Raw genomic sequence first — 143,710 nt, forward strand, 5'->3', positions numbered from 1 at the left:
AGTATACTAACATCCCACATGTGGCCAAGATCTGAGGCATTGATGCTGCCACGGTGAGTCAACACTTTTTGGTATCTCAGTGGAGAATGCATGCAGCAAACATATGGCAAATATTCATAGAATAAAGTACAAATAAATGCTGTTAATACTCTTCTCCATGGAAACTGAAGCTGGGCTTGCTGCCTAAATGCACACCTGCAGTGTACTTACTGAAGCCAACAAGCTTTACTGAAGTCACCAAAGAAAGGGAAGATGTTTGGAAACTTAGCATTCTATTACATTATGTTGCAATCCCTAATGATCTCTGATGACTTTATTTTTTTATTTGTCACTGCTCAGGAAGAAATGTAACAACCTGTGAAATGGGAGCCAGGCCCAAATTTACTTAAGAAACTGCTGCTGATGGCAGCAAGGAATGAGAAAAAGCCTGTAAAGTAGAGCATAGCAGCCCAAGACTGAGATGCTTGATAGGGGGCAGCCTTGGCACCCCCATGCTGTGCACAACCTTGAGGAGTAACCTGCCTCACTGTTTGGATGGCGGAGGCCAGTGGGCTCCGGGTCCAGGACTAGATGTTGTCCAAGCCCAGGAACAGCATGAGCAAGTTGGGAATTAGATCTCAGACCTGGGCTTCTGTCTGAAGCTGAGAGTGCCATGGGCACCAGTTTTTTCAAACCTGCTGTTTATTTCTTCTACCTCATCAAGCTAGAGACATACACAACAGGCATGCCTAGTGCATGTAGAAAAAGGAAAGCTAAGATAGATGCCCAGATGTGGATGGCACTGGCTGCCAAAGCTCTCTGCCCCACCACCCTGAGGAGGGAAGAGCAGAGGTATGTCCCCAACTTTGGCTTCCTCGGTCTGGGCTGCTGTCGGAGTTGGCAGCAGGATCACTGCTGGGACCACAAGCTGAACCAGAACACTGCCGAGGTCTTCTTGAACTACATCCCAATATGACTGAAGATTCATCTTCCTCATTCAGAAGTCAAGACAAAATCAAGCATGAATGGCCTGTAAATGTGACCCACATCACAAAAATACATACATCATGGTTTAACCCCAGCTGGCAACTGAGCCCTACACAGCCTCTCGATCGCTTGCCTGCAGTGGGATGGGGGAAGAATCTAAAGAGTAATAGTGAGAAAACTCACGGGCTGAGGTAAAGGCAGTTTTATAGGTAAAGTAAATGCTACACACCCAGAGGAAAAGCAAAACAAGGAATTCATTCACCATTTCCCATGGGCAGGCAGATGTTCAGCCATCTCCAGGAAAGCAGGGCTCCATCATGCATAATGGTTAATTGGGAAGACAAATGCTGTAACTCCAAATGTTCCCCTATTTCTTCTTCTACCCCGAGCTTTATATGCTGAGCATGACGTCTTCTGGCATGGAATATCCCTTCGGTCAGCTGGGATCAGCTGTTCCAGCCTGCATTCCCTCTCAACTGCTTGTGGACTCCCAGCACACTCACTGCTGGGGCAGCGTGAGAAGCAGAAAAGGCTTTGAGGCTGTGTAAGTGCTGCTCATCAACAATCTCATCATCAATATCTCTGTATTATCAACACCATTTACAGCAAAAATCTAAACCATAGCCCTGCACTAGCTACTATGAAGAAAATTTACTCTATCCCGGCCAAAACCAGCACAACATAGCAGGACATGTGCTCACATATTAGCTAGGACAGATCCATGCTCCTACCAAGATGTGTTGACTAAATAAATGAAAACATCCTCTGTGTTCACATTTTCTTATAGTCTCACTTTTTTTCTGTAGGTGCAATGAGCAAACCATATAATGTGGGCAGGGTGTGTTTGACCCAAGTACCATCACAGGGCTTTGGGGACATCCAGCCAGGCCCCTTCCGAAGGCATCAATATTCCCCACTGCACCTAAGCCGCTGAGAGGGCAGGTCAGTTGTCTTCTTTTGCATCATTTAGTCAGAGCAAGTCTTCTGCAAAATTGCATTATCGAGAGGGAAGATTTCAGCTACGACTACCATGTCCAGGCTGGATAAGTACCTGTGCCTGAGAGTACAAAAAGGCACACCGCTCATCCAAATAGATGCCTAAAAAGCTGATGGCTGCAAAGGGCCAGAGCTCCATGGCTAAATTTCTGCAGAAAGAAGAGATCAGCATACATTGCCTGAATAACTGTCCCACTAAGTTGCTACAAAAGCCATCCAGATTTTACTCCTTTATAACAGGGCGGCAGATGCTCTGCCTGCTGCCTGGGGATACCGCAGCTGCTGACACTGAAATGCGGTGTAACTGAGCAGCTTCTCCTTTACGACAAAAACACAGCTCTCCTGACACTCACATCCTGCCTCCTTGCCCCCTTTCTCTTCGAATTTCATCCCTGAACATTAAAACCAAGGGACCAAAAAAAAAGTGGGACAGCTTCTGATCTGCCAGTGCAGCTGACCTAACCTTGCTCGAGTGCAATGGAGATGAGCAGAGCCTTCTCCCAGGCTTGGGAGGGGAGAAGCTTTCTTGTGTCTCACGTTTCTGTGAGTTACTGCGTGGAGTGTTTTAGATTTAATTTGCAGATCAGAACAAGGAAAGCTGCCAGTGGCAGATAGGCACATAGCTAGCTGTGGTTGTACATTGTATGTGATTTTTGTTTGCCTTTTGTTTGTGAAACACTTTTTCTAGTATAATTGTGCAATTGTCTGAAACATCAGAGTATCTCCATTTAACAAGTCAGGAAGTGCAAGGAACAAGGGTCAGTAATATTTAAAAATACTTATTTATAATTATATATATTTAAAATATTTTTATTTATTATTATAAATTACATCTCTAAATCTTGCCTGCATAAAAGGCTGTTTTTCTTGATTTCATCGATATGTGTCAAAATCCACAGAACTGGATGAGAATCTTTGGGTCTATTCTTCTCAGCTAGTTAAAATTTTAGCTTTTGCCACTGATATTCAAGATGCCTTTTGCTGTTTTAACTTATTCTTATCTTCCACTTCCATGAAAAGGAGAAGAAAAATATGCCTCAAAGAGTTAATTATATTAATTACAGCCCAGAAGAATGGAGATGTTGGGAAAGATCAAATTATTTAAAATATGTTAATTTTTTTTAGGTAATTCGTAATAGTTGGTAATGAGGAAAAATGGGGTTGTCTTTGGTTTTTATAATAAAAATGAAAGAAAAGGAAAAAGTCCCACAAAGGATGGATTTGAGTGTAAGATTCAAGGCAGAGCGTCAGAATGTTTGAGTACAATTGTAGTACCCCAAATACCTTGTATGAAATAGGCCAAGCTGTTTTATTCCTCATTTCCAGAAGTTCTTTGCTTTCACCTGGGGTGAGAGGACCACCTGCATGCTCAGACATCTCCTCCCCTCCTGGCCATGAGGTGTCCAATGGCTTTTTCTCTCAGCCAGGTTCCAGTTGGTTTGTTTATTAAGTTTTACCCACATTTCTTAAGGGTGCCAAACCTCTGAGACTCTGACAAAGGTAGCTGACAAAAAAACCCAGGAAGCATTATTACAGCAGAGTGAAATACTATGTCAGTAGTATAATGCAATTATTGCTTGACCTAAAAAAACTGTACTGTCTTACATAGGTCATTATTGCAACATATTAAATTCCCAGAAGCAATACTGGGTTTGTACATTTTTCACAAATACTTCTTTCTTTTTTCTTTTCCTTTTTTTTAACCCTATAATTAGGAAAATCACAGAATTGAGCCTACCCATTGGGAAAATGACAGAGGAACAGTCTGGTTGCTTAATCCCCCCAGAATCCAGGGTCCTCAGTGAGAGCAGAAAACCCCATGGATATGTTGATTTTCCTCTTTTAAATAGTTGATGCATTTTTTTTCAGCGGATACACTTAGGAGCACTAAATGAACATTTAAAGAAAATACAGACAAAAAGGACAATTTCTCATGGCAAAAGCAACTAGAGCCTAGATTAACTTTCTAATTCATGACCTAGATTCTGGTAAAGAAAAAAAATATAGTTTAAATTTACATTTTCAATTTACATTGAAGCCTAAGAAGAGTTATCCTGCTGTTAAAAGGAACTTTCAAATTAGACCACACTTCATGGTCTGCTGTTGAAAAAGGATTTCAAAATCAAATTTTCTGAAATGTCAGAAGTGAAATATTCCCTTTGTGTTTTTCACAATTCCCTGTAACTTGGCAAAGAGGATATCACCACAGGGCTTATTTGTAAAATGTGCTTTGTGAAGCTGTCCTTTGTACCCGTCTGCCAGGCAGAGGTGAAAGAGTGCAGGAGGAAAGTGAAAGAAGAGTTTCTTGTTGGTATTTAGGCAGATTAAGGGGGAAAAGCCTTTATGGGAATACTTCAAGCCAAAGAACAAAAACTACTGCTGGTGCTCAAAACACTGTGAAAGCCTACAAAGTTCAAATGAAACTACTGAAAGGAGAGATAGTATATATTCAAAAAAAGCCCTGAGTTCAGGGTCTTACTAGTTCCTTCTTACACATACATCAATCCCAGATGGTGCTTTCCACACGCAGTACTGGACTGTGGGTCAACTGAAGGATCAATAGGTGAAAAGTGCTTGATGAGTAAATAGGAAAGAACTTTGCCTTTAGAAAAAGGACAGGCACATAAGTTGTTTTAGAGTGAGTTTTCTGTGTTCTCTCTTTCATGGACGTGCTGGAGACCTTCAACTGAGAGAATTTCCTTTCCTTCCTTCCTTTCCTTTCCTTTCCTTTCCTTTCCTTTCCTTTCCTTTTCCTTTCCTTTCCTTTCCTTTCCTTTCCTTTCCTTTCCTTTCCTTTTCCTTTCCTTTCCTTTCCTTTCCTTTCCTTTCCTTTTCCTTTCCTTTCCTTTCCTTCTCCTTTCCCTTTCCTTTCCTTTCCTTTCCTTTCCTTTCCTTTCCTTTCCTTTCCTTTCCTTTCCTTTCCTTTCCTTTCCTTTCCTTTCCTTTCCTTTCCTTTCCTTTTCTTGTCTTGTCTTGTCTTTTTCTTGTCTTTTCTCTTCTTGTCTTTTCTCTTCTTGTCTTTTCTCTTCTTGTCTTTTCTCTTCTTTTCTATTTTCATAATGTTATATTTTAATATGGCTTTGGATTGGAACATTTTGCATTATACTAGACATTGCAATCCCAGCCAATCTGAAGAATCTGTGACACTAGAGAACCGGTGCAATGACCGTTTTTTACAAACCCAGAGACAGACAAATAAAGCATAAGGAATTTTAAGTCTAGTTACTTAAATAGTTATGTATACACTTGCTCTTTTGTGTTTTTGAGAGACAGTGCGAAGAATCCCTATTTAATAACAGTTACTGGTTTATATTTTGAAGAAAAAATGCTTTTATTAGGAGTCAGAACACCTCCTTAAATTCAAATATAAAACAGTTACGTAACTTACTACTATGGATAGCGGCCATATACACACTTCATACTTCACAAGGAAGCAAAAGTGTGTAAATCCAATTAAAAACAAGTGAAAGCAAAAAATGGCTTTTGCAAGGTCCCCTTTAAAAAATGATATGTGAAAATGTCTTGCTGTGAGCTCATACACAGCTATTTGTATAGCTGTACAAACAGACCTTGGTCCCCTGACAAACAACCCAGCCCAGACGATGGAGAGCCCCTCTCCTCCCCTCTGATAAGGACTGGCACAACAGCAAGATTTTGATGTGACCCCACAGGGCAAAGTTACCTTTCCTGTCACTTCAGGAATAGGAAATCCATGCCAGTTGTGTCACAGTCTTCAGCAAACTGTTAATTTTCCAGCTGGAGAAGTCCACACATCTTCTCAAGAAAAGGGCATGGACCTTGATGATATTGATTATTTTAAAAAATTATTTTTTATTTGTCTGGAGCAACAATAAAGGACCCATTCATACTCATTTCTTGTTCTCTTTTAGTGACAATTGCTCAGCCATTGCATCAGCCCCAACCTTGGATGGCAGCCGTGTAAGACCTAGTGGTAGAACTGTCTCTGGAAATGGCAAGAGCCTTAGTGTACTCCACAGCTACTTCTGCTCTTAATTAACTTCCCCCATTATCTTCTCTTTGTTCATACAAGAGTGAGAAGTTCTTATTCTACCAGCCACAAGTTTAACCAGCTTCTTCTGCTCCTGTTCCCAAGAGAACTTCTTCTACAAAACCTTTGTCTTTGTTCTGGGCACAGACCAACTTTGTAGTGGAGGTCTCCTCCTTACCACCTAGCTTGGGTTTGGGATGCCAGAGGCCCTGAGGGAAATGGTGTGATTTTGCAATGGAAATAAATCAGTTTTGTCAGTGCATAACTGCAGAGAGAATAAGAGGGGGAGGGGGAGGGAGGGCAGACTGAAAATAACTTTGGTCTTAATAGTTGCCATTTCTCATCTCCTGTAAACATCTCCCAAAGAACATGGATTTGGGACCCTGAGGATCCACAGGTACCTTTCCTCACCTTCCCCCTCCTGACTGACAGCTGGAGTGAGAGTGGAAGTCAGAAGAGGAAGGGTGAAGGCAATTGACTGTCTCTTGGAAAAAACCTATACCTAGAGCAGGCAAAACTTAGCTTTTGCTGATGTGCAGAAACATTCTTGTTGGCCACTGCTGCTGGTACTTTCTGTGACCACAAATGGAGAGAAAGTACTTCTGAAAAAACATCTGGTTTTCTCTCAGAGGGAGCTACCACACTTGTGACACACTCACATGAAATAGTGAACTGGTTAGTTGACAACTCACACCTCCATCTCTTCCCCTGTCTCCTTGTCTTGAAGGAGCTCTTGCTGGAGCTGCTGATGTCTGAAGACCAAGGCAGGGGATGTCTCAGGCAAGGGGTGGGGTGAGGTGGATGTCCCTTTGTCCTCACAGTACAACATGACTGTGCGCAGTGAGTCCTTGCTGTGAGCATGAATTCACCTTACAAATAATGGAGTGCTGATTTAAGGCATCCACTGTTAATAATTAAAGACACAGACTTAAATGTGGTGTATTAAAGGGCAGTTTATCCTCAGAACTTGTGGACAGCCATGTGATCATTTCTGGCATTTGACCTGCCTGGAAATCAGATGACCATTTTCCCATTCTCATGAGTCAACAAAATTATGTTTGGGAGACAATGATCCAGTAAAGGCTGGGAAGAATGGGACCTGATAAGACTTTCAGTTTGTTCTTTCATTTTCATTTGATCAAAACTGGTTCCTGCACAAACAGCCATTCCTCAGATATATTATTTTTTCCCTGGTTTTGAGTATCCTGCCTGTTAAGACATTATGTGTCTTTCTTGCAGTCTGGAATGTCTTCAGCTGATGAGTCATCTTATGTGCTTATGCTTAAAAGAGACTAATTACCCTCTGTCTTGACCATAAAGGAAAATTGGGCTGAGTAACTCAGGGAGAGACATCCATTTTATTTCCATTTAAGTTAAAGCAGAAGGATGCCTTCAAGCACTATGGATTGGGTCTGAGTTGTACAGCTAGAATTCCAGTGCAGTTCCTTTGGTGCTATCTAAATCAAAAGGAGCTTTCCCTCAGATTTGCCGGGCCGCAGAGATGCCTGGAGTTAAGTAACAGCATAGAGAAGGGACCTGTTACTTCTGATTGTCCCATTTAGAAGCATTTTGGAGACACTTTTTTAGCTATGGTGTCTTGTTTGATTTTGGGATTGCCTTCGCAGTATTGGCAAAAATTTCTCTCTGCACGTGACTTTCAGTTGCTATCATGTGAAAATATTGAAGCTGGGAAGAGAATGAATGATCAAACATCGAATTGTGGCTTAGTCCAGAATGCCTCTCCCCAGGCTATTAATTTGTGCATCCCTCGCAAGTCCATCATTATTGGTTGCACAGTTTTGCAAGTTATTAATAAATAACTAGGAGAGGTAATGTTCTTTGCTGCGGTGTGCCATCAGCCCATTTCTTACAGCCTGCACCTCGAGAGTAGATTGACGGTGGCTGGTATTTCTGTTTTGCAGATGTTGTAGAGTTTTGCAATGGAAAGGCTGGTATTTTTGATGAGCTTTTTTTCGCTGTTGCCAAATACACAGCAAGCACCATCGTAAGTATATTTTGTTATTAATTCTTCACTTCTAACAAATCCTTTGAAAGAGAAAGTAGGAAATGGTAACAGACTTTATAGAAGTTCAACAAAGCCTTTTTCTTGGACCTTTGAAAATCTGAGTAACCTTAAATAGGCTAAAATTAAAAAGCTAAGACCTGCCCTTTTAAAGCACTTTTAAGGAGAGAGATCGCCATTCAGTAGCAAATAATAAAAATGTCCTACTAAAGCAAGATGTTCACACTGTTATTGCTGCTTGTTCATCTTTAGCTTATGACATTTATTGGCTTGAAAAATCTTGGTAAAGAATAGCTCTCTTTTCTGTAATTGAGATATACATTGCAGAAAACAAAGGTTTCACGTTTGGAACAGCTTCATGATTTTTCTATACATATCCTGTATTTTAGTGGAGATTCACGTATGTTGATACTGGTTCTTCAGTTGGAAATAGATGCAAGTCTTTGAGAAAACCTATGGAGCATATCTAAGGTCCTTCAAATTGACATTTATCTGTAGGACAGAGGTACAGGAGAAGAGATTCTTGCTTTATTCCAACCAGGATCAAGTGTATTCAGGTACTTGCTATAGCCAGAGGAGAGCATTGATGAAATATTTAGGCAGTCAGGTCAAACCCTCCTCCCGCTCCATGTCAGCCCATCTTTGAGCCTCAAATACTTATTTCTATATTTATGAGGTTTTAACCAGGTGCAGACTCCTGCCTGACATCTGGTGTTGACCTCCAGTGTCCACATCAGCCCCACAGAAGCCAGATACTGGGTACCTATGGTACACCTTGAGTACCATACACACTTCATCTTCAGTGAAACACAGGCTTTGTCATTTGTGATAAAATCTTAGTAGAAATGAGGACTGAGGGTTTTTTTCTTTAAGGTAAATGGATGTGGGAATCATAAAGTGCTGAATGTATTAAGTATATGAAACTGGACATTACGTCAGGAAAACATCATGACACTTCAAGACCAGATCTGGCTTGTGTCTGGCTGGTTGAGATCATGGGCAGTGTGCGCTAGTGACCACGTCCGTGGGAGCTATTGCATAGGTAAACTTTTAAACAACTAACTATACTACTGTTAAAAAAGACCCTAAATTTCTGTAGGCTATGGCAGAGAGCAAGCATTACACTCTCTTTTCCGTATGTCGAGATAGGTCTTGTGTCAACTTTTGCTAGCGCCAACAGACTCTGAGTGGGTCATGCAGTGACACTTTTAGAGTAAAATCCCTTCAGTGCCACTGAGAAAATACAATGAACACAGCTGAAAATGATCTTTCTTCTCAACATTCAACCACTTGAATGTATATAGAGGCCAAACCTGACTAATGAGTTAGAGAAGACAATTAGACAAATGAAAACAATAAAGATCAGGATCATGCATTGCATGAGAGTAGATGTAACTGAAAGACAAGTTTCATCTTTCATTGTAAAGTGGAAACATTAGAAAATATTTTCACAAATGGATGGATAAAAAATTTTTTACGTTTATTGAAGGCTATTCTGGTTTTCTTTCCCGAGATCATTATGTTTGTGTGAAGGCTCAGACTACCTGTGATGCATTTCATGAATCATATAGGAGATGATTCTTACTTATTTTCACAGAGCAACATGATTACTATAAAAAAAGGAAGTGAATTTATATTTCCTTTTAAAAAATAAATCAGCTTTTTTCCCTATTTCTACACCCCACTTTTCATTTTATAAATTTAAGAAAGAAGAAACCTAAGAAAAAGTTCAGACAACCCATTCTGATAATGGTGAAATCATTTGCCTTTTGTTTTAGAACCTTCTGCAGAATAATCATTTTCCAAAAGCAGCTTTCTTGAGCTCAGAACTGTGCTTCGTGTATGTACCATCATATCATTAAGACACAGCTCTTCACATAGTTCTCTGATTTTTTTGTGTAAAAGATACTTGAACAAAAGAGGGCAAGAATGATGATCTACATTTTGAAGGGCACAAAATTAATTACCAAGAAGCACCAGAGCAGAGTTAAGAATAAAGGAAAGTAATAAAGAGAAAAAACTAAATCCCAGTCAGTTTAGCCTCTAACTCACTCCTTCCCAGGGCTGTGATCTCACTTTCCATGATCTCTCATTACCAGGATCTCACAAACAGTGACATCTCAATGAAGATCAACCACTTGCAAACCCCATACATGGAAACTGATACCTCCTGACATATTAAAGCCTAAGATGGCATAATGTGGGTGCTAGTACATGAGCATACATGACTTCATAGTACCAAATATGTATTTATGAATATCTATTAAGTGTCTCAGTGCATAGCCTAGTTTTGTTTCCGGAAAGTTGAGTTTATAGAACTTTCTCTGAGTTAAACCAGGCTACAAACAGCATTGGCAGTCCCTGGGAAATAGTGCAGGTTTTTTTCTCTACTCTGCATAGGGACTGATCTTTTGTAGGACCTAAATGTGATGGTTCTGTATTTGAAGATCAGTCGGAGAGAAACTGTCTTCTTTTAATCTCTACTTTGACTAACAAGGGGGGTGGACCAGGTGATCTCTACAAGTCCCAAGTTCAACTATTGTGAGAGTTGCTTTTTTCTTTAAAATTTATATGTTGGACATTCTGCTGTTATGAGAAAATCAACCTACATGCTGGATAACCTGTTTCTATGTTATTTTAGATTTCTTATAACTGCCCCAAATGTGGTGCATTTGGGCGTACATGAGACAGTAACAGTTCAAGTCCACGGAGCACAGGGCCCAGTGCAAGTTACTGCATACTTCAAAGATGATAGAAAAAATCAGCTCCTATCAGAGAAGTTCGTCTTTAACCTTAACCAAAATAACAACTACCAAGAGATGAAAAAAGTAATGGTGAGTCTACCATCATAGCGATGTAAATGTTTTAATCTGGTGATAAAAAACACAAAATCTGTACTAGGAACACAACACAACACGGAACCCTAGAGACAGGTGACAAAACACCAACAATTCCAGTGACAGCAGCACACTAATAAATCAATGCCTAATATGATTTCAGTGGTGATTGGGAGTGCTTGGTTTTGCCCAACAAGCAAGCTCAAGATTTTTTCACATGGTCAGGAAAGATCTTTTCATTGCTGTAGATCAGTGATGATATTAACTTTAAAAACATTTATTATTGTATCACTGTTTGTTGTTCTGTATTGCTTAAAGACTATATTCAAGCCTTTGGGGTACAGGTCATTTTTACAAAATAGAAGAAATCTTTAAAAATATGCAATCTCTCAGACAAAAGCCTGTGACATTTCTGCAAACCTACAAGTTGATTAATTCCTCTTTACATCCTGATTTGCATCTTTTGCCTTTGACATGGATTTTGAAGTTTGCCAGCATTTAGTTCGGGCCTGCTAGTTTGGGCTATTTGGTTGGGAAAATAGCTCTGATTAAAGCCAAAAGCTGAGCTTTCAAATCAGGTTCCTCTTGAGCATGATGTTTAGAAACATTATATTAACCTGCATGAGGTAAATCTCTAATTTCACAGCCAAGATTTTAGCAAATGAAGGATTACAGGATGCTGCTCAAGCTATCAAATGACATGGTAACTGGAATTTAACATGCATGTAGACTGAAGAAAAGCACTGAGCTGGAATTACTGCCATCGGGCAGAAGAACATGTCTTTCCATGGTGGAAAATGGGGGATTAGATAGTATTTCTACTTAAAAAGAAATACTCACCTAGGAAGAAAGATGTAATTGAGTATCTTCTGTTGAATGGTGATAATAAAAATATTTAAGCACTTTAGCTGTCTTTGGGCCTCAACTGTGTGGTTCCAAAGTTAGCAAGGTTCATATCTGACTCTGTGGGGTTTTTCCTTTTGTCCTTTTCAGATCAAGCCGGGGACTCAGCAACAGGATTTGTTCAAGAAGAGTAATCAGTCATATGTTCTGTTAGTCACCGAAAGCAGGGAGCTTCATAAGGACATCACTCAAACAACTCGCATCCTCCTGTCTTCCAAGAAAGGCTACATTTTTATTCAGACAGATAAGCCTATATACACACCAAATTCCAAAGGTTAAAATACAAATGTTGCACTTAGATGTTAAATATAGATGTCACAAGGGCTTGATTAGAAAAAGTGATATTGACTTGATCCTCCCTAGTGTAAATCCTTCTCATTTAACTCCAGCTGTCTCTGTGCTTACTAGCCAGTTCAGCTTTTAAACTTGCATTCTTCAGCCAGGGCTTCTTCAGGGTCTACACTGCACATTGCAGCGGCCCGTGTGGAAATGCCACTGGAGTCAGAAAGTCATTCTCTCTTCTAACAGGAGCCAGACAATATCTACTCATTTTTGTTCAAAAAGCTTTATAGCAACTTTCCTTTGGAAAACAAAATTGTGAGAAACCTGCAAAAAAACCCCAATTACTTCTACTTGCAACACCTGCAATAAGTATCCTTTGCACTTCAAGACCACAGCTGTTTTGTTACTTAACACTCTAATTAAATAATAAGAGGGAAGTAAAAAAAGTTCTTGCATTTGGTTGCATGCCTTGACTGCAGAAAGAATACAAAAGTCAGTGAAGCTCCCTGAGCATTTTTTAGAATTTGCTTCAAAAAGGTATCTGTTTGGTCATGTAATATACAAAGCCTGTGGAAGAATACAAATTTATTTTTTTCATTTTTATTTATTTTTTTTAGAGTTGTTTTCATTAAAAGAAATTGGTTTTTTTCTAAATTCAGTAACTCAGTTTAGAGCTTGTAATAATTACTGTCTGGACAGGTCAGAAATATATATATATGTGAGTACATTTTTTCTTCTGTTAAACAGTAAAATACAGGATCTTCGTTCTGGACAATACTATGAGGCCAATAGATGATACAGTTACAGTTGCTGTGCTAGTAAGTATACAAAAAACACTGTCAATGAGTGCTTGCACAAACTATGATAAACTTCCACAAAAGATCCAAGAGTAAAACTATAGCTATGACTCCTCTCCAGAAACAGTATTTACATGTTGTGAGATACAACTAGTCATTTTTGGCCAACATCAGGAGCACAGAGGGACACGTAACATTTGACTATTAAAGTAGGAAAGTAAGCAGAGCATTTTCTCTTCCTTAGGACTAGTATAGGAACTTGAGCTTTTGGATGTAAATGTTTGACACCTGGAATATAATGTTATGCTTGTTTTCTCTCTCTCAACAGAACTCAAAAGGAATGGTCGTGAAAAAGTCAGACCGGAAAATCAAAACAGTGTTGAGTGAAAGCTTTGAAATACCTGACATTGCCGAGTATGTTACCCCTGTGCCTTGTGCATTAAAGCAGTTCACATCTCAAAATGTTGCTATCTTCAAGCTAAAAGCAAGAGTCCTTCCCTTCTCTCTGTTCCGCTCCCTTGTTTTTCTCTCTTCTCTTTCTTTCTTGTGTATTGTCTGCTTTACCACTTTTTTAGAAGAGGAGGTGCACTGAGGTAGACAGTTTTGCTCTGTTCACACCTGGGAAGCACCACGGCACACTGTCAGTGCATGACAGCAGGGAACCCAGCATAGTCCTGCTCTGGAGCCTCCTGCCGTGCAGGGTCTACACCTGAGCTGGTCACCCCACACTCCCTTCTCTGACACTGGGAAGCAGTCACACATTTGGGCTGTGATTCATCTGGCCCGTTTTAGATGCCTGTGTCAGGATGAGAGGTACCATGTCCCAGCACTGCCTGTTTCTCTCCATGGCTGTTAGAGGAGCCTGAGGGCACCCAGGCAGGTGAAAGACCTCGTGGGCTAATGTCTAAAGTGAGGAGGATTAACTCCACCTCCTATTAGCAGGATCAAACCATTCAGATTCATCCCCCTTACCTGCTGAAGTACTTAAGATTTTTAACTGCAGAACTGCTTGAATTATCTTTCAAAACTGTCTTTCACCATGGAGCAGAGACTGAGCCTATGGTTAATAACTTTTTACCTTTAAGCACCTCACCTTGGAGAGGTGAGTCCAGAATTTAAAGTTAATATGCTGCAGTTAGCAACGTTTATCCTGGTAAGGAACAGTTTAGCAAACTCCTTCAGTATCTGTTCAACTGTATGACCACATTTAGGAGAGTAAATCTGTAAGGGCTAAGTTTGCAGAGTGTAATTAATTACCTCTGATTTCAAACAGTCAGACTTTTACTTAATATACAATGTGTTCTTGCATGCTAGATTGATTTTGACGTCACAGCGAAGATAAGCTATAGGAAATACAAGATGAGTTCTCTGTTTCTGAGGGCCTTCAGAGGCAGTGCATGTTACACGTGGTTTGCAACTATGTTATCCTACAGTTGCTCATAAAATCTTCTTGGGTGTTTCCTAAGACGTTTGAAAATATGTTGCTGGGTCCCCCCAGCAAAGAGAAATCCATTAATGAATTAGTTCAGAATGAGATCAAAGCAAGGAAAATATCAGCATTTAGTGATAATTTAAATATATTAGCATCATAAATTATCTGAGGAGTCCCAATTAACTATTCTCTGCTGAATCTGAACTTTAGGCCTGGAAATTGGAAAATCAAAGCTTGGTTTCATCAACATGAAATGTCTAACGTTTCTGCTGAATTTGAAGTTAAAAAATACGGTAAGAGAATATTTAATTTGCATTATAAATATGGGAAGTCATCACTGTGATAGAAGCTATACTGCAGTGGTTATACCTGGCTGTAGTTAAGTACTAAGGACAAGATTTACAGGGTTACAGTGCCTCATTACTCTCTGATGCACAGAAGAACTCTGGGTTTGGGTGCCTGTGCCTTCCACTTACATTTGAAAAAATCATTGCAATTCTGACTAAAGTTTTCAGCGAAGACTAAAATGAATGAAAAAAAAAAGCTACCTATTTTATCTCAGTAGACTTCAGTTTGGAAGTTGGTTAGAGTTGTTCCTATACTTTTCTTTAAAAAAGCTTCTCTAAGTGTACTGTGGAAAAAGTAAAAACGTAGAAATTTAACAATCTGAGGTAAGAAATGTCTCGATTTATTTCCACTGAAATTATGCATTCTTATAATATTTAGTGTGGGTGCTGTGTTGGTTGTTTTTTCTTCTTAAAAGCAAGAGAAAGCCTGAGGATTATATAATAATCTCAGTTTAACACACCTGGTTTTGCCCTAGCTAGTGGATGTAACAGAATAGCAGAGACTACTGCATCCTCTGCAAACACCTGCATCCAGGAACCAATTGCTCTGGCTACATCTGCAGTGGCAAATAGTTTGGCTTTATAGGAGTAAATTGCAGAGTGTCACAGCTCATGTTTGCCCTCAAGCCATTTCAGGGTGGGTTTACTTCACACTGCTTGTAGTCCAGCACACTTAATGCCCATGAGCAGTTAGAATTTATCTTCTGGCTTATTTATGTTGTAAATAATTGATTTTTGTGTGCTTGAAGACTGTTCCACTATGTGAAGCAAAGTAGAAAAAGGGAAAATGAGCAGGGGATTTGCTTCAGAAGTGCACTGCTGGTTCAAACCAAAACCTTCTCTCAGTGCAGCTGCATCCTCTCAGTGGGTGTTGCCACATGCCAGGTGTTTAAGGTATGTTTGAGACTTGTATGTCATGACCTTTTGTCTTCTTTTTTTTCATGCAGAACTTCCATCTTTTGAAGTCAAACTCATCCCAGTTCAGTCATACTACCACATCTGGAATGAAAACTTTGTGTTTGATATCGAGGCAAAGTAGGTGTGCTTGCAGCAAGACTGTTTTAGGAGGTGGATAAGTAGATAATGAACTTTGCCATTTATTCTTTTTTCTTCTCACTAACAGCCAGCTTCTGGCTTTTCTTGAATCTGATGTTAATTTTATATACTCTCTGTTTCCACTACTAACTTGAGACACTGGTGTAAAATCCTACCTGGGTCCAAGTAGTGGTGATCAAAATGGAACAAGGTTTTCCAAATATTTCAGTTTGCTAGCAAAACTAAATTTTATTTAAATAAGAGTGTTGCCTTTTACAAACATACACATAACTAATAGTGTAAGAGTATCTTACTGATAAGTCACCATTGGATCGTTTGTGTCTGTCCCAGTAGCTGATGGGGATGGCGGAGAGGAAACAGTCAATACAGAAGGGAGGAAAGATCTAGGTATAGAAATTGCTTATATAAACAAACAAGAATAAAATAGCCTGGTCTGTACAACCAAAGCTTGTGCCTTTATTAAGCACTGACAGTAAATAGCCTGGTAATTAATTTGGCTTACAGTAACCTTTAGTTAAATAGGCATTAAATGTTAGCATTTAGCTGTATGAGTGCATGTGACTAAAGCATCATCTAGTGATGTTTAGTAAACACCATAATCATTTGTGTTTCATTTTATGTTTGATTCTGAAAAATCTTCCAAACTGAGAGCAGCAAACAAATTATTATTACACTCAAGCACTATTTAGTATCTTTTGAGATATTATTTTTCAGATTCTTTCCTTATATGAGGAATTATTCTCATACAGTAGGAGCTTTGTCTACATTTGAACGTGATACCAGAAAAGATATTTAAGCCATCTGGGTAGTAAATTAAACAGTTCCAGGAAAGGTTCCTGAGCCCCAGAACTTGGCTGCCGGTGGCTCAGCTGGTGCATGGCACAGGCTTGGCCTCAGCCGTGCAGCAATCCCTGGACAGTTCCAGAAAACTCCCTGGGAGGATGCATGGACCAAGGTCCACCCAGGTCTGCATGTGGCCACCCTGCTGTGGAAGACAGGGGGATTAATAGAGCGGTGCCAGCCAGCCACAGCCTCCAAGACAGCACTGTACTCATTTAATTAACCTGGCCTAAGCAGGGGGCAGTTCCTAGATTTGCTACATAGCCTGTGGCACTGTATCCAGCTGGAAGCCTGATCCTCCACAGCCTCAGTTCTAGTAGGTTTTGTTTCTGGTCTGATTTCAACGCTGGCCAGCTTATACCATGTCAGCCTTCTGTCCGCTGTTCTTTTGCTCCTCACCTTGACCATGCTGGTCCTTCCCGCCCCCAGCACACCCTGAGAGAGCAGGCAGAGCCCAGTACCCACCGCCTTCTGCTGGGCTGAACAAACACAGCTCTTCTAATCTTCTCTTGATCACCTTCCTTTGTTTGTTTCTATTGAATAATTACTAGATTTAATCATGATTAGTTGATATTGTGATATGAAGTGATATCAGATTTAATATTTTTATCAGGCTTTAATATTTTAATTCTTTCTAAAGCTTTCTCTGCATGTTATTGCAGCACTCAGTTTTTACTTTATGGACTGTGCAACTCCTTTGTATATACCTCACTACTCATTAACACCATAATTATTTAAGAGGAAAAAATGGGGTTGAATGACTGGATACTCTTCTTTTGTCTATTGGAAAAGGTCCTAGAGCTGCTGCACAGGCCTGCCTGACTTTCATCAAAATCAACATAGGAAATTCCCGATAACTGAACTTCCATCTCTGAGCTAGCCATGCATGTAATGAACAGTTATTTGGTATATTGACTGTTGTTTCCTGCAGTTACTAGTTCTGGCATTTTAATCAGTTTTCATAAGAACTGCCTCTGAGTCAGTTTCATTGGTATAGATCAGTGCTGATCAGGTCAGTTTGAAAGCAGCTTTGCTTAAACAAAAGTATTACAGATCTGAGATACAGCAGGATTTTCACAAGCAAAAGATAACAGCATGGCTGTGACAGGTCTCATGTAGCACGTTACATGCCATGCTGCAGGAGGGTGCCATCTGCCAGGGTTTCCTTGAATAAGGAACCTGCCAGGTGCAACAACATGCTCTCTCCTGTCTCCCCATGACCTGCGTGGAGAGTTCAAGGGTGCTCTGGCCAGATACCTACCTGGCAAATATTTAACTTACAAGAGGTCCCTGTGCTATACTGCCTAAATCCGTAGGAGAGATGCAGGGGGAGGGCAGTCTGCCTAATGCAGGGACGATGTGTCTCTGGAGGTCTTCAGAGGTACCAAATACTTTATATTAGTCCCTGAGATGGTTCTCTGGCCCCCTATTTTAAATGTTGTGCTCATGAGGTGTCTCATACAAAAGAGTTAGCTGCTCATCCAAGCTAAAGAGACTGGATACCGCTCTTGTTCCCTATGAAAGGGCTGAGCTGTGTGAGACTTCACTGTGCAACTAAAGTTCTCATTAATTTGTAAAAATAAAAAAAATGTGATGTTACTGTGGTGTAAATTTTGTCAGCTGATGTCTCCACATGTGATTCTGCCGATGTAATTTACACCCTATATTTCTCTGCACTTGAAATCATCACTTTATACAGTCCAGTAAAAGTCTTCATGTTTGAGTTATCAGTGAGCGGGACAAATTTTTGTTTCCAAGCTACTAGTTACAGATGGGGTGCCTAAAGACATCCCAATTTTATTTCAGCATAAAATTATTTGTCTGATTTATGATTGCCTTTTATTAATGTAATGATCCATCTGCTCACTTTTCTTCTTTTCAAAGACACTCTTATGGGAAAGGGATTCAAGGTGTTGCATATGTGCGATTTGGCATAATTGATGAAAATGAGAAAAAAATCTTTATTCCAGGCCTGGAACAACAGCTATCTGTAAGTAGTGGAGTTCGGTGGAGCTATTCTGATTTATCCCACGTGAGCTGAATATTGTCAGAAATATCAGAATACAGATCCCTGTAATACCATAGTCATGCTATAAGCAGCAATTTTTTTTATTCTAATGGCAACAAACCAGTAAAGGGTTGTCTATTTTTTTTTTTTTTACTTTCGATTTAGATTCAAAATGGAAAAGGAAGAGTTACTTTAAATACAACACATTTGGAAGAGAAATTAAGAAAGAGTATTTCAACTCTGGAAGGTTTTCATTTATATGTTGCTGTTACCACTGTAGAAACAGCAAGTGAGTACATTATGCCTTAACTGATACAGTCTGTAGTATTTACATTGATCGTTCTCTAGGTATTTGCTCACAGCAGGGCTAAGCATGTTGAGTATGCTCCCAGGCACCTTAGAGCTACCCACAGATGAGCACTGCATGCAATTAGACGCAGTAGTCAGTGGGTGATTTTGGTTGTAGTAAGTATTTAGTGCTAGTCTTGCACCTCTCACCTTACCTCATAACTTCAGTGCTGACCTCTGAAGTTGAATCTGTGATGAAGATGGCCTTTCCAAAATCGGTAAGACTTTTCTTGTTGTTCGTAGGGACACTGATCCCTTTTATTTTAGATATCTGAAAGTAAGGTATCTATTCAGAGCCCAGGCACTTTATATAGTCACTGTAAAGAATGGATAGGTTAGACTGCACTCCAGAGGTGTCTGTTCCCATTGACTATAGAAGGAGTCTAGTCACTTAGCCTAGAATTACTAGAATTCTAAAAATTACTAAAAATCCAAAGTATTAAGTAGGATTCCTTGGAATCCTAAAATTAAGTCAAATGTATTGCAGCTGTGTGGTTCTGTAGTATAATCTACTATAGGTACTTATGCTGCAAAATTTATCACAAGAGCAAAGGAGACTCTAAGACCTCCTGTTACCACACCAGCATAATGGACATAAGATCTTATGGTGTGGCGTGGTCTCTACCACCCTGTGCATGCTTCCTCTTTCTGCCACGGGTAGGCTGCCTCCACACTTGTGTACTTGCTGGGTTTGGTATTAATTATATGCATAACAGGACAAGGCTGGTGGGCTTTACTGACACTTCTCAAGATGGGAGTATTAAAGTGGAAAATAAGGACATTGAAAGTATATCTCTAAATGCACTCAGTTTAAAGCAAGCCATGTAACTTTTTTTTTAGAGGTGATTACGGGTAGTGGTTTAACTAGAAGTTAACTAGAAGAATGAGCAGTTTAACTAGAAGAATCTTAGATGGGAAGCAGATGCTCAAGCTGTCTTGTAGGTGCAAAGTTGCAGAAGATGGTATCAGCTAATATTAGCTCTCATCAGCACTCAGAAAGGAAAAGAAAAAAAAAAAAAGCTCTTTCAGGAAATTAAAATTTTTACATCCAACCCTTCCTACTGATTCTGAGTGACTTTTACATTGTGCTTTGATGTAGCCTTTCCCAAAGAATGAAGCCCCGATGGCTTGGAAAGGGAGGTGCACCACCACAGTGGTTCCTGTGGTACCAGTGTGCTCTGTGTCTGCAGACACCTTGTTCCAATCAGTGTGTTAGAGGGAGATTTTCATGTTGTGAGTTTTGCAGGTCTCGATGCCTGAGCTGTCAAGAGCACACACCTGCCACTGCCAGCTTGCTGGAGCACCGCACAGGTTGCCCTGTCCTTGCACTGGCCTGTCTCTGTGTTCCCCATCTGCCTGCACCCATCTCTTCCTCTTCTCAGGACTCTTTGGGGAGGGATCATATTTTGGTTTTCTTTATATGTGCTGGTAAAAATGCAATTAATCTTGAAAACAGAAATGATGGATGCTAAAGTAATGAGCAAGTACATAGTTATTGCTCCCATAGCAACACATACTGTTTGATATTAACAGGTGGTGAGATAAGGGAAGAAGAACTCAACAATGTGAAGTTTGTGAAGTCTCCTTACACTGTTGATCTGTCTAACACCAAAAAGTATTTTGTGCCTGGAGCCCCCTTCTCTGTTGTGGTATGTAGTACTTAGCCGTGTCCATCTGCCTCCATAACAAAGGATTTATATCTGCCCTGTTTATAAATTTCTTATCTAATCCAGTGGGAGCTCTGTAGGACACAGACCTTCAGGAAGAAGCCCAACAGGAATAGGTCCAACACAGAGCTACTGTTTGAGTGTCTGGCTTGTCTCATTTCTGTACACACAGAGCCTGAGCAGGGAAACTAAAGCCAGAAAATACAGGTTTTCTGGTCTGGAAGTCATTTGTGTGCTACAAAGTTTAATAAAACATGTAGCAGTCTCTTCCTCACCTCAAAATCAAAAGATTAAAATAATAATGTATCAAGTTAATCCCATATCAAGTTAAAATTCTGAAAACTAAAACAGAGTATTATCTTTTTTAAAAAAAATGTATTGAAGTTTTTGAGGTTTTAAACTGCACACCAAGAGTTAAAGTTAGAAATTTACCTTGTAGTACTTAAGGACAAGTATCTCTGGGATCCTCTGAGATCCAAAAGAGGCTAAGTGAAAATCCGGGGCAGCTGTTAACCTGTGTTCACAGATTTTTACTTTAGCTGGAGTCTAGCTGAATCAATTGCTATTCTTTTCTCTCAAAGCTCAAATTTTCAAACGCTAATGTTTGTATTTCTTCTCACTTTATAAAAATAATTGCTTCTTGTTTGTGGGCACTTTTTAAACCCAGGCATTTCCTTGAAGTAACAACAGAAAACCACTTTTTTTCCAATAGGCATCTGTCACTTTGGTTGATGGCTCTCCTGCTGCCTCTGTACCTGTCACTGCTACTGTTACCGTGCCTGGAAAATCCCCAATGAAGATGACTGCACTTTCTAATAAAGAGGGTCTAGTCCCCTTGGCCTTCAACATCCCTGGAGATGCTCAGATGCTTCAAATAATGGTAAAGAAAACCCAAACATCCATGTTTAAAAATACACCACTGAGAAAAGCTTGTAAGTCAATTACAAATGACTGTGAAAATTATCAGTATTCATTAAATTAGCACAGAGGGTGGAATGTGATTTCTTACACCACCTGCACAGCTTTGTCCAGATTGTGTAAGGTATGTCAGAGAGACCAGGGGCCTGAGGGATGTCTCACTGAAATGAAGGACACTTGTACATTGGAGCATTGGGAGTACATACATGGGTGATGGTGGTGCTTTTTTTGTGGTTCAGATGTGCATTTTCCTGGCGTGAAGGATGGAAATAGGAGTGTAAGGAATATCACCATGAAAAGTGACAGAAAATGATGAGAAGCAGGTGAAGGAAAAGATCCTTGAGCATTGCAGACAGTAGGCTACATCTGGACACTCAGAGGGTTCAATTACATGCATATATAAAAAGGAGGAAAAGCTGCCTAAGTACAAAATCACCATGATTTTGAGCTATTGATTCTCATTCAGAAAGAGCCAAGGCTCAAAAATATCAGGTGCAAATATATCAAGCGACAAAATAGGGTGAGAGAATAAAGTAATAAAATCCTGGTGTTTAATGCCAGGTTCTGCTGATGACGTCTCAGCAGTGATTCATCTCATTTCCCAGCATCTTCTGGATAACTTGGCAAGATATAAAGTAAAGGTGACACTTGATACTGTCTCCTGAGGGACACTTTACCCACGCTGTCCTTTTTTTTTTTTTTTTCCCTGATAGGTAAAGGCTGAAGAGGGAAAAGAAAAATTAGAATCACCTGAAACCAGCATCAGAGCTGAAAGATACCAGTCTGCTTCTCAGAACTATCTCAGCATCAGCATCCCACATACTGTTGTGGCACCTGGAGATAACTTGCACATCACCTTGAATGATGTTCATCAGTCTGGCAGTGGAAAGATTGACTATTTCTATTATATGGTAAACAAAATACCAGACTATCAGTAATTTCTTCTAGAAATCATACAATCCAGAACATCTGTCTAGTTACTAATGCGTGGGAAACCAGAGGGCATCCAAAAGAGGCCAACAGAGATGATGAGTGTCCTAACACACCTGACCTACCAAGACAGGCTGAGGGAGCTGGGCTTGTTCAGTTTGGTGAAGAAGCTAAGAGTGACTTTAATAGCAACCTAAAATTACTTGAAGAGGAATTACAGACATAATGGAGAAAAAATTTCCTAGGTGGTGCCAAGTGATGTAGTTAGGGTATGTTGAAGGGTACATGAATAAGGGTATGAACCTGAAAGGTTCGTTTTGGAAAAACATTTTCACTAGTCATGAAGGCAATACTGGAAGAGGCTTCCCAGAGAGCTTAGGGAATTGTCATCCTCAGAAACATTCAACACTCAACTAGAGAAAACAACATCCGACCGGATCTCACACTGGTGATGGCTCATCTTACAGCAGGTAGCTGGACTAGAGATCTCCATAGGTCCCTTCCAGAAACTGTATAATTCTGCTATTTTTATATGTCTGGGGGCTCGTAATATACAAATCTTTGTAAATTTTTCTTCTGAAGAAAGACACATAAGTAGAAATTTTAGTCTGTACTTTCTAATACAGTCTAGAGCAAAGAGGTCCAGAAGGGGTAATGTTTATCTGCATAATTACGTGGATATTTTTGAAAGATATTAAACTGACAGCCTTTAAAGCTGAAATTCTAGACAGATAACTTTTATGATGCCTGTGACAGTTTGATTTTTCTTAATCCAGATCTCGTTCTTTCCTACTCCTTCCAATCTGTATTCTTTCCTTGTAATAAGCCAATATTAAATATTACTTTTATTGTTCTGAGTCCCATAAATAGCTTTTTTCAGCTATTACAGAACTCTCCACCTTGTTTTGGGCAGATCATACATATGCATAAGATTCTGTTCCAGCAACCAGAAAAACTAGTCGTATTCTAGGGGACCTTAAATATCTCAGAAAATGCCTTTTATAGTTAACTATTGTTTATTTCATGAATAACACATGATTCTTATATTACCATGGTTCCATATGACCTGCACCCAATGTTAGTTAACAGGTAGGTCAGTGTTATTTCCAACAGATGTTATGAAGGATCACTGAAGGCATTGGCTATTATGGCCCTAAATAGCATCCTGAAATTGGGTCTGAAAAGCAGTTCTATAGATGGGAAAGCGAGGAAACAATCCTGCTCAGCCTGGGACAGGAATGCAAAGCATTTATTTTGCTGAAGGAGACAAATGTGTTCATGGATACATTCCAGGAGTGAATCTGTTGAATGTCAAATGGGTTTAATCCCTTTCTCCCTCTCTTCATCTTAATTTCCCTTGACAGCTTAAATTTCCCAGGTTGATAAGCACTACAGGCACCAGTTCCCACTTATTTTTAACAGAACTCTGATATATTGGAATAATTCTATTCCTAGGAGTTAAATTTATGTTTTGGGGGGTTATTTTCATTGGATGGCTTAGCACAGGGTTGGAACTGCTGCTGCCAGGCCCTGGGAAGGTGCAGTGCTGGGCAGGCAGGTGCGTGGGTGGGGTGGGGGAGACACGGCTGGAGCTCAGCGGTGAGGCTCTCTCCCAAATTTCAGTCACCTAAACAGAGGCAGTGAGGATTTCAGACCAGGCTGCAGCATGTCGTTGTTTCCTCCTGAAGCCCTTTCATTGCATGTTTAGGAAAGCTGCATGTATTTTCTTCTGGGAAGAGCACTATCGGTCCTCCCACTGTGTCTGTTTTCTACTCCCCTGATGGCCCATGAGTAGAATTAACATAACACAAGAAGAAAGGAATTAAATAGTAAAAGATGGGCTGAAATCAGTTAAGGGCCAATCTGTGATACTTTATCCTGAATAATACTTTTTGTGTGAAACCACCAGCTCCAATCTTTCCACGCTGTCTAAAAGATTCAGTACTGCTTTCAGATTAAATAAAGCTGAGATCCTCCCGGGGCTTATGACTTGTGATTTTAGAAGACAGAAATGAGACTCCCATCTGGGACCCCCCTTTTCAGGCTGTAAGACTGAGTGGAGGGTGGTAGATTTGCATTCAACCCCCCACCACAGGACCAGTGCAGCAGAGGTTTACCCCCACACTCTCCTGTGCTAGAGGCACTGCCTGCTGGTCTCCTCCAGGCTACTGGCATGCAGGTTGGGAATTAAAACTATTAAGTGCCATTAGAAGAGAATAAATTTTAAACAGAAAATTCTCATAAAATTCTATATATGTACATAAAATCACGGAACATAGTGCTCAGTTTGGTGTGTATTCACAGTATTTTATTTCTGTTTGTTTCTGCCTTGCAGGTTGTAGCAAAGGGACAAGCTGAGCTTCTGGGAAGGGTGCCATCGTCAAACAAAATAATAAACATTGAAATCACCCAGAAAATGGTGCCTGCCTTTCGCTTTTTAGCTTACTACTTCATTGCAAACAAGGGACATCAAGAGATTGTCGCTGATTCTGTATGGGTGGATGTCGCGGATGTCTGTGAAGGAAAGGTACTTTCAAAGCAAGTAGCTTCTGTTGTTGTGTTCAAAAAATGAAAACAAAACCATGGGGTATCAGCAGAGCAAGTGCAGGTCTGGGGTTAAGAGGCGAAAGGCATTTCATTTTCATTGAAAAAGGCAGCCATCAGGATTCTTGCTAAAGAGTATAGCTGGGAAAGGCTCCCAAAAATGGTGGTGGAGACAGCTGCCTTCCCTGGGAGAGGCTGTGCATCGCGGAGATGAAAAATATAATTTCATAGAGATACATCCTCATCTGCAAGTGTCTATATGTTAGAAATCTGCAGGGAAACGTCAACAGAATCATTGAGATGGAGAATTCCTTTATATTTTTGTCTTTTTGTAGTCAGAATGAAAGTGAAGCAATTTATTAGGGGAAAAAATAATTTAAAGTAATTTTTCAAGCTTTTTCATTCCTGCTAAAAGTAATTTTCTGAGATTGTGTAGCACTTCAAAAGCTGTTTAAAAAAAATAAGTTTACATTAAAAAAATCAAGTGTGGGCAGAATAGGAGTCTTTCTAAGCCTTTCCTCCACCTTCTTCCTCCTCCTTTTTGGCACCGTAATTTAAAGTGGGGGGAAAAAAAGACATGGGATTTTTTCCCGATAGCATGAAACACAACTGAGGAAAAGTATTAGCTGTCTAAAATTACTTTTTCCAAAAAAAAATGTTTATTTTTGGAAAAAGAATGTGATAGTCCATTGGGAAAAAAAGTTTTCAAGAAAAGTTACCCTTCTTTAACAGAAGCCAGTTATTCATTCATAAAATGTCAAAACCCAGTCATGTTCAAGTTAGCATTTCTATTAATAATCCCCTATTAATTTCATAATCACCATGGCTATTTCCTCCTAAATTACAGAAGTGTCTGCATCAGACATGAGCCAGATCTGAACCCAGTCATATTGAAAAATTCAAGTGTGAGATAGAAAGGAGGTACTACTATCACAGACTTAGGCAATTTAATTTTGTACAAAGGTTAATAAGTCCTTTGCCCTATTGCATGGCCGTTTTGTTTCCACTAGAAAATAAAAAAAATTACACTGAAGGACCTAGTTCAGCAAACCCCTTATACATACTTTCAATTCCCATTGGTGTCTAAGTGTCATTGAAAGGCAGTGTCCGATACCCTGCACAGACACATCTTTTAACCCTCCCCCCTTGTCATCCTCCAGTGGGAGATACCTGCATCTACATCTTCCAAAACACAGGATCCCAGGCAGAAACACCACAAAACAGGAACACCCCCCAGCTTCTGACTACTGACAGTCACAGCTGTCACATTTGACAGTGCCCTGGCCCAAAGAGTCTTCACTTTTTATTTTTATTTTTATTTTTATTTTTATTTTTATTTTATTATTATCATTATTATTATCATTATTATTATCATTATTATTATCATTATTATTATCATTATTATTATTATTATATCATTATTTTATCTTTTTGTTCCAATCTTTTCTGTTTAGATTAAAGTGAGAACAAGACAAGAGACATATGAACCAACAGATGTTGTCAACTTAGTGATTGAAACGGACCACGCGGGAACAGTTGCCTTAGCTGTGGTTGATAAAGCAGTTTTTATTTTGAACAAGAAAAATAAGCTTACAGCCAAAAAGGTAAGATATCTGTAAGAGGAAAATAGCATATCTACTAGTCAAGCAAAATTTTCAGTTACTAATGGGGTGATCAAAATGTAGTTAATGCCTATTAATTGCTTAATCACAACTTTACTAAACTCAGAAATGTTTTTGCTTTTGCCATTTAGGATCTATTTAAGATGAACAATATATTTAAGATGGGATATCCATGCTACAGCAGACTTTAGTAAGCAGAAATTAGTAAATTAAAAAAGCTTTACTTGAAAGCACTCCCCAACTAAAATATGTCTCAGTTTTAATCCCAGTTTCTAAATGCAGCTTGTACCACCAGACCACCAGTTTGTTTTGCTTCTGCAGGTCAAAGGCTACAATAATTTTTTAAATATATATTAAAAAACCCCCAACATTTTGGAAGTGTATACAGTCCACCTATGCTATTTTATTTGGCAGGTATTTAATGCTATGAATTCGTATGATCTTGGATGTTCTCCAGGTGGTGGTGCAGATAGTGTTCAAGTTTTTACTGACGTTGGTCTGGCCTTTTTATCAGATACAATTAAATCCAATGTTCGGGAAGGTAAGTGCAATCTGCCCTTTACTTTAGATGTTTGTACAAGACCACTATAGGTCTGGGGAGGCTGACTGCTTAAAAGTCAGAAACATTTTATCATGATGTTGTAAAATCTCCCTTACCTGTGTGGTTTTTCTTCTTCTGCTCTTCCACTGAATGCCTGCAGCTCAGGTAGCCCAGATTCTGATTGCTGGTCCTTGGGTGTCCAGCTCAGCTGGGGCAGGCAGCAGCTGGTTAGGGCTGTAAGGTAACTCATCGAACCATGGGTCTTCTGTGAACGAGATGGGTCCTCAGGTCAATCTTCCACAAGTGACCCAAGTCACCAGGCTGTTACTGTCATAGTATCATGACCAAGCTCTTCTTTTCTGCTTTCCCAGGCTATAAATGCCCTCAGGTTACCAGAAGGCAGAAGAGATCTTTTGATTTTCACAAGAGAATGTCAGGAATTGGTATGTCTGCTCATGTGGGTGGCCTGAAAGGCTTAGCAAGGGGAGGTAAAGGGATCTGGCTGGGATCTAGGAGTCACGAAGTGATGGGATAGTAAAGGATACCAAGATATTTACAGGCCCAGTTCTTGCATGAAGTGCCATAACCCAGCACAAGTGTGTATGCTATGCCATGTGACCTGATACATCATTTATCAAAACAACTCCAAAACAATTTATCAAAACAAAACCGTGTGTGGCCCAGCTGCAAATGGAAAATAATTCACTGGTTTATAATCCAAATTGTGAGATACTTCTACTAGGTAACATATCATGGAATCAGTCATGGCTTTAAAGTTTTTCTTTTCTTTTTCTAATTATTTGTATGGCCAGAAAATATTTTATAGATCGTATTTATTTTTTCCTTGACATTCTGCTCTGAAGTTGCGCTGGCTTTGGTACCATGTGCTTCCATTAAGAAAAAAGCTAGTAAAATATTTGGTCTAAACTTTAAAAAAAAAAAAATAAAAATTACAGAAATTTATATTTCCTTGCCAGAAGACAAAAGCTTGAAGCTGGCATTGTCCTTACTTTTGAAATCGGTCTCTTTATTCAAGAATGAGAACACTGACATGGCTACTTCTATCAAGATATCTAATTCCAGTCTGCCAAGGAGGTGGTTTTAATTCACAGTTTAAATTTGAAGAGAAAGCTTAGAATAGAATATCTAGGATGCTATAGGGCCATACTTTCCTCCTGTGTTTGCGGACTGTTTCTAGGACAGAAAACAAGTCCCCAGCTGGAGGCAGACTGTTGCAATAGCAACTGATGTTAACTGCAAAGAATGACAGGAACGAGCACAACGAACGCCTTTACACTTATTGCTAACTCCACAGAACTAATTCTGGGCTTTAATTTTATTGCAGCCAGCAAATATCAAAACACTGATATACAAATATGCTGTGAAGATGGAATGAAATTAAATCCCATGAAGTTTTCTTGTGCAAAGAGGCTAACAAAGGTGGCTGGCTCCCCTGAATGCAGACGTGCCTTCCAGGACTGCTGTGAAAAAGCCACAGCCCTCAGAAAGCAGGCGAAGCAGGCGAAGCAGATGATCCGAGTGGGCTTGGCACGACGTAAAGAACAGTGGCATGCAACTGTCCACAGAAAAATACCCTTCATATAGTGGCAAGGGAGGGCCAAGGGGCATTTAATGCTGTGGGTCTGGGGAGGAAGTTTTCACATCAACATTTCAGTGAGCCCCGGTGTAGTGCAGCACCCACGTGCCATTGCATCTTCAGAACTGTACACTGTGAAGGTGGGAGTGGGATGAGGTGACTTCTTGGGGTGAGAAAAGGCAGGAATTGCTTTAGCCACTGTTGAGCCCAGAACAGCCTTATGGAGGAGCTGTTGGTCCCTGCCCACAACCCAGGAGGCTGCAGACAGTGGGGCAGAGAAGTGGGTGGTTGCCTGCATTCAGGGCTCTGAGTGATTCCCAGATTCATGACTATTTTAGTAGTGGTACTACTGTTGTTACGCCCAAGTACCTCCAAAACACAACCTCGTGAGAAGAGGCCACTTCAGCCAGGGGCAATTTTGTCTTTCTTCCTTTCTTCTCCCCAAAGTTTATCTGATCACACAAGAGCTCGTGTTACAAAAAAAAATAATATATAAATGACCCTGTTCTGCATGTAATTTCTGCTACCGTTTTTCTTAGAGTTCCCCTTTCATGCTCTTGTCTGTCACAGATATAAGACAGTGGTAACATCTTTGCTATGCATTACTAAAGGGGAATGTTTTCTTGTTTGGTAGTGTATAGTTATTTAACTTGGAAAGAATTATCCTGTTGTTCAATGACAATCTTTAGTCATCGCTCCTCTTTTTTCAGCATTTTTGATTTTTAATACACAAGATGAAACCCAAATGAAGTCTTTTCATTCAGAGTAGTTTTCATTCTGCTTTCACTTTGACAAACTGATTCCCTGCAAGTAGCCAAAAGTCAGTAGCCAAAAACTTCAGAATAGAAACCCCACTCTTTTTTTACAGACTATGATGACCATGAAGAAATGTTTGATGAAAGCTCTGTCAACTTGCGCAGTTATTTTCCCGAGAGCTGGTGGTGGAATTTTGAAGAAGTGAAAAAGCCCGGAAAACATAGGTAGTGCATTACTTCATTAGTTGAATATGTCTGAATTTGTAGAGTAAAATCTATGTAAGTACCAGCTTTATGTGTTATCTGATACAGAGGACTTCAGAATATTTGCAAGTACTTTGTCTCCACAAATGGGAATACTTTTTCCCTTACAATACTCAAACTTCAGCAAATTATAATGTTTATGTTTTATACATCCTTCCTAATACATTCTATTTTCTGTTTCTTAGTGTGGAAAACTTTGTTCCTGACTCTATAACTACCTGGGAAGTTCAAGCCATAAGCATATCTCCCCATAAAGGTACAAGTATTGGATATTTTATTGGGTTTCGTTGTACAGATAAATAAAAAATACGTATTTCTTTAAAACACAGATACAATATTATGCTGACATAGTGAGACAATTGTACTGAGGAACACAAAGTGTTCTGATCGTTACATTTACTCTTCTCTTTTATGTCTTACTAAAGCCCAGCTAGAATTTAAGGGATAGATACATATTTACAAAAACGACATGAAGTGGGCTCTGGAGGATGGATTTATACAATCAAACCTGTCTCTTATTCTTTCCAATCTATAAAACATCTCATTTTAGCTTCCACATGGCCAGGAAGCCACAAGAAAGGTAGCTTTTATTTTGATATTTTTGGGAGCAAGTTCTGGCCATCTCAGAGAACCACAAAGGTCTGTGGTCTCTAGAAAGTCAGAGGAGAGAAGAACAGAGGATTAGCAAGGGCTGGACACCAGAGACCCCAGGTTCCCAGGTGCTGCTCTCTGGGATCTCCTGGGGGTTGACCAGGACCATGCAGGAGGGATGAAGGGTCCGCCTGGTACAACTCACGCCCTTCAGAAAGGGAGGCTTATCCAGGAGTGCAGTGATGGCCATGGAGTTCAGTTAAAGAAACCAAGGAAAGGTCATTGTGTTTAAAAAATGGCCTTCGCAAGAAAGCTTGGTCACATTTCCCTCACAAAAGCTACACACACTCCTGCCAAATTTTACCTATCAAAAACCATGGCAGTGACTCCAGAGGGCAAGGCATCTGCCCCTGAGACAGATCTCTAGTACAGGTGAGTTGAAATGTTTTCTGCATGTGCCTGTGTCCCTCTCCCACTCTTGACCTTGGAGGAGCCCAAGCAATGAGTTTGATTAGACATTTAACTTTTTATCAGCTGATGTTAAGTGTGTAATTCTCAACTCTGTTTGTGTTTTTTGTTTTGCTTTTTTTTCTCATCCCAGGGTTTTGCATAGCTGAACCCCACACCTTTGCAGTTTTCAAAGACTTTTTTGTGTCCCTGAGATTACCATACTCAGTCAGACGACAAGAACAACTGGAAATAAAAGCAGTGATTTACAACTATCAGTCCACTGATTTTCAGGTAGTATTACCACCAACTGCTGTGCTATACACATCTATCTAGCTAGATGTATAGCTATGGAATAACTTAATGTAAGCAACCCAGCCACCTTGCAGTGCCCTCCTATAGCCCAGACATTGTGCTCCCATTTGGAAAGCGTCCCCAAGAACAGGATCAAGTTCTACCTGCTAATCAAACTTACTGCATAAAATAGATTTTATTTGCCATATTACACAGTCAAATTCCTTGTCTTTGGGTATGTCTTCTCCCCCTTCGTTGAAGCAACCAGCTACTTTTTTGCTGCCTGCCAATCTGGGCGACCGCAGATGGTACACAAGATCCAGAGGCAAATTACGAGCACATAATCCAATGTTAGCCACAAAATTCATTGTGCACATAAAGCAAAGGCACTTTTTGCCTGCAGGTGATACCTATCCAGCCCTGCATATGGCCACAGTTGTCACTGGACTTGGGGCCTCCATTATCCTCAGACTGACGTTGCTCTTTTTTTATCCCTTCCCATCTCTCAGCCAGATGAACCACATCTCCCTGTGGTTCAGGCATAGGCCAAAACTATACTGCAGATTCAGTGTAAAGAAGGGATACTAGCTGATTTACTTTCACAGCCTTAGTCAGCATAGGTGAATGTTAACAGACTGTAGGGTCATAGAACAATTTAGGCTGGAAGGGACCTCCAGAGGTCTCTAGTCCAACCTGCTGCTCAGTTAGAGCAGGTTGTTCAGGGCCTTGTGCAGTGAGATATTAAATATCTTTAAGGAAGGAGATTCCACAAACTCATTGGACAATCTGTGCCAGTATTTCATCACTTCTTAGTGAAAAAGTTCTCCCATTTTATAAATGGAAAATAGAATTCAGGGGAGTGAAGTGAAAACCACTTTCTGTCTTTGCAAACTGCCTGCACTGCTCTTTCCTTTTTAAGCAAAAGCTAATCTCCTGTTATACTTGTTTCTCATTTCCCATTCTTATCCAGACATGGTGGACCTGGAATGTATTTCCTGTGCAGTGATGCACTAAGCCTGATCACAGGCATTGCTTTGTCCCTGCAGGTTACAGTGACAATGGACGCAGTAAGTGAGCTGTGCACTGCAGAGGCGACAGAGAAGGCTGTGCAGCAGAAGCTGGTGGCTAAAGGAAACTCTGCAACACCAGCCTACTTCTCGGTTGTCCCTCTGACTGTGGGAGAAATTCCAATTACTATTACTGTTTTTGACAGAGTTTCTGGGCACGGTGACAGCATTAGGAAGATCCTCAATGTTGTGGTAGGTATAACTAGTTGCGGGCAGACACTTCACGAATATGTGTTTCTCCTCAAACATACCTTCACTGTGTGTGGAGCTCTTGTGGAAGGAGTAAAATAATTGAAACAAAGCTGAAAGCAATCTCCGGAAACCTGTTTCTCAGCAAGGACTGAGCTATAGCATGGGGAAGAAATTTAACCCTGTAGTGGCTTGTGTGTAGTGTATATGGAAAGGATTGCTCCCTATGGCAAAAAAGTATCCTTCTAACCATGACATAGCAACCACTTCCTTCATGCAGTTAGTGCCCATCTTACAACCTTTAACTTCTAAGTTAACTGCTTCATCAATATTTATAAAAATTATTTTTTCCTTATGAAGCCAAAATGGAAGATGTCCATCTAGCAATATTTGAGAAGGCAATACTCTCTGCTGGTCATAAAGCTAAACCCCATTTTATTCTTTTTAGTTAATGGATCTTCAGTCTTAACAATTGCATAGGTAAAACACATGCAGGCGAAGATGTTGTATTGATTATTTAATACCTTAGTTCTCTTTCAAAATTAGGAAAAGGAGGAGCCTTTTAGAAAAGATTACTTTTCAAGAGTCAACATTGATTGGCACAGACCCATTACAGCACCCGAGTAACCCACTGAGGACTACTTTCAATCCAATGAAAAAGTGCAAAATATAAATGAATCTTTGCACCATTGATGTCAGGGAATAGCCATGTAGGTAAAGACAAAACATGGGATGCTGGGAATCTGCTGTTGTTACAGGCCATAACTTTTCTGGAGATAGACACAGTCTCGTCTCAGAGCTCAATGCTACACCAAAACACTAAAAGGGTCTGTAAGAATAGTCTTATTAAAATAGAAACTGTAGGAAGAGGGATGTGTGGAAATCAGAAAAAAAAATAATTTTAAGCTTTATCAACAAGATGAACTCAGAAATTGGTGGATTTCATAGTTGAGAGGTTTATAAAAGAGAGTCCCACTGTAAAATTGACTTGGACATCTTATAAAGCTGAGAACAAACTTTATTTAATTCCTCTATTTAAAGTTTAATTTTTCTGGGGTAGTCTTGGCTAAAAGAATTTCACCCAGGGAAATATGTCAATAATAACGAAAAAAAGTCAGTAGAGTTCATTGGCATTTCAGCTGGGAGACTGAAAATCGATTCGAAGCTTCAGTTTTACCTGGAGAGAAATCTCACTCCAAAATAACTTATTTCTGCCACCTGCTGGTCTAGTGCAAGGGCGGAGATCGCAGCTTCCATGCAGCTTAATTTCAGGTGAGAGCGCTTGCAAAACTTTTGACTTTTTTTTCCTCAATTGTACAGGCTGAAGGTGTTCTACAAAGAGAAGAAGAGACCATTTTTATTAACAGTGCCTGTAAGTTACACGACAGAACTAGATACAGATGAGGTTTGGGGTAGGGAGGGTGTGTGTGTAAAGCCTGATGTAAATATCTGATGGGTGATGTGAAATACTTCTTAATATATGAATGTTGCCTTGGTTGACCAGAACATGTCACAGATCTCTTCATCCAATACATAGCAATAGACTCTGGAAAGAAAAATAATTTAATTTTGAATGTTTAGAATGGCTTTGTATTACTTCTGAGTTTCAAGATAGCATTCTTTAAATATTAGGTAGGCATGTATTTCATTTGCTAAAGGGTCTTAAAGCCTCATTTCAAGTCAAAAAATATCGCTTATGATTGAAAATTAAATCAATTTAAGAAAAGTAAGCATATTTCTTTTCATAAATTTCCATTTAACCTTTCTGATTACATTTCTGCCATAATTGCCATCAAATGTGAGATGTTTAATGAAAAGCATGTTCTAAAATCACACTGGATTTTTTTTATGTTTAAAGGGTCTGGATGTAGATCTCTATTTACTATTTATTTGCAGTGAAGTCCCATACACTGGACCTGAACAGACCAGCTGATATGATACCAGGTTCTGATAGTCACGTGTTTGTTAGCCTGAAAGGTAAGTGTAATTTTCCGTCAATAACTTCTGAATAGGTGACAAGACATACACCCCTGTGTGCTGCTCACTCCTGGATGTCAAGTCTCCACTCACTCTATTTTTTTCTGCTATGACTCATATGCTCTGTGCTACATGCCCAGGTTATAAAACAAAACAGCCCCAAGGCTGATTCAATATCTTTCCTCTTTCTAATTACTACTTCGCACTTCTATTAGATATAATAGCTTTATAGGGTCAACCCTGCCTCACTGTGCCCAGGCTAACTTTATGGGAAGGCCAGAGAAGGAAGAGTTCACCTTCTCTAATAACTCCACATTGCATGTAAGTCTGTAGAAATCTGCTTTAGCCTTCATAAATAAGAATGTCAGACTCTGATATGTAAGTTCTGTTTTTCTAAAGAGAAGATATATACAATCTTATATTCATTTAATCAAATAGTTGTATACATATATATACTCAAGTATATGTATTTTTAAAAAATCTAGCAAGTACTGTTATTAATGATAAAAACATTTTTTTCACAGACAATGTAAACTAATGCATACTTAAAACAAAGCATTCCATTTGAAATCCCTCTTCTAAAGTATGGGGTTGCTTGAATTCATCAAATGAGAAAATTGTAGAGAGGAAAAAAAAACAAACCCCCCTGCACAAAATGTTTGGCACGATTAAGGCATGATCTTTTTGCCCTCTGTGGGAGGATTAGGTCTGGTTTGACAAGACTTTACCAGCCCAAACCTGAAGCACCGGTCTTTCCCCCTGTCCTTGCTTCCCTGCCTCCAGAGCCTCAGGACTCTTTCTTCTTCACTGCCCTAGCCTCCTTTCTGAAGCTTTCTCAGGGCTTGGCACCTCATCCTTGTTCTTCTCCAGCTTTACAAAGTCTTAAGAAGCTGAAAACAGTGTTTAATAATCAGAAGTATGAGGCCATGCTGGAATGTCAACCTATAGTTACTATCACCTTTCTTCACGTTATACTAACCAGCTTTAAATACGGTACATACTGTGGCTTGTGTTTTTACAACAGGGAATATTATGGACGAGTCTGTTGAAAATTGTCTTAGCCTCACTGGAGTTGAGAAACTTATTCAAGTGCCCACAGGCTGTGCAGAGCAAACAATGGTGAAAATGGCCCCTGCGGTCTACGCTATTGAGTACTTGGATGCCAGTGAGCAGTGGGTGAACTTTAATCCTGAACGGAAGCAGGAAGCCATTAACATGATTGAAAAAGGTATGCAGGAAAAAGAAAGAAAAAAAAGAAGAAAAAACCCAAAAAACAAAACCAAACCAAAACCAAAGACCAATCCACATGGTCTTTGTTATCCTTTTGCACTGCACACTAATCGTTGCTATTTGCCAAAGGAGCGAGTATTGTCTTGACACAGCCGTGCAGAAATGCCTCTGACAATCTGCAGACAGACAGAGAACTGGTGAGGAGGATTTAGGAGACTAATTGCTTACATCTGACATTGTACGGGACTGACATTCCCAGTTCACCCTCTCTCTTGCCTGATTTAGAAGCAGAAAGTAAAATCTGAGCTGATCAATGTTGCTCTTCAGAGTAAATGGGCAGCAAAGGCCAGTTGTTCATTTCCTCCTAACGCAGATATGCAAAGTAGAGTAATAATGTCCTAAAAATGCTTATTTCTCCTCATAGTTCCTAGACAGTGCTTAGGATGGCCAGCTGGGATGTAGACATCTCTGCTGGAGATGTCTGTAGTTGGCAAGAGGTGTATCACTAAGGAAACTCCCAATGGTAATCATGATATTGACACTCTCTCCTCCACATTCCTATATTCATTACATGAGCTAGAATGACTCCAACAGCCTTGGACCAACCCAGGGAGTGAGTTCCCTTAGGGAGAGGAGAGCTGCGAGGCTGCTTCTTAAAAAGCCCACTCCAAGATGTGGCCCAAACCTGGCGTTAGATGTCCAGCAAAGCCAGTGCTGCAGCACAGAAGTGGAGGTGGTCCAGCTCACAGGCACTAACACAGAGCCCAAGAGTTACCAGTGCTGTAGCAGGCGCAGCTGACCTTTCTGACTGTAGTGGTGTGTGCATGGCGTAAAGCAATGTAATGCACCTGTCTTCACGATTGTCAGACAACGTGACACACATTTCCTCAGTGAACAGTAAGGGTATAAATATTTAAAACATGCTACCAGTTGCTGAATTGGAAGTCTTTGCCTATTTGTCTAAAATTGCCTCAAGTGACATGAGATCCTGCTGACAAGTATTTGGTGTTATCAGCAGCATTTAGTGCCTGTATTATGCTTTTATCAATTCTTATCGAAGTTCACCAGGATAGAAAATGAGTTGTGTGGCTATGGTATAGACTTTGTCAAGATAATAGCAGTCAAGTACAGAGGCCACAACTCATGATTTCTAAGCCTATGTCTGACCGAAGAGATACGGTCTTGTATATTTTTTGATTCCATGCACCATAAAGTCAATGGTTTGAAAAGTTGTCAGCAATGGGAAATACCTTTCCCAAGATTCATTATACAGAAAATGCTTTGTAACTAGATACCCGCAGTTTTCAGGTTATTGTCATGGCTCAATTAAGTCAAACAAGACAGATTGCCTTCTAAGCCTAGTGCTTTTTCTGTGCCAAAAGCCTGCTGACCCAGTCACTTCCTCCTGAATGTACCCATCAACGCCTCCATCTACTCTTCCACTAGTCAATACCAAACATGTACACGTTAATACAAGTGATGTATGAAAATGCCCAAGAAATATGTGTATTCTCTGAACAGTTATGTGCTGTCCCATTCACACAGGTTATACTAGACTGCTTGAGTTTCAGAAGGTGGATGGTTCCTATGGAGCATTTAAAAAAACCCCTAGTAGCGTATGGTAAGTGTATATTTCACACTTCTGATTTTTGTTTAGGTTTTTTGTTTGTTTGTTTATTTGTTTCTCAGATACCTCTAGTTCATTTGATGCATCAGGAGTTTTTTTTGGGGAGATGGATTTTCAAAATCTGGTGGGTATGGTGTTGCCTATGTGATTTTGTCATGGATGTCAGCCATGTAAGTCTCTGAGCACGTTTAGTCCTTGATGAAGGAGATTTATAGCGGGCCACTGATTGTTTTGCATTTGCCACAGAGTAGAAATGTTAATGCTGATGTTGAATGATGTCTCACTAATTCCAGTGCACTGTATTGAATATGAATCCATGTACAAAATTAGTATGTTTCTTTTCCTGTCAATATACTCTTCTATAAATATATGCCAGCACAAGTTTGGATTTTTTTTTTTTTTTTTTTGTGCAGGTTAACTGCATTTGTTGTTAAGGTACTCACAAGGAGCAGAGAATACATTAGTATCCAAGACAGTCACATACGCAATTCAATTTCCTACTTGATTAATCAACAGCAGGCAGATGATTCGTTCCATGACTATCACCCAGTATTTGACAGGAAAATGCAGGTAGGTCATCTGTATTTAGAAGAATCTTTTGCACATTTAGGGCTCCTAGGGATTGGAAGGAATATCGTGAGTTGTTGAGTACCAAGAAATGTATGTAAAGAAAAGAAATCTGTGTTGTAAAATGAATTTGTTAAAAGGTCTGTTAAGGTCAGAGATGCATAGTTAGCACTTGACCACCTTCATCTTTTCACCCAGTCTTAGATAATTTTGCAGCTGACCTATGCCTCTAGAGCACTTGGAGAATTAATTCTGAGTGATCTTATACAAAAAAAAAAGTATTAATTTTATTAATGATCTTTATCAAATCACTAGTGAGGCTTTTACCCTAAGAAGCAGCTCAAGAACCGGCCAAAAAAGTTTTCTGACCTGTGTTCATTCTGAGATACTTCTATTTCACATTTGCTTCAGGAGCTGTGCGTGATAACTTTGTACAGAGACTTCAGTCTTCACAAGCAAACAACCTAGCTTCTCCTAATGATAAACATTTGGGGCTGAGTGAAGGAGAAAGTTGTTATCAGAGGTTGTTGATGATCCTAAGGTTATTGTTAAAGTAGAGCATGAGCCAAAAAAAAAAAAAAATCACAAAGAAGAATAGGAATGAAAATGCAGACCTTCAGGGAAAAAAGCTGAGTACACTTTGTAGTTTAGTTTATCAAGATGAGGAATAAGAACTTATCTAGTAATGGTTTATAAATACCTTTACAGGAGAAAAGTTCTATGTGCTAGAGGGCTCTTTAGACTATAGGGAGTAGCAGAGAAACAAAAGAACCAATCTACTAGCACTTGGAAATTGAAGCTATGAATATTCTAATGAGAAACCGTAGGTTTTTAACTATAAGTTAATAGAACTAAATATTTGATTACCAGCTGAAGGATGTAGTGGTTTCCTAATCTCTTAACATAGTATGATGCAAACTGCCATTGTAGAAGATATACTTTAGGTGGACGCAAGTTAGTGAGCAAAATTAAGGGTAAAACTACATAGTCTGTGGTCAGATGAAGGTCCTTGACTTCATGAAAAGTAATTTTCTAAACTTATTCATAGGAATATACATGTACATTTAACTTTTCCTTTTCATGTTTAATCTTTCAGGGTGGCATTGGGTTAGCAGAAGAGGATTTGGCTTTGACAGCTTTTGTAACGATAGCACTGCAACAGACTTTACAGGTCTACAAGTCACCTGATGTGGTAGGAAGCCTGTCTATCTTTAAGTCTAAAGGCTATTACATGATGGCATGTCCACCCTATTATCTGCAAGTACTGCAAAGGAGGAGGTAAAAGTCTGTTTATATTTGTGGTGGATAGGAAAAGATGCCACGGCCTAATGTATGACAAGGTGTTTCAGGCTATGCAGTCTATCATCAATGGCTTTAATCACTAAGCAAAAATTATTTAAAAATGTCTCTCTACTCACTACAGTGAAGTATTCTAATTTCCTAGTACTACAGTGGTAACAGTTAATAGGACTGACTGACCTTTTCACATGGATCCATTCTGTTTTCACAGGTACAAGCGATTAGAGGAGCAGTGGCTTACATGAAAAAACAACTCTCAAGAAATACCAACTGTTATTCTATAGCCATCACTGCTTATAGTCTGACGCTTGTGCAATCTGATAGTGAAGAAGCCCGGTTTGCAAAAGAAAAATTAAGAGGCTGTTCTATTTTTGATGCAGGTACTGGTAACCATTTTTCCAAATTCAGTTAGAAGGCACTTTGCCTAATTGAAGCACTTTGAGCACTCTTATATGAACAAAACAAATTCAAGTAAATTATGACAATTTAATTTTATAGAAGCATATCTGTATATGTGCAATGTACTTAATTATTTAAATTAAGTAAATATTTTAATGCTGAAAATTTAATATATAATTTGGTTAATTAATATCTAATTAATTATTATCACTATAAAGTAACAGCTTTGTGGAGTTTGGATCGTGATCTTATCAGCTGTTAGAATTGGAACAAAACTATGGTAAATAGCCATTTAACTTCTTTGCTTCCCTTGCTGCCTACCAAAGTTTCCACATCCCTAAAGTGCATTAAAAATAAAAAGTCCAAGCTAGCTGAGAAAGAAACTTTTGATGGGTAAATAGGAACGAACAACTACATATGGGAGTAGTCCAGGCTGGTTTTGTGATCAAGAGGGAAGGTGCCTTTTCCAGCCCACCTGCTTTCAAAGCCCCCTGCCAGTTCCAAGTGCTTTGTTCCAGCTCCACATCAATCACATCTTTCCCCCAACCCAGTGTGTGGCCATGGTCAATGCTAAGTCAGCTGGTTGTGTGGCTGCACTGCCACATTATTAATTTCTCCCGATTTGTTTGATAAATAAGTTATAGGTTAATAGCCATAGTTTAAGCATAGAGAATATGCTTCTCCTTAATCATGGCTGAACTTATAGGCATAATTAATACTTTTCTCTCTTGGGGACCACCAGGCACAATGATACCACTCCATCAGATGGACATGGCTGTGCAATGGGATCATTAGACTACGATGGTTGTATAAGTCAAAATTGAAAATTGTGGTTTTCATTTTCCATTATCTCTGCTTCCCAACTGATTTGTTGCTCTCATGACAACATCTGTGTCTTGTGGTTCCTCAGCACTATGACATGAAATATCTACTGTGTAGAACAATAGTCTTTTTTGGAAAATGTCTTTACCAAGGGGATTCAAGACTGAGTTATTCTTGCAGCAAAGCAGCAGCGCTCCTGGGGAAATGGCAACAATGCAGTCTCAGTGGAAACCACTGCTTATGCATTGCTTCAAACTTTGCTCCTGGAAGACATAGAGTACGCAAGGCCAATTGCTACATGGCTGACAGAAAAAAGGAACTACGGTGGAGGATACTGCTCTACACAGGTGCCTGACCAACAGTCTGGGTAGAGCTTCAGGGGGAGGGAAGAAAATGGAAACCCCATAAAAGCTTACTACTTCAGATTTGAAAGCATCAGAACAGTTAATGTTGAACTTCTGCGATGTAAGAAGCACTAAAGATTTTGGCTCATTAATGAAAAATGTGCCCAAATAAAATGGTTATAAGCCAGCAAGGATTGTTTGTGTTTATGAAAACTTATTATAATCGAAGGTCAGAGCTGCAGTGGTTTTAGGATTTTAATGCTAAAAGAAGCTGGGAAATTAATGGAATAGTCCATACAGTTAGGAATAGGCAGATACAGGAGAACTACAAAGCAGCAAAAAAAGATAAAACTGAAGAATAGCTCCAGGTGACCGATCATGTCATCTTACATATTGTTGAAATATCCTGTCATAATTGTTAGGTTTTTTGTATTTCTTTCTCACCTAGGACACAGTGGTGGCCTTGGAAGCTCTGTCAGCCTATAGCATACAGACATTGAACACTGCTTCCACAAACCTGACTGTACAACTGGGAACACCTGGAAGACAAAAAGACTTCAGTATTACTCTGACTGGTACTGATGACGCGGTTCAGAAGCAGCTAGAGGTACACAACCATCCATTGTTTCAGGCTTTGTTTCTTCAAACAGGACAAACATTGCATCATCCGGCCAAGGTTTTCTCATGTTAACCAAACATGACGTAGCTGGTTTATAGTATTTTTCTAATAATTTAATCTCTAAAACAAAATAATCTTTTTAAAGAAAAAAAAAAAAAACCACAACAGATGCTTAGCAGTACACTTTAGAGGTGCTTTTGTGCCTCTTCAGGGACTTTGGTGACAGGAGTCTCCCCCAGTAGTGAATAACAGCCAGGACCCCGAATCTTGCTAAGGAATTAGAAAGAAGGGAAATATTTCCCAGTGTGTTTGGGACCTGTGAAAATGTCAAGTCCAAACTGCAGAGGAGAGAGTGAAGTTGGGAAAATATGTATCCTGGGCCCCAGAATGGCAGAGTAAGATGCACCAGCCCAGCACATTAAAAGTCTTCTGAGACCTGAGGTTTTGTAACTCCTCCCGTAGCTAAAGGTTTTCCCTACCCCAGTTCGGAGAGGTAAAGGCACAGAATACTGTCAAGATCACAGGAAAACAATAAATCAAATGCTGAGCAAAGACTAAATCTCTTTTTCTTTCCCTCCCCCTCCTTGGTTTCCAGTTTGAACTTGGAAGAAAACTTGAAGTGTCTGTACACGGCAGAGGAAATGGGACAATGAGTGTAAGCTATAAATCAGAAAATCAGAGTCCAACTGGACTTTTTTTAATCCTTTTTTGAAAACAGTGAGAAATCATTTACCATGCCTTCATCCTTTGTGTTCCTACCCCCAGATTTCTGAAATTTGAGGCCTACAGACTGCCCTGGTGGGTAGTCAATTTTTCCTGGGTTTAACTTTAAGTCCATGAAATGTCAGTGCTGATAGAAGCAGCTGGAGTTTGTAAGACTGCTTTGTGGTTGGGAATGGAGAGTTACCTCTAAGGTCCCTCACCATTTATGATTTGCACATGGGACTTCTCCTGCTTGTACCCATGACCCCTATGCAACTGGAGTTTGTGCCTCTGGGAGACCGGTGTTGCTCTCCACACACTCATGTGCCATCAGCATTTGCTGAATTCCTGTATGTATAAATCCCTTGTCATTTAAATGATGGTTTCAGTAGTTTGCCGTTTGTGTGCTCATCTTAGATATTGAAAGTGTACCAGTCTTCTGAGCTGAAGAACAACATGTGCAATGATTTGACTTTGACGGTGGAAATGGAAGGGAGCATTAAGTATGCCGGTGAGTGAGAAGGGAAGTGGCTGGGTCTCAAAGGTGGCAGGTTTGGCCAGCTGCTAATGATACTTAATGGCTTTCCAGCCTTGGAAAGCGGGAATAGATGAATGAAACAAGGCAAGAGAGAGGCCTTTGAACTCTGCCCAGCTATTGTTTCATTCAGCTCATTAATATTTTTGAATAGTTTAATGACTATTCAAGTGACTGTAGGTACAGCGGGTACCTAACAGATACACAGGTACCATTAGTAACTCTGTTACTGGAGAGCAAGGTAAACTCCCTTCACGGTGTTCCTGGCTGCCATAAGGGGAAAGCCCAGCTCAATTACCTGGCTAATAAGGGACCTACTATGTGTCCTTAAAAATTCTTTGGGACAGATCTGCCACAGGTTTTTCATGCGAGCGAGACTGTGTTTTCCATCCCCCAAAGTGTGCATTCATCACCCTCTCTGCTGATGTCTGTTTGAATACCCAACTTTTGGAAGCAGGGATTGTCCTTTACATATTTATGCACAGCCTAAACCCCATTCTTAGCTAGATCTGTTGGTTGTTCTTACTATAATTAACTCTAAAATGTTAACTCTGAATGAATTAGAAATACTGCAGTGGTGTACCACAAACTTTCATAAAATCCATAGATGGCATGACTACCCACTGGTACTTACCAACATACAAAAAAAAGATAAATTCCCAAATTTACAAATGAGGGTAAAATGCCAAATTACCAAGTCCTCAGTCAAATCTGTGCATGGCTGATCATGTCTGTCATCTCCAGAAGCTGCATACTCTGACGAAATCGATGATTATGAGGAGATAATTGCTGCAGAAAAAAGCACATTTGAGCCACTGTCTGAAATAGAGTGGTTTGATATCCACAGCAGAAGGAAAAGGGATGTGGTCTCTCCCAATAAAGCAGAATTGCTGCAGTACAAAGTCTGTGTCAGGTAAGTCTGCAAGATCAGCTCTTCACTAGAAAATGCATTCTTTTTTGTTTGTAATTCTTCTCGGCCACCTTCCTTATATCCACAAGGTTGGCACACAGCCTGGTGATCTTCTCTGAGTATGCATACACTGTAAGCCTGCGAGCTCTGTACCATGGCAAGAGAAAAGGTTTCCACAGAATGTATTAGGTTTAGGTGGTTCGCACAGACCTCATACAGCTATTGCACATTCTGCCCCATCAAACTCTGGGCAGACTCTGAAGCACCTGGATGGCTAATGCTTTGAAAGGAGTCTTTCATTAAAGAAAGTAAATACAATTGGAACACAGTAACAACACATTTAGAGTTTCATTGCTTACTGGAGATACGCTATTACTTTCTTCATAGTCATGTTCTGGCCTCATAAAAAAGAAAAAAGTCTACTACTCTTGTGGGGAAGAGAGGAGGCAGAAGGGACATCTTGTTGTGATGATCAAGAAGCAGGCAAGGGTAGAGCTAGTGAGAAAGAAATCCTCCCATGCAGAATAATGCTGAAACTGCTTGTGCTCTCTTTCACAATCTGGCAAGGGTTGCAGATGCACAAAGTGGTGGCTGCCCAGAGTTCTCCTTCTAGAAAGGTGCTGGGTGGCAGAGGCAGGTCATGCTCCCCAACAGAATTTAGCCTTCCCACTGACTTCTGACAAAGCCTCCGAGGCAGTGGTCTTTATCCCCACTCCCAGGCAGCAGCATGAACAATAGCAGGGGAGGGCTGGAGCTACCCTAACTCCCAGATTTCACTCCCCCTAGTCAAACATGTATTCTGTGAATTGTGTGCTGGCTGAAGCACCATTTTCCCCACTAATTGCTCTGTAACATTTATCAACTATCATATCCACTGTTCTGCAGAATATTGCTGAGCGTTAGGGTGAAGTTTAAACAATAATGTGAGAAGCTCGCTTTCTTGTAGTTAAGACACAGGAGAAAAACTGAAGGTACTGCCTACATCATCATACTTCTTTCCCGCACCATGGTACCTCCCTTATGGGTAAAGGAGGGTGTCAAATTAAAAATTTCTGAAGTATCACTAAGTGTATGCAGAATATCTTATGGCAAGCCACCCTATGTGAGTGCAGAACAACTTCATTTTCCAGCAATGACACAACTACCTGATTTTTGAGAAGGTAGAAGCAGAAAAGACTGGAAGTCCAAAATATATGGCTAATAATGGATAGTTAGAGCAATGAGGACTTTTGTCTTGGACAGCAAAGGTGATGTAAACTTGACTTTCTCCATGAAGAATTTAGATGATAAACTCATTTCCTGTCTCCACTCTCCAGGTAATACAGAACAGACGCTTTGTCAGTGCTGTTTACCTTCCCTATCTTCAACAGTTTTTTTATGGTGGAATGAACTGCCCTTTGAAGGTGATTGCTTCTGCCTATAAAGCAAGCCTAGATGACAAGCTCAGGCAAGACAGCTGGGGTTTGGATCACCATTTGACTAGTTTAGATTACTAATTTTGCCTCATGATTCTTAATGAGGTTAGCAGCCAATTTTGAAATTAAAATCCACTTTGTTAAGTTAAATGGAGCGGAATGTTTTGTTTCACCATTAGCAAGCCTGAAGAGCCAAACTTTTCAAAGCAAGCTGGCAGTTCAGTGCAGATGTTCACTGCTGACGGTCTCCCCTATAAAGGTCCACAGGTTCCAATGCACCAAAGATGTCCCTGGTTGATCTCACTCTGCTGAGTGGCTTGGAGCCTGACACAAAGGAACTCGATCAGGTTAGAAACCCACTTTTCTGTGTAATCTTTTATAGCCTTTTCTATTGAAAATTTGTCTTTTGAAATCTTTCCAAAGTCTACAGAATAAAAAAGAGAAAACATATTTTGGATAAATATATTTTCATTATTCTTGTTCTGATAAAATATTTGCTGACTATATACAAGAAATGGAAAGCTTGTGGTGAACAGAGCTTAGCCTTCTTAGTCTCTTGTAATAGAAATCAGGGCAAGGCTCAGCACGGCACTTAAATCCGTGCCTGCCCTTAATACATGTTGCTATCCCCACTGGCACTGTTGTCTTGCAACATGCCGGGACAGTGTCCCCTGTGCTTGCAGGGGGGAAGGCAAGCACATCTTTCAGAGGTAGTTGCTGGCAGGGCACCATGACAAGGAGATGGGTCGCACCTCTCTGCAAAGGTGGCTACAGAGTTTTGGGTTCTGGAACCTGCTTAGCTGGGGGAGGTTTGCCCAGGTTGATGCTCTCAGGGACTGTCTGCTTTAGGCAAGAAGAAAGAGGCCAGAACAAAGCAAACAGCTGAACAAAGTAAATGAGAATATAGAGGGTGGTAACAAAGGTGTTCCTGTTCGGCTAGGGTTTTATTCTGATGTTTTTTGTTTGCTTTCCTGCAGTTGGTGATGTCTTCAGACCAGTACATTGAGCACTATGAGTACAAGAAAGGAAGGGTTTTGCTCTATTTTGGTGAGGTAAGTGAACCCAATCATTTTTCCAGTCTCTGTCATTTCAGACAGCATATATAGACTTCCTTTTAAACCTAGTCATAGTTTTTCCACACTCAGTTGCCTTCCTGTGATTTATGTCATATGTTGTTGAACACCTCAGATGAAAGAGGGCAGAGGGGAAGAAGGGAAACATGCACCTTCATCCTCGACCTTTCTGAGTTCCAGGAGATGTATTCCATGTTTGGGCTTTGGCTCCCCCCTAAAAAGAGAAATCCTCTCTAGCCAGAAGATGTTTTTCATCCAAGATTAACAAAATGTTAACTGCTGGTCCTGTAAATTCCACATGGACACCTTGTATGTGAAGTTCAGTATTTCTGAACCAAGATCCATATAGGGACAAACAAATGTAAACATTGAAACCCCTAGTTTCTTTGTGCATTTCCCCATATTTTGTATAATGACTGCACCCTACACCCACCCGAGTTGCTTCACCTCCACAGGCAAAGCAGGAGTGTCCCTGTGGAAAGCACACATAGGGCAATGACTTTTTAAAATATAAGGCTATAGGCAAATGAAAAAATGTAAACGTTATTGCCGCTATGTGTGTCCTAGATAATCTGTATATGTAACATAGGTCAAAAACTGCCCCAGACTTTAGCATTTTACTAAGGAAAGTGTATACACTGGCAGCCACTGGTACAGCGTAGGCTGTGAGCATATATTACACCCTTTAATTATACCCGTGCAGGTGGCTTTAGGCAAAAGCTGAAAAGTAAACCCCAAAGTAGTGATGACATGAGTCTGGATCAGAAAGTCTCAGGCAGAAAAGACCTGCACACATCTCACAGAACTGCCTTTACCAGGCTTAGCTCGTCCACAACATCTCCCGATAAAATCATGGAAGGAAATGCCTTCTTCAAGTTGAGGCTACAGCTATCAGGATTAACTCACCTATGCCATCAGAAACAAGGATTCAATAGCTAGTACAGGCACAAATGAATAAGGAACTGACTGGGGAGAGTTAGTTTACTCAACATAACTATTGTTCCTTTTTCCTCCAGCTCACAAGCGGACCAGACCCGGATTGTATATCATTTGGGGCAAAGCAAATCAATCCCATGGGATTGGTTCAGCCAGGAAATGCCATCCTTTATGATTTTTACAACCCTGGTAAGGGCACAGGAAAATGATATGTAGCCGATTGAAAAATAGACACTCAAGAACAGCTCTAGTCTACAGAATGATGGTTTGGATGTAGTGTGTGAAATGACATTATTTTGTTGAGTGTTAAAATAACCTGCCTCTAATACTGTCTTCTACTACCATGGCTTAAGACCATCTAAATAGAGATCCTCTCAGGAAAGGTCTGTTACTGCAAATGGACTGAAAACAAAAACTTTAACACTTGTGGATTTTTAAATCAGGTTTTCCGAGTTCCTGTTTCTCATGGCGCTTTTAAGCATGTTCCACTCACATTGTCTTTTTGGTCAGGCTGTCTTTCTAGGCATCTAAGAGAGAAGACCTTAGAGGTTTGGGTTATGTACTGTGCTTGCTGGAGGAACCAGTCTCTCCTCCATTCAAAGGAAGTTAAATGAAAATCATCCCCATTTGCCAGAGTTATATAAGCAGTATTTGAAAATTAGGTCAAGTCTCTACTTTTCCTGAAGCTGAGAGATCCAAGACAGTTTAAACTAGGTTTGTTTAAACCACTAACTATTGGTGATCCTATCTCTCTCTTCTGAAACAGCACAGTTCTCACTTGCAGCTCTATGGTCTAAAGATGCTTTTAAGATGAATGCTTTTCAGAGGAAACACCAACAAAAAACCCTCACCCAAAAAACCAAAACCAAAACAAGGGGAGAGTACAACTTTAAAAGAAAATTTCCAGACAAAAAAACCCAAAACCCAAACTGAGCAAAACAAAGAAACAGGAAGGGGGGTGGGGGGTGGTGAGAACCAAAAAACAAAACAAAAAAACAACCAAACCCCAAATAAACCAAAAGCAACAACACAGGTTGTTGCCCAGCTGAAAGGCAAGGTGATGCCCATACTCTAAGTGCCTAGGCTATAGGTCTTTGTGGACTGCTGATGCGCCCCTTAGTGCTCTGATTTCCCTGGACCAGGCAAAAGTTAAGCTGCAAATGTTGTTTCCACTGCATAGGCTTTTCCACCTGAGTTTTCTGAGACAAGCCATTTTATTTCTTCTTCACAGACAGAAAGTGCAGCGTGTCCTACAGTGCTCCCATGCATAGCGCCATGCTTTCAAAGTTGTGCCACGCCAGTGTTTGCCAGTGTGCAGAAGGTAAGAAATGATTAAATAGACTGGTCTAAAAGAAGACAGTTACTTCTACAAACAATTAACATAAGAACTGTGAAGCCCAGGAAGGACCATTACAATTATCCTAATGCATAATACAGGACACAAAGCATCCTCTAGTATGTTCAGTACTGAACTGAAAAAAAATTTAAGATATCCAGGATTTATTTTATAGTTGAGTGCAATGTATATATACATGTGCATACATACATAAAAGACCTCCACCATACCCCTAAGAAAGTTGTTCTGCTGTTTTATTCTATTCTCTGTAAATATTTCCTAATTTCCTAAATATCCATTCATTCAGAGACAGATATATCATTTATTTTCCTCACTCTAGGTCCCTGCCCAAAACAAAGATCAACTTTCAGTAAAGCCGTAACACAAACCACACGCCTCAGTTTTGTCTGCTACTACCCTGTTTCAGATTATGGTAAGGCATGAAAGACAACTGTTGATTTTGTTTAAACATAGTTCTTTTTAACAAGGATACATTTGTAGATTTATACGGCCAGACCTCTCCTGAAATGGGTAGGGTTTCTCTATCTGGCCTGGAGGCTGAGATGAAACAAAGCCGTGTGCTATCGCAGTCATCAAAGGGAAAAATAAAGGCCTCAGAAAGATGCTGGGGGATGCTGGGGGAAGGAAGCGCAGACAACATAATGTCACATGCTTTAGACCAGGGGTGTGAGTGCCACCATCCCCACCATCCCTAATGTTACAGGACGGAGATAAAGATCAGGCTCTGCATGCTACGCCATCGCTCAGCAGCTCCTTCTGCAGAGCCAGGCAACAATTTTCCCCTTTGTTAATTTGCCTTCCTGGCCTCCTCTTTGAATGGGAAGTTGGAAGAGCTACTGAAGGAAAACTGATTCAGCAGCTTTGCTAGGTGAGATGCTAACAGAAGGACAGGGAAAAAAATGAAAACCTAATCATATAGGATCTTCTTTTAAGAAAAATACAAACAGGAATAAAAATCTAGAGGTCGTTGATCAATACCTGAGTTTCTAAAAGCATATCAGGAATACAGGATTACTACCCTGTTATCTTTCATACCCTCGTAATTTATGAATAGATGGTACACCAGCATCTGCATAAACATCTGGTAAAAGCATACCTATTTTTCAGGTTTGGGATGAAATCTTTTATTTCCATCTGACTTCACACAGTTGTTGTCTGTTGCAGTGTACGAGGTGGAGGTCCTCAATAGTACACAGAAGAATGTTTTTGATTACTATGAGGCTAAAATCCACAGAATCCTTAAAGCCAGTAAGTATCCAAATGTTTGGCTCCTTTCATGGACCTGTAGGAAAACTGGGTTGATTGAACGTTAGCCGGTATGAACATGCAGATGCCTTCTCTTGCTGTAGAAAGTAGGGTCAGAGATACTTCTATACTAGGCTTGCAAGAAGCCTGATTTCTTGCAAGGCTCATTTTGTGCAGCTACCTCACTGTTCAGTTCAGCTCAGGGGTAGTTGTTGGCTTTGGTTCACATTCAGAGCACAGGAGCATCAATCCTTTCAGACTAAACTAAACCAGAAGACTTATTCCAGCTGCATTTGGTCTATGGCTCTGAACTGGAGCTAGTCTAAGGTAAACCCTCCAAAAACATGCATAGAGTGAATATTAGATTTTCTGTATCGTATAGTTCACATAAAGTCTATAAAAGACTACTGTTATTGATCCACAATTTTTTTCTACTGTACACATATGCACTGACCTCTGTTTTGATACTAGATGAAGCTCTGAAGTGCTTGTTACTCTAGTAAATTATCAAGCACTTGCAATCCTTATGGAACAGGCTAAAAGTTGTCCACGATGACTTGTCTGAAGTCAGGTGAACACAGGAAAACCTCAAGAACTTCAGTTTAGTAATGGTGATAGAAAGGCTTCTTTGTTGCTATTTCTTTAGGTGCAGTGTAAAGATTTGCACTGCTCTCAGACCTTTTTCAGGCCTGCCATCCCAGCTGTCCCCAGGTGAACTTTATCAGCAGCATCAGTGAAAACTGACACTCTTCAAAGTAATTTCTGGAGAGGATGTCAGGTGAGTTCTCAGTCTTCAGCCGCTGTGGTATCATGCGGTTGACAGTTTTGAGTTTGGCAGCCAGAGATTGCCTTTAAAAAGCAACTTCAAAGATTTTGAAATCTTCCCTGTCTGAAACAGAAGAATTAACTCCCTCAGACTTTGCCCAGGGGACTGGCAATGTCACACAGTACTTTATGGCACACAACTTGTGATCTGTGCCCAATGTTCAGTTCCTGTTGGAAAATCATGTCCACACTTCGTGAGTCCAGAGACAGCATCTGTCACACCCAGGGCTTTCTGTATGCAGGGTTAATGATACCTAGTGATTACAGTACCATGCTACCTAGTGATTACAGTACCATGATTGAAAGTTTCATTAATCCCCCCAGAAAACCTACAGGATTTAGATCTAGGCCCCTGTGCATTTGTACTCACAACTAGAAAAATTTTGTTTCTTGGCAGCTGAGAGAAACATCCTTTCAACATAAAGTTGAAAGGAAGAGATGACTTCTCCCACTGCTACCTCCTTCTTTTTGATCCCTTTAAAATCCCCTTTGGTTTGTGCTATATGATGGTAGGCTTTCAGCAGGCTTGGGAAAGGCTGGGAAGAGGCATGAAGCCATGATGATGAAGAAAAAGCAAGACAGTGCATCCATATCAGCTCATGACTGAACTAAAGTTATCTTTTGTACTTTTTGTGGGTGTTTTGAGTGAAGTTGGTCTCTGTTGCTGTCACCAAGGGTAGGTGAGAATTAGCAGGATAAATTCTCGTTCTCTGGACCCATGGCATCATTTCAGTATCAATCCTTCAGAAGACAGATGGAAACACTTATTTGTGCTTGGAAGTCAGCAAAAGAGAATATCGCAGATGTTCACTCCTCAGATTACTTTGATTATTAATAGAATTAGTGCATGTGTTTTGTATGGCTAACATATATGCTGTCTTACGATTCCTTTAGGGGAATAGTATGGCCTGTGAAAACCAGCACAGAATCCTTCCCCTCCTCCCCCCCCCCCCCAGTTTTTTTTTTTATTTCCTGTTATATATTCTAAAATCTGAAGTAATTGTTTCCCTTAAATTCTGCTTGGACGCTTTGGAACATTATTTTTTTTTTTAATTGGAGCTTTAGAATTGGAAATTACATAATAACCTCTTAAGGTAATAACTCAAATGCTCATGATCCTCACAGTCTGAACTGTATTAGGCCATTTGTGAAGCATATGAACCAAGAAACACCATGGTAATTTAAGCACAACAAACCCGAGCCATAACATCATCGTTTTGTCAAGTAGTTCTGACTCTTCTTTACATTCCTTGAACAAAATGAAAATGCAGTACACCATATAGCATAGGAACAATAGAAAAGTCTTGGGTTATATGAGAAAACCTTCAGTATTGTATTATTCTTTGGAAAAATGCACATGTAAAACAGCATACAATACTGAAGACTGACTTTTCCCTGGTCTGTAAGTACCGTATGTAAAATTAAAGCAAGTTTTAAGGAATAGCATAAGGTTCTTAGTGCTAGGTTTCACAGATTAGCACTCTACATCAAATTCTCTTGAATTTTATTACTGTTAAAATATTCTACTTCAGGTTTTTATTCTACTCCTAGGGTTTAATTTTAAAAACTAGACTTTCCACACTTGTAATATAATACTTTAGAGAGCAGAAGCTGCACAAACTTCTAACTGTGGAAGCTGTAGGAAGACTGTGGTATCTTACTTGTAATTTAGGCTGGTTTAACGTTGAATTTGTCACCACAGTTGTGCATGACAATTCACATTATAGTTAGAGAGTAAGCAATTAGAACATTGCTGTTATTTGATTATTTTTTTTTCCAAATGGACTTTGAAAACCATTGTTCTAGCCAAACAACACAGTATCCTCATGATACGTGGCTAGTCTGATGAATAAGCATCTCTCCAGCTCTCATGTCATTGCAGTACCTGAGTAGCTTTCTCTTCTGCCTTGGATATCCAGTTCTGTAATGGAAGTGCAGCTCTTGAATGGAAAATCTTCTGGGCCAGAATCCAGACCAGAATCTTGCTAAGTTATTTTAATGTGGAGATCACCAAGTGCATGTCCTACATATCAGCTTCAGAGGAATAGCATAAAGGCTGTATCGGTGAAGTTCAGGTCAGGTGTGCTAAGGAGAGTGAGTTTTTAATACTACCTGTTGCATTGTTGAGCCTCCAGATGCTTGAATTTAGTTTGCTAGCTCTTAAGACCACTATGAGCTTGAGCAATCTGAAATATATGATAGCATGTTTTCTTTTTCCTTCGGTTTTTCCTCCAATCTTTGAGATTTAAACAAACTCCATAAGGCCTGACTGAAAGTTCTCTATAGCAAAACAGCTCCTTTAATAACTACTGAGGAGGCCAAGACAACCAGCTGAGACAGAAATGGCTTACTCTTTGTCAGGTAATGTTAAGGTAAAGATATCCTACCGTAGCATGGTCATTTATTCCCATGTCAAGCCAGAACCCCCAAGTGAAGTATTACCTTGCCTTAGCAGTGGCATAAACGATCACAAAGGGCTGATGTGTCCTGTGGGCTACGGTTATATTCTTTATTAGAAAAATTTGTGGGTTTTTTTCTTCTCCTGTCACAGCTACTGATGAAAGCATCCAAATAGGTTCCCACCGACAGTTCCTAACACGCTCCACGTGCAAGTTAAACATGGTCACTGGCAAACGGTACCTCCTCATGGGGAAAGATGGGGAAACTGTTGATTCCAACAACAAGTAAGTGCAATGGTTCCTGAGCAGCAGTGGCTGCTATCATGGAGCGTGAACCTCCAGAAAGCAAAGGGAGGAACAGATTTCTTAGGGATTGATTCTGCTGGCTTTTCTAACGTGCAAAGAGTACCACTCTTTGGTGGCAAAAGAGTAGCTGTGGGGAACATCTGAGCCACCCAAATCTATTGGCTCATGCATCTGTGCAGAGCCTGGTTCCCACACTTTTCAGAATCAAAATCTGGCCCTGACTCCACTGGGTTAAAAATGCACAGCTAGAAAAAGAGAAAGGCAAATGCTACACAATTCCATCTACTGCAGATGCCTTACACAACTCCTGTGTTTGCAAAAGAAATCGGTGGGACCATGGCTAAGAGCAGCTCTCAAGTTTTCTGTTATATCATGCATGCAAATAGCATATTCTTCTCATTTCTCACTGGCACACTAATGAAAAAACGGGAATTTATCTGAAGAGGAATTTAGTCTGACACCATCAAATATTCAGTGAGGAAGGCATCTTATATGATTCATTTCCCTGCACCGAACTGGAGAAAGTTAGTGCCTCTGAGAGCTTCTAGGAGGGAGACGTTTTCAATCAAATTGTGAGCGCCACTTCCTAAAACCTTGAAAAGTTCCCTCTCCCCATCTCTACATGACACCAAAGTGAGTGCTTAAGCCAGGGACCTGCTTCAACAAAGACATGCTAAAGACTGAAGGCTCCCAGCAGAGGTGTAACCTCTGAAGTCCTCTCCAGTCCAGTCATAAAATGCCAGAAGCTACACAGCTTCTGATCACAGAAAATTAGGAAACATTCTGGAGTAGTCTGCTGAAGCTAAACTCCCCTTCGCTGTGTCCCATTGGCATGCACTGGGGCATTTTGTACCACTCCAGAAAACTCTAAACTTAGTCCATGCTTACCTGGTGTCACTCAAAATACACGTACAGCCAGATTTGTCCCAGATTAGCACTGATACTTCCCAAACTTTATCGAGTTATAAGCTCAGTTAACCTACTGATGAAACTAGGTTTCAGGCAAGCTTCTTGGCTAGTATAACTCTGCCTGATCTCAGAGGTGCCTCGGTGGAGGGATGTCACGGGGATTACCTTTCCCATTGCTCCATGTCAGCAGTAACAACTCACCTCCTTTGCCTGTCCCACTTGCACCCAGGATGCAGTACTTCCTTGATGCACAAGCCTGGGTAGAGAAAATTCCGAGTGCCAGCGAGTGCCGCACCACTCTGCGCCGGGAAGCCTGTGCTCACCTGCAGGACTTCATGAACATGCCTGATGGCCTCTGCCTCTTCTGAACGATCGCTCTGATCCCACAGCGTAGCTGTATGACTGTGACTCAGCTTCTTCCCGAATTTTTTCTTGCAAAACCTGTGCATCAGAATGGCACCTGAAACATTGCAGAGTTGCTTCTGTTGCTATCTGTTTCACTGATTGGAGTATCTTCTTGTAGATGTATGTGTGGGGGTAATACAATAAAAATGGCAGTTACTCTACTAGTTATTGCGTTTATTGTCCCTGTCACTGGTGAAGCGACAGCAGGAATTTCTGTTTCCCTGATCCATTATACAACAGTGCAATTATCCTGCAGAGGATCAAATGAAAAATCATTGGGCTTGCAGAGGTGATTAATTCTTGCAGTCATTGTCACTGGACACAAAAAGAGGCCAAGAAGTCTGCATGGGTCAGAAACAAGACTGGGCATTCATGAGATTAGCGAGTACAGCCAGTCTTACACTGCTGCTGAGTGAAAAGAGATACACTCATGCTTCAGCACATCAGTTAATTTCTTATTTTCATTGTGAGTCCTCAGGTAGGGGAACAGATGATCCCACTCGTACCACAGCAGGACTCCCATACGTGCTTCTGAAGCTGGAACAGGAACTGGCCCACAACAGGACTGGATGTGTCCTGTGCCTGATCCAGGAGCCGTGCACAGGCTAGTTAGTGCTGACAGCTCACTCAGGACATAGAAGTGCTTTTTAACTGCACCCTGTAATCACAAGTCTTTCAAGCTTTTCTTTTTTTTAGAGTTTAATTACTTTGCATTACTTAAAAACAAACCAAAACAAAAAACCGGACGCAACCTGTGGCTGCATTTTTCTAAAGCGCTGCTGCTTCTGCAGGTATGCAAACAGCTCTGTAGTGGAGATGCAGTATTTGTCAGGGAAAGGTAGGGGGGTTTGCTGTCACAGTTAGAAAGGCTTCCACAAATGGTAAACTAAGTTGATGATGAAACATGACCCTAAAACTCAAACCCTCTCTTTTCTTAGGATAGGAAAAAGTCTGTAGAAAATGTTTTGATAACACTGATAAGTAGATCACCTGCAAATACAGGTTTTACATCTTTCATTTGCCAGCGAAATGCCAGTTGGCCGTCATGTCTGAAGCAGACGAGCTACAACGAAAAGCTGAACAGGTCACTATCCTCAGATGCCCATACCATTGTCTTCCTGCCAGCAGCTACTGAGCACAAAAATTGGCCACCTCGACTGCTTATGTTACACTGCAGTAAAAATAAGAAGAGGTTGTATCAACAATATGATAATTAATAGGTCCATCCTGATCTGCTTAATTTGGAATCAAATGTGTACTGGATAGGAGGGAGAGCAGTGAGCCTTGTGGGGACAAGACACTAGACAGCAGCAGCACCTACCAGAACAGCTACACCACGAGAGCCTTCAGATTCATAGCAGGCAGCTGGAAAATAGAATCACAGAATCCTAGAATGGTCAGGGTTGGAAGGGACCTCTGGAGATCATCTAGTCCAATCCCCTGCTGAAACAGGTTCTCCTAGAGCAGGTTGCACAGGATCACATCCAGGTGGATTTTGAATGTCTCCAGAGGAAACTCCAGAGCCTCTCTGGGCAGTCTCTTCCAGTGCTCTGTCATCCTCAAGGTAAAGCAGTTCTTCCTCACATTCAGATGGCACTTCCCATGTTGCAGTTTGTGCCCATTGCCCCTTGTCCTGTTGCTGGGCACCACTGAAAAGAGCCTGGCCCCATCCTTCCTACACTCACCCTTAAGATGTTTGTGTGCATTGAGAAGGCCCCCTCTCAGTCGTCTCTCCTCTAGATCAAGCAAGCCCAGCTCTCCCCGCCTTTCCTCAGAAGAAGGGAGATGCTTATTGTATATAAGACCTGCACCGCCGCATAATGACATCTGCAAAGGAGGATAAGAAACTTCCTGATGGTGCAAGACAGATACTTTGATTAATATAGAAAAAAAATTTTCCCTTGAGGATTGCCCCAGCTTTCAGATCTAGGAAATATGACTGTAATATCTGGACATATATTCTCCTCCTTTTGTTACAGAGCTTGTAGAAATGTCAGTTATATGGCAAAATCCAGCTGAGGTCAGTAAAGCAAGCGCTGATTTCTACTCATATAAGGTAAAGAATAGGCTGTTCCACTGATATACCAATTATCCAGTAATTCTGCTAATAGTTATAAGGAATACCTCTAAGGTTAGGGGCCAAATTCTTCTTTCTGCTCCACAGGACTTAAATTAAATACCAGTACCTGACACTTTTGCTGTGTTGCATACATCAAGAGCTCAGAGGTTCTTGCTTAGCAGACAAATCACCAAATAATTGCTACACTCAAGACTGTAAAATGTGGTGAAAGCATCATTAAAATTTAATTTTAAGTCTAACATGCATTTTACATATTTTATTCCATTTTTATATATTTTCTTCCATTTAACTTGGAGATGAGTCTAAACTGAAACTGCTTAGTGCCTGAACCTTGCAAATGCAGTCTCCAAATGTGGAAACTATGTGTGATTATTAAACTATTTTTATTTTTATTTTTGGTACAGAGGACCCAAACATGCTTCTCCTTTAATTCTGGTAATCTGGAACCTCTTGCTTCCCAGGAAGCCTGGGAAATGTCTCTGCCCAAGGAGCTAGTGTAGAACAGTCTCTATCCCTCCTTACTTCTCTGCCCCGAACTCTTAAGCATATTTATAGGGAAAGGGAAGACAATGGTGGAATTATTCTTTGCTGCCAAGGTTGTTAGTGTTTGTAGGTAGCGCAGCTGAAGACCTGCTGGAGACTCAGCCAGCACCATGGAGGCCTGCCTGAGCGCTTCAGAAGCATTCCTCTCGCCCTGTGCTGCCACGACCTGCAAAGTAAGAGACATGGAAATGGCACTGTGATGGTGTCCATAGTGGGGGAAAATTCATCTTTACAATGAGGAGAAAACAAACAGGCACTTGGATGCCTGGGACAAGAATACAAGAGCTTGGGGGCTGACATTGCCATGGGTCTCACCTTAGCTCTTGTCTCTCGAGCAGCCTCTGCTTCAGCTGCCATTGCCCTCTGCATGGCCACAGGAATCCTGACATCTTTGATCTCCACACGGGCCACTTTGATTCCCCACTGCTCCGTAGCGCTGTTGAGGATAGCCTTAGGGACAAACACACAACCCACCAGGAAGAGCACAGTGCTGGCAGAGAGAAAACCCCGCGCCGCACCCTGCTGCTTGGGCAGAAGGAAGGGCAGCACGCAGACCTGCCCCAGAGAAAGACGGGGCCCTCCAGGGGCACTAACACCCAACGCGCTGCGCGTACAGCGGGTACCGCAGCCTTGTGAAACTCCTGTCGATCAACACTGGTGTTCTCCTGTGTGGCTTCTCTACTGCCTCCTAAGCAACGATCCCTGCCTTTTCTTTAGGGGGCCACTTTCCACACTTCACCCTTTTACAAAGTAAACAAAGGGAACTTCCTACAACAGCGCGACACTGTGAAAGCACGTCAGAGCACACCGTGGGTGAAAGACAGCGCACAGCGCTGCACGCTCCTCTGTGCTCAGGCTCCTGGGCACTACTGCAATTCACGTCACCACCGTGCCCCTGGCTCTGCCCGCAGCCGCTCTCCTGGCTGCAGAGGGGCACAGTCTGTCCTGGATTCCACTACGCCTCGTCTCTGACTGACAAGAGTAAATCAGTTGTTGGACTTCTTCTCTGCTCCCTCCTTGGCTGTGAAATAAAACCCCCAGACAGATGGCATTTCAAAGTGTAAAGGAACTCAGTTCTGCACTCTTAGTTGTTATGACAGGAGATACAAGCCTTGCCTCCATTAAACCTCAGTCAAGGGTCTGCTCAAGACAGAGCTTCCCATGAACAGCAGGCTTCCTCACCACTTGCAGTGGCCTCTGTGGAAAGATTAAAGTAATTTATTCAAGTAACTGGATAATTTCAGAATCTTAACTGCCTTTTGGTAGGAAATAACCTTTCTACAAGAACCTGGGGAAATACCTTTAGAATAACTCTTTCTGACTTTAAAAATTAAGACGATAAGTGAAAAGAAAACATGAAGGAAAATTTTTTTATCGTTGTTGAAGAAAAAAAAGAGATTATTCCTAATTTGCTACTCCTCAGAACATGTCTCCATGCTGCTCAGTGAATTTTGAGAGCCAGATTTACCTGAATACTGTGCGCGATCTCCTCACGACCTGCCAGGAGCTGAGCCAAGCTCTGTGTACCCAGCACACCTCTCAGGGTGCTCTGTGCCACGAGGAAGGTAGCTGAGTGGACATCAGTGACGTTGGCGACTGCGCTGACAGCACTGTGGATCCTGTAGCATACCACCCCATCGACCTGGGCAGTAACGGCATCTTTCGTGAGAATCTGCATTCCAGAAACATATAGAATTAAAGAAGGGAAATAATTTGTTTTCCCCTTAGTGAAACAAAGGCCCTGGTAAATCAAGGAAGCTAAGAATTTCTTTTGGTTTCTTTGACATTCCCCTGAGAAATTACTTCAAAGAAGCTATACAGCATCACTACAGTTTAAACTGGGGCAAAATAGCATACATGGCCTTTAAACAAACTGTTTCAATGGTAAGTGAATATCATAACTTGAATTAATTTTTTCTGTAATAATAGATTATGATTACCCTTTTCCTTTCTTGTAGAAAGGGCCATTAATAATTTTATACACTGCATGCAGTTTGGAAGATCTGCACTACTTCCCCCTAAACAATGTATTTCTAAGAAACACCAGCAAATCAAAACAAAAATGAAAAGCAAAGTGCAAGAAATTCTGAGAAGAAACTCTGAAAAAATATTTTAAGTATTCATAGAGGAGTTGTGTTATCTTTTGCCAGACAAGTCCCCATGCCTCAGCAGGCAGCTGGCCTCAGTGGAGCACTGATGATGTTCCACTGTCTCTTCCCTCCTTAGCATCTGCCGCCTGCAAACCAACGTTTCACGGGAGCCCTGCCAGCGGCTGCAGAAGCCACAGCAAAAGCTGCTAGACCTTGTACAGCACAAGTACCGCAACCGTCTTCCTTCCAGACTCCTGTTTCAGGGGAGCCATTTTTCATTCCACAACATGCACCCGTGCAACCTGCACTCTGAGGAAAGGCTCTTTGTGATTACGGAAAGGTAATGGTCCAGGGAACAGCTCTGGAGGCAATCGCAAGGGGCAACCCTGGGGGCCAAAGGGGTCCTGGGGCCATCTCTTCCCTCTCTGCTCTTCGTGTAAGGATGGGGACAGCAGTGCCAGCTCCATGAGTAGAAGCATTGTACTGCAGTGGGGCTGGGGCAACACGGAGTGAAAAGTTGATCAGGAGGATGGGAACTGCTCAGCAACTGATTCTTCAGATTAAATTCTTCAGTCAATGTCTGTCAGTATCATGCCTACAGATACGCCCCTCCATTCCTGCTCGGTTATGAGTTTAGTGGATGGTTGCCTGCTAATTCATGTTAATTTAAGGAGATTTGTTACCCCTATGTAATTTGCCTTCTCAGAAGCACAGAGTACGTGTACCTTCAAGCAGCAGCTACATCAGTGAAGGCTTTTTGGAATGGTGAGCTGCACGTCAGACCCAATTCTATTAGGACATTAATTTCTGAAATTTTTTAGCCTCTCCTCTCTTGTCCTCTCTGTTTCCCATTTGCAATTCTGCCTCCCCTCCCCCTTATCATTTATCTCACAGTTCTGAATATTAGCAAAAGGAGTTTGCTTGGCCTGCAATGATGTGTCTGCAGGTTTTCATAAGCAGAAGTTTTGTAAACAGTTTGGAAGCCAGAAGATACAGCAAGTAAGCTAAATTCTATATTGTAGCTCACAGCTGCAAGGCTATAAAACACCTGCATTGTTTTTGATCGTGCCATGAATCCACTCTACCTTTTATTTCTTAGATGGCTGCCAGAGAATAGTTACCTCTTGTGGAGGAATGTTACAGGTAACCATTCTAAGATCAACCTTGATAAACGTATCTGTACACGGAAGTATGAGGATCATACCTGAAAAATAAAAATAATTAGATGAAAAACCTCTGAAAGCTAAGTCTAGAACCAGGTATCCTGTACAAAGCAATCAGAAATACCCACAGGGTGGGGAATGAACCCACCTTATTACTACAGCTGTCCTTTCTGCTACAGGAGATGACAACAGTAAGGTTTTGCTTTTTCAAATAACAGGGAAATGCAGATACCTGCAAACAATCTGAATTTATTAGAGCTTAATGACCTCGGGCTCCGGACTGGTAATGGGCAGATTGCAGGTCTGGTCTCAAATCTACCATGAGACTTTTGGCAAAAATTCCTTCCATGCCTTTCTTTAGTTTCCCCTTATTAAATCATAAGCCATCTGTGGTACCGTATGTGGGTCCCCAGGAAAGACACCGCTGAGGTCCAGATTCCTGCACCACCTGTAGGCTCCCACATGAGGAACGTTGTCCCAGGGTCTGATACATCCTGTGAAGGAGTCCCCGACATAAGAGACGGACACTTGACGTAACTATTCCTCTAATCTCAGCACCTTGCTCAGGTGCCCAGAGCCACACAGAAGAGCTCTGCACCTGCCCTAGCCGCTTTTGGGACCACATGGCTGTTACTCAAGAGGAAGGACAGTACCTGAAAAGGACTTTTTCCTCTTATTTCGACTTCCAGTGTCCCCAGTTTCATTGCACAGAGGTGGTAACTGCACCAGTGCAAATACCTCATGCTGTTGGGTTTGGCTTGTATTTGTGATTTGCAGCCTGATCCTAGGTGACGGTAACAAACTCTGGATAGATGCTGAGTGTCCCTGCCCTGGCGCATTTACCACTTTCAGAGCAGCAGACAGCTAAAGAACTGGCAGCAACAGGTAGTGTTGGAAGTGAGGTAGAGGGAAAGTGGCCACAGTCACTCCAAAAAGTCTGTGGCAGACCTGAAGACTGAATTTAAACCTTCCTGTCCTGCACCAGTGTCTGCAGCATGAGCTTAACCTGTTGTTGTCCAATCTACTCAGCAGCAAATCCACACCTGGTATCAAGGTCCTCAACCTTCTGTGTTGTGCTGTGACAAGCGGCGGGCTTTATCTTCTCTTCAGAAAAACAAACACCCTGCAGGTAAAAGAGCTGCAGTGGAGAGGACCATCTCATCCCCCTCGTGCTACGAAGAAGGATTTATTTCATGGACCTGTGCAATTCTCTATGTGGTTAGAGTGCATCATATTTAAATAAAAGCAGTGCATCATAACAGGAGTAAAACTGCATGCATTCACCTGGTCCCTTTGCTTTCTTAGACAGTATACGTCCCAGCCGAAATACAACAGCACGTTCATATTCTCTGATAACCTAGGAAAATATTTTACATTTAGAGTGTTACCATTAATTCTATCCCTGCTCTCTGGTTTGATTTTTTAAATCTTTGGCATCTATATTAAATGTAAATAAATGTACAATAACATAGGAACCAACAAAGCTGCAAATCACGAGGCATTTCAAGTCTTCTCCTCACCTCATGCTTTTCTGCGAAAACTCAGCCCCCCTGGTCCTGCAAATGGAGTACTAAACAGATCAAATATGAAAGAATTGTCACTGATCTAACAAGGCTACCCACAACCCCCTCAACATCAATACTACACTCAGAGGAGCTATAGGCAAAGGATGTCTTGCTTGAGATAATCTAACTAACTACTGTGGTTACTGTAGCAGGACTACTCAAGGCCTGGTGTTCAGGGCAATCACCCTGGTAACTCACCCCTAAAAACTGCTTTAAATTAATCATATTCTGCCCATGTCTTGATGGGGCATTTTGTGGGTTTAGGTTATATAGCAGCTCAATGCAGGGAGCCATGTTCCCATGTGCTCATGTTAATCACTATTGCTGGCAGCATCAAATAAGAGTTCTTCAGAAAAGTTTGTAGATTTATTCTCCCAGTGTTGCAAAGCAGGGAAATTTAACTGTTGATTGAGAATGGAAGAAATTAAAAGAGTAACTTGTGGTGATACAGAAAGTCAGTGGAAGAACACGACTCTCGGTCCCAGACTGCATCTTCACTACAAGCACCTATGATTTCCAAAGAGTAAACGTGAAGTGCCTTGTCTTAACAAAATCAAGAAATCAATAAATGTAAGTAACAGTGATGATAATTTATGTGCCTCAGATCCCACTAGCTTACCTTGATACATGTCCAGATGGAAATAGGAAAGGTAACAAGCACCAGGAGGAATGAAAGCGAAACCAGGATCCAGCCACAGACGCCAATGCCTTCCCGTCTGTCAGCTATAACAAAAATAAGGAATAAGAGCAATGAATGCAAATTTTGAAAAGTTATCTGAGGCATGTAGATCTAGCCCAGTGCAATCATGAGGGACTGCAAACTCACTCCCTCTTCCTCCCTCCTATCCCTCATAGAAAGTCATAAAAACACCTAAGCAAATATCCAGCTATATTGCCCTTTTGCCCAAAACGTTAAAAGGGTCAGAAAGTACATTTTGCAAGAGGAAAGAAAGAGGAAAATTGAAAAGCATTGCCAAAGCTGAGGGCTGTGAAGGAGAAATAAAACATTGGGTGGAGTATCCATGGATATGAATCTCTGTCAGTGTGCCATGAGTGGGGCAAAAGATTTAGTTCATATGAAACAGCTAATAATGAAAATGAGTGGAACTCCTGCTGCCTTTAGATGAACATTTTGAGGAATATTTATGGACCAGTTCATCCACTGGACCATAAGCTTAAAAACCAGTGCTTGTCAAAGTGCACGCCCCTGCATTTTGAGCAATTCTCTCACTGGATGCAGCTCGTCTCATCCCAGAACGTAATGATAATGAAATTTCATTATTTCATTATCATAAAAACACATCAAAATACTTTCATCATTTTAGTGCCTGAAGGGAAGGCAATGGTGAGTTGTTGTTCAAGTACTAGAAGTTTGGGAGTCTCTTTGTAAGGAAAAGGTGACCAAGGAGCAGCTGCTCTTTGAAAAGCAGCTGGAGCCACTGAGGTCCTCAAAGAAGAGAGTGAGGAGTGGAACAGGACAGTCGTGCCACCAGGATGGAGTGCTGCAAGGTCAACTGAATTTTGCTAAATGTAGAAATGCCCTGGCTCAGGAGAGTCACAAGAAAAGCAGAAGCTGCAGGGATGTGGGCTGGGCTGGCCCCAAGGGCTGCCCGACTGTCAGGTTTGGGCCAGAAGAAAATCTTTGCAGGCATGAGTATCAGCAGACAAGAAGCTGAACACCACACCCTGTTTCCCAGCCCAAGAGGAAGAGGCAGGAGAGACGGATGAAGGCTCAGAGGTCTTCTAAAGAATGTCCCCCATCCTGATGGAAAGATGCAGCATGATTTGGATGTTACAGGGTTGCACTGGGAAATTCTGACATCAAATTCAATTCATATGCAGACAGAAACTGATAAATAGAAAAGAAAATGATTCATTTTATACATTGTGAGAAAAAACTTGTCACCACAGCGAAACAGCATGAGGCTACCTGATCTGTAACACACAAGTTAACAGACCAGCAGAGCAGGACTGACAGGTTTGTCAGAAAAAAACCCAGCAACCATGGAGGAGGAGGCACAACACATCGCTCCTGCAGCTCCTTCCTCCCTCCAGCATCCATCCGTGCAGCTCTGGCAATGCAAACTGCAAGCCTGGGTGTTCCAGCCAAGCCCTTTGCTGCTTGCAGTCTTGCCCGTCCTAATTCTGAGGTCCCCACTGCAGGTTTAATTACTTGCACATAAATATGTTTGCATCCAAGAAGGCCAAGTTTCAAGCCTTCCTGAGAGTTGAGCACAGAACTGGTGCACTGGGAGCCCAGCTTTCCTCCCGACCCTTTCCAAAAAACAGTAATTTGAAACCCCTGGCTGTTTTGTGAGGTATCATCAGCCATTCTGCAATCAGTGGTAGGAATGGTACGAGGAGCTCCCCTGAGTAAATTACCAGGAAGACCTTAAGGCCATGTGTATGGAGACAGGGCTTTTGCTTTAATGTGAAAATCTTTAACGCTTTCACTGCTGCTTGTTTGCCACACAGTGTACTTCAGGTTGAACTAGTCAGGCTACAACAGGTACATGATGTACCAGCAGTCAAGTGCCTTTTAATCAGTGGAGGGAGGTCAAGGAAACTCATGGAATGGGCAACATTCATAATTCTTCATCCAAAACTTGGGGAAATCAATCATGAAGGGATATTGTATTCAGCAGAACTCAACATTCTGCACTCCCTCTATTTCATTTAAACGATTAGCTTACAGAAAAACGTCTGCAGATCTATTTCTCCAGTGCCAAACATGGTTATGAAGAACCTCCTTAAAAGCAATTTTGGATTGTAGCATCATCTACCATCATCCACCTGAAACCACTGTGAAGATACCTGGCAGGAATGACATAATCCACAGACAGGGGGAATGGCTGGGAACAAATGCCTACAGTTTGCAGACTGATATTCAAGCAGCTGAGAAGAAGTAGGGGGTCAAGATAACACCTATCACCACTATGGGCAAAAAGCACACATCCAAAACTCGACAAAGTACAATGGAATCCTTCTCCATGAGAACTGTCCTAGAGATCCTCATGCCAACTAAAAACATAGATTTCAATAAGGAGGATATGAAAGTTTGCCTTCTTAATAGTGAATCCAGACCTAGCTCCCCCAAACACACCACAAATGTTCTCCAATTACCCTGAAGTTTCAAACCATTTTACCACGTGACAAATGGAAGACTCTAAAAAAGTAGTGAAGAATAAGGATCACTCACAACCCAAACTATCAGTGACCTGGTTTTGCCACACTCATATATGGATTACAATAGTTGTAAACACCAAAAAACCTCACTCACTTGGGTCTACAGTCCAGAGCAAACCACGAGCTGTAATACACTGCAAAATGTCAGAGCTCATCAACGAGCAGCTGTGGAAAAGCTCCAGGATAATCATAAGATTCACTTTGCATTTTTTTAATACTCTCATCATGATGGTACATCATGAACACACTTGATACACAAAATCATGATGTGCGTATCAAACTTGAAAAACAAATGAAAAGCTGCTGTCCAAGTCGCCCTGTGAACATAAAGTGCTGCAGGCAAAAATCTCCTAAGTCTCCTACAGCAACAAAGAGACCGAGTAGCCTCAGCTTCTTGTAACCACTATGTACCGCCCTGCTTTCGACAAGCACCCAGATCAGTCCTGCCTAGAATTATGCTTGTCCCACCACAGCATCCGTACTTACAGCCAGACACAACAGTGAAAACAGCACACATTGCCCGTAACAACTTGGTTTGGCATCAGTTTCCTTGCTTAAAAGAGAGCACCAGGTGTTCATCACAGAAGTCCAAACTCATCAAGTGTCCTTTTGGGGCTGAAAAATTCTTCTACCTTCCTGAACTAACTCATCTTTTTCCCTTTCCATCCCATCCCTACATACAAAAGTGTATCAATAGCTGAACTGGCCATTTTAGTCCCTGGGGTTATTTTGCTGGAAGGCAGATGCTGACACATGCTGGCAGGGCAGTATGAGGCAGTTTGCTCCATCACTCACAGTGGCACATACTGAATTTTCAGCTCCAGCCTATGTGGGAGACATGGTGAATGCCTGGGATCAAATGTACTTTTTTTTTGGTTGGTTAGTTTTGCTCCTTTATACTAATACTGAGAAAAAAACCCACACAGACACACAAAGTAAGGCTTACCAATTAGATGCTCCATGTTGTTTTTCTTGGGCGTCTCCCTCTGGGGATCCATCCCATTTGGGGGAAGCTCTGATCCCCCTCACAGATGAGACAGCAGCACACCTTGAAACTGTACAGCGCTCATGCACAGCACTGAGAGGCAGGTTGAGAAAAGGAGAAATCCCCACTTGTACGAGAGCCCTCTGGGAGCTAGTTACCCTGGTGAGGCAGGGATGTTTACAAAAACAAAGTCTTGTGGGTCAGAGTTGTCCCTGGTGTAACTCCATGGTCTTCTGTAGCCATCTTCTGGCTGGGGATGCACTTGGCCCAGCTGGTTTTAGACCCCACAAAATCCAAGCTGGAAATTAATTCCTGTGAATGAGTAGTATCTGTCACCACAGAGAAAAAACAAGAACAAGACAAAACAGAAAGAGAAGATAAGGAGAAAACAAGTCCTGTGAGGAGCAGCTGAGGGAACTGGGGCTGTTTAGCCTGGAGGAGGTTCAGGGGAGACCATGTCGCTCTCTACAACTACCTGAAAGGAGGGTGTAGCAAGGAGGGTGTCAGTCTCTTTTCCCAGGTAACAAGCAATAGGATGAGAAGCAACAGCCTCAAGTTGAGCCAGGGGAGGTTAAGGTTGGATATGAGGAAAAATTTCTTCACCAAAAGGGTGGTCAAGCATTGGAACAGGCTGCCCAGGGACACAGTTGAGTCACCATCCCTGGAAGTATCTAAAAGACACATAGGCATGGTTCTTGGGAGTGCTATGTTAGCGGCTGGACTCGATGATCTGAAGGTCTTTTCCAATCTAAACAACTGTATGATTCTATAAAGCCAGAGGGTACGGATCGAGTACTGCTCCTCTTCTGTACACCTTACTCAGCTGCTGTTCACATCTCAAACACCAGCAACACAAATAATCCTCCAGGTGAGGTCCCCATGCTGTGTAGAATAGCTCATCATACACTTCTTGATACTGTCCATCACTACAGGTTAAACCCTGTTGTGCTAGATAACCCAAATACCACAGCAGAAGCATTTCAGCTCCAAAGTCTTAAAACTTTCCCCAAAATATTTTTCACAAAACACATTGTAATATCAACAATCCCATCAAGCATAGCATTTCAGACTAAGCCACTTCTGCAGGCTGCAGCAGCAGAAAGCAGCCTTCTCGAAGGATGCAAACCTGTTCTTATTTGAGAAAAAATGAGAGGTGGCTTTTCATATGTGATTTATGAGTTTTGTCATATAGCTGCATTAATTATATGGCTGTTTTCCGTGGCATCTATCATCTACAATACCTTTGAAGATCTGGCTCCAGCTGCATCTCGCTTAAGTCTTCCTCCCTGCCAGTAATCACACTGGCCCCAGGTGGGTCATTCAACACTGATGGCTCCCCAGAGAATCCTTTCTCAGCTTCACAGAGAGGAAACTGCACCACTGAATGGGTATTTTAAATCACAGTGAAAACCATAAGCACAAACAGCTTGCAAAACTGGGCTTGACATGCTTATTGCAAAACCCTCCCAAATATGTGACAACATCTATTTCAAGTCATTTGTAACATTTTCTTCATTGTTTGGCACATCAAGCTGAGCTGTAAGATCAGCCTGTTCAGGACAGATGCCTGCTAGCAGGGTGGGAAGAGTGAACACTTAGAAGAACAACGCGCTTCAAATTATTTCAGAACATAATATGTAAAACTACCCAACATATTTTTTTTCCATTTTAGAGCAACTCGGGTTTTACTGAAAATAACTTTATTCCAAGCCATTTGAACACCACAACCTACACAGCTGCTTCTACCATCATGGAGGAGCAAAACATAATAAAATCTAACAAAAATAATTGCTCCCTACTGTTTATTGCTAAGTCCCCGAGGTGCCTGTAAACATATCCCTTGAAAGGTGACTAAAGCAGATGGTGTTTTTCTTTTATATTCAGGAACATCACCATCACTGTGTAAGTTTCTCCCTGTTATGTAACTTCAGCTGTACTTTTATTCCCCATTTCAAAAATCTGAAGTCAAAGGCAGAGCAATCTTAATCCTTTCTCCCTGGGGCTATACTGGGACACATGGATAACTCATGTCCCAGAGTGCTATAAAACACACAGAAAAAAAAAAAAAATACTTGAGCACTCAGGGGCAAAACAGTTTACAAGCTGCAAGCTCATGGGTGCTGAACAGCCTGACAGCCCTGTATCGCAGAGCAGTACCACAAAGAAACCCAGTTTGAGTCCACAGTCACTTTAGCAGGATTCATAAGCAACATTAGATCAATGTTCAGGTCAGTGGCAGTCCGACTCCTTCTGCAGCGTGCTAACGTAGATAAAGCCTTCTATTCTGCAAACAGCACAAAGGCTCAGGTCAGGCGTGATGATAAGGTGCTTACCTGGCAGCAGACCACTCTCCGTTTCTCTGCACCAGCTGCTACACTTGCAAACGGCACCAGTCCTTTACAATTTCCCTGAAGTGTCCAGTTGCTCCCGCTTATCTCATCACCCAGCTGCAGTAACTTAATCCCACAGACCAAGCACCCACTTCAAAGTTTGTTAAAACCAGAATGGCAATTTTTACACACAGCCATTTCTAAACAGTGCCAATCCCAACGGTATTGAAAGTCATCAGAGTCCACACATGAGATTTGCATATAACAAAAAGTTACAAGTTTCAGTTACGCCTTTTCTGACCTTTTTAGGCCCACACCACATTCCTTCCCACACACTGGACTTTGGCCACTTCCTAAAGATTTCTCAGCCTTCTCCTTTCCTGGCCCTGAATTCTGTCCCCCAGACACCAGCTTATTTGCTTCAGGCCCATCATTCATTTCCCTCAGATCAAAATTTAGAAGGGACAGGACACAGAGCTGATTAACAGTACCATCCTATTGCTTGTAGGAACATCCCCATATTGCTCCTCCTCATGAAAACGGCATCAACTTTCAATAGCTGAAGATGGGGAGACGACAGGAGGCACCCCTTCAGCTACACTTCGCTAGAGCATGAGCAAATATGAGACAGTCAAAGGGATAGCTCCCATCTCAACCCAGAAAGGAAGGCAATTTGCAAGGAAGTAGGATCATTCATAACCTGAACAATTCTATTATTCTGTACTATGACGAGTTTCCTTCCAGGCCCAGCCAAACTCACAACACTCACTTGCAAACCAGAGGAAGAGTAGGACAGAAAATTGCTGTTTCTCCTGTATTCTCTACAACTGCAATTAAAGCACTTGAAAGAAATATTGAAACTTACATTTGCAAACACAATCCCAGTATGTTTAGATGTTTGGAATAAAGATTTTATTTCAAAGAACACTACACCTTATCTTTGCAGTCTGTCAACACAGCTGAAATACAGCAGTAATAGGCAACTTGAACAACAAAAAAATCATAGTCCAGAATTGAAGTTACAGCAACAGCCTTTTCCCAGCACCGGCTCAGTGTAAGATCCAGCATGGTTTGCCTCAGGAGACATTCTTCCTTGGCTTTTTAAAAATGGTGCTCAAGTAAGCATGAAAGAGCTCAGGACAAATCACCCCCTTCAGAAATTCCAAGGCTGGGTCACAGGAGTTTGCTGCAATGCAGAACACAGACTTTACTCCTGAAGAGAAAAAAATTAATAAAAAACAATTTTACATCAGGAGAAGTATTTAGAAGTTGCAATGTACCTTAATCCTAACCACTGGGAAGTTCAATTTACAAAATCCTGCTCAATATGATTCACTAAGAACCAGAGAGCCCATTCTAGACAAACAAAACTTGACAGTTCAATGCTTCTTAGCTTATTTGTTCACTTGTCTAATACGCATGATCAGCTTCTACGTAAAACTACATCAGCTGTGCATGAAAGACTCTTTTCTGGGTAAAGTGACTAGACACCACTTTGCAACTGCATTGTTTCAGGAGAACAGCATTTAATGCAGTGGATATTCACTGCTTCTCACCTGTTTTCATTTGGAGAAACAGGGCTTCAGAGTCTCCTAGGTGTCTTTGAGTTGTCTAATGTTCAGACAGAAAACAACAACCCACAACCCACGACCATTCCACAGACATTTTCAGAAACCAACTAAAACCGGCTTACTTTTTGATAAAACCCTCCATAACAGCTGATGTCTGGTACTTGGTTTTGACAACAAGGTAATGTAGATTAGTTTAAACTTGGATTGCTTGATGGGGAACAAGGACTCAAATCAGAGATCAAACTCAGCACCTCAGTAAGGTGACAGAACGCTTACTGACTTTGAACTACTTTACATTCACATCTACGAGACAAAAGCCAATTTGTTCTTGCCAAGATACCTATATTTTTATTTTCTCGTTCTCCAACTGATCTACAAATCTAGAAAGAACAAGTCAAGAAGGAAAGCATAATGAAAGATGGTAGAGATTTTTCCACATATTCCTTGAATCAAGATATAAGGCACAGATTTTAAAAGCAGTTCAGAGTGGAGAATAATCATTAGAATTCATCAGGTTTCACAAAATAAAAAAATTTAAAAGTGCAATACGTTTCTACCTTTATCTTCGAAGTAATACATACTTTTGACTATTAAAATGCAAGGCTACTGAATTGCTGACAAAGTACCAAGGACACTATTTTTTTTTATCTAAACACTTCATAGGATATTTCTATTGCCACTTTTTAGGAAACCAATTTTATAATTCAGTATATAATCCTGCATCATAAAGAAACAGCATAAGCAAGATCAAACATTAGTAAGTGTCTTAGTAAAAACAAGTTTATTTATCTGTATTTTAGACAAATATGTAAATAGTCAGCAAAGCCTTTCTGACATGACTGTAAACTTTTTATTTAAAAAAATCGTGTTAAAAACCAATACAGGAATTTCCATTAATGTTCTAAAAAAGTTTGTTCACATCTTGAAACAAAATACATTAGCAACATCTCCCAGCAGAATTAATCTTTAAAAAAGTAAAACTCTAGGTGCAGAGCTTTTCTACAGTATAGTATCCGCTACGTTTTAATTTAATCACAGGATTGAATATCATTCATCTCTATTGTCTCTAGAACACGATCAAGAGTTTATCTTAAATAGATGATATTCAATGATGTGTTACACATTGCCACAGGTACTAACATTATTAGAAGAGTGCACAACCCAATTTCACTAACAAAGCAAGACCTTTCTATATGCTGTGTCATAATCCTTCCTAACCAATACAGTTAATTTAGCTCTATGCCTTTAAAATCATGTACATTTTCCAAGGGAAAATACTAAAAAATCCATGGTCCAAATTCTGCTCCCATTTATATTCACAGGGTAACATAAGCACCATCAAGTTTGGTTTATAGGTGAAAAGCATATAGAGAACCAGTTCATTTTTGAATATAAGGGAGAGAAGAACTTGACCCATGTCTGTAAACATTCACAAAAGTCTGCAGTCAAAAGTGCCAGATGGGCAGCCTATCCGCAGTACAATTATTTCATTTGAAGAGAGGTGTGGGGGCAGGGAGAATGTTATGGAACATTATTTTAGAGGCAAATTAAAATGCTTTTATTTACTTCAGAAATACATATTCTCAGCTAGCTAAACCATACTCCAGTAAAACATAATCCACTTCTACCCAAATACAGTAAAGCATCATTTCCTAGCTCTCCTGGTCAGATTCAGACAAAGGAGTATGCAATTCAGCAGCAAGCCCATGACAGTATCTCAAAATGTAAGAAACCCCCCACACCCCTCTGATCTAGCCTCCCCTTAACATTCTGCTGATGCTAACAGGAGATCCTCACACATCTAAGAAAAGATCCGAAGAACCATAAACTGATCTTGATCTATGCACACACAAGAAGTGTGTATCTGGACAAAAGATCGTCTACAGCTTTAAGTATCTAGTTTTGGTCTAGATCTCATTCTATATTAACCACATATACCATAGAAAACATAACAGGATAGGTTCTTATACACACTATTAAGTATACTTGTTCTCCCCACTTAGTTTAACAGCCATTTGCTCTATTTACATAAATGTCCATCTGAATGTTCCTGATCCTGTACAACACCGAACTTTCAACTCATAAGCTAAAAGGAGAGTCAAGGATGCTCAGCAATCCACAGGATCAGACCCTGAATCAATTGAATGCAATCACAAATCAGGTTTGACATCTGACACAATCTCCTGGAATCATTTTATCCTCATGTTTTCCCCCTCTTTCCCCAATTCAGACCATGCTCCCACTAATGCGGAGATAGCCTTCAAAGTGAATAGGATCATGCTCTGTCAAGCAACCACTGCAGTCTTTAAAAATGTCTGGGATTTATTGCCATCCACTCTGGGGCAGACTTGTCTGCAATGAAAATGGTGTTCCTGGTGTTGACGGATAGTTAGCAAAACCTTCAGGCTGAGCTGTATAGTTCTCCAGAGCAGAAGCAGAATGTGCCTTCAAGGAAGAGAAGAAGTTAGGGAACAGCATTGATAAAAACAAAGAAACAAACAAAAAACTGTATTAGGCAAAATTTCAGGCATAATACCAGTCCTACTCAAGCCAAAGCAAATAAAATATAATCTGAAGTGTGCAAAGAACAGAGATGAGCGATGCACCTGTATGCAGATGTTAAAATGTAGTGCAACTATTGCTCTGAAATACCAGAGAATGCGGAAAGCAGTTGGATTAAGAGGGAAAATGAGGAAGCATTAACAGCATACTTTCCAGTGGAGTAAGCACCAGCTGATTTGGAAGGCATAGCTTAATCAGGCGCTGTAGTACTTCACTGACTTCAAACCTTCTCTTCATTGCTTGAGTAAGCCAAGTGTTAATTTTAGTGAACAGAACTTGTAAACAAGAAAACTGATGTCTCCCTAATGCAATCTGCATACACAGATTTCTACAAATTACATAAATTCCTGAGCTGCAAAAGCAGCATAGCCTAGACAAAGTAATTTACTTCTTCCAGTCTGTTTCCCCTGATATTCAAAAGATACCTGACAATATCCTGCACATTGAACAGTACTTAAGACACATGCTCCATTTCACAAACTTATTGTGTCACAGAAGAAAGAAAACATTAAGTCAAGACACTCAACTGCCTCTTTCAGTATTTTGTAAAGAAGGACAAATTTCCTAACAGAATCCTTAATCTATACAGAGGCCATATTTAACAAAAGGCAAACTGAACATCTAAATACAAACTCCGATGGTAATTTCAGTTAACTTGTGTAAGTCAATGACTGAAACAAGTTGTTTCATGGACAAGAGAGATGATGAAACTACACATCACCTAAAGCCACCTCAAGCTTCTATTACAATTGCAATTGTGGGAGCTATCAACAGAAAGGCACAACCACAGCAGAAACAAATTCAAGACAACCTGATTGTGCATGTAGAGGCACATATAACTCACAACAAAGTGGTTTTCCATGTAGAACTTTAAGTATTAAAGAGTCAGACAGGAAACGAGCACAAATTTTGCAACTACATGGTCAGCTCATTAGATTTAATCTAGCAAAAATTTCACTTGCAAGTCTTTTTTCTTTTACTCCTTCCCATTTTACAAGACTTTTCAAAAAGCATTTAATCCCATTCATGATGTCCAGAAGCACGGCACATTGGCCTTGAATAAGAAGTTAATGAGTTGTTCTTTATTATCACCCTTGTAATCGGTTCTCAAACAGGTTAGGAGTTTTAATCATTTACTGACTTAAACTAATCCCACTAAGTTAACACGCAAGTACGTGCTCAAATGATCACAGGAAGCAAAACAGTATTAAGAAATAGGCATGTTACCTGTAGTAGCGCTGACTGTGCTGCCGCACTATGCTGCAATTCCTGTAAGGAAGATTGTGCGGCACCTTGGGGAAAGCCAGGGATACCAGGGAGAGATAAAAGGCCAGGAAAAACTGCATTTCCTGGTGTCTGCAGTCCAGAAGTCAAGCTGAAAGAACGGCAAGATGCGGCTATTATTAGGAACATCATGTTTTGTCCTATGTTTCTCTCTCTACAAGCTTGTCTCTACAGAAGTTACAAACCCACCTCTTTTTCTAAACCTCATAAGGGCCAGAATTTCCAAACAGAAACCCAGTGTCTACCCACCTACAAATTATTCATGCACACACAAACCAAGACTGTCTGGAGCACAATTAAGAAGGGAACTCACAAATTTCTGTACCTTGGCTGTGCCTACAATTTGCACAGAAAAAAACTTTACAAAGTCAATGCTGAGTACTTCCTTAAAACATAGGAACATCTACGATATTGTCTGCTATTACCTGGATGTGTCAATGGATGCCCACGTGGAATCCATTCTTGTAAAAGCCTAGGAGGTGCCAAGTATCCTTATCTGGGAAATAAGATCACTCAGCACCTCACTGGATTAGACTGTTGTAACAGGGACTACCGAGGACAACCTATTTAGTAACTACTCTATCAGTTTCTAAAGACAGGTGGAAATCTGCTGGTGAACTAACTTTAAAAATTAACTGTAATTATGAACTATGGGTGAAAATAATGTCTATGCCTCAGTAAAATCAGTGTTTTGCTCAAGAGAAAAAGAAACAGTTCTGACCTCCTTCAGAAACAGAAACATACCCAGCCTGTGCAACAAGTGCAGAGTTGAAGTTTGAGCTAAAGGCCGAGGCAAACCCTGGCAGGACCGGAGCCGGAGATGGGGCTGTGGCAGCTGCCGGCAACGGTGCAACTGCTGCTACTGCAGAAGATGCCTGGAGGCCAGGGAAAGAAGGGAGAGCAGGAGTGACAGAGGGTGTGTTAGAGACAGGAAAACCAGGGAAGGATGGGTTTGATGATCCCAGAGGTCCCTGGGCAACAGAAAAAAGGGAAGGGACGGCACTGGACAAGTTAAGCGAGAAGGGTGGAGCAGAGACTGCTGCTGAGGCGGCGAGTCCTGAGAGTACGGCGGCAGTGGAATTCACATGAGGGGCAGACACAGCTGAAGCGGTTGTAGACGGAGTAGCTAACAAAGACCCTGGCAGAGTGACGGGTGGTGTAAGTGCTGGATTACCAGTAAAAGCAAAGTTACTGGTTAGAGACGTAAAAGGAGGAAGTCCATTGAACACAGGGGCAATGGGAGCAGAGGAGCCATGTGGGGCGAGGGAAATGGAAGCCAGAGAACTGGAGTTGTTTAGGGGAGCACTCAAAGAGGAGAGACCCGATAGCGCCGGATTCAGCGAACTGGGCAAACTGACTGGCACAGAAGCTGCTGAGGTGTATGCACGCCCGAGCGCTGACAGTCCTATAGTGCCATGAGAAGGGCTAGCCGAATGAGAAGGACCTTTGAAGGCCGAGAGGGTAGGACTCATGGGTTCTGTTTTGACCAGAACTGGGATACTTGTGGCAGCTGGGGCTGATGAGAGCTGCTGATCAGAATTAGTAGGGCTTGCGCCATGCAAGAGGGAGGCTGATGAGCCACAGTTGACTGGCATAATTGATGGCGAAGTGGCTAAAGGTGACTGTGCAGGCAATGTTGGAGGAGTGGAACTAGAATTGGCTACAGATGGGGATGGAAGACCTGGAAAAATGGCCAGCCCGGGCGTGGAGGAACACTGTGAGGTGGGGGTGGCTGATGGGGTGTAACATTTGTTGACAGAGGAAGTGGGAGGGTCAGAGCTTTGATTAGCAAGAGCAGATAAAGAAGCAAGCTCACTTGTCATAGCAGAAGGTAAAGCAGATGAATTGATTAATGAAGTGTCATTTGATGTCAGAAATCCCTTTAAGACAGACAAAATCGGGTTAGGCAAGCTAAGCGAACCAGGAATGGTAGTGGCAGGAGGATTAGCAATTGTAGATGGAACAGGACTAGAAATCCCTTGGGCGTTGGGCGTCAAGGACAAAGGGAGGCCGGCAAAAACTGATGACAATGGAGGGGGGTTATTAGCGGAAGCGATTGAAGAGGTTGCAGAAAATGGGAGGCCAGCAAATGGTGCTGTAGCAGATGCGAAAGCTTCAGTAGGAGCAGGTGTGGCACACGGTGTGGAAGAACCTTGCGGAGCTGGCGTAGCAGTGGGTATAGAAGCCAGCCCAGAAAAAACTGCAGGGATAGGGGTAGAGGTTGCACTGTGAACAGATGTGACAGGAACACCAGGCAATGAAAGGGATTTGATGACAGTAGGGGTTGGGGTGGATGGCTGAGATGTATGGATGGAAGAGACCTGTCCTGGGAAAACAGGAAGGACAGGGGTAGACATGTTCATCCCAGAGATGAGTGGAGTTGCAGGTGCTAATGGATGGCTTATTGCCTTGACAGGTGATGGGGTAGGGACTGGAGTAGCAGCAGGTGTTGAAGGATTAGAACCATGAGGAGTAAAGAGCTGATTCGCTTGTGCAGAAAAAGCTGCAAAGAAACAAAACTGGTAAGAATACTTGAAACTGTCAGAAATGTTTGAAATCAACACAAACACATTTTATACAGCATTTCAAAATACGATACACAGGCAACAGCTAACACACAATGTCTGTATATAAACAATGAACACTGAAGTCTATGAAAACAAAACAAAAAGGTACATACAAACACATCACGCAAGTTGCACATCATGTAGGCTAACACTCCTCTTGAAAACACTCTGTGACATCTGCTACATCTCTTCATGATCTCATGCAAGACAGTTAGATACTCAAATACACTCCATAAGAATGTCTACGTGATACAGGTAAATACCCTCCCTCTGGTCACTAACATCTGGCAGTACCCAAACCAGACCTAATATTCCATCGGCATCAGATCACCTGGGCTCCTCTGCATCCACTCTCACTGAAGGCCAGAATTTCCTTCAGAACCAGTTAATTCAATGTATCAGGATTTCAAAGAAGTTTAGTCAACAACTGAAGAAAGCTGATTTCAGGTGCTGGTATTTTTCTTTCCTTCAAAATCAGGTCATTCTCTTCACTGTGTTTCCTTCAGATTTTGATTCTAAGAAGGTACACTTTTAAATTCATGTATCACACTACAGTATTAAACTAACATTGGCACTTGACTTTATCAACAAATATTTCTGTAAGTCTTTAGTGAGGTGTCTATAACTGAGGCAAGCACCTGCCACTAGGAATATCACTTTGTAAGGCTGATACAAGCTAAGTCAGAGACATCAGTCAGTCTGGAAGAAAAGAGGGGAAAACAGGCAGGCACACCGCAAATGGGAATGTGGAGGTTAATGGAAAGAAGCTGCATTTATGAACACTGTCATGTCAACAGCCTTGATATGCCTCTATCTGTGAAACATGTGGAATATGAATGTGTTAATCATTCCTTGCAAACAACCCTTGTGCTTTATTTTACTTTTAAAATAACCTGTTCAACTGTAAGCACATCACTGATCCAACCAGTCAAACTCATTACCCATAAGTCTGTAACAGCTTAAATTTCTCACTTGCCCAAATTCTACATAAACACACACAAACCCCAAACCAGAATCTTTCAAATCCTGGACCTAAACTGATATGAGAAACTCCTGTGTATCTTGAAAGCCTAAAACCCAGTAACTTTACAAAAAAACTATTTCATTTTACATATTCTTTTCCAAAAATCTAGACCAGGGGTCCTCAAACTTTTTAACCAGGGGGCCGGCGCGCGGATGCAGTGGCAGGCAGTCATCTGCGGCTGCTTGGTTTCCCCCCCCAGCCCCTGGCGGGGGGGTGCAGGGGGCTCTGTAAATACCGGGGGCCGGACTGGGGACCCTGGGGGGCCGTATCCAGCCCGCGGGCCATAGTTTGAGGACCCCTGATCCAGACCCAGACTGCTTGGCTCCGGATTCTGTTCTTTCCTCGTCTTGTTTCCAGGCTGAAGACCCTCCTAAATATCACAGTTGTTAATCCTGACAGCCAAGATAATCACCAGAGAAATACAGCTGCAATAGAGCCCAGGGCTGCTACTGAATTTCTCCTCCTAAGAGATGTTATTTCTTACACTGTATTCATTTAACTACATAAACTACCTTGTAAGTACATGCACACTAAAAGGGGTATATACGGATAAAGTGATTCTTTGAAACAGCAGCATTTCTGTAGAACCATCCCTGGGCCTCAAGGAGAAAAAACAAAACTTAACTTTTTTAGTACTAGAAATATTTAGAGGAGCTAAACTTATCACAGTCATTTTATCTGTTTTGGGTATTTGTTAATATGCCTGACTCAAAAGGTCAGTAGATTCTCAGTTGCTATTTGTCAAACCTAACAAAGTATTACAGAAGTCTTTGTACACATAGCTCATAATGGGATTAATATTATTTTGTACTAAGAAGTGTACAAAGCATATGAAGTACCATACAAATAGAGACAACAAAAAAAATAAATGCACAACTCTCTCTTCTGAAAAAAGAACTGGATTTTAAAGGGTAAGACAAAAGTGCAGGCAGACATAGTTGGATGCAAGTCTGGGATAAGACACCCTACACACGGATTTAAACAAACAATAATAACCCGTCTCTCCTGTATTCCTAGCTTCCCATTGCAACTAATATATGAAATTGAAATGCAAATGAGTTTTCAAATAGATGTCCAGAGTTTTAACTGAAAAGATATTACTGAAGTGTTTCAGTGCACTACATTGCAAAGCGTATTTTTAGTTTTTTACATGATTTCTCACACACTTATATGCTGAAGGTGTTAAAACTTTAGTGAGCTAACCCAACAGGCTGAATTTTAATATTTCAATGCTTCTAAGTGCCAAATGCCTGAGATGATTTTTTCCTCCACTCTCAAGGGGTCCTATTCCAACAGCAGTTAAATACTTAGAGGCTTATGAAAATCGCACTAAACAATTGAGTTCTTTACATTTTCTAAACAAGTAACAAAGATACAATCAACACAAAAAATCCCCCTGTGGATTTGCAATTTACCTTGATTTTGGGAAGGTTTTGCCTGGCCAGAAAGGTCCTCATTTTCTAAACACGGAATAACAGCTTGTTATTTAAAAGCAAATCAAACTCCATCAGTGAATGATCCATTCACAACAATGAATTAGAAAAAACGCCATCAACATTCTTAAAGGTATGCATGCTTTACCTGATACCACTTGATTAGCAGTGTATGGCGGAGGAGCTGGTAAGCCTGGAGCTATGACATTAGCCATTGGAACTAAGCCAGCATTGTTGTAAGCACCTAAAATAACAAATGCAATACAAATCTCAGTTGTCAGAAGAAACTGTATCTAAATGAACCGGTGTCCTTTCCTTTAAAAGAACATTTCCAAGATTGTAAGACATTCCTTCACCAAAAAAGCCAGATCAGTTAATCATCCAGGCTGGATGCTGACTTTTGCCTATGTCTGCCTGAATGGCGTGCATTGTGATCCAAATTTTAGTAAGGGTAGTTCTCTTGAAAAAGACTGAAAAAGTCAGCTTTCAATTGCTTTCAGTTCCATTTTGCCTGAAAAACTCAAAGGAGAAGAGTGATTCAGAGTGTCTGCAGTGTTTTTTGGTTTTTTTCTATTCCTAACTTAAAGGCTGTTGCAACTCTCCCTTTAACATTAAAGCCTTGACAAACAAAAGACCAAAACCAGCCCTCTAACACTAGTCAGAAAATTCAGAGAAAAAAATCTCTAATACTTAGCCTATCATTCTTCAATATTTCTTTAACTGATAAGAAATTCAAGTGGGTTAGCAAATTATTTTAATATAAAATACTTATTTTACTTGACACATAAAACCCCACCATTTTCCTTCCTTATTCTTTGAGGCAACTCAAAACTGTTGTATTGCTGTAGTATACAGTTCTGATGAAGCACAGAATTGAAATCACAGGAACATATATACACTTCACAGTGGTCCTGAATGAATATTCTAAGAGCATAAGAATTTACATTTCATGGGAAAAGGTAGCACTTGAACAATACTTAAAGTGCAATAATTTGTCATAAACAACTCCTTTCTGATTTCACACTTTCATAATAGTTCTACCTAATGTTAAGATTTCTTGCATGACAACTCTTGGCTGAAAATCAATCATTGTGTCACCCAGGAAATGTTAAACCAACACATATAAGTGGCTGAAAACAAAACATCATTCTGACCATCACTCGAAAACAATCACATTCAATAGTTTAGGTCAGCATCTGCAATCTCATTAAAGACATTTTTATATATGTAAATATATATTATCAATTATGAGTTCCGTTGTCACAAGTTTGTTAAAGAAACATGCAGCCTAATAAGGCCTTTAAACCTCAAAAGCTGTTTCATATCCTAAAATGAACTCATAATTACATCCAGTCACAGGACAAATTTTGCGTCCTAACTTACTTTGGATAGGATTTGTATAATATAAATTTGGGCTAGCCTGCAAATTTCCTGTATGTTTTTCTGGGGAGCAAGTAATTTCTAAAGCGCAAATCTTCAGACTTACTTTAGCCACCAATAGTGCCCATTTTTCTGAACTGACTATAAAGAGACTTGCAGGCATCAAGGTGGTTAGATGACTCACCCATCAACATGCACTAAGAGCTCTACCATGCTTTCTTATCAAATACCTTAAAAACTCCCCGAAACCCCTAACATCAGTGAGAAGCAAGCCTCCTAAACAGAGCCCTCCTTGTTTTGCAGTACAGAATTGCACAATTAGAAAAAGCTTTCAGTTGCTGCTCAGAAAGACCAGAGTCTGACTACATTAGTACTCCAACTTCTTCCAACGAAATGGCAACTGCCTTGCTCCCTTCCAACAATGCCTGGAATCAAATAACTGATGCACAGCAGAGCAAAGAGAAAGGAGTTTATGAAGAAAGACTCAATGTTACCTAAGGCACAAGGATAGGAACAGTCAGACCAAACACAGGAAAAGGTAATCACTATATTCCTTCTGAGCCTGAAATCTACATGTTTAAACTTTTCTTTTAGGAAACTATTTTCTCTCCATAGTGATGGAGAGAAAGTAAAGCTGAAGGCAACTAAGAAACAGATTACCCCTTCAACTGAGGAACAGATTATGGTTCCTACGTATTTCCACCCAAATGCAGGTCTGTGCCTGACCATATCCTAAGTTTGGTACAACAGCAACAAGTCAACAGACTTCTCAACCCAAACCTTGGTCAAACATTACAACAATGACACAGCCCTAGTCTTGTCTAACATGCACAATGCCTCCCATAAAAGAAATAGTCTGTCATCAGAACAGGATTGTGAATTTTCCTTATGATGAATGTTGGAAAAAGAAGTCAATAAATTCCTCTTTTTATCAGCTCTTGCAGTCATGACAGGAAAAGGTAGAAACCAGTACCCAGAGCAGGCTTAGGGAGCACAAGCCAATTCCAGATATGTTCATGGTCAGTGAAACTGACACTTGACACTTTTTAATTAAAAGGCAAATGGATGAAACAATAGCATCAAGCAAAAACACATAGAAGCCTTACTTGGTGCAATAGTTGCATGTGGCCGACATGGTGGGATGGGGTATGGAACTGGTTTGTGTGGATTGTAGGTTGATGGAGCCTAAATAAACAAAAAACAAACGGAAGAAGCAATAGTGAAAGCATTACCTAATGTTCCTCAGACAAAAGGCTAACATTCAGATACTAGTACAGACAGCTGTTCTTCACCGGAAAATTATGCTAGAGCAAACTGTTTCATAGTATCTGTAATAGGGACTGAAAATATTTCATTCTTTCTGAGAAGAATGGAACAAACATCACCAGCACAACTTCAGATTTTGATTTAATACTGAACAGAGGTGGGAAAGGGAACTTCTTCCTGCCTTGTAGTTTTCACACTGTGCAGTCTTGGAGTGACTTCTCATTTTAAAGATTTAGCACATTTAAAACTAACAAAGAGTTAGGAAAATACCTGTCCCTTTACAATAATACATCTTAGTGAGAAATATCTCATAATAAAAGTGAAAATACAACATCTGGGCAATATTTCAAAGTGTTATCAGGTCCATTGAAAGTTTGTCCCATATGCTTAAAAATCTTGAAATACAGATCAGCTGTGTTGTTAAGAAACAAGAACCTCCTTCTAAGGCACTGCTGTAATTCAAGTTTCCAAGATGCAGGCATCTTTGATTGTTCATGTGGGAAACCCTCAGACTGTAATAAAAAATTGCATATATTGGTATCTAAAACTGCTACTAGCTCATCATGGACTACCGAAAATGCTTTTAGTTTGCTCTTCTGCTACTGCAATTTAAATTCTGCCTTCAAATGCACACACACTGTATCCACTAGAGAATCCTATCCCCCAGATATATAAATTACAGCTTCTTTTCAAGTTAAATAAAAAAATACTAGGTCATATTATCTTCCATTACAGAAGTTAAGCTTTGTTTAAATTGCTGCTGTACCATCTTCTCGCAACAAACCAACATTTTGTATCGAAGTCTCATTGGACTGGCTGGTGATTGTATTATTTATTTTTAAGTTTCAATTATTCATTCATTTATTAGACATACTGGTTTGGATGGTCCGAGTATACGAGCTGCTATTCCCTTTCCTTCATTCGTACATTCTTCTGTGTCCTTTTTGATAGGGGTTCCCTGAAACAAAGAAAATTAAACTGTTAATTTAGAAGGGAATCTTGCTATAGAATTTCTGACATATTTGATTTTTTTTTTCTAAACTACATTCAAGCTTTTGAATATTCTGAAAGTGATTTTTCTTGGGAAAAAGAAACTGTGTTCTAGACTTGTAAAACTTTACGTAAGAGCATTCCAATAGCTTAATTTATAACACTGAGCTTTTCTAAAGAGACACATATTAAACAGTCCATGTTTCTGACATAATTAGAATTCTGCATTTTGATTTGTGGACATGATAACTTACATTTTGCAATCCCTTAAGTGTTCACAGGAAATACTTAACATGTTTGTTCAAGAATTACTCTAGGATTAGCAGTAGTGTACTGTAGTGACCATATTAGTTCATCTCATCAACCTACCAGTAAGGTTTTTTACACCTCTCCTATTTCTGCCAAATATTGCTGGAGTTTACAATGTTTTCCTTATATGAACAATGTCTTATTTATGCAGTAATTTTTACTCGAAGCAACACAGAAAGAATGGGGAAATAGAAATAATGCAAGTTCCCTACAAATGTGGAATGAGTGAATACAAAAAACCCATTGATTTTAATTCCACTCCTCCTTCTATATATATGAATCCTGGTTTTGGTTATACTATAATGTATCCTAAATCAAGGATGCTGTGAAAAGCAATACCATAGGATCATGCTTACTGGGAAAATTCCATTTATGCGGCTTGGTTTGCCCTTGGGATAAGGGTTGCCAGGAATCATGCCACAGGATGATATCATAGCATGAGGAGCCTTACAGCCCGTTTTTGAAGCCTGCAAAATAATCAAGAAAGGACATTATTTGCTATCAAATTCAATGCTTTAAAGAAATTAATTACTATTTCATAACATTTAGACTGCATGAATCAACCTACGTGGAACAATTCAGAGCTCTGTCTCAAAGCTTCTTCCCAAATAGTCCAAACAGCATGAGGTTCTGCCAAAGTCACCTATGTTTTGAATAACCCTGTTCAGATCACCTCTGATTCTACTGAATTTGGGGTTAAGCACTTGGTATTCTCCAAAACAAATTTACTGTTTTTTTCAGCATCGGGTGCAATCCTGTACCCTTTTCCATATGATCCCAATGCCTAACAAACTTTTCTTTTTTTTGCACATGTATTACACATAGCACTTATTGCAGCTGCTTCTTTCTGTCTTCCACCAGTAGTTTCCAGAAGTCTTCATGGTAAGTCCTGACCCCATAACGACCATAAGAATGGAAACAATACTGTATTTGACAGAATCAAGGACACTAGGAGTATCTTGACTACCTGTTCAAGAATTCTTCTGCATCTTTTCTTCTCTGACATATTAATTCTGAACAGATCTTCAATAAGGCGATAATTCTGAGCATCAACAATGTTGCTATAAATAAAGACATTGACAGATGATTACTGCCATTCTATATGCTATTAGAAACAATGCACTACTGAAAAGTGATCAACACTCAGCCAGTACCCAACAGTACATTAAAAAAACATTATTAGTTCATATAATACTATTATTATTATTAAAGTAAACCCCCCAGGCTTAAATATTAACTTCATACCTGTAAATAAAGCATGATATTAGAATTAAGTACCAATACAGAACAATGGACAATGATGGCTAAACTTTATGGCAAAAATTACTATGTTGACAAAATTAATTTTGCATCACAACAGTTCACTAGAAAGCTTTAATTTGATACTAGCACACAATTCCGAGCACAGCAGAAAACCTGCAGCTACTCAGTTTGCCCTTGTTTCTTTCTAGACTGGCAGAGAAACAAATTTTCATCTTATTTGCTCTAGAACGAAAAAGATTAATTGAACTCCTGACAATTCTCTCCATGCTCTGCAGAGCTAGTGAAACCTCTCACATAGTTCCAAAAAGTACCCTTCTTTCTCCTTGCTCCCCTCCCAAAAATAACACTAGACACACCAAAGACAACAACAAAATGTGCAAGTACAAGGACCCTAATGCCTGATTCTACCTGCCTTTTCCAAAACCTTGACCACAGTACCTTTACTGCTGTCAAACACTACCTGCCCCATCCAAACTGCTGAAAATAATATAATCCCAAAAAGGAGGACTTCTCATAGGAGGATACTAGAAGAAATGGAATCAGCAGAATGTTGAATGAAGACATGAAAAATGCCTCAAAGAATGGTATTAAAATGTGAATGATCTTTCAGCTTTGTTCTCTAGTTTTGATTAGCAAAGTAGTACACAGATTTGGGTTAGTATTTCTATACCATGACTCCCTTATGCTCTTGCACTGTAGAAATTCAACAGCTACAGAAGTTACCACACTTTGCCCCCACACCAGCCGAAGTGTAGCAACTGAAGAGTCTATGAGCTCCAATTCTCATTTCAAGAAGCAGAACTGGTTAGTTTAATGGGCCGCTGAACTTCCTTTAGGCTGTCCTGGTTTCAGCTGCATTAAGAGTTAATCTTCTCAGTAGCTGGTGCAGTGCTGTGTTTCAGATTTGGTGTCAGAACAGTGTTGATAACAGATGGTTTTAGTTGTTGCCAGGTAATGTTTATACTAAGTCAAGGACTTTTCAGTTTCTCAGGCCTTGCCAGTGAGAGGGCTGGAGGGGCACAAGAAATTGGGAGGGGACACAGCCAGGACAGTTCACCCAATGTAGCCAAAGGGGTATCCTGTACCATAGAACACCATCCTCAGTATATACATCAGAGAGAGTTGGCAGGGGCCTCCCAATCACTGCTGCACATCAGTCAGCAGGTGGTGAGCAATTGTATTTTGCATCACTTGCTTTTTCTCCCTTCCCTTTGGATGTTATTCCTCTCTCCTTCTCCCTCCTTTTAATTATAATTGTTGCTGCTGTTATTATTAGTAATAGTAGCAGTATCATCATTGGTTTGGGTTTTTTTCCCTTCTCCTATTTTATTTTATTGTCATAATTAAATTGGTTTTGAGTTTTGCATTCCCTTCCGATTCTCCTCCCCATCCCTTGGGGGAGGGAGCAGGCAAGCAAGCAGCTGCGTGTTACTTCGTCTCTGGCTGGGGTTAAACCACAACAGCCACCCTGTTTTGTTTTGGTCTGAAAGAGCATTCATACAGTTTCTTAAAGCTCAACTCAAAAAGCAAGATCATGTCTATATCTTCAGTCTTACGTGTTTTACAGATATGTCATGAATTTATATGCTGCAAAATGTTCAAGCTGGCTGTAATATAAGTCTGTAATAATAATTCATAGGCAAGGCAGACATACTCAATGCAAAAAAAACCCAACCCAAAACAGAACACTTCACATAGCCCTAAACCAGACAGAAAAGTTCCAATATAAATGTATGTAAATGGCATTTTTAAGCAGCTGTGTTTAGTAAAACAAACAATCTTTCGTGTAAACATAAATTTAGAATATCTATACATCTTTTACAGACATTAGATGTGTAAATCAAGTACGTCAATTTAAGAGAACTACCTACTTATCTCATTTTTACATATCTAATATTTAGAAGGCTTTTCAAATGCAAAAGGATCAATTCTCAGAATACTCTGGTCTCAAGCCTTTTACATTTCAGTGAGCAAAAATATAAGGCCCTCTTCATTCTCTACAAGATCTGAAAAACACTGTAAAAACACTGCCAAAGTGGCAGTTTTCCAAGAGGCAGAAGCCCACACAGCAGCATGTTCAAGATTCAGATGACCTATGGAATTTTCCACAATGTCTACTTCTAATTCCTCTCTTTACAGCCCCATCAATAATGGATTTGTGCTTTACCTTAACTGGCCGCAGTGCTTCCTTCTGGAAGTATCTTAGGTTTTATATACTCAAACACTGGTAAAAACAATACAAGTTAAGGAAGTGCAACATGAGAGATACTTACGAAGCTAAGATTTCAAGTGCAATAAGTTTATCTTTACTGAATGTGAAGCAGTTGAGAATGTTAACCATTTTCGATGCCGGAACTGCCACTATTTTCTGACAAGTATGCAAGAAAGAAAAAACGTGTGTATAGAATAAGGCAATACAATTATTTCAAACTCACAATGCAACTCAGTAACAGCTTCATATCATGTATTTTTCAGTAACCATTTAATATTCTCTCCCTCCCACTGGGAAGAAGACTCTATATGCTAAATTCTGAACAAGCAATTCCAAAAAAGCACTTGCCAAAAGCAAAGAAATCAGGGAAGTTAACAATAGTTACAATGGGCTACATCTATTCTTGTGATACACAGGAAAGTAAAAGGTACTTTAATCAGAAAAGATACCCTGATTGTACGTATGAAGTTTTATATTTTCATACCACTGAAAGAGATGAAGATAAAAGGGTACACTGACCCATCAGTTGCAAAAGTAGACATCACAAAACTAAAATGAGATTAAGAAGGCAAACTTACTCCACAAAATTATGTCACAAGAACTTACATGTTGTAAAGCCTTTATTGCCTTGAGCTGTGGTTCAGCCCAGGAGAAGTACCTCAGTAACTCAACAACCTGCAACAGAAAGACCTCCGATCAATCTTTCTTATATATCAAAAAAATCACGCTAACAGCATCAGTATGACCTTTCCATTTCTGGAATACAGTGATATACTGCTAAAAACCACGTCTGTCTGCAATGTTTGATTATCAGTGCCTACAGGCATCTACTGTTCTTTTTATTGCTAAGTATGCACCTAAAAATTCAGTGTGATGAGATGCAGTTTTTTCTATGGAAATATTGAAAAATAGATACTTACTCCTCTCTATATATTTGCATATGTGCACAATAATTGCCACAGTATTAGAATTAAAAAAAAAAAGTCTTTCTGAATAAGCTTATGAACATTCAGTATCTCAAACAGTATATTCACCCAACATCCACAAAAAAAACCACCCAGAAGAAACAGGAAAAAAATCTACATAGTATCAAAATTGGATACTTTTAACTACATGCCAGTTTAGAAAATACATGCAAAATAATCCTAAATTCCATCACAATAAATGTTTCCGATTTTCCCCACATGACAAGGATGAAAATGTAATCATTTTGATAATAAAAACAAGTTGGAAGATTTTTTAACAGTTTCATGCTGATATAATAATGAGAACTTAGATCTCCTCAGTTAATAAAAAAGCTAATATGATTAGCCTCAGTATAACTGCAGACACTGTCTTTCTGAATTACTGAATACACAAATTAAAAACTCCCACTAAACCCGTGACACTGTTGACTTTTACCTGTTCACTAGAGAAGTATCCATGAACATATTCAATAGCTTTTAATTTGTACTCAGTCAATACAGCCTAGAAGATACAGAAAAAAAGATGTATAATTAGTCCCTCAAAAATTGTAATTATAGTACAACCATCTGCTAGGCTAATCCATTAATCTAAAAAAATCTGACCTTATGAAGTGACATTTGCATCAATTACATTGCAATATTCTAAAGTAACAGTATACTCCTTAGATAATTGAGAGTACAATGAAAAGCAGAAATGCAATTTAATTCTTCTGTTAAAAAAACCACTCGTTTTCTGATTTATTTCATTTTGCTCTTTTTTTTTGTTTGTTTAAAACTGTACTGAGAGAAGACCATCATCCCTCTTCCTTTTGCCTTGGAAGGTTTACATCAACTTTACGTTAAACAAGATAACACAGTTGATGATTCATACAATCTCTGCATGTCCCCTGTAAAATAATTAGCAAAGCACCTTATTTCAGTGAATTTATGAAGAGACTGGAGAACAAGTCTCTACAGACAGAATTAAGTATACAACAAAGCTTCCTCCAGAGGCTGATGTAGTCTTATCATTACCTTACCACAGTTCAAAACTTAATACACAATCCTACAAAACAAAGGAAGCAGAGTAGTTTAACCCAGTACTGGCCACCACTTTTCAATCAATGGCAAGACAATTTTGTTAATAACTTAACAAAATTAGATAGTCACGTGGGCTATCTAATACCCAGGGCTTCCTCCCTCTTCTCATACCCGGCTCACTGAGAAAGGTACAAGATGTAAATACAGGTTAACAACTGAATTCCTGCCCCAAACTAGTGCAAACACCTGTCTTCCCCAATTTCCAAGGCCCCCAACTATTGCTAGCTCTCATGCTTTTTCTCAACTCACCTCCAGCTTCACCCACACACCCATTTCTATCTTCTTCCCAATAGCCCTAAAAACCTATCCCTATTCCTTCTTTTATTTTTGTTCTTGCACTTCCACACAGACAGACGTGAAGCTCTCCATCACTGCAACCCATTCCTTCCTGTACCTCATTAAGACACGTTACCAGAAATGTTGAAGTCACAGGGGAAAAAGAACTTCCCTCTTCATGCTCATTTTTTCTCCTCTCCCTTCCTGCTCTTTACATATTTCTGAAAAAAGCCTGCTATGTCTTATAGCAACTTCTTTACCAAAACAAATGTCACTCTTCATCCTTAAATCAACAACTGAATGAGTTTATAATAAAAACACAAACAGAAAGCACTGCTCTGTATATTTATGAAAAACAAACAAAGCCCCAGACTGTTAATAATTGTAACTATATGCAGGGAAAGATAGAAGTAAGCTACACATTAAGACAACTAAGTAATTGTTCCTGCTAATTGTAGGACTGAAAATGGAACACACCAACACAGCTGACCTGTGAATCACATAATAAAACAAGGTTCTACCAATGAGCTAGAAATTAAGTTTAAACAAAGACCTAGCAACAAAGACACAAAATAAGCATTTGGAAAATGAACATTATACTGCAATAGCACAGCTAGTATTAACACAGCACAGCACTGATCCTTATATCAACAGTAAGTTATGTTTACAGGAATACAGGCAGATAGCATAAGGAAATGTAATTGCCTAAAATCACATGTCAATACCCTTTTGTTTGAAGTCTTTAGTAATCACAGAGCGTAGTCTCAAAGGCCGCACTGCAGTAGTAATATTTGAAATATTACTCCCTCCCACCATCAATTCTCACGGAAAATACTGTTGTGCAAGTTGTTCCTTGATTTTTGCCCCCCAGATTTTCCATAAAAATTCTTAAGGTTGGGAAGGAAGTCCACACCCTGAATATCTTAGGCTGTCATGTTTTCAGCTGGTCACGCAGCATGGCACATACCTGTTTTATAAAGGAGAATTTATGACCATGACCTTATTAAAAAATGCCAGTAAGTGCAGCTGTGATAGAAAAACCTGAGGCTTTTGAGCGCAGCTGTTTGTATCTCAATATATTCCAAAATTATAATACTACAACTGCAGCCATCACTGCATGTCATGCTGAAAAGGAGCCAAACTGAAACTCAGCTCTGTAGCACCCAAGTCGAAATAAAGGAATCTACTTCACCTACACAACCCATCGTAACAAAAAACGCCCATCAGAAAAATGCTAAGGATTTCTTTCCTGCCATAAGGCAATCTTATCCAGAACAAGCCCTTCACTTTCACACCAGGACATCTTAAGCAGGATATATCACGTTCTGCTGTGACACTTAAATCACCTCTGCTTAACTACAGCAAAATGTGACATCCCAGGTTTGTACCTCCCACATAAGGTAAGAAACCATTAATCGCAGAGGTTCTGGTTTTACTATCTCCTTTTCTACTTCCAGTATTTGGGGAACTGTTGCAACCACTAATGTCTAGCTCTCCTGTTAAAAGCAGGCCTCTGTGCAGGAAGAAACAAGCGACATGCCAAACATCGGGAAGCCCAGGTTTGTACCCCTGCTTCCCACAAATAGCAGGTATTTTGCTCAGCCCGTTTCGCAGTTCAAGAGCATACAGCAAACCCCAGGGTTTCACACCTCGAAGGAAGGTGTGCACACACTCCTGAGCAATGTGAGATGTGGCTTTGAACAAGGACAGCAGAGCACAGCTTTGAAACCAGCCCTCTCGCGTCACATTCGTGTGCTCTAACTCCTAAACCATCACATGAAAGGCAGATACCTCGCACCGAAAGTCCCAGTCTCCGGTCAGGCCAAGCAAACGCAGCCCCTCCGCCCAAATAAGAGCTACTTAATTATTTTGGCTTTCCTTCCTCATCCTCCTTGATAATAAAAATGCTGTGATAAAATTTCTTCAAGTGCTTATTTCAAATGAGTGCTCTTCAAGCACGGGGTCCCAGCTCAGTGGTAGCGGTCTGGACATTCAATCTCAGTTTTCTGAGAAAATACAAACATCTCAAAGAGAACAAGCATGTCCCAGCAGCTTTACCCTGTAATATCGGACATAAAAAAATCGAGGATACACCAGCAACACAGGATTACAGTTCATACAGGTGAAATTTAGTCTTTATTGAACGCTGAAGTGATTATTAAAGAACAAAAACACCTGACCTGGTGTGTTCATCAAAAGAAATATTCTGTCATCAAATCGTGAAAACTAACATGCAAAACGAGAAGTTACCTTTCTAATTTCATCCAGCACGGTTTCAAATGATTTCTTATCCATCTTTATTAGTTCATTCAATGCAGCTACTTAAACGTGAAGGGAAAAAAAAATATCCAGGCCAAAGACTCAGAATTTTTAAACATACAGAAAAAAAAAATATATATAAAAAAGAAGAAGCAGGGGAAGAAAGGCAGCCTAGGATGCTCTCAGCCCCCGGGCGTTCAGCGCTGACGCCCTCAGAATGCCGGACCCCAGGCAAGAGACAAAGGCAGGCGGGCGCCGCTCGCCGCCCGCTCTGCCCAGCGAAGAAGGCGGCGGGGCCGGGGCCCGGGCGGCGGCAGGCGGGCGGCGGCCCCCGCAGCCCCTCGGCGCAGCGACCCCGCAGCGCCGCTCCCCTCAGCACGCGGCGCCCAGGCCCGGCCGGCCCGCGGCCACCTGCGGGCCGCCCCCGCACCCCATCGCTCGCTGCGCCGCCGCCCCGGGATCCCGGCGGGCAGAGGCCGAGGACGCTTTACGAGCGGCCGCCGCGGAACAGCGCGGGTGCGGGCCGAGGCGGCCCAGAAAGCGAGGGCACAACCCGCAGCCACCGACAGAGTACCGCGCTCCGCCGGCCCTCCCTCCTCGCCGTCGCGCTCCTACGGCATCACAGCGCGGCGCCGGAGGCCCCCTCCGTGCCGGTGGGCCGCAACGCCGCCTGCGCGGGGGCGGCGGAACTCGGGGAGGCCGCGCCCCTCTCCCAGCTCTCAAGCGTCGCACCGAAGCGGCGGGAGCTGCCACCAGGCGCCACCGCGCCCCCTCTGGCCTGCCGGGCCGCTCGGCTCGGAGCCGGCACGGCGGCGGGCAGCCCGGCGCTGGCAGTAAGCGGGGCGGGAGGGCGAGGCCGCCCCTTTCCGGTGGCGGGGGTGGGGAGGGGGCGGCGCGTGTCGGTCACATGGCTGCCATGGCAACGCGGCCCGCCCGCGCGGCGGCCCCTCCCCGTCCCGGCCCGCATGAGGCGGAAGCGGCCGCCGGGGCTGCTGTGGCCGGTGATGGCCGGCGTCCTGCTGGCGCTGCTGGCCCTGCTCTGGGGCTCGCAGGTGGGCGGTGGCCGCGGCCCGAGGGCGGGCGTGAGGCGGGGGGCGGGCGGGGTGCCGGCAGGGCCGCGCTCGGGGGCGGCGGGGACGGGGCCGTGGTGCGGGCGCAGCGTCCGCCGGTGCTCGGGGGCCCGGAGGGGCGGGGGGTGCCGGCGGGTTCCCTGGGCCCAGCCCGGCCCGGCGCCGTCCCGCCTCGGCTCCTTACGCCGTTCGCGGTGGAGGCTTGGCTGTGTGCCCTGCCTGCCCCTCCAGCCAGGTGCCTGCGCGGGGTGGCGGTGTTTCGGGGGGTTCCGAGCCTTATGCTCCCCTTGAAAGAGGAGCGACTGAACCGCTGGGCGAATAGCTGTGCATCCCCTACTGTCGGGTTTTCTCCCTGCTTAAGTGCTCACGGTTTCCCTTCGTGCTTGTCTGGTCTTTCTTAAGACGTCCCTAGTTCTGTGGCATCAGCTTAGCCCTACATCTGGCAAGGCAATTAACAGAAATGTTAAATGGCCTTGCGCCTTCAGGGTCAGCGCTTGTTGCTCCTTAGATCTAGCCTGATCTTTCTGTTTCAGCGCTTAGCTTCCCTTCTGCTGCCGGAAAGAGAACCGAAAGGCCGAAGGTTGTTTTTTTTTTTCCATTCTCCTTTACAACGGATACATTGCCCAGGGTTTTGCCATTCCTGGTAGCTTACACTTCCCCATTTCCAGGATTTCATTTTCTTTTTGGACCCATAATTTCCCTTTATACTGATATTTCTTTTTCTTATTTTCATATCATCTTGAAGAGGTTATTGAGTCTGTTGCGTTTGGAACCTTCTCTACTGTTTTCCTCATTTTAGAGTGTGGCTTGTGTATAGTAATTGCAACTTCAATGTAGAAATTTCAGGGTGTGTTTTTTGCCTTCTAATTCCAGAGCTCCGTGATCTGAAGGACTTCATTAGCTAATTTCCAGTTTGTAAAAATTTTCCCGTTTGCAGCCCCAAACCCTAGCTTCAAGCCTATTCTGTTTATCTGTCGTCTTAATTTTGATCGAATAAATCAATTTATGATGCTTCAGTACACAGTTACTTTCTATTGCTCGTTCTTCTGATCCCAGCATAATGGAATTTAACGATTACTGGATGTATGTTTTGTATTTTCAGGTTTTAAAAGCATTTGATTACTTCCCTCCTTGGAAGGAACAGCAACAGATGTACAAGTTGGACATAGGCTGGCCTAAAATTCCAGAATACTTCACTGGCCAAACATTTTGTGTTGCTGTTGACTCTCTTCATGGTTTGGTCTATGTGGGACAGGTGAGCGAGAATACTATATTTCTTTCCTTGTTGCTCTAATGTATTTTTGCTTCTAAAGTGTCTGGTTTAGATTAAGATACATATGTGTGTGTCTGTATAGATATATGTGAATAATTATTATCAAAACTGATGAAAATGTAAGTATAGATGTCTCTGCTATATCCATTTTTTAAAGCGGTTTAGGCACCACACTTGTTTGTGCTCTTAAAAGCCTTGCATTTCTGTGTCATCCAACATAACTGAGTTACAGTACCTTCTTCTGTTAGCTGTAAGGTAAAACATGATTCTGGGGCAACTGAATCTTCCACTTTTTCAACCTTTGTCCCATGAAATCAAAACCACACAACTCTTTTGGCCAGTTACTGTAATTTGAGTTCCATTATTCACTTTGCCCAGTTCCATGCATTGGTATCTCCAGGTCACGAATAAGACATTCTCTTCATGGAAAGTGGTGGGATTTAATTACGAAGCACAGCATGAGTACTTGACTGCCATGCAGCTAACAAGTACAGTTACAGTTTTTCATGCCTGTTTTATGCATGGCATATTTTTCAGCAAGAGCATAAAAACATGATTCAAAATGAAGACCAGGATAACTGCAGGAACTTGGCTGCTCTGAAAATTGGACTGTTATATGATTTAAGTTGGAACTCTAGAATGAGTGGAAGGTTTTGCCTGTTGAACTTACTCTTCTGTCTCTCCCCTTTTCTAACTGGAAAAAATGAGAACTAGCGACAATCTCAGGAGATTCTTAATGATTCATGAAATGTTGCAAAAACTTTACAAAGAGGAATTTTCAAAAATATAATTACTTGCTTAATATGTTTTCTTAATTGACCTTTTTTTGCGTTTTCAGAGGGGAGACAATGTGCCAAAGGTACTTGTATTCTCAGAGGAAGGCTATTTTCTTTACTCATGGAATAATACAGTTGAAATGCCTCACGGTATCTTTGTATTGAACACTGCAACAGATAGTTCAGTATGGATCACAGATGTTGGAACAGGTATGCATGGTGGTGATATAAGAAGTATTAGGTGGGAAAGAAAACACTGATACTGCAGGTATTGCTTTAAACAACTCATTTATTTAAGTCTTACAAACCTGTCTCAGAATTGTTTGAGTTTTTCTTACCATGAACAAACTTCTTCAGGTGCTGCAGAAAATACCCTGAAGGTTCATGAGGTGTGCTGTCTGTCTGCTTATAGCTTCTGAACTCAGTAAGCACTGCCCCCTTGCCCAGGAGAAATATCAGGAAAAAAAATAAATCTTCTGGCTAAACTTACTGTCTGTCCTAGATTTGGTGACCTTAACACAATGGATGAGTACTGTTGTAGCCTATGGTTTTACTAACCCATAGTCATGTTCTCACTATAGAATTTTGTCCATTTGATTTATTAATATCACTTATGAGTATCAGGGGATTTTCTTTTTTAATCTTTTCAATCAGTTGTAATACTTACATTTTGCTTTGTTAAGGTGTTTTTGCACTTTTTTCCCTTAATTCAGGGAAATACGGACACACCGTGAAACAATATAGCCCTTCGGGTAAACTTATGCAGATCTTGGGCACGCCGGGTAATGCTGGTTCAAGTTTGATTCCCCTACAATTTGATCAACCAGCAGAGATCTTTGTAGAGGAGAGCGGAGACCTGTACATTGTGGATGGAGACGGAGGAATGAATAACAGATTGCTCAAACTGTCCAACGGTATGGAAAAATGAACTGCAACAGCTGACCATTGAAAATTCAATGTTAAATAACACAGCTTGAGAGTACTTTTAAGTGAGGACTAGGTAGAGCTGTCATTTAACATTAGTTTGAAAGCTTTGTTGACTCAGATCCTGTTTTGTTGCTTGTCACTTCAGGAGAATTCTCCGAATTGTTTATGACAAGAGGCTGAGAGAATTAGTTCAGTCTTCAAGAGAGAAGGCTAGGGGGATTCTTATTGCCGTCTTCTGTAATGGGAGAGTATAGAGAAGACAGAACCACACATTTCTTGGAGGTGCACAGTCAAGAATGAAGAACACTGAGCAAAAGATGCAAGAGGGGTGAATTCCGGTTCCGTTTTTGGAGGGAAAGATTCACAGTGAGGGTGATCAGACAATGAATAGCTTGCCCAGAGATGGTGTGGGAGTCTCCACTCCTAGAGTTACTCAAAACTTGACAAGTTATGAGCAACCTGATCTAACTTCAGAGCTGGATTTGTTGTCTAGTTCGGCTTTGAGAAGCAAATTGGACCAGATGATGTCTGGAGATCTTTTGTACTTAAATTATTCCATGATTCTAATTAGCTTGCTCGTATTCCTCGGTTAAATCATCAGTGTTGGTCAGGGCAGTGAGTGAGGAGTCTGTGCATGCCAACAGTTGGGAAAAAGTGGAGGAGCTACCATTTCTTCTTTGTCGTATCTAAAATTAGTTATGTTTCGAAAGTTGAGTGTAGTTTAAATTTTTGAACTGTATCTCATTCTACGAGTTTGATTCTTCTACCTCCTTGCAGGGAGAAGTCATTCTTTTTTTACATAAGATTGGGCTTGCACTTCATGTGAAGCTTCCAGAGAAGTTGAAAATATTAGTTTCTGGCTGCGAATTTGTGGTACCACATGTCTGTGTCACTTGGCCAAGCATGATTTTGTCATGAATTTATGAGAGACTATAGCAAGCCTTGTATCTAGATTCAGATTAATTTCTTGAACCATTGCTTTCTTGGAGAATGTCAGGTCATACCTGGAGTGAAAGGGTAAGAAAACTAGCTGTTAAGGTGCAAACACAATGGTAGAATTCTGGTGCTAGCCTTCTGGTGTGGGTTATGATGGTATTGAAGCAGGTTCTCAGTCCTCATGTTTACTTCCACACACCATTTTCCTTCATATACAGAAAGAGTGCTGGCAGCTGCTTTGTGCAGTAGGGATGGGGATATTCCCAACAGTCTCATCTTCACTGAAAAGCAGAGACCAGATATAGCTTGTCATGTATGACTCAGAATCCACTGAAAGTCCACTGTGGACTTAGCATTGCTAGGTTAATGGTTGGACTCGATGATCTTAAACCTCTTTTCCGACCTAAATGATTCTGTGAAATGGTCGGTTTCCTAATATCTAGTTTGTAAAATGGTAAATTGTTAAAACTGCTGGGTAACAAATGTAAAAAAAAAAAACAAAAACAAAACAACCAAAAAAAAATTAGTAAAAATAATATCATAATCAGCCAACATTTTTTTTTAATACAGTGCTTAACAGAGCCTTGGACTATGGCTGTTTGTACTAGTGGCTACGTTTCTGTAGCCTTAATCCTGAAACCACTAATAATAATCCAGTATTCACTGTAGTCGTTCCAGTATTTCTTGGGTTTATGTACCAGGAGTACTGTGTTTAAAAGATCTGAGTTTAGAAATTTCACCTTTAAAATTACTCAAAGTAACTGTGCAAGGGAATGTCTTAAAGCTGTTGTATTTGTTGTTTGCTTACTGTGATTTTTTTTTTTTTTACTTTTATTTTTCATGATGCTCACTGTGTAGATTACAAGGAGATATGGCTGACTGGAACAAACGGGACCGGCATTGGCCAGTTCAAGATTCCTCACAGTGTAACAGTGGATCCTTTTGGACGGGTAAAGAATAAAGGGAAAATTTTTTTCATCTTTCAACAGACTTGTTTATGTGTATTTGAACAAAACAAATTGTATTTCTTTTTTAATTGAACAGCTGTGATCTGGGTGATTTTATGGGGGTTGCAGTTTGCAGTGATAGTGGTCATGAGCTGAGGTTTCATTCTGCACATCCTACTGAAGCAGCTGGCTCCAGTGTTGATGCAAGGGTTCTGACTGGTTACGTTGTCAGTGTCTGTGCAACAACAGACTGTTCCCCCTGCAGTTTCTAACAGGTTGCCATTGCGAGAGTACAGGAGAATTATCTTATGTAATAAATATCTACCCAAGCACTTAACGTTTCTTCAGAGGAATTTAATTTTGTATTTGGAAATTCCAAATAAGCTTAAGATGGTAGTAAAGGCTCTAGCTAGGTTGTAGACATCGGTCCTTTTCTACGTTTTTTGTAGACATCAGTCCTTTTTCTACAGCTCAAGGCACTCAAGAGTCTACTTCTCCCAGGTGTTAACTGTAGTCTGGCTTTTCCTCTGCTGTCCTTGTAGAGGAATTCTGTGGTCACTTCTTAGTCTGTTTCTGGGAAAATAAGATTGCTTGACTAAAACGTCTGAAATCACTGGTTTGAGCTAATTCTGCTAATGCTGTCTGAACCAGAAGGAGAAGCGTATATAAAAATCGCTTCTCTGCCAAAATAGGGAGGGTGGGAGGGACACAGTTCCTTTATTTTGAAGGGTAACCATGGGTATATACATTCAAAGACAGCAGTTGCGATGGGCTATGATTTTATTGCCAACATAGTGTTGATCATCAGCCTAGGTTAAAAATAATTAATTCCTAAGGAGTCTTAAGAGAATGCTGTAGTAGTGTTTCATTTAAAAATAGTGGTGAAAGATTTCAAGTCAGCTTGTTTATTGCTCCCTTTTGGGTGATATCCCAAAAAAGTCATGAAGTTTACTTACCAGGCTGATGGGTTGTCAGCAGCTGAAACTTGAATGATTGTAGTACAAGAGATGCCTTCACTGGAACTGTCTAGTGGTATTGCTGGCTTGCGTTGTTTGTGAACCCAGTTAGCACAGGGTGGGACGTAGACAAGCTCCACAAAACTGATTAGGCAAAACATGCTGAGAAAAAGCTCTTAGTGTTTAAGTTGCTTCATGTTTATAGTAATGTTAGGCATATCGAGAGTGTTTGCAGATGCAGTCGGGTCTGGATCATGAAATGAGACTACTGTTATAAAACAAATAGTTAGCGGGTGACAGACCAGTATCTTTAGAATTGAATAGGTGGGAATGTGTCCTCATGGTGGGGGAAGAAAATCCTACTAAATATGACACAAAAATGAAGCAGGGGCAATGATTTCTCTGTTAAAGTAGTATAAAATAATTTGTGTATGTTAACTCTGTTTTGTTTTATATCTGGAAGGCATATCTACTTACATAGTTTTGAATGGGGAGGTGCATTCTTCCAAGGTATACTTCTCTTTTACTACAGGATACTGATACTTTGCTTATGGAAGAAACTAATGCATTTGATTTGTTCAGTTTGTGAACAGCCATGATTTTTGTTCTTAACAGGTATGGGTTGCAGACAGAGACAACAAAAGAATCCAAGTCTTTGATAAAGTCACAGGGGAATGGCTCGGGTCTTGGAACAACTGTTTTTCAGAAGATGGACCCTATTCTGTCAGGTGATGTTGAACAGTTCTTCTAGAAGCATGCAATTACATAAATAAGGTGTACTCTTCCTGTTGAATTAAAATGTTGGTACTTAATGCCTGATGACAAGGAGTTGATGAATGTAACTAATAGGGTGCTGGGCCCTAATCATATGTAAAGATAATGCACAGGTGTATCTTGACAGGGAAATCCTGGCTTTATAAGGATCCCTGTGGATCTGAGTGTAGGATTGGGAACTTAATTTTAAAGTTGTGTGTTTGTGACCTTACTGTTGCAGCTTTTAGAGGAAGAGAGATTGTCTTGAATGAGTTTTCCTTAGCTTAATCTGTCTCAAGGAAGCAACATGTAGACCAAGGTTGATAGGTTAATTTTCAATGCTTCACTGCATTTAGTCTGTTGTAGCCTTCAAAAACTTGAATATTAAGGAGGTTTTGTTTGTTTAAAAGTGCATGGTTGTGGTAAATTGAGATGTCCTATGGAGTTCACAGTTCAAAAATGTATTTCTGTTTTTCACAGATTTACTGCCGATTACAAATACCTGATTGTAGCTCAGCTGAATATCAACCGGTTGGCAATCTTGGCAGCACCACCGGTTGGCTCTATTGGGGACTGTGTTATGATCCACACGGTCCAGCTGGCAGATGAAACTAAACCTCACCTTGTGGATGTAGACATGAAGAGTGGAGCAGTCTATGTTGCGGAGATTGGAGCCCAGCAAGTACAAAAATACATACCCATAAGTTGATGGTTTCCCACCACTGCTGTGGCACAAGCTGTGTGACATATAACACCTATGACCACATTTCCTTGAGTTTTCTGTAGCTTGTGTTTCCTTAGACAAGCATGAAACATTGTGCTCGCAGTACTCTAGAGCTAAGAATCTAGTTGTCCTGCAGTCCTGGAAAAGCACTTGGTCTTGAACTGTTACTAACTTTAGTAATGCTATAGTGGCTTTTGCTTTTGTTGCTGGCAATTATAAAATGACTTTCCTATGCATCTTGATTTTATTATATAAAATTTTACAAACACAGCTGCTGTTCTTAAATGTATAGGGTCTTCTTGAGGGACCTCCAATTAGCCTGTGCGTTAAACAAAGGTCAGAACTGCCTGAAAGAAGTGTATAAATGATTTCCTGGGAGGCGAGCACCATATTTTAATGTTTCTTCACTTTTTTTTTTTAAATCATTGTGCTGATGCTGTCCAACACTGAATATAGGGATGCATTATGATGTTGAGTAAGGTGCTGCTGAATAGTGGTGTCAGTACTGACAACTGGCATCTGCCTTGGGTGGTTAATGACATAAGCATTGAAATCTTAGTTTTCAGCTCTAGCTAAAGTGGTAAAGTCTGTAATAAGCTTAAGTTAAATTGATATCAGGCACTTCAAACTAAATTAAATGTGTGTGCACAGCAGCCAAGTACTGATTCTTAACTAGATCAATTCTTAACCTGATTTGATTTATATCAGCATGAGTTTTCCATTCCATAATATTTCATAGTGGAACATATTGAAGTTCAACTCATTGCAATTTGCTAGGAAAGTCTTAATCAGCATTAGGGACTGGGAGAGACATGATTTTCTTCACATTTCATTGAAGCTCTGTCAGTTAATAGCAGTGCATCTGTTTTGACTTGGGAATTTTTAACTGTTTTCTGTCCAGAACTTAGACTTCATGAACTCTGTTAATGTCTAGAGTTTCTTATGCTGTATCTTAGCAGGTATCTCCAAGCTCTGTCCTACAAAATGCTGTCTCTTTCCATTCCCAGTCCAGAATGATTCTGTTTTGTTTACATGTAGCTACAAGATTTTAAGTTAATTCACTCTATAGCTTAGAGGGAACTGGATATAGGAAAATGTGATGGAGAAAATGGCATGACAGAAATGAGATCGTGAATAACTGATTACCTCTGGAAAGCTGTGGACCCACTTTCCATATTTATCTGCTAGCTCTTCAAAACATTTTGGAGGATTTTTGCTGTTTCCACATGCTAATTCTGCTGTGTGGACTATTTTAATGCTAATTACCAACGAAGATGAGCAATTCTTTTCCTGCTTCCTTAGAAAGGGAATATGGGAAATAGAATTATTCTGACGGGAAATATCCATGTCAGTGACTGTTACCAAAAGCAAGGGCTTCTTGATTTGTCAGGTTTCAACCTATGATCACAAATTTGTGGGTCAGCAGGTGGAAAAATCTATCCAGAAAAGTCAGATTCATATTTGTTGTGGAAACTCAGCTGTGAACCCTGATGCCTGATTCCAGCATTATTTGAGATTAATGCACTAAATGTGAATGCTTTGTTGTTGGCTGCATCCACGATAACAAAAGCAGCTCTTACCTGGCTGCCCTCATGCAAGCCTTAGAATCAGAACTTCAGAGTTATACGCTAGCAAACGTGATCCATCATTCACATGGTCTTGAATGGGAGCTAGTAAGCAATATGTATTACCTGAAAAAGTAGCAGTACTTCCTCTAGACCTGGAGGTATAAGTCCACATTGCTTTGCAGTGTGTTGTGTGGATTTTCTAACTAGCTCTCCACTACCTCAGGGATCTCTGTGTGCGATTTAGCTATTTCTCACCTACAGAAGGTGGATTCCTTTTTAAAAATACTACACTTTAATATAGTTAATGATGTTACAGTATCTGGGTGGTGTAAGGGGTCCGGGCATATCCATCCTTCCTCACCACATCCTATCCTTATTTATTTTTTCCATTGTCACGTCCATTTGAAATAGAACCCAGAGCTCTCTGGGAGCATGCTTCTGTGTTCGGTAAAGGAGTAGTGCACTTTTGGATGTTGACAAATAAGTTATTTCTACAACTTTGTTTGCTGTGTGGATCTGCTCTCAACTCGGTTGCATGGGCTTTTGCAGCCCCTAGAAATGGGGAGCATTCATTCAGTTTTGTTTGGCTTTACTGAAATAGGTCATGGTGCCAAAATGTGCCTTGCCTCTAGACATTTGGGTATCTGTGATAAGAAGGGATGCTTATTATTAATTAATATGAAATGCTTAGACTCCTTTTTACCTCTGTGTCTATGACCAGACAGAAAACGATTGATTTGTGCACTAATTTGCTAATCCTCTGAAGGTTTTCTTATGTATCATCTTGAAACGGATTTCTGAAAAATTGCATAGTAAGATAATTTGATAAAATAAATCGAGAATTTCCCATTATGAAAGGCCTGGGTGCTTTATTTCTGTACTAATATCAGAACATTGCAATGGATTACTTTTCTAAATATGGGGTCCTCAGTATTTGGATAAGATATTTAATAACTTTTGATGCCAGCATTCAAATGTAATTTAAATTCCACGTTATCTTTATACATTACTACTTCTGTGGTCCATCTCTTTTGTATCACATGTTTTGTGTCACATGTTTTCCTTTGAGTACTTAGTAAAACGGGATGGTGAGTTCTGTAAGTGCCAAGTATAAAAAAAAAAATCTGTATACCCTTTTGATGCTAATAAGTAAATTAAAACCAAGAAAAACACTTCTTAATACAGAATAAGGTTTTCTTTTCAGAAAATATTTACTGAGAAATCTGTTTAGTTTTTAGAAGATCAAGAAGGAACTTCTCCATGGGTTAGAAGTACTTGCACAAGAAGAAAGTAACATACTACAGTGTTAACTAGACAAGAAAGAAAGCCTAAGGTGATGCTAGAATCTCTTAAAAATCTAATTTCAGTTAACAAGTGCCAACTTTTAAGTGTCAGAAGTTATCCCTGAAGTATCTTAAGTAAATAAAATAGGAATATTCCATGTTTTGGTATCTCCAACTGTGCATTATTTTTTTTCTTAATTTATGCTTTTCTTTGGGTAAGTACCTAGATTGTTAACTGGACGACATTCCCAGGAGGTAAGACCAGGTCATGTAGTCTTCTGATTCTAAAATCTATTAATACAGTTCATCTTGATACTTTTGGGGGCTCTGTGTGTGGTGTGTTTGGGGGGTGGGGCTGGTGGTGGGGTTTAGTGTTGTTGTAGCCAGAAGTTTATTAACAATATATGTCTGGCCAAAACGAAAGAAACCAGAATCAGATTTATGCCATGCAAGATCAGTTTAGTGAGCCTGAACTGTCTTTATAAAAGCTGAAGTGGAAGGTGCACAGGTATGTCTGTGGGTCTGCTCGTACTGTAATTAACCTTTCTGAAGCAGTAGGTAGGTAGTTGTTTTAGTTGATACTTTCTTAATTTGTAACCTGAGAAACCTTCACAAGTGGTGTTTGCAGTCACTGATGTTGCTTGTGTGAAACACAAGAGGGCATCAAACCCCTGCTGATGCTTGACATACTCAGTGTAACTATAATGTAACTATATACTAGCAAATGTAAAAAGCTGGTAATTTCCGAACATTTGGAGTAAATCAAAAAAGATAATGAACTGCTCCAGACTTCCTTCTCTTTTCAAAATAGATTGGTTTAAACATAAGCAGGTAATTGTGTTGTAGTCATTTTGGCTTGTTACTACTGGATTTATGTCCATCTCTTGTTTCCATTGTTTTTCCTAGAAAAAAAAGCACCAGTAATTCATTGTCCAGAGACAACTGGGTAGAGTGAATTGATTCTTCTAGTCCTTGTGGCATTGATTGCTATGGAATTACTCTTGATATGTTGCTTTGGAAACATAATAATTTATAATAATATAACTGTAGCAGCATAATTATACCAAGAGAGCAATACCATTATATTTCCCTACAGAGGTGACCCTGAGTGAGAATAGAGCTAAGCTTACTGAATCTCATTCACCAATGTGGTTCTACCCCTCCTTTCTCAGCCTTTGTCTAAAAACCTTGCCCTAGTTTTGTATTATTATATTTTACTTTTTGGGGGATTGCATCTGCAAAAATTGTATTTCCCAGCAGTTGCCATAAAAAAAGTTTTAATGTGGACTTTTCTTCTGGTGAATGATTCAAAATATTTCAGTCTTTTAGTGTTCATAAAGCATCAAAGTCAAGTTGCTTCTATGAAATTTTAAAGTAGGAGTGTGAATTTTAATTTATGCACACAGGACTATTTGTTACTGCATTAAAGGCAAAGCAACACTGAGACAAATGAGATACTGAATAGACATTGTAAGTTCATATGTTAAGGCTGAGGAAATATAATTGTGTAACTGGATCTGCAATACAGAGGTGAAAAACTTCACCCAGTTACATCAGGAGTAAGAATTCTGTCAGAGCTATGGTGGGGTCTCCTACAAACAAATTAAGGCTTAAGAAATCTGAATAACTAAGCTCTATATATTTTAGTCCTTCCTAGTAGTCAATAAACGTTATAAAGGGAAGACTTTATGTTTGTCTGGATTGATTTGTCTTCAACCTCATGTTTTCTGTTTTCAGCTGGCTTAGAGACCTAATACGGAAATTATTTTTTTTCGTATCCCCTATGGAGTAATTTATAGATGATGACTGTGATGATTGAGTCATCTCTTGCTCTGCTCCTTGTCTAAACTGTATAGATTGGAAAACTTGCCTTGCAGTGAAAAAATCATAAGGCTTTAATTTCAAAATGTTTTCATAGTGTTTTTTATTAAAAACAAACAAATCCAGAAGAATGTTTACCATGTGACAGAAGTCTGGATATTAGAACTGCCAGCACTAAACCTATCTGTGTGCCATACTGGAGTAACGCTATCTCCCCATGACTTGATGTGGCTGAATTTATTTCTGCTATTAGGTCTTGGTACAGTACTGTCTCTTGACAGTTCTGTCGAAGGATTTGGGTGAGTAGGTGGTCAAGGTGTTATAGGAACCCTTCTGGAAGAATAGACCAGAAGAGATGCTGAGGGTTTTTTTATCTCTGCTTGTTGTTGAAGTCTTTAGCAAACTTTCCATGCTGGTAATGTTTTTTGACAGGATTGTAATTGGAAGATCTGGCTCAAACTGAAGTGTCAGTAAATGGGTTATTAAAACAAACTGGTAAGTTGCTAGCAGGTGTTCATTTCATTAAGGTCATTCAGTATTTTCAGAAGATTTCTGAAATATGAACTTTTGCTTAGAACTACTTTAGTACCGGAAGAAAGAAAAAGTGGCAAATATGGTTTAAAGAAAGAAGGAAACAAACCAAACGCTCCACACACACCCCTATGTGTGAGGAGCCTGTAGAGATCCAACAGAACTGATGGCCATACCTTGCCAATTGACATAAACCCTAATGAAAGGGTAGATGTATTGAATGCACAACCATGAAATCTATTACAGGTCTTTGGAAGAATCTCTGAGCATAGATGTCAGTATGAATTGAATAATAAAGTTTGCTTAAATTTTCAAAAGGTTTTCAGCAACATCTCTTGCCAAGTGTCCGTAAAGAAACTGTGTGGAATAAGAATGAAGCAATAATTAGGGAAGGCTAATTAAAAGTTTATAAATGAAGTATTTAAAAAACTCGTTCTGTGCTGCTAAGTATATTGATAAATGATCTGGAAATGGATTTGGGAAGTCAGGGACAGAATTTACTGACAACACCACACTATTCAGGCTTGAGAGTAGATGAAAGCTGTAAAGAGTTGCAGAAGGCTATCATTAATTGAATGACTAGGCAATAAAATAGGAAAAAGAATGTAACATTGATAAATATAAAAACAGGCATGATTAGTAAAAAGAAGTCTAATTTTATGTACACACTGTGATAGCTTTGATATATATTGCCATGTAGGAAATGATCTCAGGCTTGTAGAAGATGGTTCTATCAAAATACCAGCTTCCAAACTCAGCAGCAGTCAGGAAACAAAGAGGTCATGGGCGGCACTAGGAAAGTACCTGGTGATCGAACAATGCTTTGCAACGTAATTATGTGAATTCCTGATGCATGTTCGTTTTGAATACTGTAGGCAATTCTGGCTCTTCCCCCTTCTAATCTCAGGAAGGCTACAGTGGAATTAGAAATAGTAGAGAGAGGGGGAAGAAGAGTCTTAGAAGTCCTTGAGTATCCAGCTACTATGTTTGGTATCATCAGCATTTCATCGTTTAAGGCATTTGCAGGAACATGCCTTTTTCCCCATAGCTGCTGCTCTGAACTAGTTTGGCTTCAAAGCTCAGCAAGGATGCACAGTCTGCTGGCATGCAGAAGTGGGTGGAGAATAAAGATGGGCAGAGACATGTAGTGTCTATTATGTAGAAGTTAGCTTGAGAAGAAGATAAGAGTTTGCAAATATCCTAAGATTTTAGTGTTGAAGGTACCTTTTGGATAGAACTTACCGTCATGAAGTCAGTTCATTGCTCTTGCTGAAAATTGAAAGTTTTGGCAAGGAGGCTGGAGTTGCCCTTACTTCAGTCTGGTCAGTTTTGATGTTCTTCCCATGGGGCATGCCCTGGCTGCCTGTGGCACCTGTCCACTGTCCCAAAGATGAGAATCACTATATTCACTCCATCAGGTAACAAAATTGCAAAAAATATTATGTTATTCTGTAACACATCATCACCCATGGTCTGACACAAATGTGAGGTAGCAAAAGCGTAGGCTAATTTTTGTTCAAAGATCAGAGCGCTTGAAAAATCTTGGAATTAAAATGAAGATGCTCTTTCAAACGTGTTAACAATTCCCAGCCAAGACAGGATGCTGATGGTTGTGCTGTTTCATTCTCATGTGCATGGGTGCAGCTGGCAGGAGAAGACTGTTAGCTCCCAGGTGGGGCCTCCTTCTATGTCCCAGCTGCAATGTTCATAGCAGCGGGTGACTGGTCTGCAAGCAAATACCTATATTTATCTCTACAGGGATGCTGTAAACGAGAAAGGAAGGAAGGTGTCATCGTTTTAGGGGCATGTGCTTCAGCATGTATAAATCTTACAGTGGAAATGTGTCTTTAAACAATTAAGCAGGAGACCTGGAGGTCAGGGGGAGGAGGAAGGAGAGATTCTACCTAGTGTATTCCACACTAGCTCTGTAATAAGTCTTGCAGCATCTTACTTCATGCCCAGCCTAATTTCAGAGCTTTTAGGAATGAAAACTGTAGAAACTGTTGTAAGAGTGGGAGATTATACCATAACTAAGGCTTGCCACAATGTGCCTCCAGGGTGTTCTCTTAACAGGGCTTTGTGATGGATGATGCTACCAGGCAAAAACAGGAGAAAGAAAGTTTGTATCATCAGGTAACAAGCTGGAAGCATTAAAAATATTTGGGATAACTCGTAAGGTGGCACCTTTCAAAGAATTTGAAATTGCTGGCCCGTGTTCTTACAGGGATGCATGGTACCGCAGAAAGCTCCCGATTTTCATTTTGCTCAACCTCCATGTAGATTTCCTTCTTTCTCATAGGCAATTGAGTCAGGAGGAAATACAGATCACAGCCAATATTTATCAAATGCCTTTTATTAATTAAGCTGTTGCTATTTATAGAGTCAAGCTGTTGTTACTCATAGCAGGTAACTATTTCACAGAGCTTCCACCTCCCTGCTCCAAGCACTTAGGCACCCAGCCACCCTGCCAAAGCACCATTTGGAAGACCCACCCCAGCTCTCCCAGGAGCAGAGGATCACCCCGGTGTGCTAGTGACGAGGAACCCCCCCCCCCCCCAGGGGGTACAGTGCAGTGCCTACATACCCTGCGATCTCTGTGCGCACACGGCAGCCATCGCCTCCTGGGATGCAGCCGAGTTGCCAGCCACTGCTCGGGGCAGGCACGGCCAGCCAGCCTTGTCCCCAGCCGACCCATGGGGATCTACGCCCAGAGCTCACCCAGCTGCACAGGGCTGCCACGCAGCCCCCAGCAGGTACTGATCTTCTCTCTGGCCTGCTGCTTTCTGGTCACTGTTTCATAGAATCCCAGAACCGTCAGGGTTGGAAGGGACCTCTGGTGATCATCTAATCTCCATCTCCATGCAGTTTTAGCAATGCACAGTCTTCATCCCTCTATGCAGCTCCCCAGCAATGCATGGGCGAGGAGGATGGGTTGCAAGTCAGGAATCCCTGACAGCACTGGAATGGCTTATGTTAAAAAAGTCTCTTTTCTTAACGAAGTGTTGCAAAGAAAGATGCAGCTTATCTGAAAAGGCAGACTTGCTGGCAGTCTTGAAGAGGCCACATCTAAAGCAGGACTGGCCACCAGGCGGTCCTAGGAAGGCTGCCAGGTGCTGTGAAACGTGCACGGTTCTGCAGAGCAAGTCCTGTAAGGTCTGGTGCATGACGTCTGCTCATTGTGCCCTTTCTGTTCTGCACCAAACTCGAGGGCCCTTTGGTCCCTTCAGTCAGATGCTCCTCTCTGAGCACCACCTTCCTTCTCCAACAGAGGAAGCAATCGCGCTACTGTTGTAAAACCCATAATGATCTGCAGACACAAGCTCGGCAACATTTGCAAGGGAAGAATAGTGTTTCTTGTTAGCACAGTTGTGGCAGTTTAAAATGGGAGACAAGCTTTTGACCATGCAATTGTGTAATTTTGTTTTAAACAGCTATCTCACTAGGTGTAATAAAGGTTATAATTTCCCCCAGCAAATCTCAACTTGCTCGAGAAACAGAAGTCATGTAACAAATTTCGGATTGTATGTATTGCAGCTCCTGAACACAAACACACACACATATGTATGTAGATAAATATTATCAGAAGAGGTGTATGTAGCAGATGCAGTGTATATAATCTAACATTTGTATATATGTATGTAATTTTTATTTAATTTTTATTCATCTAGTCTGGGTCACAGGCATGCTGGGAGAGAAAAGCGGTAACAAATGCTTCTGTAATGAAACTGCCTAAGCCACCCAATATCTGCCGTAGTTCCCTGCTGTGTTTGCACTGTACATACATGCAACAGAGACAGTCTTTGCCCTGGAGGCCACTGCCAAGGAAATGGGCTGGTGTAAAAGAAAAGCAATATATATTCAGTAAGACAAATGAGCTAACCTGAAATCCCCCTGCTTTCGAAAGGAGGTCCATTTTGGTGTTAGGGATCCATTAGATCAGCTCAGGTGTCCCAAGATAGGTTATTGCACCAGTCTAACTCATTGTGTTAATTCCAGTGTGTGAGTTTTAATGGATTTTATGACATCCTCAGTTCTCACTGTTCTGCTTGGGGGAAATTTCATCTGGGATAAGAAAGGAATAATAGCTGCTTGACCCAAATCTTTATCAGAGAAGAAACATTTGCAGCTTGATCTAAAAATCTCAAACCCCGTAATTATTTCAAAAGGAAAAAAAAAAAGTGCTTGGCACTATACAATACATGAGATAAAAGCCTGTGCCTTGTCAAGAGAGTTTGACATAAGCACATTACAGATAATGGAAACAGTGAAAAAATTAAGAAGTAGGAAATTCTGAGCACCTTCTAAAAAGTTTTATTGTGAACATACTTCTTAGGTTGTGGAAAAATTATTTGTCACTAGAACGTGGTTAGAGGTGAATCCAAATAAACAAAGCATTCAAAATTTAAGAAGACCATAGTGGCATTTAATGAGAATATGAGTCCATGAGACAGGCTGGAAATGTATCCTTTTTCTTAGACAAAGCTTTATGCAAGCCTAGTCAAATTAAATGTGATTACTGGTGCGTACATTTTAAAAGCTAGCACCAGGATGGAGCTATCCCTGGGATACTGGTTTCAGACCTGAAGTTTATTTTAGGCTCCAAACCAGGAAATGCAATTGGTGATATTTAAATAAACACCAGCAGGGTGAGCGGCCAGTAATCCCACGGCTCATCCCTCGCTACCCGTGCCACCTCAGTGAGGGTGAGTGGCAAAACTGGGTGCATCCTCTGAAGCGTAATAATTAAATGGGCTGAATCCTGAATGGCTCAGTGTTCAAAATGCAAATGCTGCTGCTTTTTTAAAATTCAGGAGAGAGAATTTGTTAGCCTTTGATATAGATAATCACACGCAGTGGGGAAGGGATGAAGGTTAAAACTGAAGCAACACTGGCAACCCAGAAACTGTGGGACAAATGGGGTTGGGTTGATTCATCCTTGTTATGGGATGAGACTATTTTGGCTGCTGCAGTTGGTTTAATTGCCTAGCCTTAGTTTTTTAAGTGGGTGAAAGCAGACCTAGAGCCTTCCATTGGTCCCTTACTTTTTGTTTTCCCGAGGAACGAAACAAAAGGGGAAGCTGGCTGCTGCTTCTGCACCCGTTGGGAGCACAGGTGCCTCTACATAGCCTGGAGAAGTCTCCAGGTGCCCAACATGGATGGGTTTTGCTTTGCAGCAACCCTACCCACCCACAGACCCCCCCCAAGAGGACAGAAGGGGAGAGGAAACAGCACCAACCCTCCTGGACAACTTCTCCTCCAGTTTTTTGCAGGTGTCTTACTTGGGGATCAGTGTTAGACACTAGCCTCTAGTATCCTGTTCCTCTCCAACCAAGCACAGAAGAAATACCCAGGGACTACAGCAGGTTTATCAGAATATGAGCTGTGTGACAGGTAAAACCATTGGTGTCAGCAAGCTGAAACTTCCAACATTTGCCTTTGTTAGACACTGGGGTTTTTTGCTTTTGACCTCTGCAGTTAAACTATCCAGGCTGAAATCATCCATGCAACAGATTTTCATTATCTTTTGCTGAAATCAGTGACTTCTAGGAAAGTATTTTTCCCCCACTTGTTTAGAAAAATTAGAAAACATGGAGAAGCTCTAATACCTTCCTACTAATTATGGCTTTAAATTCAGCAAAGGGCATGTCCTCTGCATAAGCTAATTTCCATTTGTTATTCCTGTGAAAAATATGTGGATGTTTTGGCTGTGCAGTGAGCCTGGAGATGTCCGAGGAATGGGGAGCTGAAGGAGGAGCATCCAGCAGAGGACACTGAATAAGACAAGAGCCCCTGGGGAGAAAATAAATTTGCAATCATGGCATTAAAGATTGTAGCCATGATGCGTGTGGGGAAAGGACAGATTTAGGGTAACACAGATAGCATTAATTCTGACACATCCTAGGCTTTTGCCTGCTTGAGTTAGTAGACTTAATAAGGTTTTTAATGTGTGTATGTGCATGTAATGTTTTTTGACGTCCCTTTAACCTGGTAATCCTGTTCACAACTCACAATACCTCAGCACACAATATCACTCAATGAGAATAACCATTGTGCAAAGTGAACCCTAAGACATAGCTGAAGAGCACATAAAATTACAATGCAAAGTGGGCTTTTGGTGTTACTGAGAAAAGAAATAATCTGTGTCACCAGAGGTGGGCTGCTGCTTCAGATCTTATTCTCTTTACAGTTTTCCTTATAGCTATGTCTGATGATGTTTCCAGTGTATGTGCTTAAGTGGAGGGGAGAAAACTGTTCACTGGAAGTCTCAAGAACCTACAACAAAAACATTCTTCCTGGTTTGACAGTTACTCATTTTTGTTACTTCTGTAATTAGTTCTATCTTTTACTCCTTACTTTAAATTTTATTTTTCTCACCTTACCTGGACACAGATACACAGGCAGAACAGGCCAGCGTCCCCTCTCACAGCATCAGATTCAAAAAAATAGCTTTTAAGGAAAGATGTGTCCAGTCTTTTGCAAACAGAAATACTGATTTGAATCACAAGAACATTAAACAATCTACTGTACTGAGCTACAATAGGTGTTTTCCATGCTACACCTAATTACTTACTATTACTCTTATTGCTTTATATAGCTTTGATGGGTTTTAATATGCCTAAGATGTTTCTCCATTTTCCTAGATTTCGGTGAACAGTTATTTTACGGTTGGTCCTTTTGTCTTCCTAGTATCTTATTACTTTACCAGTTAAGATTTTATGAGTTGTCCTATCTTGCTAAAAATTGCAAATCAAATTCCTTTTAATTTAAAGGAGAATGATTTGATGGTAGTGTCTGCTGGGTTCAGTTAAAATAAATCAAAACACACTCAGTGTAGCTGAAATTGTCTTGAAAGCAGAAAGGCAGTCGCACTGTAAATCTGTGGGGGTGGAGGTGATGAATTATACTGTGAAAGAAAATGAAAACCAGATGGCACTTGCCAAACACCAACACAGTGCAATTATGCGCAGTGGAGGCATAACCACATAGCACGTATATAAACCTGTTACCTAGATCCTCACCAGACTGCTGAGCGAAGTCTGAGTTTTGCTAAGGTGTCTGGTGACACTGGGATTCTGTGAGATGAAGATGAAGCAGCAGCTTGGGCTGAATGAGCCAAGGGTAGAGATGAGATGATGGACGGGCAGCTTGCCAGAAGCATTCAGCACTGATGGCTTTGCCCAGAAGTCCTGCCTGGTTTGAAGCCCCCAACGCCACCTGTGGGGCAGGGAGCTGCTGGCAGCTCCAGTAATGGGGAGCTGTTGAAGTCTGAGTTTGAACAGCATGATCTGCCCACTGCCCTTACTACATCACTTTGATGGCCATAGATGGTTTTAAAACCACAACTTCAAATGCATTATGAATCCAAACTCAATACAGAAGGAATCCAAACTTCATATAGGAGGAGACAAAACTTGTAGGAAAGTTTAAAACCCTGACTGCACTGCAGCCAGGAATAAAATTGCCACTGACAGTACAGCACAAACAGTATTTCCCCCTATGCAAATACATCACTTTTTTTTTCTTGTCACTAATACGACCTCACTCACTAGGACTGCAACAAACACAAGCAGACACAACCTGGTTATGAGGGACTGACAATCAGAGCTGGGTTGCTTCTGCTGCTCCAGAGCATCCACAGTTTACATACTGGGGAGAAGAGCTGTGAGTGAACAGAAGCTTTTGTGTAGCGAGTTATTGGTTATTAAATGTTGTTCAAATTTCCTTGCAACTTTAAAGTAGATTTTCCAATCAACAGATGAGTCATTCCCCTAATCCTCTTTATTTTGCCAACAGACAAGTAAAAAGACCCAGCTGATATACAGCTTGGCGTATTGCCATTTTATGATTCAATTTACTGTCATAATTGTTTGTTGCTCTGCTTTGTTTCTCTGAAATTGATGAATTATAGTAATTATTTTGCATATTGTATTTTTATTTTAGTCCTTAGCTCTAGAAAGGTATTTGGATCAGTTTCCCTGCAAGTGAACCACAGTAGGGGCATGCCATTTTTCTTTAGAGATACCTAGGTTAATCTTTATTAGCCATATCTGCTATTAGAAATGTTAAAAAGGAAAATCAATTCCCAAGAAAATCTTTCTGGGCACTTTCCCATCAGCTAAAAGGTCATGGCACCGCAAAGTTAAAACCTCATAATCTCTACATGACTATTCTTGCTGGGTTTGTTCCAGTTAAAATATCTTGTGAGATGGTCATATGAGTGCTTTATGACTGAATTAAGCAATTTATAGAAGATACATCCCCTTTGGCTGGAATTTTCCACCCGGCAGCTGAGATGCAGTAACTGACAGCATGCTGGTGCAAAGGAAGGTACAAATCAGGAGAGCCTAACCGATGGGGTTGGTGCACATTTGTAGGGGTTCTGCCATGCTGTAGCCCTGCAAGGTGCTCAAGGTAAAAGGGTCTGGTCCAACTGCATTGCAGAACTGACCCTTCCTTCAGCTCACATGAATGTTACATGCCACAATGCAGAAATGTGGATAACTGGCTAGCTGAAAAGGGTCACATAGACATAGTCCAGCTGGCTGGACAAAAATGCACATCGCTCTCAGCTTATCTGAAGTAAAGCAAAATACACTGTCTTTGGCTGTCCTTGTTACACAATAACAGGAAGATTTTGGTGGGAAAAGAATGTTGCAGGTGGGAACAGAAAACTACAGAAGAGAAACTAGGGGTGGGCTTGGTATTTAGGCAACTAACCAATAATGAGCTTAACTTTTGTAATATGTATGAGCTAATTATAAGAAGGCATAAAAGGTGACTGTAAGAGACAATAAACGAAGTCTGCTGATCACTCATATTGAGTGACTGTGTCTTCCCTCCGTCGCAACACAGAAAACCTCTCAGTGGTGAGAGCTTCCAGATGAGATCTCATCCATCCTTCACATTGTGCAGGCAAGGGTCTCATAGATCTGTCAGCTATTTTTCTTGCAAAACCCTCCTGCCAGAGGTGGTTAGGGGCAGGCACAGCAGTGTGAGCCAGTGCTGACCTGGGATGTGCAGCTCCCGGCAGCTGCCCTGATTTACACCCACCTGATGCTCTCTGTGGTGGGAAAATGTTTGCTCTTTTCTTTGGGCACCTGGAGTAGGGTCTGATTTCCAGTATCTCATGTTGGAAGGCTAGATGGAAAAGGCTATGCTATGTCTACACTATGAAAAATAACAAAACAGAGGGTTTGGTCCCTATCCTTGGGTGACTTGGACTGTCTCACATACAGATTGCCCAGAGCATGTCCCTTCTGTAGCGCTCCCACCCCACTCTCTCCCTGGATATCCTTTGAGGCCCTGCTTGTGCCCCTCCAGTGAAAGAGTCATGATTTTGGGAGGGGGAAGGAAGGGGAAGGGAGCTTTATCTTCTTTTCTTTTTCTGAAATAATACGAGGTTTGCTCTGAATGGCATAAACCTGCGAGTAGGTGTTTTAGTCACACCAGTGTGTGACACGAGGACATATGTGAATGTTGGGGGGTCAGGTTCAGCCATGGTGTCTTCTGGGAGGAGTTGATGGGGAAAATCCAGAAGTCTGCCTGGGCTCTGTCTTGGAAAAGCTCATGGGAGTGGTCATGCCAGCCCATGAGCAAACAAAAAAATCAGCAGAGCTGGGGGCCAGTGCTCAGCACCATGCCCTGCCCCACATTTATTTAGCTGTACTAGCACACCAGGAGTCAGTGTCTTATTTTAGCCAGAATACCGTTACCAAATGAACAGAGAGGGAGTGACACGAGTCATAGCCAACATTGCATACATTCACTCCCTGCCAAGAAGCAGACATTCCCATCGGATGCTGTTAGTTTAATCCAGAAAAAAAAAAAAAGAAAATCATGTATATGTATATATATATATCTGACACAGAAGGAATTTTTCCCTCTCAAGTCAAAGTGCCTCCTGGGAGTTCTCCTGGGGAACTCAGCACATGCCCCACCTCCTGCTCAAGGTCCCATCCAAAATTATGGTTTCATCTTATGCAAAACACCCAATTTTTTGGACAGAATACTTGAAAATGAATACTGCAGCACAGTCATGGAAATTCCTCTCTTTTAAATAGGATTTTCTGCCTGGCTAATAAATAAATTGTCTTCCAAATGAAAGCTGCCCCTGACTGTTCTCCTACTGGATTCCAGCCCAGATAAGAGGGAAGGAAACTCCAGAGAAGTTCTGCTCTCTCTGACAATGATCAATGCTGTTGAGCGACATATAATGGCAATTTCGTTATTCACTGATTTGCCATTGTTAATCTCTGTTGCATTGCTGCCTGCTGTCTCTCCCCATTGGTTTAAAAGGAAAGTTATACTTTGTGGTTTTGTTTTTTTCCTTCCGGTGCTTTTGCCACCCATCTGTTTTATTGTTGTTGTTGTTGTCTCCTGTCTTTTAGCCTTGGGGACAGTTTTCTGCCATTATCTGTCTTAGGGTTAGCTCTTGTGGTCCTTTTTCTCTAGAGGTGGGTGAATGGATGGAAAAATAGGGACAATTACGAATGAAAGTAGCAGGGCTGCATACCCCAGCAGGGCAAAACATTGACTTAACCAGCACTGCTTTAGGCAATCAAAGTGTCTTCCAAGTTACCTTACTGGTCACAGTCTCTACAGGTCATTGTTGTGCTGTATAGACACAAGCTCCTCAGACTAACAATTATACATTTTTATTTATCTATGAGACAACCAGCACAGTAGCGGTGCTTCTGAATGCAGATGATAATTCATTTCTGGCACTGTCTTGTGCTGCGTAAATATGAAAATGCAGTGCTGATTTTGTTTGTTTGTTTTGTGTAACGAGACTGATGCTAAATTTCCCCCTGCAAATCCAGCAGGATCATTGTGGTTTAAGATAATTGCATAGCTTAAAATAGTTGTAAAACTGCAGTTGATTCTGGCACTGAGAACCTGCCTTTGATGTGCCTCAGGTTCATCTCCTGAAATTGAGTGCCAGTTTGTTCAACGATCCATCACTTATTTATTTATTTATTTAAATTTAAAATAATCAAGATCAGTTCCCAAGGCTCTTTGGACCTGCCATAATAAATTATGCAAAAATACCATTAAGTTAAACCTCAGCAGTTTGGTCAGCCAGTTATCTACCTCCATTCTCATCTGGAAAGCATGTCTCTGCCTCTGCTGAAAACATTCTCACATAAATGTCTTTTGCATTGTGCCTAGGAAGTCAGAAAATTCAATGTCTTCAAGAGAAAAAGGGGAACAATTTCCAGAGTCATGAAATGTAACACTTTGCTAGTGCTGTGTTTTTCCCAGTTTCTAGGTGCTAGAGCTTCTGAAAAGAGGCCATTTCTTGGTGTTTCAGGCCCAGTCCACAGAACACTTTACTGTGCACAAAAAACTGAGTGTGTGAGAGGACCTGACACTCTTAATCCAAATTAATGAACATGCAGAATAAGTAAAATTGCAAGGGACAACCACAGCTATATTCTCTCTGCTTTCCCAGGCAAACACTATCAACTCCAGGCAGACTGTGAAGCACTGAATACAGCTCCTGAGACACCAATATCTTATACTCTGTGTTGGGCTTGAATGGCAAGGTTTTGGAAGCGGGGGGACTACAGGGGTGGCTTCTGTCAGAAGCTGCTAGAAGCTTCTCCCATGTCCCACAGAGCCAGTGCCAGCCGGCTCCGAGACAGACCCACCGCTGGCCAAGGCCGAGCCCATCAGCAATGGTGGTAGCACCTCTGGGATAGCATATTTAGGAAAAGGGGGAAAAAACCCCAACAACTTCAGCCAGAGAAGAGCGAGAACGCACGAGAGGCACATCCCCGCAGCCGCCATGGCAGGCAGGAGGGGCAGGGGGCTCCAGGCCCGGAGCAGAGGTTCCCCCCAGCCCGCGGTGAAGCCCACGCTGAGGCAGGCTGTCCCCCTCAGCCCGGGGAGGCCCACGGAGGAGCAGATCCCCACCGGCAGCCCCTGGAGGCCCCACGCCGGAGCAGGTGGGTGCCCGAGGGAGGCTGTGACCCGTGGGCAGCCCACGCTGGAGCAGCTCCTGGCAGGGCCTGTGGCCCCGCGGGGAGAGGAGCCCGGGCTGGGGCAGGTTTGCTGGCGGGGCTGGGGACCCCGGGGGGACCCAGGCTGGAGCCGGCTGTGCCTGAGGGACGGCACCCGTGGGGGGACCCGGCTGGGGCAGGGTGTGAGGACTGCAGCCCGTGGGAAGGACCCACGCTGGAGAAGTTTGAGGAGGACTGTCTCCCATGGGAGGGACCCCACGCTGGAGCAGGGGAGGAGTGTGAGGAGGAAGAAGCAGCAGAGACGTGTGATGAACTGTTCCCCCGTGCCAGTGATGACGGCAGAGATGGAGGAAACCTACCACATACTCCCAAATATTCTGCATGGATTTCAGCTGTTAAGCTGCATGAGACATATTACTGGCATCTACCCCTGAGGTAACCATCATGCGGATCACATTATTGGTGCCCAGAAGTGAAGGCTGCACATGTCTAATGAGATACGTGTGATGAAAACTGGCTAAAGAGTATGCTTGCAAAGGAAGAAGAAATTATTAAACAAAGCAGGCTTAAAAATCAGTGAAATTATTTAAACTATGACTTCCTCTGTAGAAGCTCTAAACTCCCAAAAGCCTGTGCCCCTGGTATCTGCTAAATAACCTCCCAGCATCCTATTTCTTTCTACTTTTGACAGTGCTGTGGCAAAACAGTCAACTGGCACAAAATGACCTATGCTCATACTATTAAATTCCGTTACTCTCCAAATTGCATGGCCACGTCCAGTCTGCCTATTGGCACTGCTCTGTGACATAACTCCTGTGCTCTGTGATGTAACGGGAAAGTGCCTGTGGGCCCAGGCCAAAACCATGCCAAGGGCTGTCTGCAAAAATGCAGCACAGTTTAGGCAATTTCAGCTGCAAGAAGCACCTTCAGCAATCAGCAGAGAGCAACATGCTCTGTCCAGTCGAGGATGCTGCCCATCCAAAAAAGCTCTTGACTCACAGGTCTTGAGCTCTATGGCTGAATCTGGGCTTATTGCCCACCTGTGTCTTTGGTCACCTCAATGGCTGTGCCTTGGGATGGATTCTAAGACCCCAGGCAGACTAATGAGAATAAAGCACCTTTCTGAAATTTGTTTCCTAACACAAAAAAGGGAAGGGTAATCAAAACTTGACTGAACAGAAGCTAAACTTTAGCTAGATGTCTAAACCTCACTGTTCCAAATCTGACCCCTATACCTTATAATACTAAGTAAAGCAAAATACAAACACTTTCAAATGCAAAGGAAAAATCATCCTCTGTGGGCTTCAGCCTTGACCACATCCCAAACTGGGAGAACTGTGGGGTTCTGTCTTTCAGTGTTTTAGTAAAGCAGCAGCCTCATGGGAATGCTAAACACCCTGGGACCAACATTGCTTATTGTGTCAAGTTGGAAGGTCACTTACCCTCTTCAGTATTTTCTGAATGAAAGACTCCTCAGAATGGGGAAAATTAAAAGGCTGTAGAATGTTTCCACATACACAGGGATTTCAAAATCAGAAGCAGTAGCAGGGTGTCTAACATAGCCATGGCTGTATACTGCCATTTCTAATGTCACTTTGCTCTAAACAACTCAGCTATCAAAGCTTGCAAAGGCACTAAAAGATTATTTGGGCATCAGGGAGCACAATCCAGAGAACTGAAATAGAACAGTCTGTAACTGGTTTTGATGAAATTACCAGCGTGCATAATTAAATCATATGCATACATGCTGTATGTTTCAGCAAAGTTGCATTCAAGCTGCTTTTCTTCTTGAAAGACAACCGCTCCATCTTTCCCACAGGTGAATGCAATTCAGATATGTTCACAGGTAAAGCAGACACAGCAGCTGCAGGCTTAATTAAGCATTTGCCTAACCAGGTAAAAAGACAGTGATATATCTTCATAGCATCTGGCAGTTTAACCATTCACTAGTCATCCTATAATTAGCATGCTGGTGAATTTAATAGAAGACTGTTCTAATGTAGTGCCAGATGGTCCTTCTGACTGACAAGGGGAATGACAATTTCTGCCATGTTTACTTCAAGGGTAGCAGAACAGTGAAAAGGATCCTCCTTAGAGCACGATGCTGATGGCCTAAGAGGTTACACTTGCTGTCCTCGAAAAGCAAGGACTTTGAATGTTGCGGTATGGAGTAAGTTTGATTCGTGAACTTCCCATGAAAAGTTTTGTTTGGCTTTCCCTGTTTATTTCTCTGATTTTGTAAAGGCATTAGGTTGCTTGTTGTGTTGGCAGAAGAGCTTTGTGTAAGTCACTGCTAGCATCCCAGGGTCCTGTGGGACAGGAGGAGGTGGGGGGCATAACAGTAGGGCTGAAAGAGGCCTGCTTTGCAGCAAGGCCTGTGAGTTGACCCCGACTGTCTCACTGGAGCTTTAAATTAGCCAAAACACTACACAACTGAGTCTTTCCTATAGCTTTATTCATAAGGGAAATTAACTTTTACAAAGCAACTAGTGAAATGGTAAGGATAATAAAATAAGGAATATCCATGGAGGAGAAAATTAAAAGACAGAAACGTTTTTGCTGTTGATAAATGAAGACAATTATTATGTAGCCAGTAGAGAATTTCAATAAACTTCAGTATCATTCTGGAGTTTATAATAGACTTTAGTGGAATTAGTAGTCAGACTATAGCAATCTTGTTATCAAAGTATGTCTTGTAACTAAGATCCTCTGGGAGAAGACACTGTGCATGACAGATACTCAGCAGTTCTTTCATTTCGAAGCTGGATGCAGAAAGGCAGGCCAAAGTCTCCTTCATGACAGGTCTCGATCATGTTCCAGCAGAGCTCCAGCTAACATTCTGAACATTAAAACTTGCTGACTGGTTTTCATTCAGCTTTTCTCTTTACAATCCCTTTCTCTTAAATAATAAAACTTTGATTGATCCATCCATCTATGCTGTCAAAATGTCAGCGTAGGGACTCCTTGCAGACTGTTGCCTCATCAGCATAAGCAACACACTCCACACCAATAACCTATATCCCCCCCTACGGAGAACAACTGCTCCTAACGTGAGGCTCTTTCAAAATGTATCCAGACGAATGGAGATCTCGGACTACTTTTATGGTCTCCTGCAGTGATCCTGCCTGAAGGACCATTGCACGTCGAGGATTAGTGATCCAGGTAACAGTGAACTGCAGAGGCACGGGTCTGCACTGTGCTGCACGCACAGCTTTGCTTTCAGGCCTGCATTGGGCTGCGCATCTCATTCGGTGCCGGGCAGACGCAGCTGGGTGGGGGAAAGGGAAGATCCCGCAGGCAGCTCCCACACGGCACCAGCTATTACACACCTGCGTGGCCTTGCCTTTGTCTCAGTGCAGCAACAAGTTCTCATGAGAACATCCTCTCTGTTTGACAGTAGAAATGATGAATAGAGTTGTTTTCTTGTAAGAAAAGCCTATAAGAGCTCGGAACGACCAGGATAGACTAATCCTTTCTACTGATGGGGTCTGCATGACACGCCGCTTGTGGATGAGAGACCTGCCCGGTCCTGCACGACTCGGGGTTCCCAGCATCTAAAGGGATGTTATATGAACTATTCCACTCTCTTTCTTTATACTGTTAGCTCTAACAAGTAGGTTTTTTAAATGATACTTTAAAAATCTGGGTGCCATTCTTACTGGGATGATAACCTCCTAATGCAAAACGCTTGTTGCAGTCGGAAAGTCCTGGTTGGAAACGCCTTTCTGGAGGAAGGATCCCGAGGGAGAGGGAGGCTGGGTGCCCGCACGCAGTGCCCGGGGGCAGCGGCAAGGTGCCCGACCCGGTGGCCCGGGGAAGCAGAGAGGGCTTGTCTGGGCTCCTCGCCCCGGCTCAGGCGTTGGCGTGTCCCGGGACCCACGGGGCAGGGAAGGGCAAGGCCGGGGGGAGCCCTGCGCTGGGTGTGCTTCTGCGTGAAGCGCAGCCGCCGCGGGCAGCCCCGCAGAGCGGCGGGCAGCGGGACGGCCCGGGGAGGGCACCGCGGAGGCGCGGGGGGGAGACGGATCGGGGGTTCCGGGGCGGCGGGGTACGGAGGGGCTGGGGGCCGGTGACTTACCGAGGCGGGGGGAAGGGGCGAAGGGGACCCCTCCGCCGCCGGGAAGGTGCGGCTGCCCCGGCCGCCCCCTCTGCCCGCAGCCGGGCCGTGGAGCGGCGGCCCCGCCCGCACGGCGCACACTGCGGGGGCACCGGCGCCCACCGGCTCCGCTCGGCGCGTCGTGCGCGGGGGCTGGCGGGGGGGAACCGGTCGCTGCCCGGCGGGCGGCGGGGCGGGGGTGGCCCGAACGCCTGTAACCCGCCTTCGGGAGTGAACGGACCAATACGAACGCACTGGGGGCTGGCAGGGTCCTAGAATCACCGAAGCGTTTGCGTTGGAAGGGACCTTAAAGGCAGCAGCAAGGTCTCCCCGGAGCCTTCTCTTCTCCAGGCTGAACAACCCCAACTCTCAGCCTGTCTTTATGAAGAGGTGCTCCAGCCCTCTGATCAGCTTCCTGGCCCTCCTCTGCACTCACAGGTCCGTGTCCTTCTTATTCTGGGGGCTCCAGAGCTGAACACAGTGCTGCAGGTGGGGTCTCACGAGACCCCAGTAGAGGGGGAGATTTATCTCCCTCAGCCAGCCAGCCACGCTTCTTTTGAAGCAGCCTAGGATTCGGCTGGCTGGCTGGGCTGCAAGCACACATTGCCAGGTCATGTTGAGCTTTTTGTCCACCACCACTTCCCCCTGCTCCCCGCCCCCCCCCCCCTCCCCCCCCCAGCTCTTTCTCCTCAGGGCTGCTCTCAATCCATACTCCTCATTCTCCTCCCAGCCTGTGTTGGATAGGAGTTGCCCTGACCCATGTGCAGGACCTTACACTTGACCTGCTTGAACTCCATGAGGTTCACATGGCCCCACCTCTCAAGGTCCCTCTGGAAGACATCCCTCCAGCATGGAAGGATGCCTTCCCCAGCTGGGTCCCTCACCCACTGTGTCAGGAAGTTGCCTTCCACACACTCCAGGAGCCTCTGAGACTGCTTCCTCTGCTGTATTGTATTTGCAGCAGACATCTGGTAAGTTGAAGTCCCCCATGAGAACAAGGTGGGAGACTTGTGAGACTTCTCCCAGCTGCTTATAGAATCTTTTGTCTGCCTTTTCATCCTGGTTGGGTGATATATAATGGAGTCCCACCATGGACCTCTGCCTTGTTGGCCTTCCCCGTGATTCTTACCCATAATCACTTGACCCTTTCATCACTACCATCAAGCTCTAGTCAAAACCTCCCTAACAGGCAGGGGTACCCCACTGCCTCTCCTTCCTTGCCTATCCCTCCTGAAGAGTTTATAGCCATCCATTACAGCCCTCCAGTTGTGCAAGTCATGCCACCATGTTTCTGTGGTGGGAACATAGTTTTCCAGTTCCTCCTGTTTGTTGCCCATTGGTGGTTTAACCTCCACTGGCAACTAAGTACCAGCAGGATAGGGTGGAGAACCAGGAAAAAGGTAAAGCTTGTAGGTTAAGACAAGAACAATTTAATAATTGAAATAAAATAATAACAACAACTATTGTATTGAAAAGGAGAGAAAAGGGCAGAGAACTAAAATCCAAAGGGAAAGAAAAAGAAACCAAGAAGTGATGCACAATACCATTGCTCACCACCAATGCTGACAATTGCTCTCTGATGCCCAGCCTGTGCCTGAGCAGCAATACACCAACCCCGCCAGCTCCCCCAGCAGATCTACTCAGCATGCTGTTCTATGGTATGGAATATCCCTTTGGCTAGTTCAGGTCAGCTGTCCTGGCTGTGTCCCCTCACAGTTTCTTGTGCCCCTCCAGGCCTCTCGCTGGCAGAGACTAAACAACTGAAAAGTCCTTGACTTCGTAGAAACTTTACTTAGCAACCAGTAAAACCATCAGTGTGTTATCAGCATTATTCTCATACTAAACCCAAAACACAGCATTGTACCAGCTACTGATGCCCCTGCTTCCTCAGGCACACACATTTGCTCTTCTTACTTTGTCCTTATGTGGCAGCATTAGGCACACCCCAAAGTTTCTTAGAGGGTTCCTAGGCATTACTTTATGCCCCTGGTCCTTGTCCCCAGAACATCCAGAAGATCCCAGAGCAGAACCCAGAGTCTGTTGCATCTGTTGGCTACTTGTTAGCTATGCTCTAGTAGGCAATTCCTTGCTTACATAAGAGTGCAAATTAAGATGCCCCCACTTAAACCCTGTTTTCTTGATTTTGTGTTCCCTTTTGTTCACATTACCCAGGCCCTTTGCTTGTCAACATTGTCCGTCACTCCCTCAGGGCTACTGGTTGGTCTCTCCTTTCACCATTTTTCCCAGTTTAAAGCCCTCCTTAACCAGGTCAGCCATTCTACTGGCAAAGGTGCCTTTGCCCCAGTCAGTGAGGCTAAGTGAGTCTCATGGATCACTATAATCACAGAATAGTCAGGGCTGAAAGTGATACAAAGATCGGCAGGATCCAACCCCCCTTGCTTTCTAACTTTCCTCACCAATTTGGGAATTTAGCTGCGGCTGGGTAAGGAGTCCAATATAATAAAACCCAATAACAGCAAGACTGTTATTAAGCAAGACATCCTTTATTGGAAGCACATGGTGGAGCTATTCCCAGTGCTGCCCCAAAGTGCTCCAACAATCTGGCAGGCTTTCAGAGACTATGTATCATAAAGTTATACATATTCACAAGATATCTGATAACTCATTTACATAAACATGAGATTTAAATGTCTGATCTGCATGCGCAGTCATCTTCCCTAGTGGTCTTTGGGTGGTCATCAGGGTCTTCAGGTGAAGGCTTGTAGTCTTCTTCACTGCACCCACTGATTGACCTTTACTTCTGCACAAACTCAGATCTGTGATCATGTGGACCATGTCCTTCAAAGCCATTGTTGCCATTCTCTTGAAACTTTCTTACCTTTATGGTCCTGCACATCTGTGCAAAGTGAGATTATCCAGGCACCTCCTTATCTCACAACCATCCCAAGCCTCTTCTGTTCAGCTGTGTAGTACTTGACACTTTCCTTGTTCTTGTGGCCTCAGCACTTTCATTCCTCCCTTTTCTTTAAGCTTTGTAAATACTTTGGTCTTTGTAATACACTTTGTAAATAAAAAGTTTCTAAGTTATCATACTTCATTACCTTAGGTAAAGCCCGAATCCTTACCATCAGCTTCTTTAGCTTATAACACGAAAGGCAATTGACAGCTGTTAGTATAACAACACTAATAATATCAAAAGTGGGTGTACTGAGATATCCAAACTTTTCTGTGCAGAGGATAAGTATCTTGAAAAGTTATCCCACCAACAGTGGGCAGTGTCATCTTTAATTTGACTAGACAGTCCAAAAAGTTTGTCTTGAGTTATTACTGTTTTAATGATAAACTCAACTAGCATCTTATTTTGTCTCTTTAATTATTCTTTGAGTTCCTGAGACTGGCTCAAGATCGTGTTCAATTTTTCTAGAGTCAAGCTTGCATGCTTAGAGAGGGCTGTCTATGAAGAACAAGTTACAGTGAACCAAACATCCACATAAGGGCATGGACAAGGCTGCACATATAAGATAGTCTTGCTGCCTTGTCGTAGGCTCCTTGTGCCACCACCACATGAGATTTGAAGTAGTTGGCCTTTTTCTCAAGGGCCAACTGGGAGTGAAGGGCATTACTATACTGAAGCAAACACACAATAAAATCTTAACGGTTTTGAGTCAGCTTTACAGATGTAGGCCCTGTAGATTGGGAGTTCCATGGTCCACCAGGAGCTTTCTAAATTCTTCAATAGTGGGTCCAAACAGTGTTCTCAAGCCTGACTGCAGCATAAGTCACAAGCAGAACTTGAAAAGGGCTGCTCTGCTTTTCTCCAAGAGGATCACCTGAAATAATTTTACTGTAAGCCAAATCTCCAGGTTGAAACAAATGTACAGAGGAATCTAAATCCCATGCTCTTGTAAATATGACTAGTTTGTTCACTTCTTGTAATACTTTACCTAATGCAACTAGATATTGCTGTAAATCAGTTTTTTCCGCTTGGGTGAGATCCCACCCTTGATATACAGTTTGAAATGGTCTCCCATACACAATTTCAGAAGGACTCCATTTCTCCTTAGTTCTTGGTTTGGTTTGAAGCCTCATTAGTGCAATAGGAAGGGCTTGATCCCATCATAAATCTGTTTCCTGGCAAATTTTACTCAACTGCATCTTAATTAAATGATTCATTTTCTCCACCTGCCTACTTGTTTGTGGGTGATAAGACTTGTGCAATTTCCAATTAATTTCTAAAAATTTACTAACTTGTTGAACACAGAGTGTGGTCCCCTATCAGCAATCACTTCTGGTACTTAAAATCTGGGGATAACTTCCTTCAATAAAATTTTTGTTACCTCTCAGGCTTTATTCATTCTGCAAGGGAAAGCTCCAGGCCGTCTGGAAAAGGTATCAGTTAGTATCACCAGATACCTATAAGCTCCTTTTCTAGGGACTTCTGAAAAGTCTATGTGCCAATTTTGACCTGGAACATTCCCTTTACTGACACTTCCAAATTTCACATGTTTTTCTACCTTGGGATTATTCTTTAGGCATACTTCACTTTTTGACTGTTTTTTATAGTTTGATACAGTCTTCTGGCTGTTATTTGCTTGATAAGGGAGTTATACAAGGCTTTGGTTCCCCAATGGGTTTTATCATGTTCTATTCTTAGAAGTTTCCATAATATCCTAAAAAGAATTATTGTGTTATCTTTTAACACCGCCCATCCTGATGGGCCAACCTCAACCCCTAGATCAGTAATTAACTTCTGATCCTCTCCATCACATCCAATTGTCTCAGGTAGTGGCAAAGACTTTTCAGGAATTAAACTTAATACCTCACCTCGTTCTGCAGCCTTGTCTCGCCTCATGATCAGCCTATTTATTTCCCACTTCCCTTTCTGACGTCCTTTGCAGTGCATAATCACCACTTCTGACGGAAGCTGTACAGCATCTAAAAGTCGCAAAATTATATCAGCATGTTTTATACCGTTCTCTTGACTAGTTAGGAGTCCTTGTTCTTTCCAAGTTGCTCCATGGGCATGGACTAGACCAAAGGCATACTTTGAATCTGTCCAAATATTTGTTCGCCGTCCTTCGGCAGGCTCCAACGCTCTCACTAGAGCAGTTATTTCAGCTGTTGTGCAGATATGCCCTTAGGGAGTGACTTTGCTTCCACCAGCTGGTCTGTGGTGGTCACAGGATATCCTGCCATGCCAACTCCATTCTTTACAAAACTGCTTCCATCAGTATTACCACATGTGGCCAGCTTCCTCTAGCAGCTCCTTCTTCAAGCCTGGCCTGCTTGCATACACAATCTCAGTAGTTTCTATGCAATCATGCACAACAGTTTCCAATTCCTGTTTATCACTCAAAAAGGAAGCAGGGCTTATAAGGGTAGATGTGACCATTTCTGTATCATCCTGTTCAATTAACACTGCTTGATATTTCAAGAATCTCAATGGTGAGAGATAGAGTCCCCCTTTTTGCTCCAAAACAAATGTTACATTGTGAGAAGTGTGCAGAATCATCTGCTGCAGAGCAAATTTTTGAGCTTCCTGAATAATCTGAACAACGGTGGCCACTGCCCAAAGACATCCTGGCTATCCTTTGCTTACTTCATCCAGTTGTTTAGAGAAGTATACTACAGATCCTTCATAAAGGCCCAGCTTCTGAGCCAAAATTCCCAGAGCCACTCCTCACCTTTCATACGAGAACAACCATAAGGGCTTTGTTATATCAGGCAGGCCTAAAGCTGGGGCCCTCATCAATTCCAGTTTCAGTTCTTTAAATGCCTTCCTAGCTTCATCAGTCCATATTAATTGTGTCTGGTTATTTTTTCAGAAGTTCATATAGAGATTTCACTGAAAGTCCATAATTACAAATCCACTGTCAGCACCAGCCTGTCATTCCCAATAAGGTTCAAAGCTCTTTTACTGTGGTCAGTTCCGGGGCCCTGCAGACTGCTTCTTTTCAGTCGTTTCTGAGCCATCTTTGTCCCTTAGAAATCACAAATTCCAGGTATATTATTTATTCCTTCAAGATCTGGGCTTTCTGTAATGAGACTTAGTAACTACCTAGTCCAAGAAAATTAAGCAAACTGACAGTCCATTCCTTACACTCTCCATTCTTCTCTGTGGCTATCAAAGTATCATCCACATACTGCAGAAGAATCCCATTTCCCAGAGGCCCCACTCAGGTTTCCAAATTCCTTGAGTAATTGATTTCTAAAAATGGTGGGGTTATTTGTAAATCCTTGAGGTAACACTGTCCAGGTTAGTTGGGCTTTCCATCCTCTATTGAGGTTTTCCCATTCAAAGGCAAATAAATTATGGTTTTCAGGGGCCAAGGTGAGGCAAAAGAATGCATTCTTTAGGTCTAATACAATAAACCATAGGTTTCCTTCAAACTAGTCAGCAGAGTATATGGATTTGCCGCTACCAGACACAAGTTTTCAACTATCTGATTTATTGCCCGCAAATCCTGCACTAATCGATAAGTTTTGCCATCAGGCTTATTGACAGGCAGAATAGGAGTGTTATATCTAAAGAGCACTCGATCAATAGCCCACATTTTATAAATTCTTTTATAATACCTTTCACTCCTTGCCTGTCTTCCAATTTCAAGGGGTATTGCTTTACCCTAATAGGTCATGCTCCTTCTTTAAGTTTAACAACAACCCATTCTGTACTCCTGGGTATACCTGGTCTTTTATTTCTTGTATAATTTCTTCTTCCTTAATTTGGGATTCAATAAGAGTCAAACTTAAAATTTTGATGTAGTTCTCTTCTGGTATTTCAAATTCAGTTTCCCCATCTTTAAACTTGCTCTAGTAAATCCCTTTCCAAAAGTGGTCTAGGAGCCTCAGGCAGGTAGAGAAACTTATGAATCCCCACACCCTTCCCAATTTTGAATCTTAACGGTTTCAAAAAGGAAGCTTTCTCAGACTGTCCAGTTGCTCCCATGATATTAATATTTCATTCACTTTTGAGCAATAAGGTCCGATTTAGCAGTGAAAATGTGGCACCTGTTTCTACTAGAAATTCTACAGGTTTCCCTTTTTTCCCTAGCTGAATTTTTACCAGGGGCTCTGCTAGGGAAGATTCCCCTGGTTCCCGTCAATCAGCTTGCACATAAGTAACCGTCACCAACTTGCCTAGTCTCGGGCAATCCTTTTTTTAATGCCCCATTTGCTTACAATAAGCATACTGATCTTTCAGGAGTGTTTGACTTCCCCTAGGTGAAGCACTTATATCACCTCTCGTGGACCCTATCCCTCCATTAATATTGTTTTCTGATGGATTCCTAGAGGGCACCTGGCCTCCTATGGTGCATAAAGCAGCCACTGCAGCATTAGCAATTGTTTTGTTCATTGTTCTCCTTTCTGTCTCTATTCTGATGTTGTTGCTGGACACCACTGAAAAGAGCCTGGCTGCCTCTTCTTGACAGTCATCCTTAAGATATTTTTAGACATTGATAAGGTTCCCTCTCAGACTTCTCTTCTCCAGGCTACACAGGCCCAACCCTTTCAGCCTTTCCTCACCAGGGAGATGCTCCAGCCCCTTCATCACCTTCATAGTCCCCCGCTGGACCCTCTCCAGTAGTTCTCTCTTTATCTGGGGAGCCCAGCACTGGACACAGCACTCCAGGTGCGGCCTCACCAGGGCAGAGCAGAGGGGCAGGAGAACCTCCCTCCACCTGCTGGCCACACTCCTCCTAATGCACCCCAGGGTCTCATTGGCCTTCCTGGCCACCAGGGCACACCGCTGGCTCAAGGGCAACTTGCTGTCCACCAGAACTGCCAGGTCCTTCGCAGAGCTGCCTTCCAGCAGGTCAGCCCCAGCCTGTACTGGTGCATGGGGTTTTCCCTCCCCAGGTGTAGGACCCTACACTTGCCTTTGTTGAACTTCATGAGGTTCCTCTCCACCCAGCTTTCCAGCCTGTCCAGGTCTCACTGAATGGCAGCGCAGCCTTCTGGTGCATCAGCCACTGCTCCCAGTTTTGTAGCATCAGCAACTTGCTGAGGGGACACACTGTCCCTTCATCCAGGTCATTGATGACTAAATCGAACAGGCCTGGACCCAGCACTGACCCCTGGGGAGCACCGCTGGCTACAGGCCTCCTGCTGGACTCTGCGCCTCTGATCACAGCCCCCGGAGCTCTGCATTCAGCCAGCCCTCAGCCCACCTTGCTGTCTAATCATCTATCCCACACTGCCTGAGCTTAAGTATAAGGATGTTGTGGGAGACGGTGTCTAAAGCCTTGCTAAGGTCAAGGTAGACAACATCCACTGCTCTCCCCTCCTCTACCCAGCCAGCCATTTCATCACAGAGGTCTATCAGATAGGTCAGGCATGATTTCCCCTTGGTGAATCCATGTTGACAGCTCCTGATGATCTTTTCTTCCACGTGCTTTGAGATGACCTCTGGGATGAGCTATTCCCTCATCTTCCCAGGGATGGAGGTGAGTCCGACTGGCCCGTAATTTTCAGGGTCCTCCTTCTTGCCCTTTTTAAAGACTAGTGTGACATTGGCTTTGCTCCATTCCTCAGGCACCTCTCTTGTTCTCCATGACCTTTCAAAGGTGATGGAGCGTGGATTAGCAATAACATCTGCCAGTTCCCTCAGCACTCAGAGATGCATCCCATTGGGACCTGTGGATTTGTGGGTGTCAGTTTGCTTAAGTGATCTCTAATGTGATCCTCTTCAACCAAAGAAAAGTTCCTTTCTTCAGACTTTCTTTCTTGCCTCCAGGATCTGGGAAACTGGAGGACCAGCCTTGGTGGTGATGACTGAAGCAAAGAAGGCATTCAGTAACTCTGCTTTCTGTGTCCTTTGCCACTGAGGCACCCACCTCACTTGGCAGTGGGCCCACATTTTCCCTAGTCATCCTTTTGCTGCTGATGTACTTGAAGACCTTGTTGTCAGTTGAGAGTTTAAAAAGGAAAGCTAAAGCTGTGCAGGCAAACAAAGCAAACTAAGGAATTAATTCATTACTTCCCATTGGCAGACAGATGTCTAGCTACTACCAGGAAAGCAGGGCTTCAGCACACATAACAGTTTCTTGGGAAAACAAATACTCTAACCACAAATATTCCCATTTACTTCCCCTTTCCCTGAGCTTTTATTGCTGAACTTGACATCATATGAAATGGGATATCCCTTTGGTCAGTTTGGGTCAGCTGCACTGGCTGTGTCCCATTCCAGCATCTTGCCTACCCCCAGCCTACTGGTCTTTGGGAATGGGAGGTCGTTGGAGAGACAGCCCTGGCACTATGCAAGCCCTGTTCAGCAAGGTGATGGTTTAACCCCAGAAAGTAATTAAGTACCACAGAGCCACTCACTCCCCCCTCACCAAGAGAGGTGGGGAGGAGAATCAGAAATGAATGTAAAACTCAAGGGTTGAGATAAGAACAATTTACTAGTTGAAATAAAATAAAACCAAGAGAATAGTAATAACAATAACAGTTATAATGAAAAGCTGGGGGAAGGGCAGAGGAATGAAATCCAAAGGGGAGGGAGAAGAGAAAACAAGTGACACACAACACAGCTGCTCACCCCCTGCTGACCGATGCCCAGCCAGACCCCGAGCAGTGATCGGCCCACCCCAGCAAGCCCTCCAGTTTATATGCCAAGCATGACATCCCATGGTATGAAATATCCCTTTGGCTAGTTTGAGTCAGCTGTCCCAGCTGCGTCCCCTCCATTTCCTGTGTCCCTCCAGCCCTCCTGCTGGCAAGGCCTGAGAAACTAAAAAGTGCTCAACCCAGTACGTGGCATATGAAGGCACGGACCCCAAATGCGATCCTTTATTGCATATTTAAGTGCTGGTTATATACAATTGCTTATCCACCAAGTAGGAATATGCCTACATGCAGCAAAGCACCTTTGCAGCCAGTTCACACACCACTGAACTATTTAATCCCTCCATGCTCACCTGAGGAGGTCTCTTCTTGCCTGATACACTTCAGATGTGGGAGGCTTTGGGCACATCCCTCACTGCAGACAGGCATGGCATAATCACTCTACCACCTGGCACCCAGGCAATGAACAAAGCCTTTTCTCAGAAAGGGCCCTTACACCAGTGCAGACACTACCCAGTAAAACCAAAAAACATCAGTGCCTTATCAACACTGTTCCCACACCAAATCCAAAACACAACCCTGCACTAGCCTCCAAGAATATTAACTCTATTGCAGCTAAAACCAGGACAAGCAATTCCCAAACATTGCTGTGTTACCCACAGTGTTTTAGCAACAAATGTGAAGCACAGTGCCCTAGGGGCTGCTGTGAAGAAAGTTAACTGCATCCCAGTCAGGCTCAGTACAGCCTCCATGCCCCTGACTATTACCCTGTCACTCAATGTTGTGCTACAGAGATAGGCTGGTTCTTTTAAGGATCCTTGGGTTCGATTGTAATACAAACTGTAATCACAATTGCTTGTTTTTCCCACTCAGGTTTGATTGTGCTCTGGGGTGTTCTAATGCACCACGGGGCTCTGTCATAAGAACATGCATTAAGAGGCTGGTGTTGATAATTTGGAGCACTGAGGAGTAAGTACACCAAGCTACATTGTGTGGTGGGTTAACCTTGCCTGGACACCAGGTGCCCACCAAGCTGCTCTGTCACTCCCTCAGCAGAACAATATCAGATAAAAACCCCACCAACCTTGCATGTTGTAGTTTGAGTCCAAGCCAGTTTGCCTCACACTGGGCACTAATTGTCACAGCACAAGCAAAACTAGCAAGCTGCAGCAAGGCTTTACCATGGGTCAGATTCTACTGTCCGTACTGTTTCTCCATCCTCCAGAAGCCAGACCACACTGCTCCTTGTCTCTGCTACATCCAGGTTCTTCCTTCTCCAGGCTCCTCCTCCATCTGACCTCCTTCTCCCACACTCCTCAGGGCTATTTAACCACTTTGTGGGGATGAGCTACAGCTGCACATCATCCATGTCAGTCAACCCACTGCCTTCACAGCAAGGCCACAGCTGCATATTATCAATGTCAATCAACCCACTGCCTTCATTCCTCTACAGGCCTCTGCCTGACAACAGCTGAAAGGGTGCTTGACCATCCCTACTCAGAGGTTCAGCTAGAACATAGGCTGGAGGTGCCCCTTCATCAAGGACCTCTGGCAGAGTTTGTTGGAAGCTTCTGGAGCCACCCTTACCTTGTCCTTACCTCTACCTGGCAGCAGCAGGCACCCTCAGGTTCCTCTGTGGGTTCCCAGGAGTTGCCAGGTCCCAGACAAAGTGCCCAGAAGCTCAAGAAGGTCTCAAAGAAGCAGAGCCCAGACACTGTTGCACGAACTGTTTTATCTGTTGGCTGCCTCTTAGTCCTGCTCCTCTCAGACAATTGAACAGCTGTCAGAAGCAGGGAGTCTCCAGTGGAGACATTTGCCTTTAATAGTCCTATTTGGCCTATAAAGAGGGTCTGGGTCCTGGCATGGGAATGTGGGTTACTGGCTTTGTAGCACAGCTGCCCCCCCGGGCTGCAGTCATTCCCGGCAGTGTCACCCTGCCAGAGTGGTCAGAGGCTGGGGTGAGCACCTGGCTTGCTGTCACTGACTGGGCAAATGCCTGCTTTGACATTCCTAGTGCTGGGAAGTCCCAGGTCCAGTCTGGCTTCTCCTGAGAGGGCACTGGTGGTACCTCATGGAGGTGGGAACAGACCCACACCTTGGCAGGGGACTGTGGCACAGCCCTTGGAGGGCAGCCTGTCCCCAAAGCATGGGATGTCCTGTTATGCTGGCAAGACCCTGGTGACTGCACCTACCAAGCGGGATGTTAGAGAGGGATGGGGGAGTGTCATCAACACTACAAGAGAGCATGGCTGCAAAACTAATCCATGGAGAGCACAGCAATTCCACACTGTAAAATGGGCAGGCAAAGCCAGTTTCCCACAAAATGAGTGTCTTGCAGGAAAAAATAGCCCATATAGGGCTGTCAAATGCAACTCAATCTCACCTGGAACCGTTAACCCCTGCCTGGGCTCAGGAAGCCCCAACAGATGAACATCTCGGCTCTGAGTAGAGACAGCATGCCTGGTCCACAGATGGGTCAGCCAATACTTTAAGAGGGAGAGGTGGTAGAAGGGTGCCACCTATAATCCAGCTAAGCAAGGTAGGGGGAAGATAGTGGTCAGTACGCAGAACTAACGGCTATATTAGTGATACTAGAGGTGGCTCAAACTCCTGAGCTGTAGCTAAAAATAATGCCTTTGTTATATCTCATGCAGAACCTCTATGTGAATCCCCACACTGCTGCTTTCGCTCCCTGTGTATCAACAGACATGAAGTGCCAGATGCCCCTACCCTCCAGCTGCACCAAAGCTCTTTGTTGACTACATCACACAAGCGACTGGTCTATGTGGTGAAATCTGCACAACCATTGTCTTACGGGAGATGGGGTGAGAGGTAGACTCCAATGGCAGGACATCTTTGGTGGTCCTAGTCATAAAATTGTTGCTGTTCTGCACTTACTCATTCAACTAGTATTTGTTTTACTTGTCATTATGCTTGTATTATTTTTCACAGAATCGCGTTGTATATAAGAATCTCTCTAGTAGCCAAACAGTTGACTGATAAAATCAATAACATTTAATAACTTTAAGAAAGTTCAACTGTATGTGGATCAAGGCGGGGAATGTAGTGATGCTCACTGGAAGACCATTGTACATCGAGGAGTCAGTGATCCACATAGCAATGAACCTGCATAGACCCAGGTCTGTGCCATGCCCTACACCTCCCTTGGTGCAGGACAGACTCATCGGGTGATGATAACAGAGGAGCCCACAGCCAGCTCCCATTTGGTACTGGCAATTACATCTTTATACTGTTAGCTCTAATAAGAAACATTTAAATGGTATTTTACAGAGTCTGGGTGTCTTGCTTTCTGGGGTCATAACAGATCAGAAGTTCCTGGTGTAAAACAGGTCAACACAATTCCACTTTTTCAATACGCGACTTGATGCTTTAACGTATGGCCCCATAGCCTGCAGTTAAGAGGCTAGAATCTCTTGTCCCCTAGTTATGGTCTCTGTGACTATTTTAGGTATCAGCGATTTTGTTTTACTGAAGATGGGGACAACTCTATCTCCTGTCCTGGCAGAGGCTACAAACCTGGTAGTCAGGACACTCACAATTCTTCCTCAGCTGCTTTTGTGTCCATTTTTGAACAGCCACTGTTTGTAATGTGTAAGTACCAATATCAAGGAATTCCTTCACATTGGTATTGTGAGAGAATGGCTATCCAGTTGTATTGGGTTACATGGCAAGGATTTGTTAGTGGGGGGCTGCAGGGATGGCTTCTGTGAGAAGACGCCAGAAGCTGCCCCCATGTTGGACAAAGCCAGTTCTAGCTGGCTCCAAGATGGACCCACTGCTGCCCAAACAAGCCAATCAGCCATGTTGGTAGCACCTCGTATGTGATTACATACTTGAGAAAGGGTAAAAACACTGGGAGTGAGGAGTGAGAAAATATGAAAGAAATAATTCTGCAGACACCAAAGTGTGTGAAGAAGGATGGGGAAGAGGTGCTCCAGACGCTGAGGCAGATTCCCCTGCAGCCCATGGTGAAGACCATGCTGAAGCAGGTTGTCCCCCTGCAGCCTATGGAGGATGCTACAGTAGAGCAGGTGAATGTGCCCTGAAGGAAGCTGGAGTCCATGGAGAGCCTGCACTGGAGCAGGTTTTCTGGCAGGACCTGTGGCCCTATGGCTGACCCACACTGGAGCAGTCCATTTCTGAAGGACTGCACCCCATAGAAAGAAGGGCCCACACTGGAGCACTTCACAGGACTGTCTCCTGTGGGTGGGACTCCATGCGGGAACAGAGGAAGATCATGAGGAAGAAGGAGCTTCAGAGACAAAGCGTTATAAACTGAACACAATCCCATTCCCCTATACCCCTGCACCGCTCTTGAGGAGGAGGTGGAAGAGTTGGAAGTGAAGTTGAGCCTGGGAAGAAAGGAGACGTGGGGGGAAAAGTGTTTTGAAGTTTGTTCTTATTTCTCATTATCCTGTTCTATTTGATTTGCAATAAATTAAATTGATTTCTGCAAGTTGAGAATGTTTTACCAGTAATTGGCTAGTGATTTCCCTGTCCTTACCTCAACTCATGAGCTTTTAGTCGTATTTTCTCCTCCCTGTCCGGTTGAGGAGGTGAAGTTATAGAGTGGCTTGGTGGGCACCTGGTGGCCAGCCAAGGTCAACCCACCACACCTGGCCTGGCTTTCAGGCTGTCACTTGGCCTTTTCCACTGAGAAGCAGGCCCCTCCTGGGATGCTGCAGTTGGCACCCTGTACATCATAGGGTCCTCCACTGGCTCTGGCTCAACATTAAATCAGTATCAACACTCTCCTGTCATCAAGGGTCCTAAGGAGGCAGAGGAGACTAATTCGTTTCCCTCCCTTCCCAACCACATCAGGAAAGAAATCTAAATTAACTCCCTTTTGAATATGTGGAGATAGGAAAGAGCATATCTAACAAGAAAAGGCGTGTGTGCGTGACGTCTGAGTGTACACAGCCATATCTCCATACATTTCTACGATTAAACTTTCATTCTGAATATAAAATGGGTATTTTCCAAGTTCATAGGTGTGATAGCTTGCAGTTTTCCATGCATTGCCATTCATTGCTGAAGTCAAATGAGTTACGCCATTAGAAACTGAAGCTGCGCCTCAGTGGTCCACAGTCCCTGGCCCTCTGACTAGAGACCCCCTGTCACGTTGCTTTCAGTCACAGAAAACTACACACATTGCTCTCCTGAGAGAAGAGCTCAGCCTCAGAAAGCTCTCTATTGCCCAGTGGTGGAGGAGTACTGAGTTGCTGGTTGTGAACAGCAGCAGTTTCTAGGATCTAAAGAGCTGAACACTGCCAGCATCCCAGGGAGAAACCACAATGCTGATGATACTGAGAGAGAAGACAAGGACAAAAGAGGAGATAAGGATTTTCAGGCGAGGTGGAACAAGGGCAGGGTAACATATGGGCTGAATGAAAGCAATCTTTCACCCAAATTGTGCTAGCAAACTTGCAGGCGTGGGAGAGGTTTGAGAGAGAAAGTGTAAGAGCCAAACAGAAAGAGCACATTGAAAGTCTGAAGTAAGGTGGGGAATATTGTGTTCTAGGCACTGGAGAAGAGCAATATTCTAATTCTGTTAGATGGTGATACAGTCATTCAGAAGACTGTTTCTGACTTTGAAACCTTTTCCAGAAGTATTGAGCTAGAAACTGACTCCTTGATTTAGACATGTCTTAAGGGAAAAGACCAAAAAGTACCTGAAAGGCAGGATCCGATCCTCTCCCATCCTCAGTCTTTTCACAGAGAAATGATAGAGACAGTAGGAAGAGACAAAAATTACAAGCAATTTTTTTTTTTTTTCTCTTTGGCTTTTCGTGAAAAAAGAAAAAGGAAAAGCATCATGGAAAATAGCTGGCTGGATGACTGTACTTTCACAGAATGAGCTATGCCACTTAATAGTCAGAGGTCTAGGTCTCCACCAGCCCAGGCCCTAGTAAACCAGCTATTCATCTGCTAGAAGCAGGTCTGTCTGAAGTTAGCTCAGGGAAAGAGCTAGGACACAGGAGTAGAGCCAAGAAACAGCTGTAAAGTTTTTATTTCTGGATTTCTTCCTTTCCAGGGCTCTCTCACAACCCCGGTTTCCTCCGGGAAGTATTTTGGCAGAGGGGATGCGTGCACAGCCTAGGATGTGAACTATGTGGGCTGCAGCCAAGAGCCCCTCCACGTGGCTCCCTGAGTCTTGCCTTGTTTTATCTCCTGTCCCTGCCCCTGCCCCTGCCCCTGCGCTGGCTTCAGGATCCTGTTGATAGATCCAGGGGTCCATCTAGTTTGATCATTCATGGCACTATTCATCCAATCAGAAATAGTTATTAATAGCATCATCAGTTATCTCCTGTATCTTTGTGAAGAACACAGTAAGAGCCATGCGGAAAAAAATATCTGGTTAGCATTTGGAATATCTCAAATTATTTCAAAGATTTTCCAAAACACCCTTAGGGAACCTGGGCTGATGTGGCTGCCATACCCCATTGCTTTATGCTGATCATTCCTGTGGTGGGTAATAAGGTTTCAAATCTGCTGTTTAATTTGCACGTCTAGTGCTGAGTGATAGAAGTCACTATACACATCTGAGTTACTCAACACTGGTAGAACGTTAGGCATTAAGTGTCTGTGTAGTAGAAAATGGCTTGTTTTTTCACCAAGATTTTAAATTTCAACTGTTGCTTTTAAATATCTGTGTCTCAGTCCAATTTAACTCATAATTCTACTACACATTTTTTAAGAAGCATTCATATAATAGATTTAATTTATTACTACCCTGTGTAGTTGGCAGAGAAAATATAACTCTGTTACGATGCTTCACAGAAACACTGCAAATATAATACATTCATAAATTATTTCTTATTGATGTAAAAATCCCTTCCCAGTTAAGCACACCTGTGCTGTGAGAATACAGAATGGCACACGTTTCCCTGGCAGCAAATAGCAAAACTACATAGTCTACTGAAAGACACACTGGCATTTAGTCTGCAGAAGGGTTAACATTTGCAAGGTAATACCAATTGTCTCACAATTCTTAGAAAATCGCTGTGTTAGAACCAAGAAAAATAAGGACATTCAGTTAAATTTATTTTCCAATCTGCAAATATTTGTTCTTTCATTTAATTTGAGTAAGAAATAGAGAGAAAAAAAGAAAAGCTGCATCACCATGTCACTTGCATAAGCTATGCTATTTGTTGATCACTCCCTTAGGAAGACACAAAAGAGACCACTATTCTCAGCACCTCTGTCGGCTACAGGGGAACTCAGCTGTGTAAGCCAAAATTAACTGTATCAAAGCACCTTTGATCACTTCATTGTCTGTCAAGTTCTCTCCAAAGCCAGCCCTGTCGGCTGTAATGGATTGTGTTACTTTCAAATGTCGTATTTAATGTGTGTTCCTTCAGATAGCTGATACTGTCTGAGGTGCTGACTGCGCAGCACAGCGCTGGGAGCCTTGCAGGTGTGTCTGTGAGTTCCAGCATGCTCCTGTTTCTCAACAGCATGTGGTTTAATTGCAGAATTGGTGAAGCAAGGGCATGGCTAGAATTTATCTGCGTTTTTCTATATGTGCGCAACCACAAAGTCATCCCGCAGTGTAGGTTTGAATGAGTTATGGGACCATAAAAAGATACTTCGATTCACAAGGCTATCAACTCTTTGTCATGAAACAAAAACACCTGCCAGAAGAGTTTTATTCTTACTTGATAATCAAAGCACAAATAGGCATGGGACAAAGCCATCATTTAAAGGGATAATTTTATGCAGCCGGCATGCTGCTGAGAATCTGAGGAACCATAGTCTAAATTTAGTTACTAATTAGAAAAACACTTTTCACAGGTGTCATTAATCACCCAACAATCTGAGAACTGTCTCTTTTAAAAAGGGAATGTTATACCCATATAGTAAAGCACCCACCACAGGATGTTACTTGTCCTCTCAATAGCTCCAGCAATGGGTCATTATACCTGTAACTTCCTTCTTGGTTTCCACTGGTAAAATTAACACTTAGCTACCTTAGGCTAATACCAGAATTTTGTCCTGGGTCAGAAATCCCACTGGAGAAACTGCAGGAATACATAATGAGCCAGCATTCTTCCATCACTTTCCAGAGTTTTATGAAATTCCTCTTTATCTTCTGTCTTTCAGGATCTTAGGACAGAATCAGATCTTGATTTCATATTTTTCTCAAATAATATGTGCTTCAGAAACTTCGTTTTTCATACATAAGAGCTAAAATGCAGAGGTATTCCCATGGTTTCAGGAGGCAGGTCCCTGAGAAGTCTTTTATAGCATAAGTAAAATAGCAAAGTTGACACCAAGAAATGATTGAATAAGTTGGAATAAAACTGCAGTATGGGGAACAGGATAAAAGTTACCAGTGGTGGGAAAATAGCTTTCTGTGTCACATAAAAAAAACGCTTGAATTTTCAAAGAAAAGAATGTCTCAAATATTTCAACTGAGAGAAAAAACTGTTGTTAAATGTTACAGTGATGATTTATGTGATCTGTGGTTCAGTGGCCATAAGCACTCAATTTTTTTCCTTTGCACTGGGTCACAGTTCCCACAGTGTCTCATTTTGGAGAGGAAAATGGCCTCAGAAACTTGTGAAGGATTGTATGGCCACAGGTACGTTTCAGGAAACCTAAACTGTACCTGGATACCCTGGAAATGGAAAAGTATAAGGACATGGAGCATCTTTTCTGCAGCACCACTGAGGCACACTAGTTATACATACCCTCAAATACTGGGGTTTTGGCCAAATCTTCATTCCACGCTTTCATTCTCAGGCTCTTACTTTTCCAAAGAAAAATATATATAATGTGTGGGAAACCCTACCCTTTCAGGGAAAAAAAAAAAGTTATCTTAATTTTGAGTTTTGACAGAATTTTTTCAGCTAGCCTTAGAAAACCTGAATAACACGCATCAACAAAATCCATGTCTTCTTCACCCCCACCCTCACTCCCCAGTTCTACCAATGTCCAGGTATATTGCTGCATATATTTTAGAAGGAACTTGCTGAAACAAGGCTATGGTAAATACTAAACAAAGGCTTTAGGATCTGTCTTCAGGGTTATGGCAATGTGAAATACTCATAGATCAAGTCAATCATATTGCTTAATTATATGAAAAATGCAAGGATTTTATGATTATTGATTCTTAAAAATCACAGATACTTTGACTGGCATTGCTTTACTAAGACACTTTAAATGATTGAAACAGAAAGTTGCCTTAAGAAGGAGATTCATCCTACCTTCTCAGATATCTCTTCTGGATATCTGGGCCAAACACCCTGTTTTAAAAGCCATTCAGGGCCATTTCACTACGGATGGAATTGGGAGACAGTGAGGAAAACAGCTAGCATTTTTGCTCACTGTTTGTATAGGAAACACTTCTGGATTTCCTTCACTCAAAAATGTGTCAATGCTAATGTTTTTTCTCATAGAAAACGATGCACTTCTCCATTGTCTGATAATCACAGCTCTCTCCAGGGACACATTCTGTACAAATAATTGCTGAACACTTAATCAGCTATGTCTGTTCGTTCAGGTTTTCTTTCATGGGTATCCAACCTACATTTTTACCTCATCTATGTACACACTGTTATAATTTAAGTAAACACATTGACACGTACTTGCATTTTCTGCTTAAAAGATACCTATGAAAAGGGTTTTCTCTGGCTTAATTTTAGCAGTTTAAAGTTAAAATTAATCTGGTGCAAATCTTCCTAATCATTGTTCTGGGAATTCTTTAAGATGAGTTTACTGAAAGGATTTAATCTTTGAAACCTGAGGCATGTTGCTTTATCACGGTTGTTCATGCAGATCCAGCAGTATTGTTTCTGTTCTCTGGCTTAGATGAACATCTCAGCAAGTATCGAGTATTTGAGGCATAATTTCAGTATTAGAAAATTCACTTTGTTTCAGTATTTTCCTACACAGACAGTCACCTCAGTGAATATCCCATCTTCTAAAGCCTTTTACTAGTAAAAGCAAATCCAAACTCAATCAAAGAGAATTAGCCCTCTCCATCCTGTGAGGTGTCCATTCATCTCACTTGTAGCTTTCATTTTTTGAGATTTGTGGCTCAGTTACCCTAGGAGCCAAATTCATATATATGTTGTATACAAGAAACTCAGTAAGAAAACAGAAAATGGGTTGTCTGCTAATATAAACACAGCTGTGTATAGTATGTGGCACATAGTTGTTTATATCCAAATTCAGGCTATCGTACAACAGACAAAATAAATAAAAACTTTAAATCAAAAGAAAATAAAACTGTCATTGGTTTTGCCATTTCCTTTTACCTAAAAGTACTTATGCAGATGCATATTTTGGGATCAGACAAGAAGATAAGAAGAAATAATTTGCCCATTTTTAGAGGAGTATCATTTAATGTTGTTTCAAGTCCTCATGTTACTTCAATAGCCATGGGAGGCACCGGAGAATTTCTGGGACTGTGTGTGATGCCATGAAAGACTAAGTGGTCATCTTCCACCCTATTTTTCTTTTCTTTTTTTGTACATGGTCTGTGAGTGTATTAGATGAGAATTTTGTACATTGTTTTTTTCTCAGAAATCTTTGCCAGCAGTTAATACTAGCTTTCTACGGCCAGAATGCTGGGAAAATGCAATGCAAATGCTTCCAGTCCCAAAAGAGAAAAGTGTTTCTTGTCATTCTTATTTATCAGAATGAGTACTTATTTATCAAAATGAGATAACAGCATTCGTTATACAGAACAAGACATTAACAACACTGTGTATATTTAAATAAAATCACCAGAGTACTGGAAGCAGTACAGCTTTGTTACTACTGGATTATGTCAGATTAAGTAGCTGTACTAGTTCAAAATTAGCTTGGATAGGTAATATCACTGTGGCATGCAGAACTAGCCTACAGCTTATGTCCTGTGTATGCGGACAACAGCCTAATGCTATCTGTTATGCTGCCAGGGAGAACAATTACCAAAAGAAGACCCCAAGCATGTTAGTACTTCTTGAGGAAGGCTGGTGAAAAATGTTTCTACATTTAATTTGCAAATTAAAAGAAAAAAAAATCTTCTGCTTTTTCTGGATCTGCAGTTCTGACTTCCTTGGCAGCTCTGTGAGCCGCTTTGATACTGGGACTAGCAATAGCCTGGTGGAATCCAGGGTCTCCTTCTCAAATAGCTCTATTTAGTCTTCACATTGATCTCCAGAGTTAGTAATGTCTTCTTCCTGACAGAGCTACGGAGAAGTTTTGAGGATAGAGTCATACAGCAGTAAGAGCAGAAAAGGTGAAAGAAAAGCATATTTAATATAGGTTCACTAACTCAGGTTAACAAACTTTGTTTTAAATTATGAGTATTAAGCGATTTGTTAACTGTGTTTAGTAATGTTGTACAAAGCCTACTGGGGGGTTAAAAACTGTAACTGAGCTGCCCACCACTGATATGATTAAATGAAGCAGCTGAACCAACCTAACATCTCACTGCAAGCTAAAGTTCCCATTTTTCCCTTTCCCTTGCATCTCTCCCTATATATGTCCTTCCAGTTTTGCTGTATTTCCTTTCTGTTGATGAGGCTGTCACTGTCTTCTGACCCTGTACCAAGTCCTTTCAACTTGAAAATGGTTAGAAAACTGTGCTTGCTTTTGGGTTGGTGGTTTGGGTTTTTTTTCCCTTCAATTACTTTTTGACTAGATCGGTGAGCTGAAGATGCTCAGCATGCAGTCAGGGGAGCACTAGAGCCAATATTAGTAAGGGAGCAGGTTAAGCAGTCATGGTGAGAGCAAAAACGAAGAAAGGAGAGGAGAAATGAGAGAGCTGGTCTGCTCTTTTCACAGACAAGCAGCTGTCAGTGCAGTTCAGCTCAGCTGAGCTCAGCTGTATAGTCTAATCCTATTTCTTATTAACAGGGTTAATAAGCTACCTTATCAGTAGTACTATTTCCACCCAAATTGTTAACTTTTGGTTAGTTATTTAAGTGGAATGATTTTCATGTTCAAAAGCCTACTACTCATCAATCAGTTTAGTTCTCCTATCAGTATGCTGATGGTGAGACACAGCACCTTGGTCAGGCGTGCTGGGTGCTGCAATGTTTTATAAGAAAAATCATCACAAAAGAAATGTCAGGCCTTTCAGTTAGGATGTTACATCTGAAATCTTCCTCTGTTTCACACCCTATTTCATCTAAGAGGCATCTCTTTTGAAGCCATGTTAAAAAGCTAGGCTTGGTTTGAGATGGTACAGAAGGACTGGTCACTCTTGGGATCCTTTCAATGTAAAACTGAACAGCTGGGTGTCATAGACTGTAGAGGAACTGTAGAAGGACTGTAGAGGGATTGTAGAGAAATGAAGCTGGGTTAATTAACATTGATAATACACAGCTGTGGGCTGGCTTCAGGGGCGGTGGGTTGGCTGATGTGGATAAGGTGTAGCTGTGGCTGGTTCCTCCTAAGTAGTTAAATAGCTCTAAGGGATATAAAGGGAGAGATTTGGATGAAGAGAGATCTGGAAGAAGCAGAGGGAGGTGAGAGGGTGTTTCAAATGTAGGAGAGACAAGGAGAGGCCCCAGGAGAAGCAGAGAAGGGGGCTCAGATGAGGAGAGGCTGGCTGGAAGAGGAGCCTGGAAAAAGAAGAATCTTGGTGCAGCAGAGGCAAGAAGCAGGGTGGGCTGGCCTGAAGAGGATGAAGAAACAGCGCAGGCAGTAGATGAACTGTTGAAACCCTGTGGGGGATTGGTGGCTGTGCCAGGGTGAGGTGTGGGAATTACTTATTGAAGTTTAACCTGGTATGTGGTGGTAAAAGCCTTGTTGCAGCTGGCTAGTTTTGATAGTGCTGTGGCAATAGACTGCAGTGTAACACAGCAAAACTCTGCTGTAAAGGGAGATGGATCTGACAGTCTTAGCTGTAGGTGTACTCAGCCAAAAAGCTAGTGGTGGTAAAAGCTGAATTTCATAGGAAGGAAGTTAAACAGAGAACACTGAGCGACATCCATCTGCTTCAGGAGGAATCCTTGTTCTACTGCAAGAGCAGAAAATAGATTGAACAATTAGACAGGGATGCACCTCTGTCTAAATTTAGTTTCAGAGATAATACAGGTGTGTCTTCTGCTGCTTGTATTCTCATGATTTCCCTGAAGCAGAATCAGTCTGGGTAGTGGTTAATATGTTATTCATGTCTTTATGTTCTCTATAAACTATTTAAGAGGTACTGAGCATGAATCTTTGTGCATAGTTTCTAAGGTTGTGGGCAAGTTACAACTGACTTTTTTTCTATGTTTAACCCTGTTCATTAAAGAAAGTAGAACAAGAGGAGAAACCTTTCCATTAAGTGATATATGTCTCTGCTTTCACCAAAGATTCAGTGAATACAGTCAGGGTACATGCTTATAGCGTCCTGTGGTCTGTAAGAGGGCAGGAAACACTGCTTTGCTTTTCAAGGAACAAAGATGTGCATCATCAGTTCAAATGCCGTCCTGACTGTAATGGGGAAAAAAGCTGGTAGCAGCAGGACAACATAAAAGGAAACTGCAAAAGGAGCACAGAAGGCTCAGAAGCCTGGAGACTCTAGAGTGGCAATTGTGGTGGTTGTATTAGAAAGGTTGAAGGTATGGAGGAGAAAAAAAAAACATTGAGCTTAATGCAGGCTATAGGGAAACGGAGAAGCAGATCAATAGTTGCAGTTGTCTTGATCTAGTGTTATCAACAGTCCTTCTACAAACAAGGCTTTGGACTAAATAACCTCCAGATGCCCCTTTTAACCAACATTTCTGAGAGTCTTTGAATTCTTAGTGTCAGGTGAGGACAAACTCCATTCTCGATTTTGCTGTATCGAAAAATAGTAATATATTGCATAAATTTTCAAAGACATCTCCTAATGGCCTTCATGTGGGGATCCTTCTCCTCACCCAGAAGGGCAGCTCACAGAGGAGCAGGTGAGATGTGCTACATGAAGATGGGTAGGAATGTGACATGGGCTGGGTGGGCTGAAGGGAACAGATTGTTGGTGGGCTTTATAATGGGATATGGAATTATTAATTTCTTGGAAAATGA

At 41.7% G+C, this 143,710-nt stretch overlaps 4 protein-coding genes across 6 annotated transcripts; 2 read left to right on the forward strand and 2 right to left on the reverse strand.

The window, feature by feature from the left end:
• Positions 1-7,825: 7,825 nt before the first annotated feature.
• LOC130145138 (complement C4-like) lies at positions 7,826-54,335 on the forward strand. The gene is made up of 41 exons (XM_056329698.1): positions 7,826-7,976; positions 10,636-10,828; positions 11,825-12,008; positions 12,764-12,834; positions 13,142-13,227; positions 14,456-14,538; positions 15,540-15,627; positions 18,373-18,478; positions 18,662-18,785; positions 20,378-20,493; positions 21,224-21,391; positions 22,143-22,340; positions 24,695-24,886; positions 26,358-26,507; positions 26,940-27,066; positions 27,438-27,509; positions 28,412-28,621; positions 29,532-29,643; positions 29,868-29,938; positions 30,875-31,014; positions 32,061-32,273; positions 33,591-33,642; positions 34,167-34,247; positions 35,272-35,475; positions 37,023-37,098; positions 37,518-37,674; positions 38,768-38,863; positions 39,182-39,350; positions 40,372-40,538; positions 40,984-41,142; positions 41,750-41,809; positions 42,274-42,367; positions 43,136-43,304; positions 44,976-45,063; positions 45,694-45,768; positions 46,806-46,914; positions 47,957-48,046; positions 48,402-48,494; positions 49,247-49,330; positions 52,704-52,836; positions 53,996-54,335. Exons 1-41 carry the CDS (start codon positions 7,912-7,914, stop codon positions 54,132-54,134), a joined length of 5,064 nt encoding a protein of 1,687 aa, XP_056185673.1. The 5' UTR covers positions 7,826-7,911; the 3' UTR covers positions 54,135-54,335.
• A 96-nt stretch (positions 54,336-54,431) lies between these two features.
• On the reverse strand, positions 54,432-68,877 carry STOML3 (stomatin like 3). Of its 2 annotated transcripts, XM_056329704.1 has the most exons (7): positions 65,745-68,877; positions 62,232-62,335; positions 61,332-61,404; positions 60,006-60,088; positions 58,263-58,466; positions 57,110-57,244; positions 54,432-56,960 (listed from the first exon to the last, which is right to left on the reverse strand). In XM_056329704.1, the coding sequence occupies exons 1-7, from the start codon at positions 65,794-65,796 to the stop codon at positions 56,760-56,762; spliced, it is 852 nt and encodes a 283-aa protein (XP_056185679.1). In that variant the 5' UTR covers positions 65,797-68,877; the 3' UTR covers positions 54,432-56,759. The 2 variants fall into 2 exon arrangements, with proteins under 2 accessions (XP_056185679.1, XP_056185678.1); XM_056329703.1 differs by having other exon boundaries at positions 62,232-68,877.
• Positions 68,878-69,008: 131 nt separating this feature from the next.
• PROSER1 (proline and serine rich 1) lies at positions 69,009-90,683 on the reverse strand. Of its 2 annotated transcripts, none has more exons than XM_056329701.1 (13): positions 90,546-90,683; positions 87,376-87,441; positions 86,581-86,649; positions 86,036-86,130; positions 83,467-83,560; positions 82,856-82,966; positions 82,075-82,158; positions 81,041-81,119; positions 78,703-78,798; positions 78,537-78,581; positions 74,275-76,033; positions 73,474-73,621; positions 69,009-69,326 (listed from the first exon to the last, which is right to left on the reverse strand). In XM_056329701.1, exons 1-13 carry the CDS (start codon positions 90,588-90,590, stop codon positions 69,321-69,323), a joined length of 2,697 nt encoding a protein of 898 aa, XP_056185676.1. In that variant the 5' UTR covers positions 90,591-90,683; the 3' UTR covers positions 69,009-69,320. The 2 variants fall into 2 exon arrangements, with proteins under 2 accessions (XP_056185676.1, XP_056185674.1); XM_056329699.1 differs by lacking the exon at positions 69,009-69,326 and adding an exon at positions 70,443-72,129.
• A 770-nt stretch (positions 90,684-91,453) lies between these two features.
• Positions 91,454-99,331, forward strand: NHLRC3 (NHL repeat containing 3). Its single transcript, XM_056329702.1, has 7 exons — positions 91,454-91,606; positions 92,727-92,879; positions 93,736-93,883; positions 94,387-94,587; positions 96,395-96,486; positions 98,055-98,167; positions 98,673-99,331. Exons 1-7 carry the CDS (start codon positions 91,520-91,522, stop codon positions 98,899-98,901), a joined length of 1,023 nt encoding a protein of 340 aa, XP_056185677.1. The 5' UTR covers positions 91,454-91,519; the 3' UTR covers positions 98,902-99,331.
• The last annotated feature ends 44,379 nt before the right edge of the window (positions 99,332-143,710 follow it).

This window comes from Falco biarmicus, chromosome 2, assembly GCF_023638135.1.
Source record: "Falco biarmicus isolate bFalBia1 chromosome 2, bFalBia1.pri, whole genome shotgun sequence".
NCBI lineage: Eukaryota > Metazoa > Chordata > Aves > Falconiformes > Falconidae > Falco > Falco biarmicus.

What these genes read in the sequence shown, in the direction of transcription:
- LOC130145138 (XM_056329698.1), top strand. Translation starts at nt 7,912, where the DNA reads ATGGAAAGGCTGGTATTTTTGATGAGCTTTTTTTCGCTGTTGCCAAAT. An exon ending in TAAATCCAATGTTCGGGAAG is followed by an intron (nt 27,067 to 27,437) that starts GTAAGTGCAATC and finishes CTGCTTTCCCAG; the next exon opens with GCTATAAATGCCCTCAGGTT. An exon ending in CAAGAGAATGTCAGGAATTG is followed by an intron (nt 27,510 to 28,411) that starts GTATGTCTGCTC and finishes ATTTTATTGCAG; the next exon opens with CCAGCAAATATCAAAACACT.
- STOML3 (XM_056329703.1), bottom strand. Translation starts at nt 62,396, where the DNA reads ATGCCTCAGATAACTTTTCAAAATTTGCATTCATTGCTCTTATTCCTT. An exon ending in TAAGAAAGCAAAGGGACCAG is followed by an intron (nt 60,089 to 61,331) that starts GTGAATGCATGC and finishes TTTATTTTTCAG; the next exon opens with GTATGATCCTCATACTTCCG. An exon ending in CTCGAGAGACAAGAGCTAAG is followed by an intron (nt 56,961 to 57,109) that starts GTGAGACCCATG and finishes CTTACTTTGCAG; the next exon opens with GTCGTGGCAGCACAGGGCGA.
- PROSER1 (XM_056329699.1), bottom strand. Translation starts at nt 90,590, where the DNA reads ATGGATAAGAAATCATTTGAAACCGTGCTGGATGAAATTAGAAAG. An exon ending in CAATAAAGGCTTTACAACAT is followed by an intron (nt 86,131 to 86,580) that starts GTAAGTTCTTGT and finishes CATACTTGTCAG; the next exon opens with AAAATAGTGGCAGTTCCGGC. An exon ending in GCAGAAGAATTCTTGAACAG is followed by an intron (nt 82,967 to 83,466) that starts GTAGTCAAGATA and finishes ATTATTTTGCAG; the next exon opens with GCTTCAAAAACGGGCTGTAA.
- NHLRC3 (XM_056329702.1), top strand. Translation starts at nt 91,520, where the DNA reads ATGAGGCGGAAGCGGCCGCCGGGGCTGCTGTGGCCGGTGATGGCCGGC. An exon ending in CAGTGGATCCTTTTGGACGG is followed by an intron (nt 96,487 to 98,054) that starts GTAAAGAATAAA and finishes TGTTCTTAACAG; the next exon opens with GTATGGGTTGCAGACAGAGA. An exon ending in GATGGACCCTATTCTGTCAG is followed by an intron (nt 98,168 to 98,672) that starts GTGATGTTGAAC and finishes TGTTTTTCACAG; the next exon opens with ATTTACTGCCGATTACAAAT.